A 144,179-nucleotide genomic window follows, 5' to 3' on the forward strand; every position below is an offset into this window, starting at 1 on the left:
AATCCCAAGCTCTGCAGCAGAATCTGCCATAGGCTATGCAGTAAACGTCATAAATACGTACATCTAGTAGACAATTACATCTTCATTATCTTTGCTGTTGAAACAATAGGCTCCTGGTGTAAAGAAGCAAAACACATGGTTTCCGAAATTGGTAGAAGTTTGGTGACTGTTACTGGAGACCCTCACTGCACCAATTATCTACGACAACGAATAGGAATAGCCATCCAACGTGAAAACGCAGCCAGCATTTTGGGAACCTTTTGAGACGCCGAATCTCTGGATGAAATTTTCTTTATTTGAATATCGAATGTGAATGTAGTTTTTTTTTCCTAACATATTCGTATTACAAAAAAAAAAAAATCAGGAGTCGCAATGAAATTTTGTATTTACACACATTTAAACTGAAATTGTAACATTCATCAGTAAACAACATATTATTTATATGTATTGTTATTATTATTATTATTATTATTATTATTATTATTATTATTATTATTATTATTATTATTTTCTGACTTTAAATAATACTCCGATCATATTATTATATTACTGCATTATTCTGTTAGTGCCTATATTTCTCAAGCTATACTGGAAACATATAAATGTGTGTCATATTTTCTGAAAATGAATTCGTTTCTTCAAAAGTGCATGGTAAGTTTTACTTGGCTGTTGAATTATTATAATGTTGGTTTCTTATTTCATGTTATTTTTCTGTACACGATATTAATTGAATGGGTTATTTATGAAAGGGCCTAAGTCTTGAGTACTAAATTGTTAGCAACTTAAGAAAAACTGCTTATAGGCCGAAATTTTTAAACTAAGGCTGAAATAAAAATTGTATCACAAATTCTACAAAGCATTAGAGTGTGAAGCTTAGTCGCCTTCATATCTAAATCGATGTATCTACACCCAAAGAGCAGTTATTACATTACAAACTCATTTTCACAAAATAATGAGTTATGCCTTTCATAAATAACCCTTTCAATTTATCTATTTGTTAAAACGTACATTACTCTATCACATAATAAATGTACCAATTTTTCACATTTGACTTTCGACGTTCAGACAAGTGGAATGTTTGTAAATAAACATAAAATATAAAGAACATTGCAAATTATGATGTATGCCTTTTCACTCTTTAAAATGAGTTCAGGAGAACCATGGGAATACTAAGGAATATTGATGTAGTTTTTATTTATCAATTAATCATTAAGGAACACAATATTTTATTACTTTATTAATTTGACATGATACAATTCTATAAACATTCTTCAACAAGTTCATTTTTATTAACAAAGAAGTTGTTTCTTTTATTCAGTTCATTATATCATATGAATAACATGTGAGTTAATAAAAAGGACATAGATTTCTTTTTTAGGTTTCACTTCATCAATTGGTTTACATAATAACTAAACACTTGTTATTTGTAACATGGTCTACTTTCATTCTATATGCTAATTATGTACCTAAAATTATATAACCACATTTCTCAGCTGCAAAGATTATTATGTCTTTTAAATATTATATTACGTTTCAATAGTAAACTTTAAACTTCGCAAAACCATCACAATTACTTTTCAGTAGTTAGGTTTTCACTTATAAAAACATCACAAGTATTTTTCAGTGGCTAGTATTCGTATTTCAACAACTTCTTTTCAGTAGTAAATATTCACATTTCACTATGCAAATTATCGCAATGGTGAAGCAGGGTGCATGTTTTTTAATTTGATTTTGCAATTTTTACTTTACACAATGAATAGGGAGATTAATGGTAAAAAAGAGAATCTTAATTACAAGTTGCAAACCGAAAATCTGTAAATTTTACTAGTGGGGTATGATTGTGAACTAATATTTTAAAAATATTACGACAATGAAAAAGCAGTATTAATAAAATATATTTTTTACGGTGTGCATATGTAAAAAAAATCGCGTTGGAAGATAACTTTATTTCTATATGTTAGAGATAGAATTATTGTATTAAGATGTTATAGTTTTGTATCTTATTCTCATTAATAATAATACTTTATTTTGTCAAATCTGTCTCACGTATTTGTGTAACATTTTACGAGTAAACAAGCAATATCATATCTATAAAAGTAAGCGTAAATTTTGTTTTATTGATAAAAAATAAACATAACATTAAGTAAATAGTAATAAATGGTGAAATCTTAAGACGCAAACATGACAGATTTTACCTTACAATATTTCCTAATAATGCAGAGGGGTATGGCGATCAATTGTAATTAATTAGTTAATTAATTTTGTTTTATACTAATCAGCAGACGCACTTCACAACATACAAGTCAAAATTGATATTATACACAACACACTGTAGACAACAGCACCTGAATTCACTTAAGTCGATTTGCTTAACGTAAAATATTCAGTAAGAAACTCAGTCAAGAAATTATCACTTTAATGAATGACTCTGAACATAGCAATACAATTTTAAAGTTTGAAATATGAGCATAGAATTTGTTTGTTATAGTAACTTATAAACGTATTTTCCACAATATCAAGTCGAAATCCCTTTCTAAAATTTTTACGGTGTAAATATTGTGAACTTAAAACGGCCAATAAAAATGTAGTCTCCAATAGAAACAATAAAATGCAATATAACTAATAACTTAGGTTATATAATAATATGTTAAATGTATACCTATCTTAAATGTAGACTACAGTAGAGGAAAATTAATAACAATTTTCATGTACAAGTTGTAGCGCTACTAAATTTCTGTCTGGTACGAACTGAGTGTTACTCAGCCATTTAGGTTCTGTGATTATCCACCATCCCTAATATTAATATTCCATTGTGATAAATACTGTAACATCGAAAGCAGAATGTTTCAATTTTTTACCTATAGACTTTGTTTTCCTTGTATAGCGGTACCGTAATGTAGCAGCTGTACAATGACTGTGAATAATGTAACATAGTGGAAAGGAAAATACAACCGTCTTGATCAGGGATGGAAAACTATGATCCAATTGAAGCACACGTCATAACCGGGAACACGTAACTCATCCCTTCCCTGCAACCCTCGCGTCAATGTACGGTAGGGGTAGAGGAGAAGAGACCACAGTGTATATGCCAAACGTCACACTAACGTCATTGAAGGCTCCTGTCTTGTGGATGGGGGAATGAACTCTTTCCCCATGTTTCTACCCCTCTCTTCCCCAGTTCTGCAACACTGGTCTTTATAGTAGACTAGGATAAGTAAATGATCACCTTGTCAAGCAATTGGATTTCGAAAGCCTAGCAAATGAGTTATTCAAATGCTGATTTTAATTGTATTTTTGTAAAATCTTCATACTTATTTTTGTATTCAACTTCTCCTTTAAGAATGCCTTAACAACGCAGATATACCCAAATGGAAATAAGAAATGCAGGCTTACCACAAAATTAAGCAATAAGATGTCAACAAAAAGCTCAAGAAAGTGAATGTACGCAGATATGTTAGTGTTATTATGTAATACCATTCGCACTGACTGGTTCAACGTACGAATCAAGCAACCTGAGAATAATCCCACATAGTGGTAGGAGACACTTGCTCTTAAGGGATGTTTACGGGCTTCTTCTTCTTCTTCTTATTATTATTATTATTATTATTGCTGCTACTACTACTACTACTACTACTACTACTACTACTACTACTACTACTACTACTGAAGTACCTACCAGTGTAAAACTTTTGAAAGTGAAGGAGAATTCGACCTGAAGATTGTGGAAAATTTTCTTATCAGAGAAATAATAAAATTGACAACAGCAGCTAACTTTTAGTAGTAGATTATGGAACGGTTAAACTTCAACGGAGAGCTTGTAAGGTTCGCGTTCGCAGATAAACCAGAATTTCGATGTACAGTGAACATCTGCTAACAAGGCATTCTTGCGCATAGCTCCGCAGTGTTCATCTCCACGCCAATTGTCAGGTTGTCCGGTTGCCCATTTGTTGTAGCCAGCCGAATTCAGGTTCTCACCTAGAAACAAAAAATACGACTAAGAATAACATGTTGGGAAGCTTTGTTAGCGCAACCACAAGGACATCGATTGTAAAGACAGAAACTCAGCTTCTGAGCCAACAGTTCTAAATAGAAAATGGAAGGTGCTAGAGACGGAATTTATCAGAGTTCTTTCTATAGGGTAAATATATGAAACAACGAATAAAATTTAAACTTCATGTAGGATAAAGGTGCCTAATTCCGTGATACCCCTAATCCCATGATAAAATTTCAATTGACTGCCATGGATTTGTGTTCTCTGACTTTTAAGTTTTGAAATACCTAACAGATGACAGGAGATGTCTTCTTTTCAATTCTATTGATTACTCGCCTTTTCAATAGACGCAGTCGAATGCAGAAGCTTTTGTTCAGTGAAAGGTTGTTGACCAGTAAGTTTTTATTTCTCTTGTGATCGCTCCTGAAGAAACATTTTATATTTGAGATAAGAATTAATATAGTGTTATAAGAATGATATATTACTGTACATTAAAGTCAGCTGAATCAATGTGTATGATTATTTAAACATTGTGAGACAATAACAATGCTACACGAGCTTTCCCATTTTCGGATTTATTTTCAAATTTCTCCTTCCTGGCTCACTCGACCAGTGCTGCCAACGCTAAATTGTGAAAATTAATGTATATGAAAGAAAATAGTTCTTAGAAATTATAATAGAAATAAGTTATAGAGAACATCAATTATAATTATAATAAAATAATAGGGCATATATTTAACTTAATTACTGCTGTTCTTAGGAATATAAATAATGAGAAATAATTGTGTTGTAATTCAATTTATTCAAATTTAAGTTTGTATTGAATAACTTTCAGTTTATTTTGTTTATAATATATTAATATGTAATATGTATTCTTGTAGATACACAAATATTTTCTATGAAATTTGTCACTTAGGCCCTTTTTCTATATTGTAATTTCTTGCTTAATCCATATCAAAACAATATACCGTGATGAATAATTTCGAGGGAAAAATTGTTCCGGAGCCGGGTATCGAACCCGGGACCTTTGGTTTGACGTACCAACGCTCTACCACTGAGCTATTCGGGAACTCTAACCGACACCGATCCAATTTTTCCCTCTATATCCACAGACCTCAAAGTGGGCTGACAACTTTACAGGGAGTTATACCTGAAATCTTGATTTGCATAATACACGTCACTGTTCGTTAACAGAAAACCACAATTTAAGTCACACGGAGTTAGTGTGCACTCGAAGTTGGTTGCTTGACGGTTGTCAGCCCACTTTGAGGTCTGTGGATATAGAGGGAAAAATTGGATCGTTGTCGGTTAGAGTTCCCGAGTAGCTCAGTGGTAGAGCGTTGGTACGTCAAACCAAAGGTCCCGGGTTCGATACCCGGCTCCGGAACAATTTTTCCCTCGAAATTATTCAAATCAACTTTACAGGGAGTTATACCTGAAATCTTGATTTGCAATATACCGTGATGTTAAAGTTTTTTTTTTTCCAAATACACGTTTGTTTTCTGAGCAGTTAATGAGGATTATTTTAGTATCACGGAATTAGGATATCACTCAGGGAATTAGGAAAGAACTATCACGGAATTTGGATCCCTGTCACGGATTTAGGAGTCACTGTATAACAATGAAGAATCATATATTATATATCAAACTTGTGAAACTGTTGACACTGAATGTTGTAAAAACTGTAGCTGAAGTTCCAAATAACGTCATTTAGGTGTTATTTGAAAATTTTTATTACAATTTCGGCATAAATATAGACTTTATTAAATATGTCACGGAATTAGGCAACCTTACCCTACTTATCTGTCATTCTTTCCTATTTATGAAATTATATCTCTGGATACAGTCTTGTTCGCATTATAATAGCCTACGTTCGTGGATTTGTTATTCGACAGACATAAAATTATTAGAACCTGATGAAGAATTCTAGACTAATTCATCCAAAGGACCACTGATGGGAAACGCCATTCAAAGCTTCCGATGCCTTATGAGTAACTATATCTCCATGTTGCATAGAGACCTGTGTCGGTACTCTATAGGCTAGATAGGAAGTCTGTGGATCAACTCTTGTTTTTTTTATTGGTTATGGTTAAAAACTGCCTTCCGCTTGATTAGTTTACCATGCACTACACGAAAAAAATTGTACTGTGATATTTTCGCAGAAATTGATTTTGTTTTCATTCTTAATGCCGAAAATAGGTTGTTTGCAGACATTCTGCATACCTACATAGCTTTTTCCTTATTTTCAAATAAGTTTCGCCGTCTATACAAATTAGGCTTACTTTGTACAAGTAGCATACGTTACACATTTGTATAAAATAACTAACTGTATTAGGAACGTTTGGAAAATGAATACTTACAAATATTCGCTTTAAGTTTTTATTTAAGACGATTTCGCTTGAATATTTTTCTACCATGAATTATAGGCCTAATTTGAGTAACACAGTATAACTATTAATTCATTCAAAGTGTTCTGCCCAAGGACAGGTCTTTCGCTGCAAACTCCTATTTTATGCCTTCCTTCCTCATATGATTCATACATATCTTAATGTTGTCTATTATTTGCTATCTTCTTCTCCCCGAACTCTTCTCCCTATTATATGTGTCCAAAAATACTATACTGACAGAAATACTAAACTACGGGAGAAATTTAGAAACACTGAAACAGATTCTATGGTTACAATTAATATTGGAGGAGAAAAATTCGCTCTGGCGCCGGGGATCGAACCCGGATTCTTGGTTCTATGTACCAAGCGCTCTCACCATTGAGCTACGCCGAAGTTCAATCTACGTTACCGGATGTATTCTGTAGGACCTAAAAATAATAATCTTTACGTAGATTCCATGGTGTTCTTCATATAATAATATTGGATTCATTTTTAGAAAATAATCACTGAATAAAATTGGAACAGTAAATGATTAATTTGTATACTTTTGTAATCAGTAAAGTTTAATTTATTTTACCGCAAGAATAAAACTCTATAAATCTGAAAGACTACATAAAATATAACCGTGTAAAATAAACATTATCTGATTACGTTAAGGCAGAGTAGTCTATGTAAATCATTTGACGCTCGGAATTATTCAAAGTAATATAAAACACATACCTAAAACTGGTACTGTTTGTCAAGAAATCAATATTGAGAGAGTAACCCATGACTGTGAAAACATCCTTAGCCAGTTATTAAACATTTTAATTTCACGACTTATAGGTATCCCTTCTGCATATTTGCCGGTCTTATTGACAGAATTATTCTTATAAGTCCAATAGCAAAAAATATGCTGTAACTGGTGTTACTTTACCTCTCAAATTCGAAAATGAGAAAAGAATGCACAAAACCATCAGCAATTGAGTTGCAAAAGGAATTACCTATATTTCCACAACATTAGTACGATAAGACGTCTGATAACAATCTTAAGCGTAAAGTTGTTCAAGAGCATGGATTCCTTATGTTAAAATATTGGAAATGGCACCTGTAATTCAAGCGGCCAGCTGGAGAAGGGCCTATGTCACATTATTAGTGATTTTTTACTTTTTGATACATTAACAATCCCCGTTTGGTGATAAGAAGGACCCAATAGTTCCACTGCAAAGGTAAGAAATGACACCAAATATCTTGTCCAAAACAAGAAATACCTGTTACTGTAAGTGGGATTTCTTTGAAAATATTGGGAAAATAAAAAGCAACGTAAGATAGAAAAAGTCCAGGAATGGAATGAAGTTATCAGAGAAATCTTCACAGTTGTTGATGTAAACAGGCAAACGTTGAAGGACTTCTTCGCGGTTGTTGTTTTTTCTTCAATAAAACAGTAAGAAATGGTAGATAACACAATATAAGAAGTTTAGCTGCACTAACCAATGCTTATACACTGTGAGAGTTTACAAACTCTTTTCGGCCTAGAGTTTGATGAATTTAGGCTCATTAGGTTCTGGCTGATATGTAGATCTATTATCAGGCAGTACATATCACTTCACGATATATGTCAGAGGAAGAGCAATTGTTTGTATGCATCTGAAGTCTGATTAGTGGAATATGTAGCTAGTCGGCGATGTATGCATTGGAAGGGGAAAGGAACTGGTCACCCTACCTCATTATCTCCTGACCTATTTGCCTCATGAGTGATGCCTTATTGGTGTTACTTATGAGGTTCAAACCTGTCGTCGACTGGTTGGCGGAGTTGGTATAGCGCTGGCCTTCTATGCCCGAGGTTGCGGGTTCGATCCCGGGCCAGGTCGATGGCATTTAAGTGTGCTTAAATGCGACACGCTCAAGTCAGTAGATTTACTGGCATGTAAAAGAACTGAGGGACAAAATTGCGGCACACCAGCAACGCTGATATAACCTCGGCAGTTGAGAGCATCGTTAAATAAAACGTAACATTTAACATTCAAACCTGTCTTCGGACAGTTGAGTAAGCAACAACAACAACAACAACCACCTAGCATTCTTCAGGTACGTTTTCCCACTGAATCCGTCTATTACGAGACCTACCTGTTACGATAGTGTGTAGGAAAATGATACTTGAGAGTTTGATATTTAATAATAGAATTATGTATTTTGTATTCGGGCTCTTCTCCAATAGGCCGCTTCAATTACCAGAATTGTTTGTGACAAGTACTTTAAATCATTCTGTTTATTGATATACATTGCATGCGAATTATTTATTTGATTTGAAATACGTTTGGGAAAATATTTAAGAGATGAATTCAAAATTATTTTACTTACATTTATTCATAATACTACACTCATATTTAGATTATACTATTTAAAAATTATAGTTATTATAACACGATTAAAGAATAATAATAATAATAATATATTATTATTATTATTATTATTATTGTTATTATTATTATTATTATTATTGCTACTACTACTAAATTTTCAAATTTCAGTAAACCCTCTGCAAAATGAGTACTTTATGGTTTCAGTTTATACAACATGACCGCAATAATTTAAATGGTAGATTGAAGGATTATAAATAATGAAATACAACGTTAAATAATTATAGCCTTTCAAAACAATTTCAGAAACTTACATAAGTTAACCTATAGACTGTGAAATATTAACAATACTTAGAAATATAGTTGTAATAAATTCAAAGCTAAATTGGCTCAAGTCCATGAGACGTGGTTTTAAGATAATAGGACTTAAAGTTAACTTGCTGTAGTGGATTATCTAATTTCAATAGCAATTACTGCTCGGAAAAGATTCAACTTCAGATAATCAGAAAATGAATTAAAATCAATTTATGGAAATTTGTGACTTTATACACTTTAGCTCTGAACATCTCATATAACATCAGGGAACTATAGACAGAGGTACACCAAATTAAACATTTACTTATCCACACAATTACTCGTACTTAACTTAAATAATAAAGTTCGTAGGATTTAATTTCCTATAATTGTATGAATCTGTGGACATACCTTGAATAGTAATGTACCTGCCCTCTGCGAACAGATCGTGGAATCCAACGTGGAATGCAAAGGAACTGGAATGTGGTGACACGATCTTCCTCGCTAACTCAGCTTCTGCTTCAGAGTTGAGGATGAGAAGATGAGCCCCATCGTCTTCACACTTCTTCCAAGCGTCTTGCCATGGAACCGGGGTTTTGTAGAGTTTATAGTATCCCACGCCCGGATGTAACTGATATCCGTTGGCTAATAGGTTTTGCACCCACGTATTATCTAAGTGAACTAAGTTTTTATCAAACTTTTTCCCATTAAAATCGCCTGCTGCATAGTCTGTGTGGCTTAGAAGTACAAAAAGTGCGGCAAGAATAGCTGGAAAGCAATTCATCTTACAGCCTGTAAGAAAAGACAACCATAATACTAGTACAATCGTAACTAGACACATTCTATGTGCGTAATATGTAGTGTTTGTTTCATACATAATAATTCAATTTTCAGATATATTTTATTCGATATGCATTAGAAGGAACTTACAGTAACAGACATTGAAAGTGAAAATATTAAGTATAAATTTGAGATTTATTACTTAGGTTAACAATGGTAATGTAAAAGGACTTTCTGACATTAGTTTTTCGTTTACGCTTCTAATACTATCTGTAATAAACTTAACTAAGTGACCACATATTGTGACTTATTGCATGACATGAATTTTTTAAAGAAATATCGATTTACATTAAATTGCTTAAAATTGTTAAAATCTGTTGATTATGAATATTAAGCAACAAATTAAAGGATTTACCTAATTAAAAGTTAATTATTTTGAAAATTTTAAAAAGCTTTCCCTAAGTTCTTGTTCATAAAATTTAAGACGGTACGTATTTTATTTTGGTAATATTTTAGCCAATAAAAAACTGTAAAAGTTAACATTTTTATTGTTGTCACTTTTTCTATAATTTTTTTTTATGAGAATTATGTAGGAATCTCCATAAATGATTTATATTATATTATTACATGTGTGGAAACAAACTACATAACATATTTAAGTTTTCTTGAAACTGTAGAACTTCAAAATTGATTATGAAAAACTAAGAATTTGCCTGGAAACGTTAGTTTCATTATAAGTTTTTCTCAAACAATGAGTTTAATTTTATTAGTTTTACCTCACATAATACATTTCCATAAATAGCAACAATTTGTAAATTTAATATTACAAAAGACATTACAATTGTATTACCTATGTTTTACAATGTTCTGAAATATCTTCCTGTACCCATTAGGATCCTATGGACTTTATTAAATTGAATGCGTTATTTGATAAAGGGGTTATGTTACAAACATTACCATAGAGAAATAAGACTTTTACCCACTAAAAACATAGTTCTCTCTGTAACATACGTCATTCATCTTGTTGGTATTCCTATATTCTATGACAATATAAATTGAAGTAAAATGTTAATGTGAAAGAACACTACATACCACTTTCATTCATTAAAAAAATTAAATTTTCACACAAATGTTACATAATCCCTTCATCCACTAATGCATTTATTTGCGTAAATAATTATTTCATAAGAAATATGGTATATAAAATCATCACTTTGGGTTATTATCCGTTGTAGATTAAAAAATATGCAAATTAAAGTAAAACTTACTTTTTTAACAGTTAAATTACTTTGTCATAAATCATTTTAACAACTATGATAACTCAAATTATTGTGTAAGAAGGAAATAACTCACCTTGTGCTTCTCAGTTGTAACGTGAACACAAAAAGATATTAGTTACGAGAAATTAAATTCACTTTCATCTGCCTTTGAAGAATAGTGTTCGATATATTTTCTGTTGAAAATCAAAGCAGATACTTGCTTTTTCCTACTGTAATATTCTTCTTATAAAGAGGAGGGGAATTTATTAAAATAGCCTTAATAACTTTAACCGCAATTGATGATAAATAAAAACTGCACACTGCATTATGTAAGCGGAACCAATTAATATGTATATATTCATGGTTGATCTTTTATCTTGTAGGCCTAAGTGCCAGTAGGTGATAGGATATATTTGATAAACAACTGCTACATGTTATAATGATTTTGTTTTGCAGATTCTGTTACGTTATCTTAAATTCCTCTGAGCTACTTTGCTAATTAGCGAGTCTCCTGCGGTTAATTTTAAACCACTTTAAACCTGTTAATAACTATGAAATGTCGTTGTATGTAGGCTTAAATAAAATTTAAGTATGAAACAATTAATTTTAATATCAGTTCAAGTAACCTATAAATACTTTACACGTCTTTTTACTTTATTTATCCGAAAATATTTATATCATTATTCAGTTTATATCGTCAATTTTTTAAATTATTGAATATTAAATGATTGGTTAAATTAAATTCTTGTATTTTGTAATCTGGAATCTAGATCTGAGTGGTCACGTGATCTGTTAGGCAGATGTCTCTCTTTCTTTGTGAGAAATTATTATTATTTATCATGATTTTACTTTCAGTTTATTTAATTTTCATAAATACAAACATAAAACAGTTGCTGTAATTAATGTATCAGACTTGATAACGAGAAAAATATATAGATTTTTATATTCAAATAACAATTATTTCACTGGGCCTACGTGATTTTCATACCATATTTGCGATTTAGTCATTTCCTTAACAGTAATCAACGAATTTGTTCTTGAGTTATGGTTATATCGGGTACACGAATGATAGACATAACTCCCTCAACATTCCCTTTTAAACAGGATATTCCTTATAGTTATCATCTGGTACAGCGTCTGTGTACATGTTTATCTGCCATACACCATCCACTTTTCCTGTCACAATTTTGTGGAGTGTTTGTTACTATATATATAGAGAGAGAGAGAGAGACATGCAAATCACTGATCTTTCTTCTTTCCTGTTAATGAAGCCACAAAAAGGTTTCTTTCAAATATATAAATATAGGAAATCAATAATCAATAAAAAAAAGCTGTACATTGTAGACTTGTTCAATTTCATGTTGAGTTTTGTAGACAACTATGTAGGTATCCTATATCGGAATAAAGTTTGTTTGCATTACAATTACAATTAAAACCGCGGCAATTTAAAACCAAGAAGCTTTTTAGTCTCCCCCACAAATATCATCCACGCTTGTTTGTCTATCAATGTCATATCTGCATTTCTCTGTCTTGCTGAAGGTCCATTACTATTTGGTATCACTAACGAAGACTTAATTTACCGAAAGACCTTTTTCCATGAGAAAGTCAAAGCAGTGCTTCACGTAGTAAGCCTTTCTTCCTCGTAATATGTCTGAACCCTTTTGATTGTCTACTGCAGATTGTTGCAATTAAATTTGTCTTATAAATTTTTCAGATAACTTTGTTGCTTTGGATTTTCCATGTGTTGGTTTTAATATTTGTCTTTACAATTTGTACTTTACTTTTATATATGATTAATGCTTGCAAAATTCAGCACTGAGTTTTTTTGTACCATGGAGAAGATCAGATAAAATAATTGTTCTGTTTAATCTTAGATTTAGCAATTTAAAATTTATTACATTATTACATCTAAATTAGCTTTTGTTTGAACTTGTAATTGTAAATTTTATTTCTTCCTCGTAATTAAAAAAAAAAACATCGTTGTATAAATTACACATTATAGCTGCTCTAAAGTAAACATAAATCAGTAGAGTGCGAAACGTAAATTCAGGACCCCATCAGTGTTGATCCCGACATTAGCAGAACAGGACTAGAAAATTTAATTGAATAATTTGCACTCCTAAGTATCTGTAATCTCAGATTCTCTGAAGTGATAAATTTTGTGCTTCAAATATGTTATATTGCGTTCTAAAATACACATATATAAATTGTGTTTATTAACATTAAGACCGAAGTCTCTTATTTTATTAGTCATCATTTCAGAAAATTTTATGATATACTCGTATTCTTTATTTGGATCAGTAATGCTACTTTTTAAAAGAAAGAATTAAGAAACTTCCGGCATTTACATTAAATACAGTCACAAACTTGCTTCGGCATTAACTGACTTCCATCGTTTTATTTAACCTATTTTAGAATTGTCGTCACCGAGAAAGATTTTGACGTCATTTAAAGCAGCAATTCTCAATCTTTTTCAGTGACGTACTATACTATTTTTAATTTTGGGCATTAGCTACAGTATATATAAGTAACAGTGGTAGGATTAGTAGGATGAGTGAAAACAGAAGTTGTAGATGTAGTAGAGGCATGAATAATGTTCTCCTGACACTAAAATGCAGTGAGTTTCCTCATATCAGTAGTCTAAGGCGCAATTCACAAGGATAAGACGTAGACAAGACGTGGCTCGGACGTCGGGCGGAGACATGACGCGGACATGACGTAAGCAAAGCATACTGAAGAGTATAAAACCGTTGCTACATTTGCGCGTCGCACAGCTTCCGTAATGTCTTTTTCAGACGATGAGGATGCCCTGGCTCTCGTACAACTGGCTAATGTTAAAAACAGATAAACTTTTGTGTGCACCCTTAGAGGGTGAAAAAAGAAAGAATGTATGGCATATTTTATTTATTTATTTATTTTATGTAGTCTGTGTATGTAGCCCATCTATCTATCTATCTATCTATCTATCTATCTATCTATCTATCTATCTATCTATCTATCTATCTATCTATCTATCTATCTATCTATCTATCTATCTATCTATCTATCTATCTATCTGTCTATCTGTCTGTCTGTCTGTCTGTCTGTCTGTCTGTCTGTCTGTCTGTCTGTCTGTCTGTCTGTCTGTCTGTCTGTCTGTCTGTCTGTCTGTCTGTCCGTCCGTCCGTCCGTCTGTCTATCCAGCCATCCATCCATCTATCTGCCTATCTATCTACCTCTGTCTGTCTGTCTGTCTATTTATTTATTTATTCTGGTAGAGTTAAGGCCATGAAGCCTTCTCTTCCACACTACAGAAGTGAAATATACATTAAAACAATAAAACGTAGAAATATTTAAATATAAATTCGCAATCCTGCACATTAAGGAGCTTACATATTGTCGAATGAAATATTGACTAAACATGATGAAGTACTGTAATAAAATTTATATCTTAATTCCACTTTATAATATGCCTAAATGACAATTTATAAAAACACATGAAATAACCTATTAAACTCGGCCAACACTAACAAATCAATTCCATGTAAAAGTATTAATTTAAATTGATTAACCGTTCGGCAATCTCTGACATGACAAGGTAAGAAGTTCCATAGGCGACAAACTGACACGGTCGAAGAGGATAGATAGAAAGAGGTACGCTGACAAGGAATAGATAATAAATTATGCTGTTGATTCCGCAAAATAAATAATAAAGGCTGATATTGATTCCGCAGAATAGATAATAAAGTCTGATGTTGATTCCGCAAAGTTATAAGACTAGCAGGGACTAGCCACGCAAGGAAGTGTTCGGCGAATTGATATCATTGCCATTAAGAACAACTCGGCATACATTCTCGATCCCACCATCAGATTTGAGACACATGCAGATCAACCGCATGAGGTGGACAGTGAAAAGAAACGGATCTATGAACCAACAATCCCGTTCTATAAAGATAAATATAGCCTGTCCCACATTGATGTTATAGGTCTGATGGTGAGAGGACGAGGTACCATACCCTCCTTCTTTGCCAACAAATGTAAAAACCTGGGCCTAACACACAGCATTGTGAAGGAAATAGCCATTAGTGCCCTCAAAGGATCAGTTCAGATATTGAGAAATCATTTGTATGGGAGTGATAATGGAAATTTCAAGTTATCTTAACCGATGGCTGTTGATTGGTTTAGATATCAATGCCAATCCGTACTATTATTTTTCTCGCGGTATATGGCATTCAAATCAATCTAACCTATCTGATGATATTCCCCCCCCCCCCTTTCTTAACTGTGAATGAGCACAAACGCTTCTTAGGTGTAAATTTTTCTGACATTTTGTATATTCGATTCCCTAACCGTTTCAAATGTATATCATTTTACCTTTTAGGTATGGTTCCAAATTATATGTAATACGCTTTGTCAAATCTGGCAACCTTTTCATAAGGGAAGCTAAATTTATTATTATAAGCGAGTTTTCATATATTTTGGAATAGAAGATGTGATGAAAGAATTGAACATGTATCCTAACCGTTTCCAGAATTTTTATATAATGTCCAACCAATGTTTCTATACCATATTACGCCATCTCTTCACAAAATTTATTATCAACAGTAATCTCACTAGAGGTTTTGATTTAACTAGAGAAAATCAAAACTCGAGTGGGATTTAATTTACTATTACACGATTAGAAGAAAGTAGGCTATATAAAGATTAGAAGTAACAAAGTGTACAATAAAATATTAATTGGCTTACGAAAATACAACTGTCTTCAAATGTATTATTGTACCATCTCAACATTACGCTAGATGGCAGTAGTGTTTTATGATGATGTTTTCTTGTTACCGGTATCAGTTGTGCCAACTATGGAATCATCATTGAACTCTGTGGCCTGTTACTAGTCAAGAAGGTTTTGTTGATTCAGTTTCATTTTTATTAAGACAGTTGCATTCCACTTCAATTATCCGAATCCCAGTAATCAACGTCACTTGATAGATGATTTTCAATAAATCTTAATATTAAACAATCTCTGATACGTGACTATCCATAATATCATATAGCAGAAGCTATAACATAACCTAACTAATATACACAAGTGCTAGAAAAGTTTTATTTAACGACGATGACATAAAAAATAAACATGAATAATTTTAAAAGGAATAATTATTGAATGTAAAATTTTCAAATTTGAATGTGGTTGGTGGTTCAATTGATGTTATATTGGACGTGTGCATAATAGAATTGGAACTCGTTGATTTAGGCCTACATGGTGTATTCAACTTATTCAGGATTTCCGAATGAATAATTTTAAAAGGAATAATTATTGAATGTACAATTTTAAAATTTGAATGTGGTTGGTGGTTCAATTGATGCTATATTGGACGTGTGCGTAATAGAAGTGGAACTCGTTGATTTAGGCCTACATGGTGTATTCAACTTGTTCAGGATTTCCGAATGGTGCTCTTCATTTATTTGTAAATCGGATTTCAGAAGATGCATAGGTATGATCAGTGATTTTTATTAATTCTTGTTCTTAAATGCCAATGCGAGTCATATTTGAAACTGCTGTGCATCGACTGGAGTGGTTTGTAGTTATATATATTTTTGACGTCCAGACCAGCGCAGTTTCAAATGTTGGCAAACAAAGAAACAAATGCTAGGGACGCGATAAAATTAAACAAATGCTAGGGACGCGATAAAATTGTGCGATAAGCAGCCATTATTGGTTGAAATACGTCCTTTAGTACTGTTTTATTGGTCAAAAGTAGTATGACGTAGTAAGAGTGTAATAGTCAAATTAAAAATCGTCGCGAAATTTCTTTTATAGTCAGACGCAACGTGTCGCTATGTAGGGCCACTCGTGACTCGAAAGAGACGACGTGCTGGCTTCGGAGTGGCGTGCCCCCATCCCAACCTCTATGTGTGCACTGATACATTTGTTTAAATGGGAGAGACTCGAAAAGCAGTGTGGCTTCGACCAAGGCAGAGTACGGTTGTATGGTGTACGCGAGCGTTGCTGATAGAGTACAGTGCCGACACCGACACCTTTTTCGGATCCTGATTGTGTCTGCATTTCCCTGCAGACAGATACACAACTCCCCCTCTATGGTAAAAGTTACTGGAAACTTAATGACTCTTTATTGTTTATACCTGACTACAGAGAAAAATTTGTTCAACCAATTTGTTATTAACGATATATATATTACGAATACGACTATGGCAGAAATGAAAATCCACTCGACACTTTATAGTCACAAGTGTTTCGTTTTTATTCACAGAGCGTTATAGGATTTGATTGACATTTTCATGAATAATGCTTATCACAGTGTACATTAATTTCTCAAAGGGGTTGGTGCAGTGCCTTTCCGTCAGAACTTCACTCTTCTTTTTCACAGATAAATGGATAGTGGTGGGTACATTTTATCGGGCTGTAATTTCCTTCTCTGTTTATTACCACACAGTGTTCTAGACCACTATTGTGCAGTTTCTTGTATGGATCAAATTTATTTATTCTTGATTCTCCTATCTCATTACCTAAAACAGAAAGACATTTTTTCACTACATGTGTATGCGTTTTTCATACAATGTATTTAAGAATACGGCATATTTACAATTAAATAGGATGAGGGGATTTTCGACAAAAATCTTAGACACGTCAGATCTTGTGTTTAGAAGTGGATATTTGTATGGAAACAAATTGGGACTATTTTTGCGGCGTTATGGCGTCATACTGGAATAAATGTTCATTTAAAGCGTGTTAAAGGATACCTCGAAATACATTTTAATATAAGACGACGTAGATATTTAAATATTTGAATACAGAAAATGTTAAAAAAAATACCGTAACACCAGGTGAATCCGATCAAAATTTTCAGTTTTCTAAGTCTTAACCATTTAAGGCAGCGGTTCTCAAACTTTCGTATTTCGCGCTCCCTTTTTTGCCTTGGATAATTCTGTAAATAAATCCATGGCGCTACAGCCCATGAAGGGCCAAGACCGACCAGCCGGCTGCTGGCCTCACGTCCACATGCCGAAGCAGAGGTGGACGTTCATCCAACCAGAATGGAGGTATCGTGTGATTAGCTCCCCAAGTGCATCACGATGCATGAGAAAATTTCTTCCCCCATGAGGACTCGGTAACGCGAGTCCTAGGCAGGATGCCTTAGACCACAACGCCACGGCGCGGGACGGATAATACTGTACTCCCCATAATATAAGACAAAAAGATAAATGAGAATAACCCTATAGGCGAGAATTTAAACTCGATTGACAACACGGTTATCGCTGCCGATATAGTTTAGTCGCGCCGTATTATGACGTCATTTCCTGTTACCCGAGTATCCACGGCAGATACCGATGAGTATCGAACTTTCTGGATTGAAAATATGGGACTACAAAAGCAGCGCGTCTGCGGGTGACTTGTTAGTTGTTTCATTGTGAATGTATTATGAGTATGTCACTTGGAGTTCCAACGCTAATGTACGTCTCGAACTTTCTGGATTGAAGAAACCTGGACAGGCTGTGTAATTCAAAGCAGACATATATTAGACATTAGATCTATGCCTTATAAATGTTTTATTGCTTTCGTTTTGATCATATTTTACATTTATATTTTAAATTTGAAATAAAAATACAAAAATAAAATATTGTCTTGTTCATTTACTTCACCCCTTCTCCCGTCAAGCCACAGCGCGGATCGGGGACCGCGCCCGCAAGTTTGAGAACCGCTGATTTAAGGCTACATCCTAGCGAAGTGTCGATTTAATTTTATAATCCAATACTTTTCAGAATTCTATCTACCGAATGTAATATCCTCCATTGTTGTCGGCCTGGTTGGCGAAGTTAGTATAGCGCTGGCCTTCTATGCTCGACGTTGAGGGTTTGATTCCTGGCCAGGTCGATGGCATTTAAGTGTGCTTAATTGCGACAGGCTCATGTCTATAGATTTACTGGCATGTAAAAGAACTGCTGCGGAACAAAATTCCGGCACACCGGCGACGCTGATATAACTTCGGCAGTTGCAAGCGTCGTTAAATAAAGCAACATTTATAACATTTCCTCCATTGATTTCAACTTCATTTTTTAAAACTTTTATTGTTGATTGGTATGACCTGAATAGCAGGGGTGAATCCGATCACATATTATTTTATCTTTTAAAATCAGATACATACAACAGAGGAAGTAATGAATCATGCGATGACGTAAAATGTTATATTGAGCGCAACTGATAGTAGGCAACTTCTATATTTGTCGTACTTCTAGGAATCATATCTCAGAAGGAGTGTAATGCGTTTCCGTACACTCTGTAAATGCGTTTTCTTATTTGGGATACTTTGCACCCGGACATCCTATATTTATAATTTTCATGACTCAACATTTTTTTACTTAGCACAAGAATGAAAGTTAAATTTTGGTGTCTTAAAATTATATCAGACTACATGATTTTAACGCACCTAGTATGGTGACGAAGTGATTGTGTTTGAATAGATCATGGATACCAATAAACACGTAGTATTTCTTAGTATTGGTAGCAAGTTTTCTAACGAGATGTTTCTCTTCTTCCGAATTGATGACGACCAGATGAGCATTGTCTTCGTAGCATTGTTTCCAGGCACTACCCCAATCAGCCGCTATGTCGTAGAACTTGTAATACCCCAAACCAGGTCGATGGATATACCCTGATTTGAATTCTGCTGGCAGTATTTCTGGGGCTCCTGTGCTACCATGGTGTCTCATAACTTCAAAAAACTTGTTGGGTAGTGTCCATACCACAGAGTCAGTGCTATGGTTAAGATAAATGTGGAAATCATCCATCCAAATACTGGCATGATTTATACCTGAAACAGAGCGGCTTTTATAAAATTGCAATTAGAGTTTGGTACAGCGTTAGTCTTGCAACTAGCCTTTCGACATACCATATCTTATATCCGGGTTGTAATTGTGGGGGACACAAGCTATTGTCGTGTTTTGTGTAATGTATTATTGTATTATTGTTTCATTAGTGACATTTCATGCAGGTTAGTGTAAAATTTGTTCACACGAAGCAAAATTTATGAAGTCAGCTTCTTAATACTGGTTTTGAGAATCAAATTCGTATTATTTTTTAACAACATTTTTAATTATATCATGAAATAGGGAAATTGCTTTATTAAAATTTTACCAAATTTTGAGAAAGCCCATAAGTCAAACAATTTAAAATATGATTATTGAGTTATATTCTGTTTAATTTTTTTTTTTTTTTTTTTTTTTTTTTTGCATATTGAAATATTCGTTGTGATTTTACCAGCATTTTCTACTTAAAATATTCCAGTTCTTAACTCATGCATTTATTTCAAACAATCTCATGTATTTCCCCAAACTTTGTATTTACTTACTTAAGAGGTTTCTAAAAAAAAGATTCATTACTGTGCCTAAATATGAAGTTTAAAGTACGGTACCCAACAGTTCCAGATTAAGGTTCATAATACGTATGTAAAGCATACATAATGTACATATAATATTATACATGTATAGATACTCCCTCAGTAACATAAAATTTCTCTTTCTCTCTTAATGCTAGTTCTTTTCATCTGAAGTGAATAACCAGATATTAGGTGTAGGCTTAGTTAAGCGTCAGAATTCCAGTTTACAAAATCGCTTTCTTCCTCGTGCTATGTGATAATTACTGTCGGTGACTCAGGAGAAGACGAGAGCGGACTGAGGGGGAAGGGATATGAACAGATAACGTAAGACAGCACGTCAATCTTTGTAATGTAGTAAGCGGAAACATTAGGTCTCCTTCTGTTCAACTTAGCTTTAATTTCCATACGCATTGTTACTCATGTTTCCTGTACAAGTAATAACCTGGCTACTGGGATGCTTATCTGAGCGATGTTTATAATAATCAACAGCGATAGTCAAGAAGGTCACATTCTTGCCCCTCGTCTTCTCCTGAGTAACGGACAGTAGGCAGCGCATTTTCGTTCCCAAACGTACAGAGGATTGAGTAATTTCGTCTGGTAGCTACATCTGTTACGTCACATAGATACGTAAGCAAAGTTGAATTGCAAGCAGGTACGCATGGGGCCATTAAATAATAATGATGTAATGTATTATAAATATGCCCTCTAACGTCATATGACGTAGAAACTATATTCTCTTAGTTTAAACAAATTTTATAATTTTCGTAAAAGATTTGTAGGCTATTTCATATATGTCTTAGTTCACTGCAACGGGATAGGTTTTGGTGAACGAATTATTTGCTTATTGTGTAAAATATAAATATTGATAATTTGTACTCGTGTATTGATTTTTGTTTTTATTTTGTCCCTCCAACTTCGTGTGACGTAGGAAAAACATTTTCTTAGCTTAAACAAAGTTTTACTGGCAGTTATAGTAAAAGACATGATTTTCATAATCTCTGAATATACTGTATATGTTTTTGTTCACCGTAACAGAGTTGATTTCGTTAAATGAAATAATTGAATATGTTATATATAGAGTATTTATAGTTAATTTGTATCATGTTTATTGTTATGTTCTATAATATATATTGTATACTATTATATACAATATATATTATAGAACATAATATATTCTGAGATTATAAAATTCATATCTTTTACTGTTACTGCCAGTAAAAATTTGTTGAAGCTAAGAAAATGTTAGTCACCGGCGTGGCTTAGTCGGTTAAGGCGCTTGCCTGCCGCTCTGAAGTTGCGCTCGGGCGCGGGTTCGATCCCCGCTTGGACTAATTACCTGGTTGGGTTTTTTCCGAGGTTTTCCCCAACCGTAAGGTGAATACCAGGTAAACTATGGCGAATCCTCGGACACATCTAGCCAAAATACCATCTCGCTATCACCAATCTCATCGACGCTAAATAACCTATTTGTTTATACAACGTCGTTAAATAACCAACTGAAAAAAAAGAAAGTGTTCTTTCTACGTCACAAGATTTTACAGAGACAAAATAATAATAATAATAATCACACAAATAAATATCCAAATTATCAATATTTATATTTTACACAATATAAACAAATAATTCGTTTATAAGAACCTATCCCGTTGCAGTGAACGAAAATATAATATATTCTGAAGTTATGAAATACAAATCTTTTACGGACATCACATTTGTTTAAGCGAAGAGAATGTTGTTTCTACGTTATATGACGTTACAGGGGCATATTTATAATACATTACATCATTATTATTAAATTGCCCCATGCGTAACTTCTTACAGTTCGACCTTCATTACGCATCCACGTGACGTAGCAGATGTAGCTACCAGACGAAATTACTCGATCCTCTGTACGTTTGGGAACGAAAATGCGCTGCCTAGCGATAATATAAAAATAATAATGGAATCAAAACAGAGAGCGAGAGTACTGTTATCAAACCTGCCCTAATACATTTTCATTCATATGGATAACCTGAGAATTGAACTAGGCTTATAGACAAGGCAAACTAATATTCTAGCCGTTCGCGTAAAGGTATTTTCTCTGAAGAATAAATTGAAATATATAGGCCATGTGTGTAGATATCTTTGTATTTTAATCAAAATTTTATTGCTACTTACAGATCTTATTTGAAGGATGTATACTCTGAAACTGTATACTTCACTTCTAGAAATGAGGATACTGTCACTGGAAGTGCGTGTCGCATCTTCAAGTATAGTTTTATATCCTAACGGAAAGAGTTCTTATATGTAGTCGCTTCCTGCTGCTTCACTGTGTGAAATGTTGCAGAACTTCCGTGTGTCTAGTTCCTCAATTTAACAATTTTAACATGTCCCATTTTATGTATTTTCTCTACTGGAAGTAACATTTTCATCTAAGAATCCAGTGAATCGGGGTTTGATTTCCAGGAAGGATGTGGACATTGATATTCCTTTCACATATCGTAAACTGGGGTTCCTTTGAACACAGAGGAAACTTTGAACATTTTTTTCAGAAAATCATAATTAGGTTTATACACTCTGCACTTGTTATAGATGAAGGCAAATTATTACAAAATAATTCTCATACCAAATTTACCTCCATCTGTAACAAGAGCAGCATGTAGAAACCTAAATATGATTTTCTTAAAAAATGTTCGAAGTTTCCTCTCTGATCAAAGTAACCCCAGTTTACGGTAGCATGTGTATGCAATATGCATTCATTGTCTTTTATTTATCCTCTATTGCCTAGAACGGTGATCTTTCGTCATGTCAACGCATGACAAGGGAATCCCCGTGCAGATTTTTACAGATTTTATTAGTAATCTGAATTTGAATAATCAGGGAAAGGTAGGTAGAAAGGTTTATGAAGTTTGAGTCGTCTATATACGGGTGTAATTTTATGAGGAGATCGCCGGTAATTCTTTTTCTATAGAGACTAGATGCATTTTATACAGAGCGGTGGGTTAGTTACGAAAATGTCGCGACATATTATATATAAAAGTAGGCTATATCAAATGAGTTACAAAGAGTTTTCAAAATAATGCTGGATTACAATATAATTGATTAAGGGGATTTCGGACAAAAAGTTCAGATATTTGAAATCTTGTATTTAGAAACGATCATTTTTATGTAAGCAAAAACTCTTTGACAAATCTACGAGTTTCGATGTCCTATATAGATTTTAAATTACACCTTATACGTGCCTACATATTATCAGTTCTATTCGAAGTCAAATTCTCACATCCATAAATTGTCATTGGCACTATCATGACTGTAAAATTCCATTTGTTTTATTTTTAGTGCTTTACTTTCAATGTTATTATGGCTAAAATTGTTCAATGTTATATTTAAATCAGCTTAACTATGTGAGAAATTAAAGCCTAGATAGTAAAAACTAGAGACTTGTTCAATCATTTGATTTTATAACTATTTTACATCTTTTACAATTTTTTCCAAATAAATGCCATGGATTTTGTTTTTAGCAAATTAAATCTTTAAATTAAATGTTTCCATCACTTCTTTGATATTAATGACTGTTTTTTGAAGTCCAACTTCTGTTTCTTCAAAACATTACCTGATCGTCTGTAAATAAGATAGTCTCCATTCTTTTTTAAAATCCTTTTTCCACTGTCAATAGCTTCGTCAATGTATAAAGCTAAATTGAGCTGGCGACAAAGGACATCCTTGTTTTACACTTTGACTCCTTTCTTCTATCTTCTTTCCTAGCCTTATGTCATTGTCAATTTTAATTTGTGTATTTTTTATGCAACCTTTAATTCACTTTGATCAAATCCATAAAGTTCCTTTCAAGATTACTTAAGCTTAAAATAAATACCTTCCCGCTAGCTATATTGTCTCCTTAGAAACCTAGAACTGGAGATGGAAAATATACTAATGTAACCTTACTGTGAAGATAATCTGGTTAGAAACGTTATAAAAAAATGAAAAGTAGCTGACTTATAGAGGGAAGCAATTACTGGCAGTAGAAATAGCGGCAAACCCTGAAATTTTTCTTCCCGCTAATGACTTGGAATTTTAACAAGATTGTGTTCTCACCTCATCTTAAGATACATACAGAAGAAATTACATGCAAACCATAATTGGAGCGTATTATTCCAGACTGGTGGCGACATACTGTTTTGTAAAGCGTGTGGATTTAAAGTTTCCTATGAGAAGGGGTTCTACAGGTTGTTTCCAGGCTGGTGTTACAAACTTTCAGGGATGATGGGGAAGGGCACATGTATCAATTTGAGATAAGGAACCCTGGTGCGGAAATGATTGAGTCGAAAGTTATAAGCAATAAATAGTTGTGTGGAAATGGAATTGTAATTTGGCACTATGTGCCCCCTTCCTTCCCTTAATCTTTGGAAGAGTCGTGGAAATACGGTATGGGCCAGATGTTCCCTACGTGGGTACTTGCCCGATACAATCTGTGAGCTTGTCTACTGTTCCCATTGGCTCATCCGTATTCGAAAATCAGGTCTGCTTATTCCGCTCTCGTGTACTCCTCCTTTTCACTAGGACTGATCGACTGGACACTACATACACAGCTGTCTACACACGTGTATATCAGGACCGACCATGTCCGTTACACATTACGCTATCTGCATTGATTTAGTGTAGTTTCCTGTCCCCATCCCAGACAGCGCACTGAATGGAATACTGTAAGTAGATAACGTAAACAATGCCAGATTAATACAGTATGTGTAAGATGTACAGATAAATACACGTAAATAAGTTGTACAGAGGAACAAAATTATTTCATTTCCACACAAATATTTTTGCTTGTAACTTTCGACTCGATCATTTCCGGACCAGGGTTCCTTATCTAAAATTGATACATGTGCCCTTCCCCATCATCCCTGAAAGTTTGCAACTTTAGCCCGGAAACACTCTGTATGTGTCGTAGCAGCACTACAAAAGATAGAGCAGTTCTTGTTTTTGTTGTTGCTGTTTAGTCAACTGTCCGAAGACAGGTTGGAAGTGACATCAAAAAGACATCACTCATGAGGCAACTAAGCCAGGAGATAATGGAAAGGTAGGTCAGTTTAGTTTGCAATTCTGCATTAGAGAACTAACAATAGTAACTATTCTATAAGAGATTGATTTAGTCCTTGCTAAGCAAAACTTTATAGTTTCCCAAGAAACTGTGAGAGATTATTTTGTACGCATACATCCTTTTTATATATTCAATCAATAAAATCTGAATAACATTTCTGGAGAGCTCTACCAAGCGGTACATATTATGTCGCAGGTTTGATATGTTTTTAGATTTCTCGTCATTTTATGAGTTTGAAGATAAAAAAATAAACGTTCTTACCCTAATAAATATCACCCTACCTAATTACAAAAACAATTTGTCCAAATAACTAAAATAATAAACTAGTTTGAAACAATTACTTCATAATTTGTTTGGACTTTCCCATTTCTATTTCTTCATCTTCTTATTTTTTTTTTTTTTGTTCTGTCGGTAAAGGTTTAGGCCTCCAGGATACGTTCCGAATGTCGTATTTAATTTGACTAAGATTTCTCTGGTCTTCCAAAACTTCTGGTTTCTCTCGCAACACAGTTGAGAATTCTTTTTGGAAGACCGGTTTGATGCATTTTGTCTGTATGATTTTTGGAGTATGATTTATATTTCATTATATTTACAACCACATTAATTGCTTGTGTGTTTTCTTTTACTTTTTATTTAAAATTTATCTCTTTTTGTGACCCCTATGAAGAGTCTGAGAAAGCCCATCTATTATATTTCTAGGCTTTCTCAATAATATTTTCTCAAAAGCCATATTTCATAACCGAAAATTATCATCGATTTTACATATCTATTGAAATACAAGTTCAACAGATCCTGACATACTTTCAACAAAATTGCCTTTGATAATTTTATTCACATTTAGGTTTCTAATCAAACAAGTAGTCACTTTCAGGTAGGTTTATCAATGAAAATATTTTCGGTACATATTTGTGCTACCGATGTCAAACTACAAAAATATACCCAAATAAATGGAACTGCGACACGACTTTATTTTTGACCAGCACAAAATTATGGCTTCACGATACATCACTCAATGCAACTTTGAAATATGGCTGTTAAATTTGTTCTTTAAACAGAAAATTGTCGGCAACTGGAATGCGCGTCTTATAAACTTATTTAGAATATTTTCTCATTCAGATCAAAGTTATACAGACATATGTAGAGCAAAAATTAGAAGTTGAACTCTTCTTAAAATTAATAGGTATGCTGAAATTTTAATGTAATTAGCTATTAAATGTTGACAGGGTGAAAATTAACCCTTCAGTACTCGCGTGGATTACAATAGTAATCCATTGATATTTAATCCTGTATTACGTCACCGCCTGCAGCACTGCGTAGTTGAGCGTCAATGCAATTTCTCTTCACAGTCTAAGTGAGGCATTACTTGTGTTTAGACGTATTTGTAGCAACGCTTTTCAAAGTTATACGGAGTTTTATCAAGGTACACGCAGTTTTTCCGAGTGGATTACCATTGTAATCCACGCGAGTACTGACGTCAGTTTCTTGCTCAGGCAAGTGAAATAGTTTTTATATGGTTATGAGTGATGCAATGCAGTAACTTTATGAAAAAAGTGTGTGATATCGTTCCATCCTCTTTGTAGTTGGCTCCAATGTGTACGGAAAATACAAGCAATATTTGCAAGTGGCTAGATGAAGATCTGGATGTTGGCATTGAAAATGAAAGTGATGATGAAAGGAACAGGGAAGATCTTTTGAATGAAGTTCACGATTCTAATTCAGAACAAGACAATGAGGAGGGGGAGGAGGATGATGATTATGGTGATGGTGATGAAAGACTAATGTCTATAAATGATGGAAACTCCTATACGGGCAGAGACAACACCACAATTTGGCAGGAAGAACCAGTATCTCTACGAGGGAGAAGAAGAGCACAAAATATAGTGATTCATTTACCGGGCCCTAAAAGAGCTGCAAAAAATGCGCGGACACACAGAGAGTGTTTTGACTGCTTTATTGATGAGACAATAATCAATGTAATAGTAAGGTGTACCAATATTTATATTGAAAATGTGAAGCGTAATTACGGACGTGACAGAGATTGCAAATTAACAAATGACGTTGAAATTCGAGCACTCTTGGATATTTTGTATCTTGCTGGTGCTTTGAAATCGGGAAGACTGAACCTAAGAGAACTATGGGATAAAAATGGCAAAGGTATAGAGTCAATTTACCTGACTATGATTTACAATAGATTCCAATTTTTGTTACGATGTCTACGCTTTGATAACATTCATGACAGGCAGAAAAGGAAAGAAATTGATAAACTGGCTGCTGTACGTGAAATGTTCGAGTTATTTGTTCAGAATTCACAAAGGTGCTACATTCCAAGCGAATATGTAACTATAGTCGAGCAGTTGGTTGCATTCAGAGGACGATGTTCCATGAAAGTGTATATACCTACTAAACCAGCAAAATATGGGATCAGAATTTTTGCTATGGTGGATGTCAAACATATTACACTCATAACTTGGAAATTTATGCTGGTATTCAACCAGATGGTCCATTTCACCAAAGTAACAGTGCACATGCAGTGGTGAAGAGGCTGGTTCATCCCATCAAAGGAACAGGAAGAAATGTGACCACCGATAACTGATTCACGAGCATACCTCTGTGTTTAGATCTTCTAGAAAATGAAAAATTACACTTGTAGGAACCTTGAAAAAAGACAAAAGAGAAATCCCTCCTCATTTCACAACTACTCAAGACAGGGAAGTTAACAGTACATTGTTTGGATTCAATGAAAACTGCACAATTATTTCGTATGTACCAAAGAAAAACAAAACAGTGTTAGCATTATCAACCATGCATTGTGATAAGGCAATGGATGAGGAAACAGGAGGAAGCGAGAAGCCTGAAATAATATATTTCTATAATAGAACTAAATGTGCTGTGGATGTCCTTGACCAGTTATGCTCAGCCTATGATGTAAGCAGAAATTCACGCCGCTGGCCTCTGACTATTTTCTTTGACTTACTAAACATAGCAGGTGTCAATGCTCTTGTTGTTTATTCTGCAAACAAACAAAAAATTCTATGGAAAAACTTCCTAAAAACCCTTGCTGTGGACCTAATGAAGCCACTAATTTCCGAGCGTATCACCCAACAGACAATTCCAAGAGAAATAAAGAGAAGAGGAGAGCAACTGTTAGGCATTCCACAAACAGGTCAAGAAGGAACACGGCCAGAAGGTATTGGTAGGTGCTACATGTGTGGTAGAACAAGAAACAAGAGCACAAGACAATCTTGTTCCCAGTGCTTGAAGAGAATTTGTCGTACTCATTCAGATGTAATTTGTTTGAACTGTGTAGAAGAAATGCATAGGCCTACTGAGATAATTGAATCACATGTAGATTAGACTCACGTGTGTAAAGTGTGAAATGCAAACATAAACATGAAAGTGCATCAATATCCTTCTTACAATACACAAAAACATCTGTAAAATATTACAAGTGAAGTAAGAATGATTGTTACATCCCTGAATTTTTTCATTGCTACACCCCTGGGTGAGGTATTCAGTTATCAAATATGACGTAAGAAAGGTCAGCAGTAGTGAACTTGCGTTTCCTGTGGGAGAGATTACATCAAGAGTTCAGGTGACCTTCAAACAGCGAGTGAGCAACAATGCTAGATATCCTACATAATAATTATGATGATAGTGGACTAACTCATAACTATGATGCAACAATAAATTATGACTCAGAGACACGTCCAGTGTTGAAATATTATGCAAACATGTCACTTGAATGCAATTTGTGTACTATATATTTCATTATTAATATTTATATTTAATACGTTCCGTTATGCGTACCATATCCATTCTCATTACTGTAATAACTGAAAACAATATATTTCCTAACATTGAAACCTAATTCCAATGTTTAAACCTTGTCTGTAAACAAAAACAAATGTGGATTACCATTGTAATCCAGGCGAGTACTGGTGTTACGGAATTTAATGCGAGTAACGAAGGGTTAATGGACTATCTAAAATTTCTGTAGACGTACATTATATATCCAATTGACGACGATACCTTGGAAGACCCAGAAGGAGATGGAGAAAACTGGAATGTTATCTGAGCTTTGAAAAAAGTATTTAATAGACCTAAAAACACTTCTGATATTTATTGGTGTTTCTGTTGTTGGTGTTATTGTTGAAAATAATGATGGTGACTACAATGAATGACGAAGTGATCATGTCTTTCGACTCACTTAAACTTAGTTTCTGTCTTTCCTACATAGGGTAACTTAGGGTCTTTTGGACAGTGGGGCTTGTTGGACACTTTGTACTTGAACGTGTTACCTCGCCACTTGAGGGCACCACATTCTGCTAGAAGTCAATGACGGAAGTAGCCACGACTGGAAGCTTCAGAGAGAATAGTGAATCTACAATGAAACCGTGAAATATACAGCGTAGGTGAGTGAAAATACAATACATGTGTTTTATGTTTACCTAAAACATCAGTTGTTATAATTGAAAGACTTTTGTAATTAATAATTTACGGGTGTGAAAGATATCAGATGATGAATTGTAAGCTTCCACGTGAAAGCGTAACTGCTTGTGGCAATGGCATGTAAAGCTGCGGCCTCTGCAGTCGTTCGGAGAGCTGTGACATTAGTTCCTTTGTTCAGCTGCAGGTTGGGGACTGTTGGACAGTGAGTACTGCTGTGTGGCTTGTATCCCATAAGTAAACACGCCATTCCGGATGCTGCTCTTGCTCCGTCTAAGGTTTCGGACAAACACAACAACAAAGTAATAGCAACGCAACAGATAATAATGCAGCCATCACCAGTGCAAGCACTCCCATGAAGAAGAACGATGTTTCAAATTCACCAGCAGTAACTCCTTTCGAATAAGTTTCACCGATACCCCGAATTGGAAGGAGCACTTCAGGGAGAAAATCTAAGTACAGAGCAGTTTTGAACGCTACACCATTGTCAAAAGAGACATTCCAGAGGGCTACCACTAGGAAACGTCAACTCCCACAAGAGGAAACCAGCAGTGAAAATGACAATGACCTTGAAAGTGAGAGTGATAGTGAGGATTATTGCGGAGAGTGTGGAGGATATTACTATGACAAGAATCAAGAAAATTTTTCAGATTATTGGGTATTGTGCCAGAAATGTAAAGGATGGTACCATGAATCATGTGCTGGCGGAAGAGGGAAAAAGCGGCGCACTTGTAACAGTGTGACAACGATATGCCAAAAAGAGTCATTCTGTATCATTCTTGTGCTGATAATCTGTTTAATTATATGTTACTATGCACAGGAATATGTCAAAAATGTTCTCTCCAACAGATCCCACTAAAGGGTCCTTTGGACACTTTTACACTAATAGAGATTTTGATTAAACTCCGGAAAACTGTGTAATTTCTTGTAATAATTTCATTACAAATCTACACACAGATATATGAGAAACCACATCACCAATAGTTTCAGGATGCATTATTACTACCTAACTCTATAATTAATCTTGAGTAGCAAAGTATCCAACTGACCCAGTTCTATCCTACTGTTCTTTAAACCAATTTAAGCTATTTACTGTAGATGTAACATACAGTATTATATATAAAATGTTTAGCTATTTTTGTTATAGGCCTATTATAGTAAGTAATTAGTAGTTATCTAAACAATGGTAGCGGAAATGTTTAATTGGACCATTTCTTTTTGCGGAATGCACTGTAACAAAACATAATTAGCTATTCATGTTCAAACTGTTTGCAGTGGCTACCAAAATTTGATGTCTGTATGATTTTCAGCAGGATGGCCCTCCTCCACACTATAGTAACATTGTTAAGGAATTTTTTGTTGTGAAACTCCAACGGAATTGGATTGAGAGTGGCGGATGGAGCAATGGCCTCCACGCTCTCCGGATATGACACATTGGATTTTTATTTTTTGGGGAATGTTAAACAAACCGTATAGTCTACGGATCACAATAGTCATCTCTTGAAATAGCAAATCAAGGAAGATGTTAAATCTGTCACTCCTAATATTCTTAATCGAATTTAGTCGAACATGAAACATTGTTTATACATTTCAAGAGCTACCAACATAGAACTTTGATAAACATGTGAGAAAAGATATATTTTTTAATTAAATTCAAGTTTACTGGATGTACCATGTCCTGTTTAATAGTTATAACGTTCTGAATCTCTAACACAGAGGTCTCCAAAAAGCGTATGGTCATTGGTGCGCTCGATGCTGCCCGTCGAACACAGTGTGCTGTAAGGCTAGAGAAAGGGGAGGGACTCGTACCTCAACAGATGGGAGCGATCAGTGGGGGATCGCGGCAATGGTCTGCTTATGTTTACAAATAATAACATCAAAAGAATAAGACATATCATACGTTTGTATATTATTTTGACATAGGCCTACTATGAAGTTGGAGCCCCGTCTGTTGCTATTGACACAAGCCATTGTAAATTCAATCTCTTCTGTTCTATGGTGCCTTTCAGTGCCTGGAAAAGATCTTCTCCAGTTGTATTTTGTAATTACATCTACAAGACATTCAGACATAGTAAAATGTTCATTAACTCCTCGGATGAAAATGGCTAGGTGAGCTTTGTCATTTCTATCTGTGCTTTCGTCCAATGCAAGTGAGTAAGCTACAAACTAGTTAAATGTAGTTTATATTTCTATTACATTTACAATATTCAAATTTCTTCTTTGAACTGTAATTGGAAACAATTTAATTTTCTTAAACTTTGACTTTGTTCTGGACACAGTATTTTAGCAACGTCCTGTATGCACGATTTTATAAATGATTCTTCTGTAAAGGGATTCATTGATTTTCCAATATTGCAAGCTAGAACACAGCTAGCAAAAAGCGTTTTTGTTGAAGACTGAGAACACGTGTGTGATTTTTGTTTGTATTTTCTTGTTTTATATTTATCAAAATATTTGTAGACCTACGCATTTTACCTAAAATTAAACGAAAAACTGTATGTTTGTCATGCGGAACTGAGTGTAAACGTATTGCAATATGGTGATTATTATGTGTAACCGACAGTTGTACAGATAGCCCCAAAATAAATTATTTTCACTTGTCCAACATGTCTGTAATTGTATGTTATTCTTTGTGAAGAGTCGAGTATTGTGTCGCATGTTGAATTTTAGTATACCCTTAAGAATTTTCGAACAAATTAAGCAGTTCACATTCTCTCCACCAACAAAAAACATTTCTCTTCCCTTTCAACCTCGAATGTACTGCGTCTATGATTAGAAGACATTGTAAAACGGTGGAACACTCCGACCAACACAATGATAATGGCAGTCCGCCACTGCTCTTCATTTCCGCATAAATATTGAGTACAGTACAGGTGGGGATGGGTGAGGCGGTGCTCGCTTATTACGTACTGGCATCGGTTCCGTTCAGGGGCTTACTCGCGAGTAGGCTTTTGGAGACGTCTGCTCTAGCATGTCCTTTGGGACACAATACACTTCAAAGTACCCAACTATTAAAAAAAACTGACTTCATGGCAAGGTAAGTGATTAATCAGAAGAAACATTAGAAAAATAGTTAACTTTCAGATCACGTAAAACATTGTACGAACAGACAGAGCAAAAGGAATAACTTATTCAACGTTCGCGTCAAGTGCTTGCTGGCGGAGCTCTTTAGGAAAAGAGAGATTCTAATGTAGGTGGGTTGGGGTAATTTGGATTAAAAATAACGCTTTTAAAGTTTAGAAACTCATAGCCTTTAGCCATGACAAAATTTTCTAGTTAGGTTTTTTATATGTTAGCACTGTGACCTTCTAGAATGATTCTATTGCATTTTCAAATATGTTGGCCTCTTCTCATCACAATAATAACCTTAAATTTAACTATACTCAATTTAACCCATGAATGGGAAAATTTTTGTATAATGTGTATTATTGAAATAAAACATGCTTTAAAATCCTGATAAAATCAAATTATCCCAACTATAGGTTAATGTATGTATCCTGGATCATAATACAGAGATTAGATAGGCATTAAAAACCTATAATTAGACCTAACAACATAAAAAATTACTTCAGTCAATACTGAAGTTCTTGATAAGGCTTATTTTGTAAACTTAAAATATCTCCCATTAAAATCACAGTCAGAAAACACTTCGGATATTTATTTGTCTTCCACCAATCCATAATTTTTTAACGTTTCACGATCTGGAACGAAATCTAGGTTAATTATCAACTAATCTGTAATTATACCCGAATTACTCCAAATTTGTAAATAGTAATTAACTAACAAACTTTTAATGATACATTACTACATATATTAAAAATATTTTCTAAACACATGTAATGCACACATGCATGAATTTGGTTACTGTAAACAGAGCTGCTTCCCCAACAATATTGCTTTGAATGTTTTATTTAGTGGGCTATTTTACGACGTTATATCAATATATTTCGAGTCTGAAAGAAATGAAAGTGATAATGCCGATGAAATGAATCCGGGGACCAGCAGCTATAGTTACCAAGTATTTGCTCGTATTACGTTTAGGGAAAACCCAGGAAAAAAAAAAAAACCTAAACTTGCCTCGACCGGGATTCGAAACCGGGCCGCCTGGTTTCCCGGTCAGACACGCTAACCGTTACACAACAGGTGTGGACTGCTTTGAATGTGATGTGTCATGCAAACGTTTGTAAATAAAGAAATAGCTTTTTTCACTAGTATGATCAACACAAATTTCGAACACTCCATGAATTATTGTGAAATAAACAATTATTAAATTGGCATGTGTTTGAAGATTGGATCAAGTTTTATTCAATAAATTGCAACTTATACCCAAATTACCCCACTGTACACAAATTACCCCGACACATCCTATAAAAAATCTTAGTAATACGTAAAAAAACAGAGAAATCCACTTTCGCATTTAACACAAATTAAAACATATAAACCACGTTATTTTCAGTTTGATGCAAATTTCATGTTATGCAGCATTATTTAACGACGTCGTATCAACAGCGTGGTTATCTATCATCTGTGGAATTAATAATAATAATATTGAAATGTTGACTAGGATGATTCGACGGTTCTAAGTTAAATGTTAAATGTTATATTTTATTTAACGACGCTCGCAACTGCCGAAGTTATATCAGCATCGCCGGTGTGTCGGAATTTTGTCCCGCAGGAGATCTTTTACATGCCAGTAAACCTACTGACATGAGCCTGTCGCATTTAAGCACACTTAAATGCCATTGACCTGGCCGGGATCGAACCCGCAACCTCGGGCATAGAAGGCCAACGCTATACCAACTGCGCCAACCAGGCCGACGGTTGTAACATATATAGGCTAAGTAGTTGGGGAGGAAAAGACTCTGGAAAACATAAATAGATAAATTAGCCCAATTGGGAATCGAATCTACGTCTGAGAACGGCCTTGCTGCATGATACACGCTCGCTAATCCCTAAGCTATGCCCATGACAGCTGGTAGTATTAAAACATTAGAGATTATGAATGCAAGATCATTCCCACAAACATTAGCATTGTGTTATTGTGCAGTGTAGCAGAGTACAGCGATATGTATCTCATCCTGGATCAGAATCGCAGTCAACCCAGCATGAATGTATGTAGAAGGATATTCTGCACACAAAAGTATGAATTATTTACACATTCTGGTGTGTGTGTGAATATTTAGACTGTCTGATTGACGGGTACTACAGGGCAGTCAAGTTCCGATTACCGATAGCAGAGTCTAACTAGAGAGCTGTTTGTAATGATAGCAGCAACCTCATCTCCAATCGGTAATAAGAAGTTTGTGAGCCTATACCACAATATCTCTGAAGCGATTGGTCTTGGAGAGATGGTTTCTGAACTAAGATTTTTCTCTAATTATATAAATTATACAACAATCTTCTTAAATTACTTTTTTCTGCAGCAACTATAGTTATTTTATAGTTAGTATACAAATACAAAGTCGTAGGAAATTTCTTGGCTCTATAAGAAAAAGAAGCGGCTTCCTGGCTACTAGCTCTATTGGAACGCTGATGGATAACAAATATTTTAAAACTGCAGTCGCTCTACGTCTTGAATACAAAATCTGCCAACCACATAAATGTGTATGTGGGGAAGTTGTCAACACTTACGTTCATTACGCTCTGAGCTGTGTCAAGTGTAAGGGACGTTTGTTTAGACATTCAACAATTAACGACATAATCAAAAGAGCATTAACATCTTATGGTATCCCTGCTATTTTAGAACCCACTGGGATTAGTCGCACGGATGGAAAGCGCCCTGATGGATTAACTTGGTCTCGTGGAGCAGAGGAAAATCGCTAATGTGGGATACGACATGCGTGGATACCTTAGCTCCATCGCACTTGCCGTCAACTTCTGAAATCCCAAGCTCTGCAGCAGAATCTGCCATAGGCTATGCAGTAAACGTCATAAATATGTACATCTAGTAGATAATTACATCTTCATTATCTTTGCTGTTGAAACAATAGGCTCCTGGTGTAAAGAAGCAAAACACATGGTTACCGAAATTGGTAGAAATGTAGTAACTGTTACTGGAGACCCTCACTGCACCAATTGTCTGCGGAACGAATGGGAATAGCCATCCAATGTGGAAACGCAGCCAGCATTTTGGGAACCTTTTCAGACGCCAATTCTCTGGATGAATTTTCTTTATTTGAATATGGGATGTGAATGGAGTTTTCTTTTCTTAACATATTCGTATTACAAAAAAAAAAAAAAAAAAAAAAAAAAAATCAGGAATCACAATGACAATTTTGTATTTACACACATTTAAACTGAAATTGTAACATTCTTCATTAAACAACATATTATTATTTATATGTATTTTTATTTTCTGACTTTATACAATACTCCATTCATATATATCAAATATTCATATGAATGAGGTCTCGCCCACCTCATAGAATATTACACGACTAGTGTTAACTAGTCAGTTGTATTATTACTGATAAATACGAGAAAAATTTGTACCTGCATCGGGAATCGAACCCAGGACCTCTCAGCTCTGCGCACTGAGCGCTCTTACCATCTGAGCCATGGGGGGACACGATCCACGGCGCCGGTCGAACCCCTCTCGTAGTGCTATTTTACGGCCTTACTACCTGCATTTGAGACGAAACACGTCGTACGTATGCAGGAGCGCATTTTAAATGACTTTGTGGCCATATTCAATATCAGTTTGATGAAAACTGCTAACAGTTTATATATATATATATATATATATATATATTCATATATATTCATATGAATGAGGTCTCGCCCACCTCATTGAATATTACATGATTAGTGTGAACTAGTCAGTTGTATTATTACTGATAAATACGAGAAAAATTCGTGGATCGTGTCCCGACATGGCTCAGTTGGTAAGAGCGCTCAGCGCGCAGAGCTGAGAGGTCGTGGGTTCGATTCCCGGTGCCGGTACGAATTTTTCTCGTATTTTATCAGTAACTCCGATCATATTATTATATTACTGCATTTATTCTGTTAGTGCCTATATTTCGCATGCATACGTTAAAATAAGCTATACTGGAAACATGTGAATGTGTGTCATATTTTCCGAAAATGAATTTGTTTCTTCAATACATTGGAAAGTGCATGATAAGTTTTACTTGGCTGTTGAAATATTATAATGTTGGTTTCCTATTTCATGTAAATTTTCCGTACACGATATTAATTGATCTATTTGTTAAAACGTACATTGCTCTATCAAACTAATAAATGTACCAATTTTTCACATTTGACTTTCGACATTCGGACAAGTGGAATGTTTGTAGATAACCATAAAATATAAAGAACATTCCAAATTATGATGCCTATGCCTTTTCACTCTTTAAAAGGAGTCCAGGAGAACCATGGGAATACTAAGGAATATTGATGTATGTTTTATTTATCAATTAATCATTAAGGAACACAATGTTTTATTACTTTATTTATTTGACATGATACAATTCTATAAAGATTCTTGAACAAGTTCATTTTTCTTAACAAAGAAGTTGTTTGTTTTATTCAGTTCATTACATCATATGAATAATATGTGAGTTAATAAAAATGACATTACATTTCTTTTAGGTTTCACTTCATCAATTGGTTTACATAATAACTAAACACTTGTTATTTGTAACATGGTCTATTTTCATTCTCTATGCTAATTATGTACCTAAAATTATATAACCTCATTTCTCAGCTGCAAAGACTATTACGTCTTTTAAATATTATATTACGTTTCATTAGTAATCTTTAATCTTCGCAAAACCATCACAATTACTTTTCAGTAGTTAGGTTTTTACTTATAAAAACATCACAAGTATTTTTCAGTGGTTAGTATTCTTATTTCAACAACTTCTTTTCAGTAGTAAATATTCACATTTCACTATGCAAATTATCGCAATGGTGAAGCAGGGTGCATGTTTTTTAATTTAATTTTGCAATTTTTACTTTACACAATGAATAGGGAGATTAATGGTAAAAAAAGAATCTTAATTACAAGTTGCAAAGAGAAAATCTGTAAAGTTTATTAGTGGGGTATGATTGTGAACTAATATTTGTAAAATATTACGACAATGAAAAAGCAGTATTAAAAAAATATATTTTTTACGGTGTGCATATGTAAAAAAATCGCGTTGGAAGATAACTTTATTTCTATATGTTAGAGATAGAATGATTGTATTAAGATGTTATGGTTTTGTGTCTTATTCTCATTAATAATAATACTTTATTTTGTCAAATCTGTCTCACGTATTTGTGTAACATTTTACGAGTAAACAAGCAATATCATATCTATGAAAGTAAGTGTAAATTTTGTTTTATTGATAAAAATAAACAAAACATTGAGTAAATAGTAATAAATGCTGAAATCTTAAGACGCAAACATGACAGATTTTACTTTACTATATTTCCTAATAATGCATAGGGGTATGGCGATCAATTGTAATTAATTAGTTAATTAATTCTGTTTTATACTGATCAGCAGACGCACTTCACAACAAACAAGTCAAAATTGATATTATACACAACACACTGTAGACAACACCACCTGAATTCACTTAAATCGATTTGCTTAATGTGAAATATTCAGTAAGAAACTCAGTCAAGAAATTATCACTTTAATGAATGACCTGGACATAGCAATACAATTGGAATATGAGCATAGCCTTTGTTTGTTATAGTAATTTATAAACGTATTTTCCACAATATCAAGTGGAAATTCCTTTCTAAAATCTCTACGGTGTAAATATTGTGAACTTAAAAACGGCCAATAATAATTCAGTCTCCAATGGAAAGAGTAAAATGCAATATAACTAAGAACTCAGGATATATAGTAATATGTTAAATGTATACGTATCTTAAATGAAGACTGCAGTAGAGGAAAATTAATAACAATTTTCATGTACAAGTTGTACCTCTACTAAATTTCTCTCTGGTACGAACTGAGTGTTACTCAACCATTTAGGTTCTGTGATTATCCACCATCCCTAATAGTAATATATTAATATTCCATTGTGATAAATACTGTAACATCGAAAGCAGAATGTTTCAATTTTTTACCTATAGACTTTGTTTTCCTCGTGTAGCGGTACCGTAATGTAGCAGCTGTACAATGACTGTGAATAATGTAACATAGTGGAAAGGAAAATACTACCGTCTTGATCAGGGATGCAAAACTATGCTCCAATTGAAGCACACGTCATAACCCGGAACACGTAACTCATCCCTTCCCTGGAACCCTAGCGTCATTGTACGGTAGGGGTAGAGGAGAAGAGACCACAGTGTATATGCCAAACGTCACACTAACGTCAATGAAGGCTCCGGTCTTGTGGATGGGGGTACGAACTCTATCCCCATGTTTCCACCCCTCTCTTCCACAGTTCTGCACCCCTGACTTGATCTTAGACTAGGAAAAGTAAAGGATCACCTTGTCAAGCAGTTGGGTTTCGAAAGCCTAGTAAATGAGTTACCCAAATGCTGATTTCAATTGCATTTTTGTAAATTGCTTATATCTATTTTTGTATTTAACTCTCCTTTAAGATTCCTTAACAACGAAGGTATACCCAAATGAGAAATAAGAAATGTAGGCTTAGCACAAAAGTAAGCAATAAGTAACAAGTGATGTCAACTAAAATCTCAAGAAAATGAATGTACGCAGACGATAAGTTATTGTTCTTGTGTAATACCATTCACACGGACTGACTCAACGTGTGAATCAATCTGAGATTAATCCCACATACCGGTAGGAGACACTTGTCCTTAAAGGAGCAGTCCGCGATAAAATTAAGTCGGCTTTAATCAAACACATTTTTCAATCTAAGTAGAATGTAATTTGCCGCATGTCAATGCGAGGCATGGTTCTTGAGTTACTGACTCCGCACAAATACTTATGACATCACAGCCACTGAACTGGTGTGTTTGCGTAGTAGACCGAGAACATCCCGAGTGCAGCGCTTTGTATTAAATAATCTTCTCGCGCCGTAATACACATGAACAGAATTTCGGACTTAGTTGTGATTGAGTGAAGATATATTTTGCTTTTCATTTAATCATAAAACAGCACATACCAACATTGTGGTTTTATGTAGGGCTATTTTCTTTTATATGAACGAATTTGAACTACAGTAGACTAAACAGAAAAAATTGTATCGTAATACAGTTTAAAATGCCGTGGTGTTATGATTTTTCGTGTTCAGAGGGAAGAACAAAAGCAGAACATGGAGAAGGGGTATCATTTCATATATTTCCGAGCAAAGAAAAGTCACCGCAAATATTTAAAACATGGGCGAAGAAAATCAACAGAAAAGATTTTACACCACCGAAAACTGCTTTTGTGTGTTCTAATCATTTCCATGAAATTAATTTTGAAGAATCGTGTCTATTAAAAAGACGTCAAATGAAAGACAATAGAACTTCTATGAAAATGAAGAAAACTGCTGGCCCTTATTTTTGAAAGGAGAATCTCCCTAACATAGTTCTAATACTAAGCGCTCCTCTGCTTATAAATGAAAAAAGATCGTCGAAGAAGTAATAGCAAGTTGCAGTGATGCACCTATAGCTGAAAATATTGACGTATGTGTAGTTCTCGATGAGGCTGAAAATTCACAGAAATCTAATATAAACAAAGCTGTGCAGTGTGAGATAGGGTGCGAGACCCTAAGAAATGTGTGTGGTGAATCAGATGTGAGTGAGCCATAAACTGACTTAGACAGATCTTTTCAAATAGAAGAAGAAACTTCATATTCTAATTAATCAGGTATAAGGTACAAATTGTTTGAAAATTTTTCAAAAACTTTACAACTATATTTCATCGGCAAGACAACATTTTATAAAATAATTTCAAAATTCGTAGAACCAACAGTAGGCGTAGTTATTTTCACATTCATGAACAACTTATCAATTCCCTAAAAGATAAAAACGTGGAATCGCGGTGATGACCAATTTGATTCACCTGGTCGCAGTGCAAAATATGTGACTTACAGTGCAATGGACCTCGATTCAGATAATCTTATAGACTTCATAGTTCTGCAAAAGGGCCTAATTGTAGGCAATCTTGAAAAAGCAGCATGCGAAAAAGTTCTAGATCGCCTAAAAGAAAAAATGAACATTACCCTCTCTCTGTCGGAACGCAAAAGAGGAATTAGGAAATTCATGAGGACCAAATATGAATGGTGGACAATCAATTTGACATTTGGCACATTGCAAAAAAGCTTATCTAAAAACCTTCAAGCCTCTGCAAAAAATATATGAGAAAATACAAATGTGGAAAGACAGCATCATAAATCACTCATGGTGGTTATGTGCTACATGTGAAGGTGATTCTGACGACTTAGGAGACATATTCATTTCTGTATTAAATCATGTTTGTAATATACACGAACAGAGACATATAAAAAATGTGCACACATTCACCCATACAATAGCGAGAGAGAATGGATCGAACCTGGACCCAACGATTATAATGCTCTGAAAAATGTTGTATGCAACCCTGCCCTTTAAAAGACTTAAAGCAGACTAATCAGTTTTGTCACACTAGCAAACTTGAATCATATCATAACGAGAGATTGATTTACATTCCTAAGAGAAAACACTTTCCATATGATGGAATAGTAACAAGAACTGTGATTGCGATAGTGGGCCATAATTACAACGTGAAAAGAGATGTAAGAAATTTTAGTAACTGGCTCCAGACTCCAGTACTCTAAAGCCACTAAAAAAAAAAAAAAAAAAAAAAAAAAAAAAAAAAAAAAAAAAAAAAAAAACATACAGCAGGAAGGAAAACGCGTGGAGAGAAGATATACAGAGAAATGTGTTGGAAGTAGCTCGTGGTTATCCACTACTGCATTTCGATGATGCACATGTTTTAGAGTTCTCTCAAACATAGCCCCGGTGCCTAAACCGTGTGACTCAACAACTATGGTGCAATATAATAATATAAACCATGTACTAATTTATTGCTGACGTGAGATAAACACGTATCTGTAGTCCCTTCATAACGAATATTTCACGTCTCACATGCATTCACTCACTCAGTGAAGACGTTGACTTAGGTTATAATTGATCAAAATATTAAATCTTTTCAGTTTGAGCCCTTATCAGACCCAAGTCGTTCTAATCACAGAATAGAACAGAATGGAACAGAATGCATTGTACACGGGATTTAAAGTGGGATAGAGTTTGGTTAAGTTATTATTATTATTATTATTATTATTATTATTATTATTATTATTATTATTACTACTACTATTACAGTATATGCATGTGATAGGTCCTAAGTGAGTTAATAATAACTGACTGTAACATGAATTTGTATTTACTCGGTCTACACTATATGTCAAACGGAACTACAATGCAGTCTTACGAAGCGATCAGTGGTTATGACGTCAGAGCTTGCAGTAAGACCTTTAATATTTCACAAACTAAAAGGCGTAGAGAGATGAGACAAACGCCGTTAATCTAAGGATTACTTAGGTAAACATCCTATAATATAATCAAAATTTCGAATTTTATCGCGGACTGCTCCTTTAAGGTATGTTTACGGACATATTATTATTATTATTATTATTATTATTATTATTATTATTATTATTATTATTATTATTGTTCTTTAGTCAACTGTGGGAAGACAGATCTGAACCTCACGAGTGATACCAAGAAGACACCACTTATGAGGCAACTAGGCCAGTTCCTTTCCTCCTTCATTACATACATCGCCGACAAGCTACATGTTATACTAATCAGACTTCAGATGCGTACAAACAATAAATTGTTCTTACTCTCACACACATCGTCAAGTAAGATGTACTACTAGATGTACATACCAGCCAGAACCTCAATAAGAGGATTATTATTATTATTATTATTATTATTATTATTATTATTATTACTGAAGTACCTACCGGTATAAAACTTTTGAAGGTGAAGGAGAATTCAACCTGAAGATTGTGAAAAGTTTTCTTGTGAGAGAAATAATAAAATTGACAACAGCAGCTAACTTATAGTAGTTTATTTTATAACGGTTAAAATGCAACGGAGAGCTTGTAAGGTTCATGTTCGCAGATAAACCAGAATTTCCATGTACAGTTAACATCTGCTAACAAGGCATTCCTGTGGATAACTACGCAGTTTTCATCTCCATGCCAATTGTCAGGTTGTCCGGTTGCCCATTTGTTGTAGCCAGAAGAGTTCAGGTTCTCATCTAGAAACAAAAAAATAGGATCAAGAATAACATTATTCGGAAGCTTTGTTAGCGGATCACTGGGACTTCGACTGTAAAGACAGAAACTCAGCTTCAGATCCTAAAGTTCTAAATGGAAAATGGACGGTGCTAGAGACGGAATTTATCAGAGTTCTTTCTATACTTATCTGTCATTATTTCTTATTTACGAAATTGTATCTCTGGATACAGTCATGTTCGCATTATAATAGCCTACATTCGCGGATTTGTTATTACAACGTGATGAGGAATTCTAGTCTACTGTAATTCCTTCAAAGGGCCACTGATGGGAAACATTATTCAAAGCTTCCGATCCATAATGGGTAACTATAACTCCATGTTGCATAGAGACCTTAAGGCGCATGTGTTGTGTCCGTACTCTATAGGCTAGATCAGACGTCTCCAAAAGCCTACTCGCGAGTAACCCCCTGAACGGAACCGATGCCAGTACGTAATGAGCGAGCTCCGCCTCACCCATCCCCACCTGTACTGTACTCAATATTTATGCGGAAACGAAGAGCAGTGGCGGACTGCCATTATCATTGTGTCGGTCGGAGCGTTCCACCGTTTTACAATGTGTTCTAATCATGGACGTAGTACATTCAAGGATGAAAGGGAAGAGAAATATATTTGTGTTGGTGGGGGGAATGTGAGCTGCTTAATTTGTTCGAAAATTCTTAAGGCTATACTAAAATTCAACATGCGACACAATTCTCGACTCTTCACAAAGAATAACATACAATTACAGACATGTTGGACAAGTAAAAATAATTTATTTTGGGGCTATCTGTACAACTGTCGGTTACACATAATAATCAGCATATTGCAATACGTTTACACTCAGTTCCGCATGACAAACATACAGTTTTTCGTTTAATTTTAGGTAAAATGCGTAGGTCTACAAATATTTTGATAAATATAAAACAAGAAAATACAAACAAAAATCACACACGTGTCCTCAGTCTTAAACAAAAAGGCTTTTTGCTAGCTGTGTTCTAGCTTGCAATATTGGAAAATCAATGAAGCCCTTTACAGAAGAATCATTTATAAAATCGTGCATACAGGACGTTACTAAAATACTGTGTCCAGAACAAGGTCAAAGTTTAAGGAAAATTAAATTGTTTCCAATTACAGTTCAGAGAAGAAATTTCAATATTGTAAATGTAATAGAATCTGAAATATAAACCACATTTAACTAGTTTGTAGCTTACTCACTTGCAGTGGACGAAAGCACACATAGAAATGACAAAGCTCACCTAGCCATTTTCATCCGAGGAGTTAATTAACATTTTACTGTGTTTGAATGTCTTCTAGATGTAATTACAAGATACAACTGGAGACGATCTTTTCCAGGCACTGAAAGGCACCATAGAACAGAAGAGATTGAATTTACAATGGCTTGTGTCAATAGCAACAGACGGGGCTCTAGCTTCATAGTATGTCAAAATAATATACAAACGTATGATATTTCTTATTCTTTTGATGTTATTATTTGTAAACCTAAGCAGACCGTTGCCGCGATCCCCCACTGATCGCTCCCATCTGTTGAGGTACGAGTCTCTTCCCCTTCTCTAGCCTTACAGCACACTGTGTTCGGCGGGCAGCATCGAGAGCACCAATGACCATATGCTTTTTGGAGACCTCTGGGCTAGATAGAAAATCTGTTGATCAACTCTTATTATTATTTTTTTTTGGTTATGATTCAAAGCTGCCTTCCGCTTGATTAGTCTACCATGCACTACACGAGAAAAATTTTACTGTGATATTTTAGCAGAAATTGATTTTGTTTTCATTCTTAATGCCGAAAATACTGTAAGTTGTTTGCAGACATTCTGCATACCTACATAGCTTTTTTCCTTATTTTCAAATAAGTTTCGCCGTCTATACAAATTAGGCCTACTTTGTACAAGTAGCATACGTTACACATTTGTATAAAAATACCTAACTACATTAGGAACGTTTGGAAAATGAATACTTACAAATTTTTCGCTTTTTATTTGTTATTCAAGACGATTTCGCTTGAATATCTTTCTACCATAAAGTATAGGCCTAATCTGAGTAACACAGTATAACTATTAATTCATTCAAAGTGTTCTGCCCAAGGGCAGGTCTTTCGCTGCAAACTCCTATTCTATGCCTTCCTCTTCGCATATGATTCATACATATCTTAATGTTGTCTATTATTTGCTATCTTCCTCTCCCCGAACTCTTCTTCCTACTATATGTGTCCAAAAATACTATACTGACAGAAATACGATACCTAATGACGTCAGAGACTGCCGGACTTTATCACAATTCAAAATTAAATTGGAAAATTTTGTCTTAGTTAATGTTTTTAGGTAGCTATTGCTAGAAGTATTGATTTGTGTTATTTTTCTTTCTTAGTTAAGTTTCTTGTTTATGTTAGTTAATTAGTTAGGATACAATAATTGAATGGGTTATTTATGAAAGGGCCTAAGTAGCTAATTTTGTGAAAATGGGTTTGTAATGTAATACTGCTCTTTGGGTGTAGATACATAGATTTAGTTATGAAGAGGACTAAGTTTCACACTCTACAATGCTTAGTAGAATTTATGATACAATTTTTATTTCAGTCTTAATTTCAAAATTTCAGCCAGTAAGCAGTTTTTCTTAAATTGCTAACAATTTAGTATTCAAGACTTAGGCCCTTTCATAAATAACCCATTCAATTATGACATTTAATCACATATTTAAAGTTTGTGTGACTGCTACCTGTGTATATTTTTATGTTGCTTTACTTTGTTTATAGTGTTTTTTCTCTCTCTCTCTTTATTTTTTGTGTAGCTTTATTTTATATATAGTGTATTTATTTCTGTTTATTTCTATTATTGTGTTTGTATTCCTGGTGTTGTGGAAGAGAAGGGCTGATGGCCTTAACTACACCAGAATAAATAAATAAATAAATAAATAAATAAATAAATAAATAAATAAATAAATAAATAAATAAATAAATAAATAAATGATTGAATGAATGAATGAATAAATGAATGAATGAATAAATGAATGAATGAATAAATAAATAAATAAATAAATAAATAAATAAATAAATAAATAAATAAATAAATAAATAAATAAATAAATAAATAAATAAATAAATAAATAAATAAATAAATAAATAAATCAATCAATCAATCAATCATTAAATCAATAAATCAGTAAATAAATAAATAAAATAATTAAATAAAATATTTTAATAAATTAAATAAATAAATTAAATAAATAAATACTAAAAAACTACGGAAGAAATTTAGAAACACTGAAACAGATTCTATGGTTACAATTAATATTGGAGGAGAAAAATTCGCTCTGGCACCGGAGATCGAACCCGGATTCTTGGTTCTATGTACCAAGCGCTCTCACCATTGAGCTACGCCGAAGTTCAATCTACGTTACCGGATGTATTCTGTAGGATATAATAATAATAATAATAATAATAATAATAATAATAATAATAATCTTTACGTAGATTCTATGGTGTTCTTCATATAATAATATTGGATTCATTTTTAGAAAAGAATCACTGAATAAAATTGGAACAGTAAATAAGTAAATGATTAATATGTATACTTTTGTAATCAGTAACGTTTAATTTATTTTACCGCAAGAATAAACTCTATAACTCTGAAAGACTACATAAAATATAACCGTGTAAATTAAACATTATATGATTACGTTAAGGCAGAGTAGTCTATGTAAATCATTTGACGCTCGGAATTATTCAAAGTAATATAAAACACATCCCTAAAACTGGTACTGTTTGTCAAGAAATCAATATTGAGAGAGTAACCCATGACTGTGAAAACATCCTTAGCCAGTTATTAAACATTTTAAATTTCACGACTTATAGGTATCCCTTCTGCATATTTGCCGGTCGTATTGACAGAATTATTCTTATAAGTCCAGTAACAAAAAATATGCTGTAACTGGTGTTACTTTACCTCTCAAATTCGAAAATAAGAAAAAAAAATGCACAAAACCATCAGCAATTGAGTTGCAAAAGGAATTACCTATATTTCCGCAACATTAGTACGATAAGACGTCTGATAATCTTAAGCGTAAAGTTGTTCATGAACATGGATTCCTTATGTTAAAATCTTGGAAATGGCAACTGTGATTGAAGCGGCCAGCTGGAGAAGGGCCTATGTCACATTATTAGTGATTTTTCACTTTTTGATACATTACCAATCCCCGTCAGGTGGGGCAGCTTTTGGTGATAAGAAGGACCAAATAGTTCCACTGCAAAGGTAAGACACCAAATATCTTGTCCAATACAAGAGATACCTATTACTGTAAGTGGAATTTCTTCCATGCAATCAACAATGTGAAAATATTGGAAAAAGAAAGTAACGTAAGAGAGAGAATGTCCAGGAATACCAGGAATGGAATGAAGTTATCAGAGAAATCTTCACAGTTGTTGATGTAAACAGGCAAACGATGAAGGACTTCTTCGCGGTTTTTGGTTTTTTCTTCAAGAAAACAATAAGAAATGGTAGACTAAAGTTTCTGATAACACAATATAAGAAGTTAAGCTGTACTAACCAATGCTTATACACTGTGAGAGCTTACAAAACTCTTTTCGGCTAAGAGTTTGACGAAGTTAGGCTCATCAACCTAGCACCATTCAGGTAAGTTTTCCCAGTCAATCTATCTATTACGAGACCTACCTGTTACGATAGTGTGTAAGACACTGATATTTATTATTTGATAGTTTTATATTTAAAACAGAAGCACTCTTCTTTGAGCTCCTGAAAAATTTATTATGTATTCTTTATTCGGGCCCTTCTCCAACTGGCCGCTTCAATTACCGGAGTTGTTCGTGACAAGTATTTTAAATCTTTCTGTTTATTGATATATTAAATGCGAATTATTTATTTGATTTGCAATACGTTTTAGAAAATATTTAAGAGCGGAATTCAAAATTAATTTACTTACATTTATTCATAATACTGCACTCATATTTAGATTATACCTACTAATTAAAAAAATATAGTTATAAGATGATTAAATAATTAATAATAATAATAATAATAATAATAATAATAATAATAATAATAATCATCATTATTGTTGTTGTTGTTATTATTATTATTCCATATTATTCCATATTTCAGTAAACCCTTTGCAAAATGAGTACTTTATGGTTTCAGTTTATACAGCATGGTCGCATTAACTTAAATGATAGATCGATGGACTATAAATAACGAAATACAAGGTTAAATATAGCCTTTCAAAATAATTTCAGAAAACTTACGTAAGGAAGTCTATAATCTATACCTATTTGTTAAAACGGCCAAAGTCACATTTTTTTTTCGAAAATCACTTTTTTAGCTTTTAATGTTCTTTGAACATAGAGACATCGATTTATGTTAGAAGAACCAACAAATGTCCACCGTAGGTGTCAACTAGACACGCAACATTATGCACATGGAAACTTAGATGTTGGCTAAACTTCATCAATTAACTTATTTTAGTTAAAGCTATTAATGATGCTTGTGGTCATTGTTGTAGTACATGTGTTCCAGGCAACACATAGCTTTATAAGAAATGTACATGCTATTATGTTTCATATTTCATTACAGTGAATTCTGATAGTGAAGTAGACGCTGTAGTTAATAATAATATTAAAAAGGCAAATCCAGGCATCTATACAATTAAATTATGCTTCCAAGAGAGCAGCAGCTACAGAACTAGCTATTCATATCACGAAGTATAAAATAAGAATTAATATAATACTATGTTCTGAATTTGTGAGATATAGTTTTCCAAGTCATATTAAAAAAACTGGGTATGATATAAGTGGGTGTACAGCACCCAAGGGGTAAAAAAAAATCTTTCAATATAAATTAAATTACATATGTACATATTGATTCGATGCTCAAACTGATCAGAAAGAGGAAAAGGAATCATATTTTCGTTGGGTTTTACTTTGTTCATAGTTTGATTTTTCTATTATTTTATTTGTATTTCTGGTGGTGTGGAAGAGAAGGCCTAATGGCCTTAACTACACCAGAATAAATAAATAAAGACAAATAGATATATAAATTTAAAAAAAACCTTGAACGCCAGGCACATGATGACATGTTTTCTTTTCGGTGCCTGATTTACAACTGTTTTAAATTGAGTTAACACTGGCAGGCATTTCGCTAAGGAATTCATCAATTCATGTAAGTGATGTTAAGTGAAGATTAATCTTAGCTTAGTAAAGGAAATTCGTTTTGGTTGTCTGTAGTTAGGTTTCCGAGATTTCCGAAATTATAATAAACAGTTTAATTGAAAATAGAAGCAGAAAGGAAAACCCGTGCAACGCCGGGCGCTTTTAGCTAGTAGCTTTATAAGAGATGTACATGCTATTATGTTTAATATTTCATTACAGTGAATTCTGATAGTGAAGTAGATGCTGTAGTTAATACTAATATTAAAAAAGGCAAGGGGCTTGCAAATCCAGCCATCTATACAATTAAATTATGCTTCCAAGAGAGCAGCAGCTACAGACCTAGCTATCCATGTCACGAAGTAACAAATCTGATTCAAAATCTATCAGAGGCCACAGTTTGAGTCTTGTGACAGATTAGTAAATGAGCTTTACAAAAGCATGATCGAATTTACAGCATATGGCAATTGATTTAAATTATTATTTTTAACAGTTCTTCGCTCAAATTTCCCGTTGTAGAAGTGCAACAAAGTCTGTCGAAATTTATAATTTTAAAGTCTGGTGGCAGAAATATTACTAGAAAAATCTGTGGAGAAAGCTAATGGCGAGCGTCACAAAAAGGTGTTCCTTTGCTATCGGTAATTTGTACCACTTTATTTATGACAAGGAACGTCCAGCAGTTATTATTGCCTTACCATTCGTCATTGGATTTATCACTCACATCTTGCATCATAATTAATTTTCTAGTTTTATTGTACATACAAAAGGAAAACTTTGACTTAAAAAGCAAAAACTTATTAACCCAAAGAAAGTAAAATCATACATTGAGAATATTGTTAAAGTATTTTATGATCAGTTTGAACAGTGGACTCAACACTGATGTGGGAAAATTAAACAAATTAATATAATATTATATGTTCATATTGCAAAAAATGAATTTCAAATTGCTCAAATCCATGATAAAAAGTTTTGTATACAGTAAAACATATTAATAATTCTTATTTTCATACAAAATTCGTTTTTGTTATATTTAAACAAAACAATATGTTAAAATATATTATTTGTTAAAAGGGCATATATATCCAGCTAATTTAAGTGCCCCTAGTAAGAACATGATTGATTATATTTCCAAGTACACTTCTCACGCATGTGAGTGAAGTATAACTCCTTAATTAGAATGATTCAGAAAATTAATTAACATAAATGATTAAGTAGGAAACAGTTCTTGGTTTCTCATGTAAGATTTGTCTTTCTGGACTTCCGCCCTTTTAACACACACTTAGAAATACAGTTGCAATAATTTAAATATAACATAAGGGAACTATATGCAGGGGTAAGCCTTTACCAAATTAAACATGTACTTATCCACACAGTTACTCGTACGTAACTTAAATAATAAAGTTCTTAGGATTAAATTTCCTATGATTGTATGAATCTGCGGACTTACCTTGAATAGTAATGTACCTGCCCTCTACGAACAGATCGTGGACTCCAACGTGGAATGCAGAGTGATCGGAATGTGGAGAGATGATCTTCCTCGCTAACTCAGCTTCTGCTTCAGAGTTGAGGATGAGAAGATGAGCCCCATCGTCTTCACACTTCTTCCAAGCGTCTTGCCATGTAACCAGGGTTTTGTAGAGTTTATAGTATCCCACGCCCGGATGTAACTGATATCCGTTGGCTAATAGGTTTTGCACCCATGTATTGTCTAAGTGAACTAAGTTTATATCAGACTTTTTCCCATTACAATCGCCTACTGCATAATCGGTGTGGCTTAGAAGTACAAAAAGTGCGGCAAGAATAGGTGGAAAGCAATTCATCTTACAGCCTGTAAGAAAAGATAACCCTAAAACCAATGCAATCGTAATTAGAAACATTCTATATGCATAATACAGTACGTAGTGTTTGTTTCATACATAATAATTGAATTTTCAGAAATATTTTATTTAACTTAGAGAGTAACATATGAATCTCCATTGAAAGTGAAAATATTAAGTGCAAATTTGAGATTTATTATTTAGGTTAAAAATAGTAATGTAAAAGAACTTCCTGACATATATATTTTTTATGCTTCCAATACTATCTGTAATAAACTTAACTAAGTGATCATATATTGTAACTTAGTATATGATAAGAATTAAAAAAAAATATCGATTTACATTAAAATAGTTTTAAAGTGTTAAAATTTGTTGATTAGTGAATATTAAGTGACAAAGTAAAAGATTTACCTAATTAAAAGTTAATTGTTTTGCAAATTTTAAAAAGATTTTCCTAAGTTCTTGTTCATAAAATTTATTTATTTTCGTAATATTTTAGCCTTTAGAAAAACTGTAAGAGTTAAAATTTTTATTGTTGTCACTTTTTCTAAAAAAATTATATAAACTTTAGGGTAAATTAGAGTCTGTTGGACAGTCGGGCATGTTCGACACTTTGTACTTTAACGTGTAACCTCGCCACTTGTGGGCACCACATTCTGCTAGAAGTCAATGCTGGAAGTAGTCCCAATCGTGGCTACTTCCGTCATTGACTTCTAGCAGAATGTGGTGCCCACAAGTGGCGAGGTTACACGTTAAAGTACAAAGTGTCCAACATGCCCGACTGTCCAACAGATCCTAATTTACCATATGTAGGGATCTCCATAAATGATTGTATATTATACTATTCCGTGTGTGAAAATAAATCACATAAATATTTAAATTTTCTTGAAACTGTAGAACTTCAGAATTGATTACGGTATGTAAAACTAAGCATTTGCCTGAAAACTTTAGTTTTATTATAAGTTTTTCTCACGCAATGATTCTAATTTATTAGTTTTACCTCACACAATACATTATCGTAAATAGCAACGATTTGGAAATTCAATATTACAAAAGAAATTACAATTGTATTACTATGTTTTACAATGTCCTAAACCATCTTCCTGTAACCCTTACGATCCTATGGTCTTTATTAAATTGAAGGCGTTATTTGATAAAATATTACCATACAAAAATACGACTTTTATCCACTAAAAACATAGTTCTCTCTGTAACATACGTCTTTCACCCTGTTAATATTTCTATATTCTGTGACAATATAAATTGAAGTAAAGTGTTAACGTGAAAGAACACTACATACCACCTCTATTCACTAAGAAAACTAAATTTTCACACAAATGTCACATAATCCTTTCATTCACTAATGCGTTTATTTGCATAAATACTGAATTTCATAAGAAATATATTATATAAAATCTACACTTTGGATTATCATTTTTAGATTTAAAGATATGCAAATTAAAGTAAAACTTACTTTTTTAACAGTTAAATTACTTTGTCATAAATAATTTTAACAACTATGATAACTCAAATTATTGTGTAAGAAGGAAATAACTCACCTTGTGCTTCTCAGTTATAACGTGAACACAAAAAGATATTAGTTACGAGAAATTAATTTCACTTTCATCTGCCTTTGAAGAATAGTGTGCGATATGTTTTCTATTGAAAATCAAAGCAGATACTTGCTTTTTCCTACTGTAATATTCTTCTTATAAAGAGGAGAGGAATTTATTAAAATAGCCTTAATAACTTTAACCGCAATTCATGATAAATAAAAACTTCACACTGCATTATGTAAGCAGAAAAATTAATATATTTTTCACGGTTGATCTTTTATCTTGTAAGTGCTTTTAGGTGATAGGAAATATTTGATAAACAACTGCTACATGTTATAATGATTTTGTTGTGCAGATTCTGTTACGTTATCTTAAATTTCTTTGAGGTATTTTTGCTAATTAGTGAGTCTCCTGCGGTTAATTTTAAATCACTTTAAACCTGTTAATAACTATGAAAATATCGTTGTATGTAGGCTTACATAAAATTTAAGTATGAAACAAATTTAATATCAGTTCAAGAAACCTATAGGCCTACATATTTTACACGTATTTTTTACTTTATTTATCCGAAAATATTTATACCATTATTTAGTTTATAGGGTAAGGTTGCTATCAATGGGCCACTTAAAAGAAATCTTATATAATATCCTCGGATGAAGTAATATTTATTTTCTTTTTCAAGCAAACTTAAATATTACCTTCTGTATTTCACTACGCTACAAATAGAAATTATAAGTATTCGATGTTAAGGAAATATTTGGAAAATAAAAATAAGCATCATCGGCCCAATGAAGGAGACTCGTTTCCTTCTTTGGGCCAGGTAGTTTCCATGAATGAGCTGCAGAATAATATTGTTAAATAACAACCAACATCTAAATAAATGCCAATACACAATATCTTCTGCACTAATAGGAGTAGTGTGTTGGCATATGGACCCACAGAACATGTATTCGATCCCAAGCAAGACCACTTGGGCACTTAAAAAATCTTCAGATATTTCATTAACACAAAAAACGAAATATATTATTGTTAGTTTGTAATCAGGGTAAGACCTTCAGCATTTCTATCTCAAATGATTTACGATCTTACAGAAATAGAAATAAAACACTTTAGGCCCTATTTGTTCTATAGAGTGACGAAACAGAACTATGCAAAACATTTCAACATAACCATAGTTTAAGGGCTAATCAAACAAAACAACAATTTATATACACTGAAAACAAAACATATCAAGACAATTGAATACAATTATTTAACTCTTAACTTTAAACTCTATCTTTCTTCTCTCGTTGGCGGACCAAATAAAAAACTGTAAAATTTGAAAAAGAACGTGCAACGAAAACCATGAATTCAGTTTTGTTTATAGAAGCTTTTATAAAATATTGTCATATTTTAGTCACAGTTTTCACAATAGAACACTTTGGCTCCTTTTGTAACACCAGCACAATTTTCATGAATCCACTCGTTACATGACAGACAGTGAATCATATCTTCTTTCATGTCTTTGCTACAGATACGACAATACCGTGACTCATTGTTAGAATTACATCTCGTTGAACCATTTGAAGAAAATGAGAGTTTAGTTTGAGCTGACGTCTCCGGTGCAGAATTTTCAAGACGTCTCCTATTAGTTGTTTGCTTTTTACCTCTTCCAGTCTCTGCTTGTACGGACTACTCGTGATCATTATCATTTTCTGAGCTTAATTTTCACTTCTTTCGAGAGAAATTTTGCTTAGTATAGGAGAGATTTCACCCAAGGAAACTTGCAATTTTCGTGCCAATGTTGCTGCATCAGCTGGAAGAGATTCTAAACTATCTTGCCTTCCAGATGCTATTGCTCCATTTTTCTGGAATCTTGGTATTAGGCCTATTTGGTTCTGGAATTTCTTCATTGACAGGCTTAATTGTCAAGCTTCCATAACGTCATTTGTTTCAAACTGCATCGCTGCCACAAAATGGCAATTTTGGAACACATCCCTGTTGACTGGTGAAACTCCTGTTTTGCAAATCCATTCACTTCAGTCCCTATTTTCGCCGCTAATCCATACGCTTTACCAGACAGTCGTGGAATATGAAAATGTGTAACAATTTCAGGTTTGCTTCCTCAAATACTTAAAACACGACACATCCAGTGACTGCAGCCTATGAGTAGTGTGTCCTGGAAGTGCCAGCATGATGACTCCATTCTCTAGAGCAATATCTAGAGCATCTAGATTTCTGGTGTGAGTTGAATGTTACATCGAGAAGAAGCAAGACTTCTCTTTATTTTGAAGGACGGACAGTGTCAAGGAAATGCCTTAACCACCTCACAAAATACATCTTTGTTAATGTATCCACTTTCATGATTATAAGTAAAAATTGTTTCAAGTGGAGCTACATTTTCTAACCCTTCCCTACAACGCGAACGTTTGTAGATGATCAGTGGTGGAACATATTGACACGCAGCACTTGTATAGCAAACTGCTCTTTTACCTTTGAAGGCAAGCACCTTTCTAGGTTTCCTTTACACAGTTGATAAACCAGTCTCGACAACGTTGAATACTCGAGTTGAATTGAGTTGGTTTACATCAACAATTTTCTGCAAGGTGTCAAAAAAGTGACTTAAGTTTTCTTTATCAAACCCCTTACCTCGAGCAAAAGAGATCGACTCTGGTTGACGCAAGTTAAGTTGGGGATGTCTCCTCTTAAATGCATAATACCTTTTCTTTCTGGCTATTCTCTTTTCTTTAGTGAATCTATGAAGGATTTCGTTCCTTTCTACTATATCAAATGCTAGCAAGCGCAGTTCCCTTGGTGTAATACCAACATAAATTCCTCAGAGAACATGAGCAACAAGTTCATTTTCCACTTCTGCGGGAAGATCAGCTATGCTATCTATAATTTTTTTATATTCAACAGCAAAATAATTCTTGCCCGCTAAATGTCTTTGTAATGTTACCCTGGGCACACTATATGTTCTGGTAGCCTCATTGACACATGTCACCATTTCGTATTGCAGCTAAAGCACGACTCATATCATCTTTCTGCCACTGACCATATTTGATTTCTTTCGGCATCTAGGAAACAAAACATACATATTTATAATATATGAATGTATAACTAATCATTCGTTTACATTATACACGTAATAAATCAGCTAACACGGCTCTTTGTTAACTAATTCGAAACAGTAGTTACCAAAGTGCGCGCGGGTACGGTTTCCATCATTCGGCCACTAGCCCATTCATAGCAACTCAGTGTGGCTCATTGAAGGCAACTAGCACTGCATCGTTTAACATGATCCTGTCTCCGTTCACAGTAACTAAATTTATAATGTATATATGACTAAATAACGAGAATTCATCGCACTTTCAGCCACTGTCTGTAGAAATTTATACAGGATTAATATTTGACAGAAATGCTTCCTTCATTACATTAGTAAATTAGAAGATAAACATGAAAATCTTACCTTCTTTCAAAGCTGCTTTGTGTCTGCGTCGAGCAACTCACAACTAATATGGCGACACTTTGGCAACCCGAAGTACACTAAACAGCCACCAGAGTGTGCCTATTGTCAATACATATGGAGAAATTGAGCCGGCCCATCGAAGGAACCTGCCCATTGATAGCAACCTTACCCTATATCGTCAAAATTTTAAATTATTAATTAAATTGCATTCTTGTATGTTTGTAATCTGGATCTGAATGGTCACGTGGCCTGTTAGGCAGATGTCTCCCTTTCTTTATGAAAAAAATTATTGTTATTTATCATGGTTTTACTTTCAGTTTATTTAATTTTCATAAATACAAACATAAAGCATTTGCGGTAATTAATGTATAAGACTTGGTAGCGATAAAAATAAATAGATTTTTATATTCAAATAACAATTGTTTCACTGGGCCTACGTGGTTTTCATACCATATTTGCGATTTAGTCATTTCCTTAACAGTAATCAACGAATTTGTTCTTGAGTTATGGCTATATCGGGTACACGAATGATAGACATTACTCCCTCAACATTCCCTTTTAAACAGGATATTCCTTATAGATATCATCTGGTACAGCGTCTGTGTACATGTTTATCTGCCATACACCATCCACATTTCCTGTCACAGTTTTGTGGATTGTTTGTTACTATATATATATATATATATATATATATATATAGACATGCAAGTTTCTAATCTTCTTTCTTCTTTCCTGTTAATGGAGCCACAAAATGATTTCTTTCAAATATATAAATATAGTAAATCAATAATCAATAAAAAAAAAAGCTGTAAAGTGTAGACTTGATCAATTCCATGTTGATATTTCGTAGACAACTATTATAGTAAATATATATATATGAGGCACTCAGAAGCAAAGTGATACAAGTGACATTTAGTAAGTTTTGAGATAAGTGGCTTTGAAGTTGAAACGGAAATTAAAAAATCTGTTACAGGACTATGTTGCTGTAAATTTACAATTGTATATGTTGGTACCTATATTTCTAACTTATAAATAGAAATAATCTATTCTAAAACAGTTGAGATAAAATAGGGTCCTAAAGTCACTTGCATTATTTTGCCACGAAAATATTTTTGTGGAAAAGTAATATAAGTGCAAGGGTTTTCAGTATTTTTATATTATTTAAAACGAGAACAAGCAGCACTTGAGCTTTCTTATTATCATATTATAACAAAAAATGTATCTGTATAACCGAAAGAATCAATCAATCAATCAATCAATCAATCAATCAATCAATCAATCAATCAATCAATCAATCAATCAATCTTCTTAATGTGTCCAGTTGTTTGCAGACAACATAAAGTCAACTATAGTCCACTGTCGTATTTTCAGTTATTCTTTTCCATAGTAAATTAGAGCTATTTTATCGGTGTTCATTATAGACGCCTGTTGGTACTTGCCAGAGGTGGGGTGTAGTCAATATATAGTGCAGAGATGTGTCTTCTGCAACTGATTCTGATGATTTTAATTGACTTCTTTAGTGGTTTATGGATGGACAGTATAGAAGAATGTGTTCCAGATCTTCATTATGATTATTACGCCACACACAAGTAGGAGTATCAGAAAGGTGAAATCGGTATAGGTACAATTATGTGACAATGTGATTTGTTCTGACTCTTGTTTAAAATGTTTGAACATATCTGGGCAAGTTTTTGTAAATTTTCAGGTCATTCGGTTTCTTTTTAACGGACTGTAAAATTTTTCCTTTGTCAGAAGAGAGCCAATTGTTGATACATAAGTTTCTAAAATGAAACTTTACTGAAGTAAAGGCATTGAATAGAGATATCACTTGAAGAGGTCTTGGTTGCAAATATGTTGCCTGTTTCGCAACGTTATCGACTTTCTCCTTTCCATGTAGACCACAATGACTAGGTATCCATTGAAATTTTATTTTCTTTTGGAGTTTTTTTAGTTCACTTAGTTGTTTCTGAATTGGAATAATTCTATGTGCATATAGGTGTGGTACATATTTAATTATATTAAATATAGCCCCCTTGGAGTCTGTAAGTATTCAAATAGATCTTTCAGAAATTTGAGTAACACACTAAAGAGCAGCATCAATAGCTAGAAATTCAGTGTCAAGACTGGAGGAGGCTGAACATGGTATGAAGTAATTTTCTTGATATTTTGGAATATAATACCCTGCTCCTGATGTTCCATCATCAGGGTTTAGAGATTCATCTGTATAAATTTGAAGGTAATCCTTATATGAGCTGCAGATTAGTTCCATGGCATTTAACTTAAGAATGTATGAAGGATCATTTTTTAAATGATTTCTTGGAATTTGTAGGCAATGTTTTGGAAATATCCATTTTCATGGAGGAATTTTATTTACAACTAGAGTTTTAGCAATGAGTTTGTCTGTGATATAGACTGGTATTTCTTCTTTGTTTATTTTTCAGAAATTACATAGGATATTATCTGACAGTTTGAAGAACATCTGAGATCTGGATGAGGCTTGCAATTTTAAATGTATTTTTAGATCCTTTTTTAATACATAGTGTCTGATTGGTTGAATATTATATTCAATTTCTAGGGCAACAGTTGATGTGGTTTTTGGTACTCCGAAAAAAGAGGGCTAAGAAAATTTCAAATTTTAGATGAAATTCAGCTTTAGTCGCTGTTCATTACGTCACTAGCCTCATCTAATGAAGTCACATCTCTCTCTGCTGAAACATCTATGTTTCTGTCATGAAATTCATCTGTAGTGCTCCTACCGCGAATATTCCTTCAACTTCCTCTTCCACGCACTTTTCCATGTCCTACAGTCCTTATTATAGGCTCATCCTAATGCTTCAGGTCATCAAATAAAGAGTGGTGTATGAGTGGGATGAATTTTTTTTAGCTATTGCAAGTTGCTCCACTTAGCAAAAGTTATCCTTATTGGATCACTGTATAGTTGGTCCAGCTCAATGTGTTCAGGCCTTCCACAAAGATGTTTCGAATATGTAATCTATTACCTCTCTCCATTATGGCAAATGAATTAGTCATACACAGAAGAAACGCAACAACAATATGTAAACAACGCACTTGTATTAATTTGCCTCTCAGTCAAAACTCTATATGCATTGTAATATAAGTGTAAGGCCAACATGGAGCAGCAATGACTGGAACTGCACTTATATTACTTTTTCTCTGAACAGAAGTGACGTTAAAGATTTAGAATATATACTTATCTCACTTTTAAAAAAAAGTCACTTATATTACTTTGCTTCTGATTGCCTCAGATATATGTTTGTTTGCATTACAATTACAATTAAAACCGTGACAATTTAAAACCAAGAAGCTTTTTAGTGTCCCCCGCAAATATCATTCACGCTTGTTTGTCTATCAGTGTCATATCTGCATTACTCTGACTTGCTGAAGGTCCATTACTACTTGGTCTCGCCAACGAAGTCTTAATTTACCGAAAGATCTTTTTCCATGAGAAAGTCAAAGCAGTGCTTCACATAGTAAGCCTTTCTTCCTCGTAATATGTCTGAACCCTTTTGATCGTCTACTTCAGATTGTTGCAATTAAATTTATCTCATAAATTTTTCAGATAACTTTGTTGCTTTGGATTTTCCAGGTGTTGGTTTCAATATTTGTCTTTACAATTGGTACTTTACTTTTATATGTGATTAATGCTTGCAAAATTCAGCACTGATTTTTTTTTGTACCATGGAGAAGATCAGATAAAATAATTGTTCTGTTTAATCTTAGGTTTAGCAATTTTAAAATTATTTCATTATTACATCTAAATTAACTTTCGTTTGAACTTGTAATTGTAAATGTTATTTCTTCCTCGTAATTTAAAAAAAAAAAAACATCGTTGTATAAATTACACATTATAGCTGCGCTAAAGTAAACATAAATCAGTAGAGTGCGAAACGTAAATTCAGGACCCCGTCAGTGATGATCCCGACATTAGCAGAACAGGACTAGAAAATTTAATTGAATAATTTGCATTCTTAAGTATCTGTAATCTGAGATTCTGTGAAGTGATAAATTTTCTTCTTCTTCTTCCTCGTGTTTTAGGATAAATCCTGTATTTTCCAACTTTGACCTCTTAATCCGATGTTGGTCTCCAACTTTCCTTCCACCGTTTAGGGGGTCGTCCCAAAGGTCTTGAGGTGTCCAACTTTCCTTTCATTTCGATTTTCGGGAGTCGGTCTTCCGTCGTCCTTAATGCATGGTCCCGCCTTCCTTTTCTTCTAGTCTTGATCCATTTTATTACGTCCTGCACTCCACATTTTTCCCTAATCTCATCATTCGTCCGTCTGTCTGTCGTATAACGTAACGCCAGCAATACTTCGTAATGTCCTCATTTCTGTTGTTGTCGTCATTTTGCGTTTTTTTTTTTGTTTCTGCTCGAGTTTCAGTTGCATATGTTAAAACTGGCCTTATACACGTTATATATATTCTGATCTTGCTTTCTATGTTCATATATTTATTTTTCCAAATTACATCTCTTAGATATCCTGATATTATCTTTGCATTAGTATTCTGTTCTCTTACTTCTTCCTCCAAATTTTATTGCTTGTTTTTTTTTGTTCCTAAGTAATTGAAACTCATTACTTGTTCTATGGGTTTATCGTATACTGTAAGTTTACATCTGAGCGGCTCAGATGATAAATTTTGTGCTTCAAATATATTGCGTTCTAAAAATTTTGATATTGTGTTTATTAACATTAAGACCGAAGTCTCTGACTTTATTAGTCACCATTTAAGCAAATTTTATGATATATTCCTTATTTGGATCAATAATGCTACTTTTTAAACGATAGAATTAAGAAATTTCGGGCATTTTCATTAAATATCGTGTACAAACATGCTTCGGCATTAATTGACTTCCATCTTTCTATTTTACCTAGTTTAGTATTGTCGTCACCGAGAAAGATTTTGACGTCATTTAAAGCAGCGGTTCTCAACCTTTTTCAGTGACGTACCTACTACTATTTTTAATTTTGGGCATTACCTAACAGTGGTACGATTAGTAGGATGAGTGGAAAAAGAAGTTGTAGTGTTAGTAGAAGCATGAATAATGTTCTCCTCACACTAAATTGCAGTTAATTTCCTCATATCAGTAGTCTAAGGCGCAATTAACACAGATAAGACGTAGACAAGACGTGACTCGGACGTCGGGCGGAGACATGAGCGGACATGACGTAATCAAAGCATACTGAAGAGTCAAAAACCGTTGCGACACTTGCGCGTCGCACAGCTTTCGTAATATCTTTTCAGACGATGAGGATGCCCTGGCTCTCGTACAACTTGCTAATGTAAAAAACAGATAAACTTTTGTGTGCACTCTTAGTGGTTGAAAAAAGAAAGAATGTAGGCCTATGGCATATCTAATTTATTTATTTTCTGTAGTCTATCTATCTATCTATCTATCTATCTATCTATCTATCTATCTATCTATCTATCTATCTATCTATCTATCTATCTATCTATCTATCTATCTATCTATCTATCTATCTATCTATCTATCTATCTCTCTGTCTGTCTGTCTGTCTGTCTGTCTGTCTGTCTGTCTGTCTGTCTGTCTATCTCTCTATCTCTCTATCTATCTATCTATCTATCTATCTATCTATCTATCTATCTATCTATCTATCTATCTATCTATCTATCTATCTATCTATCTATCTATCTATCTATCTATCTATCTATCTATCTATCTATCTATCTATCTATCTATCTATCTATCTATCTATCTATCTATCTATCTATCTATCTATCTATCTATCTATCTATCTATCTATCTATCTATCTATCTATCTATCTATCTATCTATCTATCTATCTATCTATCTATCTATCTATCTATCTATCTATCTATCTATCTATCTATCTATCTATCTATCTATCTATCTATCTATCTATCTATCTATCTATCTATCTATCTATCTATCTATCTATCTATCTATCTATCTATCTATCTATCTATCTATCTATCTATCTATCTATCTATCTATCTATCTATCTATCTATCTATCTATCTATCTATCTATCTATCTATCTATCTATCTATCTATCTATCTATCTATCTATCTATCTATCTATCTATCTATCTATCTATCTATCTATCTATCTATCTATCTATCTATCTATCTATCTATCTATCTATCTATCTATCTATCTATCTATCTATCTATCTATCTATCTATCTATCTATCTATCTATCTATCTATCTATCTATCTATCTATCTATCTATCTATCTATCTATCTATCTATCTATCTATCTATCTATCTATCTATCTATCTATCTATCTATCTATCTATCTATCTATCTATCTATCTATCTATCTATCTATCTATCTATCTATCTCTGTCTGTCTATTTATTTATTTATTCTGGTAGAGTTAAGGCCATGAAGCCTTCTCTTCCACACTACAGAAGTGAAATATACACTAAAACAATAAAACGTAGAAATATTTAAATATAAATTCGCAATCCTGCACATTAAGTAGCTTACATATTGTGTAACGAAGTATTGACTGAACATGATGAAGTGCTGTAATTAAATTTATATCTTAATTCCACTTTATAATATACCTAAATGACAATTTATATAAACACATAGAATAACCTATTAAATTCGGCCAACACTAACAATCAATTCCACGTAAAAGTATGTAATTGTTAATTTTTAATTTAAATTGATTAACCATTCGGCAATCTCTGACATGACGAGGTAGGAGTTCCATAGGCGTCAAACTGACACTGTCAAATAGGATGGATAGAAAGAGGTACGTTGACAAGGATTACATAATAAATTATGCTGTTGATTGCGCAGAATAAATAATAAAGTCTGATGTTAATTCCGCAGAATAGATAATAAAATCTGATGTTGATTCCGCAAAGTTATAAGATAATCTAAGCGAGTTTTGAGATATTTTGTAATAGAAGATGTGATGAAAGAAATGAACATGTATCCTGACCGTTTCCAGAATTTTTATATAATGTCTCACCAATGTTTCTATACCATATTACGCCATCTCTTCACAAAATTGATTATCAAATTCAAAATCGTCGCGAAATTTCTTTTACAGTCAGACGCAACGTGTCGCTATGTAGGGCCACTCGTGACTCGAAAGAGGCGACGTGCTGGCTTCGGAGTGGCGTGCCCCCATCCCAACCTCTCTGTGTGCACTGATACATTTCTTTAAATGGGAGAGACTCGAAAAGCAGTGTTACTTTTACCACGGCAGAGTACGGTTGTATGGTGTACGCGAGCGTTGCTGACTGAGTACAGTGCCGACACCGACACCTTTTTCGGATCATGATTGTGTCTGCATTTTCCTGCAGACAGATACACAACTCCCCCTCTATGGGAAAAGTTACTGAAACTCTTTATTGTTTATACCTGACTACAGAGACCAATTTGTTCAACATTTCGAAACTTTAAACACGAGTCAGAAATTCAAAATTCAATATAATGGACTTGAACTCTACTGTTACAACATCTGTATGTGCTTCTTTGTGCGAAATGATATACACATACGAAATTCAATGGAAGGGTTATTTTCATTTATGCTTTGTCAATTCAATTGAAATAACTTTACAAGAAAATATTAAACTGGAACTCACCTTCTCTGATTTCTCCTGACAAATTGAGTACTCCGTATCCAGGGAATGTCTGTTACTTATTCTATATTCCTATCCTGCGTCCTCGTTTTTATTTCCTTGATAAGTGACAGCATATCAATCACGCAATTGGTATGACAGATTAAATGGCAATATTTCATGTTTAATAACACAGTGACTTAAACTAATATTAGTTGGATTTCCCAATCACTTAAAAAAAACTTAAGCTAGCATTATAAATCAGATTAAGGGTGTAAAAAAAAAGTCATCATGCCTCCACCTGATGTCCGAGCCACTTCTTCTCTGTGTTAAGTGTGCCTAGGCCGAGTGCACACAGAATCAGACGCGACATTTTGTCTGATGGTACTTGTCTCCCATTGATTTCTTATGATGTGGTGCACACAGAATCAGACGTGACATTTTTTCTGATGGTACTTGTCTCCCATTGATTTCTTATGATGTGTTGCACACAGAATCAGACGCGACATTTTGTCTGATGGTACTTGCCTCCCATTGATTTCTTATGATGTGGTGCACACAGAATCAGACGTGACATTTTGTCTGATGGTACTTGTCTCCCATTGAATTCTTATGATGTGTTGCACACAGAATCAGACGCGACATTTTGTCTGATGGTACTTGTCTCCCATTGATTTCTTATGATGTGTTGCACACAGAATCAGACGCGACATTTTGTCTGATGGTACTTGTCTCCCATTGATTTCTTATGATGTGGTGCACACAGAATCAGACGCGACATTTTGTCTGATGGTACTTGTCTCCCATTGATTTCTTATGATGTGGTGCACACAGAATCAGACGTGACATTTTTTCTGATGGTACTTGTCTCCCATTGATTTCTTATGATGTGTTGCACACAGAATCAGACGCGACATTTTGTCTGATGTTACTTGTCTCCCATTGATTTCTTATGATGTGGTACACACAGAATCAGACGCGACATTTTGTCTGATGTTACTTGTGTCCCATTGATTTCTTATGATGTGGTGCACACAGAATCAGACGCGACATTTTGTCTGATGTTACTTGTCTCCCATTGATTTCTTATGATGTGGTGCACACAGAATCAGACGCGGAGGCGGTCGCGAGCAGACACAGAGGGACAACATCGAATGACTCTGCTTGAAGTTCGTCGCGAGGAGACTGATAGCTGCAGTGTACTGCGCATGCGTTAGTAGTGGCTATGATTGCACGCTTTCACTATCTACAAATACTACAGGGACATCATTTTGTTTTTACTAACATTTTTTAATATTAACCTGGCTATACCTTTGGATTAACGGTTGAGAAGCGAAAACACCGTTTGCTACCCCTTTCCACGACTGGAGTTCGATTATACTGGCGTAAAATACAAACAAATCACTTTACTGGGTATAGGAGGGAAGAAAAGTAGTTAATCCATTTACGTAAATTAGGGAAATAGAACGATTTTTAGTTTGATAATTTTCATTAGGTTCTTCTTTAATCAAAATACAGTACTGTATCAACAATAAATGTTTAACTCACGAACTGAGCTGTGTATGTTATACTGTCTACAGCACATTAGCGTACAATATAGAGAATGAAGTTAAAATGAAAAATAATCATACTATTGTTATTTAAACACATTTTTCAAAATGGTGACCGTTCATTTCGATACAGGCTTCAGTTCTTTTGTTCATATTATCGTACTGTAGATTACTGTACCTAATTCCAATTACCAGTTTCGTCCTACGTACTAGTAACTCATGTTGAAATAATTCTGTACCTACTCTATAAAAGAGTACTTTTCGTACTGTAAATTCAATCTTCACTTCTGCCTGATCCGAAAACATAAAATTATTCGGACATGCTATCTACTGTTCGTCAAAGTGGTTTTGTGGCAGGATCGTAGAAAGAAGGAAATCACGTGACAGTTAATTACTTCACGAGACTCTTTTATTTATTTTAAAGAGTTGTATAATATTACGTAGACGTCTAATTCCTAACAGAAATTAATGTTTTCAGAAAAGAACTAGGACAGCCCAGCCACATACTTTACAGTGGAGCGAACAGAAGCGGGTGGGAGAAACCGGGATGCAAAGTAGGCACACGGACGACTATGATTCAATATTGGAAGCACTTTCGTCACTGGAAAACGCGAACATAGTTCTGGAACGGACTATATTCACTAACTCAGTACTGCTTACTGTATGCGGCCTTGGTTCTTTGTGGAGGACAGTTGGAACTTCATTAATAGAAGGGCTGGGAGTGAGGTACATTAAAAAACTCAGGTACAATAAAAATTGAAGTAAAAATAAAATAATGTCCCTGTATATTGTTGTGTAGTGCACATTATTCATATTGGAGCTAGATGCAGATAAGTTAGTTGTTTTAGTACAGAAAAGATACGTTCTATACAATCTTTGAAACAATATCAAGACAATAGTGTGATTTCTAAAAGTAGGTCAGAAATTGCAAATGAGATGAAAGCACCACGTGAGTAATATAATTAATAATAATAATTTATAGTAGGCCTATTTGTCTGCTCTATAATATCACTCATTATTGATTTAATATTATTTTTCTTTATTGTGAGTCGTGAAGTAGTCATAAACATACAAAATGACGTTTGTGCACTACATTAGTAGTATTTAATTTTAAGGCTCTTTCAATCATATCGATTTTTGGGCGTAGACGACCTTAAGAAATAAACAAATACAATACAATTTCTCATATATACTTTCATTGACGCCATTTCTAGTAGTATTTAATTTTAAGGCTCTTTCAATCATATCGATTTTTGGGCGTAGACGACCTTAAGAAATAACCAAATACAATAGAATTTCTCATATATACATATATACTTTCATTGACGCCATTTCTAGTAGTATTTAATTTTTAGGCTCTTTCAATCATATCGATTTTTGGGCGTAGACGACCTTAAGAAATAACCAAATACAATAGAATTTCTGATATATACATATATACTTTCATTGACGCCATTTCTAGTAGTATTTAATTTTAAGGCTCTTTCAATCACATAGATTTTTGGGCGTAGACGACCTTAAGAAATAACCAAATACAATAGAATTTCTCATATGTACAGTACATATATACTTTCATTAACGCTATTTCTAGTCTAGACCAGTTTTCCAAACCCACACAGCCAGCAAATCAGTTGTCGCGAGCAGACAGTTTTAAGCTGTCGCGAGGCGTTGTAAAGCAAAACGTAGCGTCGCGTCGCGTCTGATTCTGTGTGCACCCGGCCTGAGTTTTCCATGACACAAAGTTTTCGTATGACATCTGCAGTAAGTTTGAAAATTACGTTTTATTTGTAGAATTGGGAGTTGTTAAATTGTAACATTACAGGAGATTGCTAATTGAGATTAGTGTGGAGGGAAGTGGTTGTGTATATGTCTAGCGATACAGTAACCTTGGCGGAAGGAAATACCATATCGCAACAGCAGAAAACCACAGGTTAAAATTCATAATTCATTTTAGTTAATTAAATATTATGTAATTGTTTCCTCCCCGACATCTTATCTCTGCTTGATTGTTTCCTCTTATTTTATTAAGGATTTAACGCGTGCTGCGCATGAATTATTTGGTTTGCAAATTAAGTGAAGTTCGGTGGCTGAAAGTTTTTGTTAGCTTTCTGGATTCGATTTTCTCTTAATATTTATTGCATCTCTGTTTCATGTAATTAGCTGCATCCAAAACACAACATACTTCTGTGACTTGTAAAGGAAAGATTACAAAATCTAGAGAATACTTTTCATGTACAACAGCGGTCATCAGCACTGTGCACCTTCGGGCTGGCGTCTCTTACCCGTGGATAAGAACGGCACTATTATGCATCCGCGACTGCTGGCTGATATGCTTTCTTCCTCTCTTTTCTGTACGACGGTGCATATTGCGATACATTCTTTACCCGTTACACATTTCGGCGAGTGCTGATGACCACTGATGTACAGTATCGTTAACTATTGGGGAACTACTGCATATGAAATTGGACTACACTCTTAGAAACCTGTTTAAAAATAGATTAAGCTACACTGAATTAATATGAAAAACAATGTTCATGACTTAAAAATTCTGCATGAATTTCCTATATATTCAGTAAGGCTGAAATCTCAATGTTATTTTTAGGGAACTTGAAAATGTGAGATCTGTGCTAAGGACACCCATGTGTTTTTTTCGTCATAGAATATATGTAGAAAGAGGTACAAAACTATAAATAATTGTATTTCACAAGTTGTAGGACTGCAAAGTTTATCCAATATTGAAATGGTGAAAACATTTCGAACACATCCAACGGCAGAATTTTCTGTCATTAATTTGATCAGGATTTTGAATTTCCTGTTGGTCAGTATTGTATATCATATTGTATTCTAGATCTAACATAACTGCCCATTGCGATTATCGGTGAATTTCTTTACTAAGTTCTAATAACTTTTTATTTCACAAAAATACGTGACTATTTCGTTTGTTTATAGGCTATAAAATAGGGTCTAGCAGCGAAGAATCGTAAACTAACAAGAAAGGCTCACCAAGTGATAATGAATTTTCACGATTGTTCCCCAGTACGTTCCTGTTGAAATAAGAAACCTCCCTATACACTTCTATATCCGATGAAAAACTAGTTTTCGAGATATGATTTTTTCAAATTCTTCAACCCAGAGCTATAATGTCTAATGCAAACAATGCTATTTGCTTGACTTATCAGGCAATAAATCTCATTTAGCTGCATACCATGCTGTCAAAATCTCCCTAAATGATATGTCATGAAAATGATATACCAGATATATAATATTCATGAAATTGACTACAGAATACTCTATGAAGAAATGATAAGGAAATGTAAGCATACCTGAAATTATTCACTGTACTGATCACAGTAGTGGAAATCGTCGCAAAAAAGATCTAAACAAAGTGGAACTATGCACCACGAATATTCACAAAAATAAGTTTCTCACAGTCGCATTTAGAGCGTTTCTCCACATCACACAGTGGGACGGATTGCGATTCTAGCCGGAACAAAATCTAATATTGATAAATTCCTTTCGAATCGTTGAAAATAGCAAAATAAGGGTAAATTATTATGACATTTGATGAAATATTTGTAGGAGAATTATTATTTTAGTATAGAATGCTATTTATTAAAATATAATCGTACAGTAATAGAAATTGCATACAACTAATGCAAATAAAAAATTAAAGTAAATAGAAATTATTTTACAGACTACTATGAAGAGAAAAGTAATATATGTAGTAAATTTTATGACTCATGTTTAGAAATCTGAAGTGTCCAGAAGTGTCGGATCCGCTAGCGTTACTGTCGTCCTCATTTTGAGGTTGCAGTTGAGCAGTGCTGTTGTTGGCACTCGTAGCTGGTACTTGTAGTAGTTTAATTACCTCAAATTACATTTTTGATTTTCTTGTATTTGGATGTCGATTGATCTGGGATATGATGGTATCAGAAGATACTAACAACATGTGTAGGACATCTAAGTTTCTCTCACTAGGACACTTCCTAGCGTGGTCTAACCTGTACTTTTGTAAATGTTTGTGTCTTGCCTCTTGAGCATCTTCAGATAACATCCCAATAGGAAGTATCGCAGTTTCTGCAATTTTTCCTACATGTATAAGCATTTCATGCACGCTGGATGGCATATATCTATTGTACATATAAATGGGCTGTATCATTGGTGTACTTCTCAAATGCCTCAATATACTGTATATTGAATATCCACATGAAATGGTGCATAAAATTACAGAAAATCTGTGAATGAGGTGTTACTAATGCCCGTAATATTGGCTGTAAATTTGTGGGTCTTCAAAAAAACCAACGTGCTATATTGCAATCATTTGATGTCCCAGGGCCACCAGATTTCTGTTTGTCAATAAGAAGACCTAATTGAGAGCGAAATCTAGAAATAAGTCCCTGTTTTCTAGCTTCAAAAATATCTTTGTTGTTGCCTCTGACCTGCCAAGAACAATGATTTTTAGAAAATAATCATTTTTACGGTGACACTGCATCCAACGTCTGTTAAAATTACTTCGAATATTTTTCAAAATATTATGAATGCACTTCTCACTATTAGAATCACATGTTTCAATACATGATTGGTTCAAAACATATCTATATAGTTCATCCAAGTCCCCACTTTTATTGGCAAATATTGGAAATAGATCACGGCGCGAAATCACCGGTAACGGTTCCGAGTCTGAAAAAAAAATAACCACATGCAGAGCGGTCAGTAAGAGCAAATGAAACTAGGTTAGTCTTAAAGTGCACACTTAAACCTACATTCTGACATAAAAATAAATGTGACTCTGTGTGACTCTCCTATTATAAGTCAACGTTTACTTTGAGAAATAGTTTTAAAAAATCGCATTTCCCGCCGTTAAGTTAACATGCCGTTTCTAAAAATTCAAAGTTATTATGAACATAAAATTTATATAATAATTATGTACCAACCTTGTTCTTCATTTTCCATTTCAGAATCACAGAATGTTTCACTTCCAGATCACAGAAAACAGCGTGGCTGAGCAATAAAATTGGTTACGGAGGGGAATCCTCGTCAACATCATTGTGTGACGTCCGTATGTTTAGTGTCAAAGCTTCTTTCTCATAGATAAGCATTCTGTGATTCATTAGGAACAACTTGAGATAGGAAACGCATAAAAATGAGAACATGTGAAAATTGATTTTGTTCCGGCTAGAATCCCAATCCGTCCCACTGTGCATCAGTGTGAAACATACATACATACATACAATCGGTCCCGGTAGCGTAGTTGGTATATCACTGGCCTTCTATGCTCGAGGTTGCGGGTTCGATCCCGGCCCAGTCCGTGGCATTTAAGTGTGTTTAAATGCGACAGGCTCATGTCAGTAGATTTACTGGCATGTAAAAGAACTCCTGCGGGGCAAAAACTTCCGGCGACGCTGATGTAACCTCTGCAGTTGCGAGCGTCGTTAAATAAACCATAATTTATTTATTTTACATACATACATACATACATACATACATACATACATACACATACATACATACACACATACATACATACACACATACATACATACATTCATACATATATACATACAAGCCACCGACGTATCTCGATCGGCTAAGGGGCTTGTCTGCCGATCTGGATTTGCGTTCGGGAGCGGGTTCGATTTCCGCTTGAACTAATTACCTGGTTGGGTTTTCTCCGAGGTTTTTTCCAACCATAAGGCAAATGTCAGGTAATCTATGGCGAATCCTCAGCCTCATCTCGCCAAATATCATCTCGCTATCACCAATCCCATCGACGCCAAATAACCTTGAAGTTGATACAGCGTCGTTAAATAAACAAGTAAAAAATACATACATACATAGATACATACATACATGCATACATACTGTACATACATACTATACATACATACTGTACATACATACATACATACATACATACATACATACATACATACATACATACATACATACATACCATTGCTTCTTTTGAGCACATGTGTGTGATGAGCATAGGGAGCACATTGTGTGCGTGATGAACTGATGAGCATAGGTGGGAAATTCATACCAAAGCAGTAGATTTCAGTTGAGTACAGCGAGAAGTATAAATGTTACTCGCGCCTTACTGTGCTCCCGCACGCTAAAGATGATACTGTATGTTCACGAACAACGCATAATGACATTCTGCGGAGCTGTGTAGAGTCGTGAATAGATTGAAGAATATTGTTAATTTACATTAATATTTTAGGCTCTGAACAAAGTGAGCGATTCTGTTATTATTTTATTATTTACGTAGTGTTAATATTATAATTGATTCCAAAAAAGTAAACTCGTCTGTTATTAAACAGAAATAATTCTAAATCTCTGTACCTTGTCTCCAGAAACATTAAAATTTGCTATTTGTACAGCAGCATATCGGATCCATTTTTAATAATTTATAGGCTTAGATCTTGCATAATTTAAAAACATTTATTATAACTTATTATTTTATTTTTTTCTATTATTATTATTATTATTATTATTATTATTATTATTATTATTATTATTATTCCCCATAACCTTGGCTTCTGCTCCTAGAGTGAGACTATTCTCAACATCCGTCACCATGTTATCGGTTCTATGCTGGCCGAGGCACTGAAGGATATAGGCTTTACAGTCCATCAAGAGGTGCAGGGACTATCCACACAAGGAAGTGTTTGGCGAATTTATATAATTTGCATTAAGAACAGCTCGGCATACATTCTCAATCCCACCATCAGATTTGAGACACATGCAGATCAACCGCATGAGGTGGACAGTGAAAAGAAACGTATCTATGAACCAACAATCCCGTCCTATAAAGATAAATATTGATGTAATAGGTCTGATGGTGGGAGCACGAGGTACGATACCCTCCTTCTTTGCTAACAAATGTAAAAATCTAGGCCTAACACACAGCATTTTGAAGGAAATAGCCATTAGTGCCCTCAGAAAATCGGTTAAGATATTGAGAAATCACTTGTATGGGAGTGACAGAAAATTTCGAGTTATCTTAACCGATGGCTATTGATTGGTTTAGATATCAATGCTAATAAATCCGTAGCTATTATTTTTCTCGCGGTATATGGCATTCAAGTCCCGCGCCGTGGCGTCGTGGTCTAAGGCATCCTGCCTGGGACTCGCGTTACGGAATGCGTGCTGGTTCGAGTCCTCATGGGAGAAGAAATTGTTTCATGAAATTTCGGCCAGTGTATGGGACCGGTGCCCGCTTAGCATCGTGATGCACTTGGGGAGCTACGATACATAGCGAAATCCGGTTACGTAACGGTTGGGGGCTCATCGTGCTAACCACACGATACCTCCATTCTGGTTAGATGATCGTCCACCTCTGCTTCGGCATGTGGCCGTGAGGCCAGCAGCCCTTCGTGGACTTTAGCACCACGGATTATTATTATTATTATTATTATTATTATTATTATAATTATTATTATTATTATTATTATTATTATTATTATTATTATTATTATTATTATTATATGACATTCAAATAATTCTAACATTTCTGATGATATACTGCTATCCCTTAACTGCAAATGAGCATATACGCTACTTAGGTGTACATTTTTCTGAAGTTTAGTATATTCGATTCCCTAACCGTTTGAAATGTAAATCATTTTACCTTTTAGGTGTGTTTCCAAAATTATATATAATACGATTTGTCAAACCTGGCAATCTTTTCATAAAGAAAGCTTAATTTATATATTATATTTATTTATTATTCGGTTGAGAAGCTTTTATCATCCAGTCTGCTCCGAAAAAATCTGAAAGTTAGAATTTATAGAACAGTTATATAACCGGTTGTTCTGTATGGTTGTGAAACTTGGACTCTCACTTTGACAGAGGAACAGAGGTTAAGGGTGTTCGAGAATAAAGTGCTTAGGAAAATATTTGGGGCTAAGAGGGATGAATTTACAGGAAAATGGAGAAAGTTACACAACGCAGAACTGCACGCTTTGTTTTCTTCACCTAACTTAATGACTAACATTAAATTTAAGCTTTGGTTTTTCTGAACCGATGCATGCGATATACGAGGTGCGAGGCCCGCCTCGCACAAATCCGGACTAACGAGAGATAGTGAGTGGTTTCTATAGTTGCGAGGTGCGCAGGCCTCGCATCTCGCAGTTACAGAAACCACTCACTATAGGCATTCAACAAGGAAAACTCAGTGCGCAGAAACCAGCTGGCGTAACTGTCTCGCGCATATGACGTATGCTCCCGTTCCCAGCATGCTCTCATGCTTACTACAGAGGGGGTAAGAGGGGTATAGCATGCGCGCCGCGAGCCTCGCACCTCGCACGTCGCATGCGTCGTTTCAGAAAAACCAAGGCTTAAGACGTTTGAGTGAATCTAGAAATGCATAAGTTATAGTGTGTTAGTTGGGAGACCTGAGGGGTAAAGACATTCGGAGAGGCCAAGACTTAGATGAGAGGATAATACTGAAATAGACTCGAGGAAGGTGAGATATCGATCGTCTGGTTCAAAAGTGCGACAACTCAAAAAAACAAGTTTTGAGATATCTTCAGTTGAAAGTTTCAAATAAATCACCTGGAAAGGAACAGATTTCTGGTTCATAACTACGACAATTAGAAATGAGTCAGTATTCAGGACGAGTATATCACAATCTTCCAGGTCATTATTAATAGATTTCGAATTTTACTAATAATGAATTAATAAAGTCCATAGTTATAATTATTTCTAAAGGAGTTTATTTCGTTTTTTCTTCTTTTTTGTTGTAAATATGACTTATCTCAATATTTAATCGGAAAGACCTCCGAAAGGGGCTTTCAGTAGTACCGTATTTGCTCGCGTAATTTCCCCCCCCCCCGCGTATTTTGCGCACCCTAATTTTTAAGGGATTATTTTGAACTTTATTTTTGCTCCGTGTATTTTTCGCACACATTTTACGTACATATTTTTTTTCAGTGTAGTAGGGATTGCGTACATATTTTTTCAGTGTAGTAGGGATTTTCCTTCCCTACAGTCCATCGTAGGTCATTCACCAGCAACTGAAGTACCTGCTTCAGAAAGAAACCCCAAAGTCCCGCTACTTTAACAATGCTTGTCCTTGGTAGAGACAAGTTACCGGTATAGAAAATTAGCCCTACCGTAAATAATTGTATTTCAGAACAGAACCTCTTATTTGAAAAATCCGCTTATTTTACGCACCCCAATTTTTCAGTGGCCAAAGTTAATTAAAAAGTGCGCAAATTACGCTAGCAAATACGGTATAAATAACTAAAAAATGGCAATTTTTGAGTTGTCGCACTTTTGAACTGGACGATCGATATGATGGTAGGGACTGGATTCATCTTGCTCAGGATAGGGACCGATGGCGAGCTTATGTGAGGGCGGCAATGAACCTCCAGGTTCCTTAAAATCCATTTGTAAATAATTAAGAAATAATAATAATAATAATAATAATAATAATAATAATAATAATAATAATAATACTTATTTTTGTTATTAAACTTTATTATTATTATTATTATTATTATTATTATTATTATTATTATTATTATTATTATTATTATTAGTATTATTATTATTATTATTATTAATTACTTTCACTTCTTTTATTGTATTACTGAAGCAAGAACAGAAAAGATCTTAGTAGGCCTATCTTATAGAAGAGATTTAAGCTTTTCTCACAATATTTATGAAGCCGATAAAGCAGGGAAGGAAATGTAAGGGGAGGATTTAGCATTCACTCTGCTAACTCCCTCATCCCCATTCAAATGTAGTACGTCCCAGTTGCCTCATTTTGTGGAAAATGTAGGTCGGTCGAGCCTGCATTCATGTCTGGATCGGGGATGCGTTTCACGCTCTTTACTTCCATTCTGCATCATTTTTCATCAGTCTTGAGAAGATTCCTTCAGGGTTTGGAATTTAGTGGAGAACATTGTGACGACTGTGAATAAATCTCTATGTCCAATTCTTATGGATCGGAATGCAAGTTGCTCATTCTTCCTGCTTGCGTTACAGAATACAACTCATGACTCTGGTTTGCAATAAGATGCTAAGTTTCGACCAGAGTTTAGAAAAAACGTGTAGAATATTCTTGATATCACATCAACGCCATTATTATTATTATTATTATTATTATTATTATTATTATTATTATTATTATTATTATTATTATTATTAAAGACAAAGTATATGATTATGTCTCGTGACCAGAATATTGTACGAAATAGAAATATAAAAATTGGAGATTTATCCTTCGAAGGGGTGAAAAAATTCAAATATCTTGGAGCAACAATAACAAATATAAATGACACTCGGGAGGAAATTAAACACAGAATAAATATGGGAAATGCCTGTTATTATTCGGATGAGAAGCTTTTATCATCTAGTCTGCTGTCAAAAGATCTGAAAGTTAGAATTTATAAAACAGTTATATTACCGGTTGTTCTGTATGGTTGTGAAACTTGGACTCTCACTCTGAGAGAGGAACATAGGTTAAGGGTGTTTGAGAACAAGGTGCTTAGGAAAATATTTGGGGCTAAGAGGGATGAAGTTACAGGAGAATGGAGAAAGTTACACAACGCAGAACTGCACGCATTGTATTCTTCACCTGACATAATTAGGAACATTAAATCCAGACGTTTGCGATAGGCAGGGCATGTAGCACGTATGGGCGAATCCAGGAATGCATATAGAGTGTTAGTTGGGAGACCGGATGGAAAAAGACCTTTGGGGAGGCCGAGACGTAGATGGGAGGATAATATTAAAATGGATTTGAGGGAGGTGGGATATGATGATAGAGACTGGATTAATCTTGCACAGGATAGGGACCGATGGTGGGCTTATGTGAGGGCGGCAATGAACCTTCGGGTTCCTTAAAAGCCATTTGTAAGTAAGTAAGTATTATTATTATTATTACCATTATCAAAATCATGATCAAAATAACAAATAATATTTTACAATTTCAACAGATTTATTTACATTACAAATAATTTCGTTTCGACCAAGATGCAGTCTTCCTAACTAATTCATCACGTTCTGTTCAATTTATCGCCTGCTATTGGTACTAGAAAGATAACTTACATAGATATATTCATTCATAGATTTCTGCCTAAGGGTAGGTCATTCACTGCAAATCCAGTACTCTAAAATATTACCTCTTTTTTATTCCTTCCTATTCATCTCCATATTTTATCCATATAATATATTAATATTGTCTATCATATGATATCTTTTCCTGGCCCGAACTTTTTTCCCGTTCACCATTCCTTCCGCTACATCCTTCAGTAGACAGTTTCTTCTCAGCCAGTGACCCAACCAATTCTTTTTTCTCTTTCTGATCAGTTTCAGCACCATTCTTTCTTCACATCTTCTTTCTAGCAGAGCTTCGTTTCTTATTCTGTCTGTTCATTTCACGCGCTCCATTCTTCTCCATATCCACCTTTCAAATGCTTCTATTCGCTTCTCTTCACTTCGTCGTAATGTCCAGGTATCTCCCCCATACAGTGCTACACTCCATAAAATGGATTTTACTAGTCTCTTCCTTAGTTCTTTTTCCAGAAATCCGCAGAATATACTCCTTTTTCTATTAAAAGCTTCCTTTGCCATAGATATTCTCCTTTTGACTTCTTGGCTGCAGCTCATGTTACTGCTTATAGTACATACCAAGTATTTTAAGCTGATAACTTGCTCTACTGCCTCATTTAGAATTCACAAGTTTACCTTCTTTATTTTTCTTGCGACAATCATGTCTTCGTCTTCTTTGCATCTATCTTCATCCCATACTGCTCACAGATATCATTTAGCTCCAGTAGCATATCCCTTAGTATCGTCTCCACTTCTGCTAACAACGCCATATCAGCAAATCTTATAGGGCCATATTCATAGGCATTCTTAGAGCGGGCTTCCGGTGCATGATCAGCGAACTAACGTTTTTCGTATTCATAAGCCAGTGTTAGCGATATGATATGATATGAATCCTGTACAAGTAACGAGTCGATAGCCGGGGCTAGTTTAGCACGCTCGTAGCTCGGGCTATCGAAATGTTTATGAATAGCACCCTTAGACTTTATTCTTGATCCTCCTACTTTTACATCTCCCATGTTCTGGGAACAGTTCTTCAACAAATCCTCCATGTAGATGTTGAACAGGATAGATGATAAAGGGCATCCTTGTCGTACTCCTCTCCCTATTTCACTTCCTTCAAACATTTCTTCTGCTATCCTGACTTTGACACGTTTTAAATGTAGGTTACTGAACAGACTCTTGTCTTAGTAATAATAATAATAATAATAATAATAATAATAATAATAATAATAATAATAATAATAATACATCTTGATTACACAACTTTTAACACTGTATCACTTCGGAATATGTATTACATGAGTTTCTCGTGTTAAATTCTATCGTACCTGGTTTACATGTTTTGACCTATTATTGGTCTTCTTCAGAACTGGTCGTTGCTGGTCTTGGCGCCTCTTGTTTTGTTTCATGTGGGGGTGTGTTTGTGTAGTGTAATGTGGAGTCAAAGCGTGTGTGTGTTCTGAAATTGAGTTGTGTGTTGAGAATTTCAGTAGGGTGTGTTTTTGTGTGTCTGTATATTTCATATTGTTGTAGTGTGTTTAGTTTCTGGCTTTTTGGTTGGATGTGTACAATTTACATGTCTGTGTTGATATCTTAATAATTTCAAGATTGAGAGAATGTGATAAATAAGAACATCCAAATTTAACACAGTCTAAATTCCAACCAAAAAAAAAAAAAAATAAATAGTGCAGTAAAGCCTAGATATAAGTAAACTATTCAAACTGCTATTAGGATTAAACCACAGAATTTATTTTATTTTATTTATTTATTTATTTTTTTACTTTTTAAGCAAAATATCATATACAGTATACATATATGTATCAGTTACTGTAGTTAATTCCATTTTGTGCTAAGTATCTTGTTATGGTTCAGGTAGGAACAATCGTTACACAGCATATCTAATGTTTATCTATAAATCTTTGGACTCTAGCAGTTGAATTCTCTATCCTGTCCCATTTGTTTTAGATAAAAGCATCTAATCAATCATCTGTAACTCGTTATACAATGTTGCTCTCGGACACTGTTTAATCTGTACGTCCTGCAACTCATTACATGAAGTTTGGATTTACTTCCAGCAATTAATTCTATTTATATCGATGAGACGCCGTAGTGGATCCTCTAAATGGGTTCAGAGATTAACTGCAGCACATATATCTGTTAGACGTGCTTTATAATGATATAGTTTAGTTCTTATATATCACACAGGTATCGACTACCCTACTCGTATGAAATAGTGACTCCATACTATTTTCCTTTACTATTGTTGACCAGTAAAAAATATTATTATTTTGAGCTTCAAAAAGATGAACTTAGGCCTGTACAAATATGTACATATATTCTCAAGGTTGCTTTAAAATATTATTAAATCATAATTAGGCCTCCTTTTAAAGGAAATGTTAATGATAGTATTATGTAATTTTATTATACTGTTCAGTTTAGATGTTGCTTATGAACGTTTGTTTGATTAGCATTAAGTACGTTACAATTGGAGGGTTCAGGACCATAGTGGGCCAAGCGCCATTTATTAAAAACGGAGAAAGCAAGGGATAATGTTAAGTGAATACCATAGTTTAATGAAGATTGACATATCATTTAGTTTGAATGGGTCAGTAGCCAAGCGAGTAGAGCAACAAGTTAATATTACTAAATTCAATATTTTGAAATTAAAGGACGAGGAAGCTAAGCAAAATTATGATGTCGAAATTTCGAATAGGTTTGCCACTTTAGAAAGTTCCGACGAAGTTGAGAAGGAATTAGATGTTAATAGCGTGTGGGAAAATATCAGAGATAGTATCAAAATTGCAGCTGAGCAGAGCATAGGTTATTATGAAACTAAGAAAAAGAAACCGTGGTTTGATGAAGATTGTTGCATGGCAGTAGAAAGAAGGAAACAGGCAAAATTGAAATTCTTACAGGATCCAATTGAGGGGAAGAGAGATAATTATTTCAATGAAAGACGGGAAGCAAGTCGTACACTTAGGAATAAAAAGAGAGGTTACTTGAAGGAAAAACCGAATAAGGTAGAAACAAATAGTAAGAATAAAAAGATTCGAGATTTATATAAGGGTATAAAGGAATTTAAGAACGGATATCAGCCAAAGGTAAACGTGATCAAGGCTGAGAATGGTGACTTGCTTGCAGACTCTCCATCAATCCTTAACAGATGGAAAAACTATTTTGCGCAACTACTAAATGTACATAGGCCAAATAGAAATGATCGGGACGAAATTGAAATACAAACTGCTGAGCCATTTATACCCGAACCCACGCTTTCAGAAGTCGAAATTGCGATAGAAAATCTGAAAAAGTACAAGTCTCCAGGTATCGATCAAATTCCAGCAGAATTAATACAAGAGGGTGGAAGTGCATTATATAGCGAAATTTATAAACTTGTACTTGCTATTTGGGAAAAGGAAATTGTACCAGAACAATGGAAGGAGTCCATAATTGTACCTATTTTTAAGAAGGGGGACAAAACCAACTGTGGTAACTTTCGAGGAATATCACTTTTGTTGACGTCGTACAGAATTTTGTCCAATATTCTTTTGAGAAGATTAACTCCGTACGTAGATGAAATTATTGAGGATCATCAGTGTGGTTTTAGGCGTAATAGATCGACTATTGATCAGATTTTTTGTATTCGACAGATAATGGAAAAAATGGGAGTATAAGGGTACAGTACATCAGTTATTCATAGATTTCAAAAAGGCATATGACTCGGTTAAGAGAGGGGAAGTATTATATGATATTCTTATTGAATTTGGTATTCCCAAGACACAAGTTCGATTAATTAAAATGTGTCTCAGTGAAACATACAGCAGAGTCCGTATAGGTCAGTTTCTATCTGATGCTTTTCCAATTCACTGCGGGCTAAAGCAGGGAGATGCACTATCACCTTTACTTTTTAACTTCGCTCTAGAATATGCCATTAGGAAAGTTCAGGATAACAGGCAGGGTTTGGAATTGAACGGGTTACATCAGCTTCTTGTCTATGCAGATGACGTGAATATGTTAGGAGAAAATACACAAACGATTAGGGAAAACACGGAAATTTTACTTGAAGCAAGTAAAGCAATCGGTTTGGAAGTAAATCCCGAAAAGACAAAGTATATGATTATGTCTCGTGACCAGAATATTGTACGAAATGGAAATATAAAAATTGGAGATTTATCCTTCGAAGAGGTGGAAAAATTCAAATATCTTGGAGCAACAGTAACAAATATAAATGATACTCGGGAGGAAATTAAGCGCAGAATAAATATGGGAAATGCGTGTTATTATTCGGTTGAGAAGCTCTTATCATCCAGTCTGCTGTCCAAAAATCTGAAAGTTAAAATTTATAAAACAGTTATATTACCGGTTGTTCTGTATGGTTGTGAAACTTGGACTCTCACTCTGAGAGAGGAACATAGGTTAAGGGTGTTTGAGAATAAGGTGCTTAGGAAAATATTTGGGGCTAAGCGGGATGAAGTTACAGGAGAATGGAGAAAGTTACACAACGCAGAACTGCACGCATTGTATTCTTCACCTGACATGATTAGGAACTTAAAATCCAGACGTTTGAGATGGGCAGGGCATGTAGGACGTATGGGCGAATCCAGAAATGCACATAGAGTGTTAGTTGGGAGGCCGGAGGGAAAAAGACCTTTGGGGAGGCAGAGACGTAGATGGGAGGATAATATTAAAATGGATTTGAGGGAGGTGGGGTATGATGATAGAGACTGGATTAATCTTGCACAGGATAGGGACCGATGGCGGGCTTATGTGAGGGCGGCAATGAACCTTCGGGTTCCTTAAAAGCCATTTGTAAGTAAGTAAGTAAGTGTATACTTTATATTACTTGCTATATGTTTTCATTGAATTATGGTAATAACTTAATTTTAAACCTCGTTTTCTACGGTTTTAATAAATGGCGCTTGGCTCACTATGATTCTGAACCCTTCAATTCATATTGAGAATTGGTTCAGATATGTCAAGTACTAAGATTTCTAACTTAAATATATTTGTTAAATTTTAAGTTATTGTCATATTAGGCCGAGAGGTTATAATATTTAATAGACTAATTCATTTTGATCCGTCCTTAATTACATAAGAAGGATTGAATAGTCAACCAATCACTCACTCTGATGCTATTTATTACATTAATCGGACGAGTACTTTCACCCTTCGGAATCATCAGATCAGCTACTTATTTTACCTGACTCATTTTCTAACATTACAATAGTGCATTGATATTATTAGTTACGATATGGAACTAAAATTGAAAATTACAATAGTACTGAACTCTTACTTTAAATGAAGTTACATTCACACGACTATTTCGTTCATGTGACGTCTTTCAATTTTCGATCAATGAAGTGTAATGAAATTTTGAATTCCAACCAATAACAGTCATACGCGGCATTAATTTTTGCAACTCGATTTATCAGAATTAATGTATCGCATGATTGTTCTTTTGTTTAGTCAGTGTCGCCAACTGTTTCCCCGTAAATTTATGAGCTTCAATCCATTACTGTAACGATAAAGTACTAAATTTAATAAAGTACGAAATTCTACTTCCACATACTGTTTTTCCGTAAATTTATGAGCTTCAATCCATTAATGTAACGATAAAGTACTAAATTTAATAAAGTACGAAATCCTACTTGCACATCTACATCTTCATCTTCTAATTCCACTCCATTCAGATTTGATAACTGCGTTTTGAACAATATTTTTAATTCAATTAATGTATTAAATAGGTTATTTGTAATTACATTATAAAATGTTTAAATTAAATTATGATTTCAGCAGATAATGAAAATATATTTACCGTATATATTTATGTATGTATTTCGCTTTTCTCAATTGGCATTACTGAATAACATCAAATTTCTTTATTGCAGTAATCGATTATTAATCTATTTCAACTTCATAATGTCTGAATAGGTAAGTATACATGTATATACAATTTCGTGCAGTCATATTTAAGTGGGATTTCATTGTGTGCATTTTAACGCCATCTTACTTAGTTTAGGTCTATAAAACGTGGTATACCTGAAGGGTCTATTTTAGGGCTAGTTTTATTTGTTGTTTATATGAATTAGTTTCCTCAAGTATTGTCTAATAACTCTATTAATCCATATCTATAAGCAAGCAGTTTGGTCATTACTGTAGTTTCTCATTGAAACTTTAATTTTTTAACTTGAATGCGAATTTTTGTCTTGTTACTGAGGCAAAAGTTGGTGACTTGAAGTTTGCTTTAGAAAGAATGAATCAGGATTTTTATAACATCTAGAGTATTTTCATTATCAACCTGACGTATTTTGGCAGTGCTAAACATGTATTATGCCTGGGTAATAAAGTATATTTGTATTCATATTATACTTCTATTATTAATCTTTCAAGGCGTTGTAAAACAATCTTAAAATTGTTAATGTATAACCACAATGTAATGTATATACAACTAACGACTACATTATTTTGTGTTATAGTTAATTTTACCTCTTTTGTTACTGAATTACTCAGGTAGCTCTAAAGTTATATTTTACAAATTCTGACGCTTGTTGTGACCAGTCGATTATTTTTCATAACTAAACTGAATGTTTCAAGTACCTAATGAAATTTATATAGAGTGAATTTCCTATCCAATTAGGAACACATATCTGTGAAAGAAACTATCTCCACAAAACATTAATTTCAGGTGTTCTAGTTAAGCGTCATTCATAATATTAACATTATAGTGAAAAATAAGGAATTTGGAGACGACATAAAGTGACGAATTACATTGCTGCGTCCGTCTTTGCCGTTTAAATATTAACTGACACGAGCATAACACTATTCATATTTAATATGGACGAAAGTGATATTTTATTGTCACGATATTTTTCTCGTCGAGTTAGAATGCTACTTCCGTAAACATATAGCAGTGAAAAGAAAGGCACTTCTCACAAACTTCGCTATAATATATCTTTTCGTACTTGTTACTTGGCTATCAATCACCATGACGACACCTGTCAAGAGTACACATCTGCTGTTTCTCCGTCAGTCTGAAATGAATACCATTATCTCCATCTCCTGGTGTTGTTTATCGGAAAAAGTTTCCCTGACATTTCTACTAGTTATACCATAGAAGACACGGTTCCCTTTGAATACCTGAAAAATTTAATTTTACATTTGTCTCCCCTGGTGCACACAACGACTAAGGCTAAATTTGATTTTGTATGTAATTCGCGATCATGCGTTTAATTGCTGTCTATAACATGTATATTAGCCATCTCTTAAAATAATGCCCTGGTTGTCTTTTGCGTTTCTAATTCATTCTAGTATCACACCAAATTACATTAGAATGTGGTCTTAGCGCAAGCCACAATAGAGTCCACCGAGTAACGATTGGTATGTCTGACCATGAAATAAGCGGGCCGGTTCAAATCCTGGTTGGGATGAGTTGCTTGATTAAGGTTTTTATCAAGGTTTTCCCTCAAACCAATTAAAGCAGAATTTCTGGGTAACTTTCGGCGTTGGACCTCGGACTCGTTTCCCATCATTAATTCAAATGTCATAATTGTCATTACCATAGCCCGGTTAAGTTCACGGTGCAGCGTGCTGTATTCGTAAAAGAGCGCGACCGTTTGGCGACAAAATCATTCCCAGGCCAGGAATGGTGAGAACAATAAGCCTCAATCCTTCGGGCTACTGCTCAGTAAAAAAACGTTACAATAAAGGAATTAAATAAAGAAGGATGCACAGAAGGACAAGCAAATGAAATGACGGATTGGTGAACGGAAGGACGGATGAGCGAATGTGTGGGTAATGAGTTGGAAGAATGAATAAATCATCGGACGGTGTATGGAAGGACAATAAACGAAGGAAGAACGAAGAGATATATGAGTAAAAGATTATAAAGTGGATTAAAGTGGATAAGCGAATGTGCAGCTATAGGAAGAGACGTAAGGAACGAACTGACACTGGAAACAGCTGATGGATTGGTGGACGGAAGAATGGATAAGTGAAAAACAGATGGAGAATTGGAAGGAAAAATTGACGGGAAAACGAAGAAATGGATAATTGGAAGACGAAACGGAAGAACGAAGGGATGGACAATTGGGAGGAGAAACGAAAGGAAGGACGAACGGATGAACAGTTTGAAGGGAAGATGGATGGAAGGAGTGAATGGGCAGTTGGAAGGAGAGACGGAAAAAAGGACGAACGAATGGACAATTAGAAGGAGAGACACGAAAAACAAGGGGATGGGCAGTGGGAAGGAGAGACGGTAGGAAGAAGGAAGGAATGAGCAGTTGGAAGGAGAGACGGAAGAAAAGACCAGTTGATTGGCAGTTGAAAGGAGAGGTGGATGGGTGAACGGATGAGCAATTGGAAAGAGACGGAAGAAAAGACTAACGGATGGGTAGTTGAAAGGAGAGATAGAAAGACGATCGGATGAGAGTTGGAAAGAGACGGAAGAAAATGGAAGCGAATGGGCAGTTGAAAGGAGAGGTGGAAGGACGAACGGATGCGCAGTTAAAAAGAGACGGAAGAAAAGATCAGCGAATTGGCAGTTGGAAAGAGTGGTGGAAGGACGAACGGATGAGCAGTTAAAAAGAGACGGAAGAAAAGATCAGCGAATTGGCAGTTGGAATGAGTGGTGGAAGGACGAACGGATGAGCAGTTGAAAAGAGGCGGAAGAAAAGACGAGCGGATGGGCAGTTGTAAGGAGAAGTGGAAGGAAGAACGAACGGACTAACTGTTTGAAGGAGACACAGAAAGAAGGATGAACCGTTAAGCAGTTGGAAGGAGAGATGGAAGAATCACGGAGTTGGCGGATGGAATATAAAGTGACAGCGTTGTGCAAATATTTGCGTTTCATTGATTGTTACGGAAACCAACTCGTATTTGAAATGAGGATCTGATTCTACTTTGTGTGCATAAAATTGGCAGTATGACTTCATCCACCAATGTATGTCATTCTATTGGCACTGAGAACTGATATGTGGTAGAATAATGGACGGGAAAATGGAAATATCCCGAGATATCTCCCTCCTTTGCTGTCTTTGTCTAGATTCATTCGACATGGACTTAAGCTATATTATTTTAAGTCGTGCCTCAGACGATTGAAAGCCATGTTTCAGGCTCTCTCCTAACGGTGCATCTTTACTTTAATATTTCCGGATGTTTTAATAGTTCTTGGTGTAGGTATGAATTTTTAAATGCCAAATTTTTAATATATTTTTTTACTAATGGCAGGCACTTGAGTTTTCGTTATTGGCCCATATGAAGCCATTTCTGTAGGCTGGCAGAGTCGTTGTCATAGGTGCGCCATAGAAGGCTAGTCTACGCTACACCCACGATGAGATGATTATGGAGATTTGCTGGGATGCCAGAGGAGAACCGGCGGTCCCAGAGAAAACTCTTACGTTACCTGAACAACGGGCTTGCCCAACGCAAGTCATAAATCGGGGGTACGCCGGGGCTCGAATATTAAAAGTACTTAAATTAAATTCAGAGTGAGTTTGGATTAATGGTAAACGGTTTGAAAGGCTAATAATATCGATGATTCTGAACAAAAAATTTATATGAACATTATTATGTCTTAATGGTTTCGGAGAAAATTAATCGAAACAACGGGGAACGGGAAAAGTGCAGGTGATAGTAAATTAAAACACTTACCTTATGTTCTGTTTAATTGTGTACTTTTCTTTACAGAACATGTTCAAAAAGTTCACCGTCAACTTCAATGCACTTTGAAGCTCTTGGAGATACTGCTGTGTTGCTGAACTGAGCTGATTCGGACATTCGACATTCCTTTACTTGAGCACAACCATGTAAAATGCGAGCGAAAGTTCCTCCCTTGTTTCCACTTTGCTTTTGTAGACTTCGCCCTTAAGCCAACTCCACACACAGTAATCCAATGGAGTTAGGTCGGGTGACCTCGGTGGCCAAGCAATAACTCCACCGCGACCGATCCAATGACCAGGATATGTTTTATTTATCCTACTACAACCGAATGTTTTGGTTGCGTTTGCATGTGAGTGCTGTTGAAGGACATGAGACTGACGCCTGTGATTTTCAAACAGCTGTATGTCAGATACTGTTAAGAACAGGGCATATGTTCATATAAACTTTATTGTTCAGAATCACCAATATTATCACCCCTCACACCATGTACCTTTCCTCCCGACTCACCCTGTATAATGTAAGAAACAAAATATTCCTAATACTTATTACGTAGTCAGAGGAAACGGAAAGTGTTTATTTATTAAAGAAGGCGAAACTACTCCACAGAAATGGATAGTCATCTACAATAACATGAAACTGAATAGAATCCCTTTTGCCTTGCTTCCCATCCTTTCATGACTATATTTTGCTTTTAGCGACGTCCCATTTTCATCTTTTTCCTATATACAAATAACCTTGCTGAAAGAACTTCACGTCATTCAAACGAAAAATAGATAACTTCTAGCGAGCCCATTGAATTTCACAGCCTTACATTTCAAAGGTTTCCTTGTAAATTAAATGCTTATTCATTTGCTCACGTCATTAATTGATTGGAAGTTGCGTTTGATGACATTAAACCAATTAAGAAACATTAAGAGAACCAATGTAAAACATGCCTTTAGAAGAAACTGCAATTAAAAGGTTCTTTCCAAGCTGATTTAATCCCTAAATCAAACAGTACATTATTAATATAAAGCACGAAATTAAATCAGCTTCTGTTTTCTAGAGTTCAGTATATATTCCAGCACATAATGAATTGGAAATTTTTAAACGCAGGGTGATTCAGCTAATTGTAGCATCTTTACAGCTGTCACATAACACAGTGAAATTTAATTTACTACAATCAATAACTCTTAAATAATTCAGCGTAATTCTTCAAATTAAAATGTATACTGTTTTAGCAAACTGTTTACAGGGTTGTTTGCGATGTCTGATAACGAATTTTAATGACGTCATGTGCATAAGGAATCACACAGACAGCTGAATTGCGGCGAGAGGTGACAGACAATAGTAAGTGATTTCATAATCAGAGTGCACTGTGTATCACAGTAGCAATGCAAAGAAAATCGAGCCTTTTTGGGAGGGGTACATAACAACTCTTTCCGGTGCCAAGTACACTTACGTGAAAATCATAGGAGCCTGCGAAACAACGTGGTTTCGTTATTTCCAAGAAAGGCATCTTGTGTGTACCTAATAAGACTGGCAAAGCTCGGATAGGATTAAATTCCAGAGTGGAAAAGCAAGCAAATTCACCCCCGTCAGAAGTCGCCACACCCCACGGGATGACACAAATTAATTCTATTCGAGCTTTACCAATCTTATTAAGTACACAGAAGATGCCTTTCTTTGAAATAACTAAACCTCGATTTTTTGGGGGGGAATTTCTGCTGTGAGTCGCCGTGCACTCTGTCAGCGTATTCCGAATCTCACCGTACCGGTGGACATCAATGACGTCACGCTGCAGCGAAATAGGGACAAAACTCCTGGAAGGTTCAATGGCTAACATGGCGGCTGTACAAGTTTTTGTCTGTGCTACGTTAGCGAAATTTTACGAAATGTCCGTACTGTCATCTCGTTCAAAGAAAAGAGAGCATAAAAAATTTATTTCTTGAAACAGTACTAATAACTGGTCCGTTGACATGTTCACTCATATGCCATTAACATATTTTTTTACGTTGTGCTCATTACAAACAATACAGCAGAACACACCGCCATGACACAACAGTGCACGCTGTCATTCTTCTGCTAATTCTCGCTCTATAGGTACAAGAACTAAACAGATTCACTGATGGCGGATGATGGATACTGCCATCATCTCTACAAGCTGATGGAACCGGTGCGACACCGGTGCAACATCAGTGACGTCATCGTTGAAATTCGGAACACCGTGATGCTATCAGATTTCTCAGCGCTGAGATTCGGAATACGCTGTATGAGATCACTCACTACTGGTATATCACCTCGCTCCACATGTCAGCTGTCGTATGACTCCTGACGCACATGACGTCATTCAAATTCGTTATCAGAGATCGGAAACAACCCTTAATTAAAAGATGGAGTATGCAATGCAAGTTATAAAATAATAATGCATCACCCAGAACAGGAGTTAAAAAGTCAATTTCAAAGTTAAGTTTTGTTAATACTACTGTATCTTCTTTTTATATTGCTTGTATTATTTTATTTGTATTTCTCTTTGTTTGTTTTGTAATTATATTTCCTTATTCTGTATATTTGAAATAAATAAATAAATAAATAAATAAATAAATAAATAAATAAATTTGAAAAAAAAAAAAAAAGTAAAGTGTTACACTTAGGATAGATTCATCGTATTCCAGTGTACATTCTTACTTTTGAAGAACACGTAAACACAACATGGAAATTTTGCCGCCAAAAATGAATAGAGGAACGTCTTTGTAGCATTCCGCAAAGTCATTTTGACATGAACACGTCTTTAAAATCACTCCCGTTTTGTGATGTCATGTAACGAAACCTGATGTTACGATTTTATTAGTAATTTGTTTCGTTCACTGTTTGTAAATCATTAAACCGAAGGTAGACCTAGTCTTGACTCTTTGTGTAAGTAAGGTTGAATGCTGATTAGGACAATCACACTTATTCGTTATTAATGTGTTATTCTGCATTGTTTCAGGTGGTAAGTCGACATAATGCTGATGTTTCATCAAGGAATTTCTACCGTCTGTTCTTGTGTCAGGTAAACGAATGTTTTATTAGTGTAAAACACTCAAAAGCTCTGGAAACTTTCTTTGAGTAACTTATGAAAAATACTGTCGATTGTATAATTCTGAGTTTTACTTCTCGATAATGTTGTAAGCGTGTTTTCTAAATGGTGGGATGCGTAGTAAATATTTGAATGAGCTAGTGCAGTCGCGGCTAGAGGGAGAGCTTTGTTCATCCCTCTTGTTCAAGGAAGAGGAAGAGGAAGAATACTTGAAAAGGGATGGAATTGTTCTACATGTTATACATTAATTATTATCATCATACGTTTTGACGAAGAAATTTAGACTACAGAAATCTAGGCTACAGTTTTAATACATAGGCCATCGGAAGAAAAAAATTGGATCTTGAATATGTAACAATCATCCAATGTCACACTTCACTAGTCATCTCCACGCTAATTGTTCTTCTGGGTTCTATCTGGCAACAATTAAAGGTATACAACTGAGAAATAGAGGCCACATACTAGTTTCTTTTAGAGCATATACATTTCGGATATTACTTTTTATACATATTAATCTCATTATTCACTTTCACTTAATTTTTTCCTGTTTTTGTATTACATTTATTCCTTAATTTATCCGTCTCAGCATGTTCTTGTTTCCATTAATGCATTCCCTCTTTTCACCTTTCACGTCTGTTTTCTTCTTTTCTTTCTCTATTCCTCTAACCTCCTTTCTCCGTCATTTCCATATTCTTCAACTTCATTTTTTGTATTAATTAAACTTTATCCTGTTCAAGTTCAATAATCATATTTACATCCACCCTTTCTTTAGGATTTGTTTAGAAATATTTACTCAGATAATCTTTATACTGAATAATTTCGAGGGAAAAATTGTTCCGGAGCCGGGTATCGAACCCGGGACCTTTGGTTTAACGTACCAACGCTCTACCACTGAGCTACTCGGGAACTCTAACCGACACCGATCCAATTTTTCCCTCTATATCCACAGACCTCAAAGTGGGCTGACAACCGTCAAGCAACCAACTTCGAGTGCACACTAACTCCGTGTGACTTAAATTGTGGCCTTCTGTTAACGAACAGTGACGTGTAGTATGCAAATCAAGATTTCAGGTATAACTCCCTGTAAAGTTGATTTGAATAATTTCAACTCAGTGGTAGAGCTTTGGTACGTTAAACCAAAGGTCCCGGGTTCGATACCCGGCTCCGGAATAATTTTTCCCTCGAAATTATTCACATCAACTTTACAGGGAGTTATACCTGAAATCTTGATTTGCAATCTTTATACTGTCATGATTTGTATTCATGTTAAACGAGAGTTTCAGGCGAAACGTGTTTTGATAACATTATTAGAAGCCAAATAACGAATTTCGTATCTGAAATCAATTTTCTTCCTCAAAGGTTTTCATTGAACGTTCTTTCTTCTTCTTTTCTTCTTCTTCTTCTTGTTCTTCTCCTTCTTCTTCAGCTCTACAGCCCAAATCGGGCTTGGCTTGTTTCAAACGTTGCTGCCACTCTTTCCTATTTGTCTCATCCCTTTCCATGTTTGAACGTTCTTTAGCTAGAAAGAATTTTTATATTACGCATAGGAGAACATCAAGGCTATATTACCCTTTTAAAATTATGCTCTTGTTACGACAAAGAACACATGATAAAAAATACAGCAAATACCAAAAGAGACTTTATATTTCGGGTGCACAATGTGAACTTTTACAGCAAGAAAAATCCTCCCTTTTATTAGAGAGGAAAGACTTTTTTCGGCGATAGCTGACTGCTCTGTTTCCTTTGTGGAGGAATTTTTTGAACAGCAATGCGTGAATTGAAAATGCTATATTTTAATGTTGGCATCGCATTGTGTTTTTATCACACAAAATTTTGAAAAAAAAAAATGGAAAATTATAGTGACAAAAGACTCCAAATTCTTTCATTATCATGTGAATTGTCAACTTATTTTTAAGGTAGTCATAGTTTAGTACAGTGGCTATGGGTTTAATACTCTGTGACACAAAAGATCGCATCTATCGTTCACATGAAGGCTGTGGGATCTGAGACGAAATAATTTCTTGAGTGAAGCTGAAATCTTTAAAATTTTTTCAACTCAAACCTCGATATTATTTAGTACTTTGCTGTAGGTAGTCTGAAAGTGAGCTCTGCGAAAAATATTTTCAGTATTAAATGACAGCTTTTCTTTCTCTGATACTAATGCCAAATTTTGGCGCGGGAAAATCCTGTCTTTTTCTGAAATGAAAAAAAAAAAAATTATTTTCGCTAGTAGCTAACTACTCAATTTTTTTTGGTGGAAGAATTTTTTTGTACGAAAATAAGTGTATTTAATAAGTTTTATTTTTATTTATTGGCAGGGCTAAATGACAAAAAACAGAAAAGTCATAGTGGCTTAAGATTTCAGAATGTTAATTTATTATCGTCTTTTCGCCATCATTTTTCTACTTACAATTCATTTAGTCATGCTCATAAATAGTCTAGAGTCTATACTTCTAGAGCAAAGGTGGGCATAACGGAGGGGAAGTAAATGTGATCCAGTTCACCCCTTCCACAATATTTCGAACGTGTTTACATCGCGTGAGCTTGACTTCTCTTCCGCTTATGGCTGTACAAAACTAATGCGGCATGTCATTATATTAAACATTTCAAATCAAGTCAGATATGTAATATAAGCATTCATATGGTCACTGTTGCTTAGCACTAATAAATAATCACCTATAAGCTCTAGGTCGCCTATACTATTTGGTCAGGAGGAGTCTGTCTATATTGCTACATAAACGTAAAGCAGTTACGAGATGATAGGCGTATAAGTACGCATAATATTTTTCATTAGGTTCATTAAAAAAATGTTCGTAGACATAACCTCTTCAGTCCTGTTGTAGAGTATGCTATACATAATTTTCTTTTAATTTTTTTTTTTTTTTGCAATGTATTGGATACTTCTGAAAATTTTGCAAAATTAAATTTGATAGAAATGAAGAGTACCACTTTTGTAACATTCCTATACCAGAATTATAAATTAGAATTAAAATTTGGGGCCACCAAGAGTCAAAATTGCCCCATATTTGATTTTCTGTGAAAACTTTATTTGGAATTTTTGGAACCCCAGAATGATTATGTGACCAACTTTTCTTGCAATTTTTTAAAATATAAATTCGGGACTGAAGAGGATAAGCGGATTCAAATTTTGCCTGTATCCTAGCTGCTAAATTACGTAAGTTAGAAGACGTGTAATTATGTAATAATTCATACAATTCCTTGCTGGTTTTACCTGGCATTTGTAAAAGATATTTTTCCCTATGACTCGCCTTTGTGTTTCAAATACTAGAAATTATTGATCGAACTGTATTTTCAACTAGTAGGTAGTGCTTGTGGGTTGGCTTTTCCATAAAAAAATATTCATGTAAATTAATGAAAACTTTCTAACAATTTCAACCTGCACAACAAATTACATTACAATAACAAATTGTTTTATCGTATTTAACATATATTTTATTAATATAAACCATGTTTAACAATCCTGTTTAAACTTTTACCTACAATTTTAAGTTCGTTAAAATGCTCCTTATGTTCTAGATTGAAGTACCGTATGATATTATGTTATATATAAATCTCAACTCAATAGCTGAGGCATTGAATTTTACCTTTATTCATAATAACAAAATAGTCTTGTCCCCATGTTTCTGGGAAATGACGACGAAACCTACAGTTTATTCGTCATATTTCACCACTTTATACACCCCTGATTAGAACGCAGTGGTGTCGAGTTCAGCCTCTGCCTGCCGTACGTACACGCAGACAAGTAGAATATATATGGAGGCAGAAATGAAAGGATGGTGTATAAAGTGCCCGCGTGGGAACATTGTGCCCAACCCTGGCCTAGAGCAGCATTTTTCAACACCGAACACAGTAAAGCTGGTAATCTTCTTATTATACATATAATGATTGTTTGAATTAGCAATATAAAACCTATTGCTAACGGATGATTTATTTATGTAAAGAGTATTCTTGTGATTAATATTATAATTATAATATTTTAATGTCAGAAAGTAGTTTATTTAAAATATTACTTTTAGGAATTAATGAAAAGATGCAGTCTTTTTTTTTGAAGTTTTAAAAGACGTTCCTTATTTTTGGTTTACAAGACCAATATTTTTGTTAAATTATTAAAACTAATGACAATTTTTTTTCTTTTATATTTTTTGTGGTGTTTGAGTTTTTTCTTCTAATCGTAAATATTTACTTATTACACTATTAAGTCTAGAATTTATTGTTTTGCATTATTTTTAATATTATATATTTACAGTATTTGAATGATTTTAATTATGAATTATTTTTTGAATAATTTCTTTTAAACATTTTCTGTTTGTGAGAGTGATTTGGGTTTATCTATTTTGGTTTCTATAATTCGTAGATATGGCAATGATTGCAAATAAGGTGTAATTTAAAATCCCGCAGCACACTCATATAATCTAAAGCTTTAGTTCCCAACCAGGGGAGAAATTTGATAGTTTTAGGAGGGGACGTGGAGTATAAAATACAAATAACTGAGATAAATATATATGAAAATTTATATGCATTATTTTTTAGTCAACATAACGGAAAATTATAGTATGATGAATGGTGAAGATGCGCATGGGAGAAAAAAAAAGGTTGAGAAAAGAAAGAAAATACACATTATTCACAAATAAAGCCATAACTCTTTTTTGAATTTTTATTTAAAGTTTATGATAGAAATTAAAATTTAATGATAGAAAATTATTACAATGCAATATTTATTATGGTATTAGACATGTTTTCTTAATTTGTAATTTTAGAAAAAGTGAAAACATATAATATTATTACATGTTTTGTCAAGATATTAAATACATGATATTTTTTTTTCATAAAGACAAGTAAAATACGGTATTTTTTAAAGTTGGTATAATATTCTAACTCTATTGAACTGGAAACCCTGGCTGCGCATCAAGTCATTCTCTTCTCTGCCGCTCGCACCCCTATACTTTGTTTACTGAATGTTGACTTGTGGAGCGTTCGCTGAAAGTTGATTCTTGTGAACTCACTCTTTTTACTATAACTTTCACAATTTTTGCTACGACAAATTATAGGCCCCTACTATTTTCATTTTATCGCGACACACTAGCATACTGTCAATGAGAATAATGCCATTTGATGCGAGCGATCGCTTTTCTCGTTCTGACGAGGGCTGTAGAATCGAGGTAGAAACACTTTTGGATGACGTTGAAGCTGATAAAATGTGTCAACTCTCAGCTGGATATAAAATCTTCTAAGAAATGCTAATTTAGTACCTTTTAACTCTGAAGTTTGTCTTCCATATTACCTAATTCACACGGGGATAATTTACAGGAGTCAAGTGCTTGAAGCCTCTAAACTAGACATCATATTAGTGATCACACGGAGACACTAAACTTGAAACGATGTTCCACACGTAAACAAACGCGCTCTGAATGTTGTATGCTTGGAGTACAATGTTTTTAAGTATTCTTTTTTACCTTTTTTCGTACCACTTCTGCATTAATGTTATGGACACTTTGTTCTTTAAGTTTCGTAACAAGTTTCTGAAATAATTCCCTCTTGTTTAATTTTAATTTTAACTATTATTGAAATATTGAAATATTATTATTATTATTATTGTTACTATTGCTACTACTACTACCATTATTATTATTATTATTATTATTATTATTATTATTGTCAGTTATCAATAACATCATTGCTATCTCTGTTTTCTTTCTTTTCGTTGTATTAGCTCGATGAGAGCACTATAATGTACTTTTGACTCTGTTGACCCTCTATAGGGCTTTAACTTAAGTTGTATCATTTTCATCAGTGTTTGTATTTATTTTTTGTATTTATATGTGCTATCTGGTAGGATGGAAGAGAAGGCCTTATGGCCTTAATCCTGTCAGATTAAATAAATTATTATTATTAAAATTATTATTAAATATTTATCGCGCTGTATATATTCCACGGAAGTTCCTACATCTCATGCAATTCTAAAAATGTTACACCAAGTTGTATATCTGTATTTTTTTTTATTTATTATGACGTATGGAAAAGTACACAGGCTAGATGCCCATCAAAGCACCTTCTTCACATAAATATACGTGAACAATTTAACTTATAATTTATTATTGATAATGATTCACATGAACAGCAATTATATACGCAACTCATTAGCAATAGAAATAAAAGAAATGAAAATATGAAATAGATGTAACTTATATTATTCAGTATTGATAAAAAACAAGAAAGTGATATTATATACCAAATTTATTGTATATATTTGGAGGGTTATAAACTGGAATTAGTTTCAGTATTTCAGCGGAATCGGTATTATTTTTGTTCATAATTTACTGAGAAATATCATGGAGTAAGTCGTTCTTCTGTCATTGAACGTATGGAAACCAAAAATTTATCTCAATAATCTAAGTAGTTGGGATCTGAAATGGACAAGGTATTTTGAATATCTTATAATATAGGAATTAGAGGTTTGCATCGGACGTTTTCGCTCGAGCGCCAAGTAGTTCATAGCATAATCCGATAGGTAGCGCACATGCATGATGGGTAAAATTGTCGCGAGCGATAAATCCTCGAACGGTATAAGCCGAGGTGTTAGGCATTCGTTCTTGTTACAGTGATGAATTGTATCGTAACATCATAGATGTTTATCATTTCAAAACTTTGTAGTGTTTAACTAACCTCTCCATAGTACAACCATAAAACTTGCTTTAAAATGTAATATAAATGTTGCAGGTAAATGTCCCCCCCCCCACAGGAGTGATTTTATTTTTGCCATATGTGATGTAATTGGATGTAAATGTAATTATTATAAACGGAGAACACAATCACGATAAGGCAAGAAATGTATCAAGTTTTCTAGTAATAATAATAATCTCTAATAATTGAAGCGTCGGCTGGAACAACGTTATAAGTTACAAAATTTTCATTCGGCGTGTTTCCATGTAATAATGTTGTATATCATGTTAACTTGCTATATTCTTTCGCTTGCAACTGTACATCAATGCAGAACGTGAAATTTGTCCAGTCAATAGTTTGCTATCCTATAAGAACAACGTTGTAAGTGTACACATTTTTGCAGCTCCTGTAAATGTAACTTATAACGTTGTTCCAGCCGACGCTTCAATTAGTGTATCAATCTTTGTGTCTGTAACAGTTGTGCAGCATGATTATTCGTTTTATTATATTTTCTGTGACGTTACTAATATTGTTATTAATTTACTGCTATATAATAATATTTTGTAAAACGTATCTACATTGTCGCAGTATATAGGAGGAACACTATGTATGGACTTATCATATTATTATGTGGTAAATCAAATATTGAATAATTATTAATTAGGAATAATAACTGTATATCGAAGTTTTTCATACTGTTTTATTTATAACTTCATGTTACTGTTTTGGTACGTTCCATTAGACGTTTGTCATAAACGCAGAAAATAAAGCCTTATTTTTACCGTGTGAGCAAAACATGTGTATCTTATCTGTCGACATGTCTGTGAGATGACCTTGTACTGTGCTTCTATTTATTACGAGCGTATCACGACCGATCTTATCTCACTCGAACGTGCGACATTCGACCAAGTTCAAGCGAGCGATTTAACTCCAATGCAGCACTCTGATAGGAACCAAAGGAATTTATTCCGTCTCAACTCGATAGAATGAACGTTGTTTTTGCAACGAGGATTCCAAATTATTGTAGTACATTCCACTTGCTTCTAACCAGGTGTAGGCCTAACCTAAAAAAAAAGGTGGTTGCTTGAATAATTTCGAATTGCAAATCCAAGTGATTTGTAAGCAGAATTAGTAATTGTTACGATGTGGGGTTTGAAAGTTAAATTAATTTAAAATTCGATACCTAATTTAATTAGCTATTAGTTAAAAAAAATCACACACTATCCACAATATCTGCTTGCAGGTATCTGCTACAGGTTAGCATTCATACGAGGAAAGTGGCGGAGTCAAGTTGGTCACGTGATGGGAAAGTGAACACAAAAGTTAACGAGCCGTCAACTCAAATTCTGCTTGACCGCCAAGTCACAACTTGATTGTCCCTACCATATCACACGGGAAAGTCGGAGGAAAGTCGAGTTACTTCAAGCACTTGACTCCTGTAAACTATCCCCGTGTGAATTGGCCTTATATTAAGAACTGATTTTTAATGTTGTCTATAGTAACAATAATAATTAGAATTAGTCAGTTCAGCCAATGATAAAAAGTACGTCTTTCAATTCAATGAAGATAAATTAAACAATTCGGGACAGTTAGTAAGGAAAAATTCGATCCGGCTTCTTTACTTCTTTCATGATATGTCTCTCTTGCTGCCCTATATCTCGTCTTCTGCTTCTGAAGATCTTCGGTCCTTGCATCCATCTCTTATAATCCCGTCGAACTATCCTTAGGGTGTTCTAGTGGTTATCTCTGCGTCTTGAACTCTTATTTCCTCACTCCGTATTCGCTCTTTAAAGCTAATGCTCAGGAATTTTCTTTCCAACCATTATCGCGTTTCTATCTTTTCTTGTTTGGCTCCATGTCTTAGAACCGTACAGAAGAGCTGATAGCATCTACAGGCTTCGGAAGAATGACTTTCACAAACTTTGAGGGTTGATACAGTAGACCAGGCCTGGAACCCGGGAGCGAATCCAATCTCTAAACGGAGACGCTTAATATTCATCCGTTCATGGCATCAACGCTGCGCGATGTTCGGCGGGGAAGAAAGGGGTTGAAGAGAAGTCATATGGTTCCCCGTGAGAGTGTAGAATTCGCTCTTGGTGCCCAGCCCTGCAGTAGACGAATTAAACAATTTTAGATAAGAAATCAAAGGTTGAATATGTTTAATTACTTCTCGAGAGGCCTAAATTCTTTTAAGAATTCGGTTAAAATAATTTAATTATAATAACGATTTTATAACTAAATACTTAAGTGATATTAAGTGTGCAATCAAGACGTATAAGCGAGGCTAAATTCTTTGATGATATAATACGTGACAGATAGGCAATGTGTGTGTTTCGAGTTTCTCCAATACCGGAGAGACTTTATCATGCTGGGTTTGTTTGAACGTTTAGCTTAGTCTCAGGACATGACTGTCACTAAAGAGCAGCGATAATATTTTATTGTTCTTGTTATATTGGAAGGGTTCAGAGCCGTAGTGGGCCAAGCGCCATTTATTAAAAACTGAGAAAGCAAGGGTTAAAGTTAAGTGAATACCATACTGTAATGAAGATTGACATATCATTTAGTTTTAATGTGTAAATTTTATATTACTTGCTATATGTTTCCACTGAATTATGGTAATAACTTCATTTTAACCCTTGTTTTCTACAATTACAGTAAATGCGCTTGGCCCACTATGGTTCTGAACCCTTCATTTCAAGTACAATACGTGTTTTCTTGTTATCCAAGAACATGGTTTTAAGTACATGATCATTTGCGGAGACTAAGAGGAAGGTTGCAAATAGAAAAGATTGGATAATTCTGGGTTTGCAATGAAGTACCTGTCCATGAGCAGAATACTATGAATGAATGATTTTGAGGTCATCGCCAGCAACAAAATCGAATCTTTGATCGAATTCGCCAATCTCGTCGTAACAGTTGCACTCCTTGTTTTTGAATGTTGTAGGTGTAAATATTAAGCCATTGTTGTTCTTATACAATGTTTCCAAGCCAGTGGAACAGCAAACAGAATTCCTGGCTAACTTTCGGCTTTGGACCTCGTACTCATTTCGCCAACATTAATTCACACACCATCATCATCATGATCATCATCATCATCATCATCGTCATCGTCGTCATCATAATCATCATCATCATCCATACCATAGTACGGGTTGAGTTCACGGTGCGGTGTACTGTACTTGTACAAGAGCGCGGCCGTTCGGCTATTCAGTTATTCACAGAATGGGAATGGTAAGCACAATAAGCCACACGATGCAGTGCAAGCCTTCGAGTCCCTCCTCCGTAAAAAGTGAAAAAACCTGTACTTTAAAAGTTACGAAATGAATATGTAGGCTATTTTTATTTTTCAGCTAGAATTACTTATCAAATAACATTGATTTTAAACAACAAGCTACTACACTTCTACATACATAACTTTTGTTACTACATTAATGTAAGGTATTTTGTCATTAATGTTTTCACTCTTGTACGGCGTCTTCAGATGACAATTAACAATATCCAGTAATATTACATATCGAGGGCATTATGCTAGTATATAGTTGATACGCCCGTATACCACAAACCTGTTTCCAATAATTTGTTGAATGAAATCCGAGCTCTAGTGATAACAAATTTTGTGCAAATAATGACTAATAATTAAAAAAAATTGTTCACTTTTTATTAACCATTAATGTGTAACAATATAATATGTTTCGTCAAGATAATAAATTAACAAAACAGAAAATGCTCCTTTTTATATTAAAAGCTTCCTCTGTCATTGTTATTCTCCTTTTGACGTCTGGGAGCAACTCATATTACTAATTTTGATATATCCCAAGTGAGTATGTCCAATTGTTATAATAGGAATGTAGAATTAAAAATAAAAACAAGAGCTTTATAAGTGGTGTGAATATATAGGTATAAATGGCCAAATAGATGCTCCAAAACACAGATAAATGATTTATAAATCTCCATTAGTGATAGATTTATTGATATTAGTTCACAAAAGTACAAACTTAATCATTTAAACAAAATTATATACAAAAGTAGTTATACATAATAAATATACAATTTCCTAAACTAATTAATTTATCGCAAATCTCAGTAATTAATTAATTGTTCAAACTTGCACTTACGTCTAGATTTAGTGCATGTTTAAACCAATCGTGATAACTATTGAAACTTTAAAACTTATTTATCTGCACCTTTTCACAATTTTCTACCATGAACATTTTAAAATTAATTTTTCTTCCTTTTTTTTTTACTTTAAACATCTAAATTTATTCCATAACATTCATATTTATGTTTAATTATAGGTTCACTTATGCCTATTAACTAATTCTTCCATGTCATCATACTGCATCCAGGTTAGCCGTTGTTGACATATATCCAGCACACTGCAATAGCTGAATCGATTAAATCTCCATTAGAAGATCTAAAACTAAGGCTTTAAAGGATAATTATACCTGTTATATCAAAGATTATTATAAACAAGAAGATAATAGAACAATTAAGTAATGCAAATTCCTAAACTTATTCTGAAATCAATGGTACGGTCTCCAAAATAAGATAAGTAAATTCCAAATTATTTGTGGCACTATAAGGATAACACGAATGAAAGAAAGAAAGACACACAGATGATGTTTTATAAAGTAATGTCGGTTCCAATAATGACTTACGGTTGTGAAACCTAGGCCCAGAACAGGGAAAACAAAAGGAAAATTGAAACAGCGGAAATTAAATTTCTGAGAGCAACTGGGTATAGGTTGCGAGACGAGATGAGAAATGACGATATCAAAAATTAACTACAAATAGTTAATACGAATGGCAGAAATACCTCTTACGATTCGACAATCGAAAGCTGGCCTAACAAATCATAAACTACACTTCTGAAGGTCAAAAGATCTAAAGGATATGAGAGTCCAAGACGAAGATAGGTAAATTAATTATAAAGGTTTCCTATATGGATGGAACAGGCCACAGCGGCCTATCATGAAGATTATGGTGATGATGGTCATTATGATGATTAGATGATGACGGTTATGCTTTATAATCCATTTAATAAAGAAATATTACAATACTATTGCCTGCCACCTCTCGATGAACAACCCCCCTACCTGGAAAAATATTAATAAATGTGTGAATATTTACCACATAAGTAGGCTACATACATAATCCGTCCATCCTTATAAAAACTGGTAGGGTGTATTATAGCGATGTACCGAAGTACATACGATATTTCCAAGCAGGAATTCTGCATTATCATATGATGAAGGATCAGTGGAGCGAAGAAAAATTGTCTCCGGCACTGGGATTCGTACCCAGGTTTTCAGCTCTATGCGCTGACGCTCTATCCACTAAACAACACCGAATTTCAAGTCCGATGCCGGATTGAATCCTCTCAGTTTAAGCTCCATCTCTTAGTTTCCCTTTAGTGGTCAATCCTCATGCACTGTGTTACAGATGTGTGACAGTGGCACACTGGTGATTTAAGACGGCGCTCATTCCATCGGATTCCGGCCACTTAGTCACACGTAATGAGTGCACCTCTGCACATAGTGTGTTGGACATTGTGCCACTGTCACACTGACACAGTGCATGAGGGTTGGCCACTATAGGGATACTAAGAGGTGGAGCTTAAAGTGAGAGGATTCAATCTGGTATTGGAATTTAAATCCGGCGTGGCTTAGTGGATAGAATGTCAGACGTAGAGCTGAAAACCCGGGTTCGAATCTCGGTGTCGGAGACAATTTTTCTCCGCTCCACTGATCCTTCATCATATGGTAGGGAGTAGCCCATACGTTTATCAAGAAAATAGTGTAAGATAGATTTTCTTTGTGATAGACACTGGAGGCCTGGAAAGTGACTTACTTTATGGCAATATTTTCTTTACAGATTATGTATTTATAAAATGAAAAGAAAATAATTTCGTTGCGGGCTTACTACTTCCACATTGGACAAACTTCTGTTTTGTTACACTTTATTTCAAAGTTTTATTATTATACTCAACATTTTTCCATTTGAAGTTTATACAAATTTATTACACATGTTGGCTTCGCAATTCAGTGATTCATCTGCTCATTGTTTTTCACACTTTTGTTATTGCGGTATCAGTTTACAGTTTTATTTTTTTTTATAATACTGCGTCAGTTGTTTTTAATACATGTAGTTTCTTTTATATCTACGGTTCTACATGAAAGGACAAAATATTTCAGCCGAGTGTCTTCAGGCTTAATGTAAAACTGTGTTAAAATAGAAAAATACGACTATCAGACTATTCTGGAAAAAAGTATATAATATATTTCATTTACTACAAGAGCAGATCAATGATAACCGTACTTTGTTACAGCTCTGTACTGGATGTTCTCCGTCCAATAATCTGTGTTATGAAGTGAAACACAACTGACAGTACGAATGCCCCAGGTAACATAAAAATATGAATACCTGTGAATGGGATTTAAAAAGACCGAGGAAGTTGGCATTATGATCGAAGCATGAATTAATAAAAGTAATGAAGTGAGAAAACGAACTAATTAAACAACGAAAAATTGAAAATCATTAACGTGTGAGAAATTTTAAGTAATGAAGGAGCAAGCAAGAAAGAAAAGGATTGATGAAAGTATTAACGACGGAATGAATGAAAGGAGAATGAACGAATGAAGGAAAAATTACACGAGGAAATGTGTGTACGAATAAAATTAAAAGAGCATATTAAAGAACAAGAATATAAAAGATAATATGAATTAAGGAATTAGTGTATAAATACGTGAACGGGTCTATGGATGAATGGATGAACGTGTAGCTTAAGAGTGTATGAATTGATGAGTAAGGAAATTATGAAGGTAAACTAAGGGGTAAATAAAGGAACGGATAAATTAAGGAGTGGAAGAAGGAATATATTAAGTAACATCTTAACAATGGAGCGGGTAGACTAACAAGTTGGTGAAGGATTGGATGAGATTACATGTGAGCTGAAGAGTGGATGGAAGAATGCATGAACTAATAAGTCAATGAAAATACGAGTAAACTAACGACTAATCTGAAGGAATGGATAAACCACAGGTAGATGAAGAAATAGATTAACTAACGTGTTAATAATTTAAAGGGTAAACGAGCAAGAGGATGAAGGAATGGATGGACTAACGGGTGAACAATGAAACAGGTAAACTAAGGAGTCGACGAAGAAGTGGATAAACCAACGGGTGAACAAAGAAACGGGTACACTCACGACTGGATGATGGAATAGCTCTAATATCACTTTCACTGAAAAGTTCAATATTCGTTTTTCTTTGCCTTTTTCGAACCATTTTTTCACTTTGTAACGACGAAGATCCTAAATGTGAATAATATTATCAAATATACATCCCTAAAATATTCAAATTGTCGTTCAACATTGTTAACTACCCGTGTATAATTTTTTATAAATTATATCTCAAAATGGGGTACAGTGTAACACTGTTCGCTTTTTAAATATTTGTTAAATATTTCGTTAATAAAGTTATTTATTTCACTAAAAGTTTTATTCCTCTTGTTTCTAGGAAATTAAGTCGTCCAGCCGTTCCGTACTTTTTCGACCGTTTCTTAATACCATAATCTATCGCTCTATACGATCTCGTTTTTCATTTCTTCGTTCTCATTACTTGCTTGGACCAAGCTTGTTTTGTGCTATTGTCTGAATAAATGACTGAAGAAGGACATAAATGGATAAAAAACATATATATATATATATATATATATATATATATTCATTAATAAATGAACATTAGAAAATTTGAGCCTGTGTTTTGATTTTTGCAACAATATTCTAAGCCGCTCTATATTTGACATATTTACTCTTCATATCTTATTTGAATTAAATGGTATACGCTAGAATACAAATAGAGATGTTAGTCTACAATAATACTTGTTTGAGAAGATAAAATCTTCCCTCAATTCGATGGTGTTTGGGTAAAGGGAGATAAGTAATAAAAATGATATTTGAGATGAAAATTAAGCTTCGGACTCATATTGCAAATACTTTTATACACAAATAAGACACATCAAATGCTAGTATTTTTTTTGCACACTCACTTATAAAATTTAACTTGAATATTTACCTGGAGAACAAAATTCCATTTGCACAAAAAATAACTTAAACCCCTTTACCCCAACACCATCGAATTAATGCAGTGTGATTTACCTTACAGAGTTCTCCATGTACTTAATTAACCGATATTTAAATTCTACAGTTGATTATATAATTAAAAAAAACATGAATAAATCTATATTCATCACAATTTCCTTTATTGGCTTCACATACACGTTTCTTGAAAATTTACCCTCATCAAAAATGGTGTGTACCTCTTCTCCACAATTTTCAGGACCGAATATGATCCAATAAGGAAATGGGTCAGAGCAAGTCATACTCCTGAATGGCTAGTACATCAATTACGTATAATAGTACATGAGGCAAGGGACATCGTAACTTGAAGTGAAACTGGGTTATCGAAGCACCTTGCGTGACCCAAGCTATAACTCTCTGTCAAGTTAACAATAGCGATACATGTAGTTCTACGAGGGCTTAATAACTTGTGTCGCGGAATAGGTGACCGGTTTCTATTATCCTATAAAGACATCGATATCGAAGAATGGCATTTTCAGTACTAATTGTTCAAAATTCAAAAATGTTTCTCCAACGTACCAAAAATACATTGATATTTTCTCAGTATATTAAAAAATGCAACTGAGACGTGTAAAAGAAGACAGCACAATTCGAGTCGGTAAACTTTTATATAGGCCTACACTCCTTGATGTAGGCTATAGAATATGTTTCGCTTTTTATTACCATGATAATTCTCTTTTTCTGAATTGTTTTGGATAAAAATGAACTCATCATTAGCATGAAAATTGAGATTAGTTTCAAAACCGAATATTTTTACGGTTAAGTAAGTCTCTTTTTAAAACTGTAATACTAAATTTACTCAATAATATCACAAAATATTAAACAATTAAAAATCATTCAGAAAAAATATTAATAGACAGAGGGGCGGACGAACAAACGGACAGACGAACGGACAGGCAAACAGATAGACAGATAATTTAAGAGACATGATGGGGACCGATAAGCTAATACATTGAATAGGGATGAACAGGGTCCGTCTATGCTTATCTACTTAACAAAATGTTAAATAATAAAATACTTGTCACATTTTATTAACTTGAACGTTTTCGGCTTGAATAAGCCATCTTCAGAAGATTATGCCTGAGAATACATATGAAAGTAGACTGGTACATGAGTGTTGTGTAGTACAATGTAAACAATGAGTTAATTATGAGCCTCTACCATAAACAGTTGTGGACTCAAATTAATTAAATGTGGAAAAATAAAAAGCTATATAAGCTGTGATCAATAAAATATTATAATGTTAAAATATAAAATGTTGTCTTGAATTGCAATTTGCTGAACCATCTGTGACAAAAGTCCAATGATGTCTTGAATGGAGATAATTCAACTGAATGAAAATGTATCAAAATGTGAACAAATATAATACATACATAACAAAGAAGTTACAAACGATAACAATGAGATGTACTTATGTAAATCTTAATACTGTTGAATCTTTAACAAACATAATGTTAGAACTTAATATAAAATATAAATCCGGTTACAAACTTCGCATAGCGGATTATGGACGAAAGCGCATGGAACAGTTGTGATTAATCTAAGTGATGTTTGTAAAATAATTTAGTTAGAGCGGGGTTTAATGAGTTGTAAAATGATTGTGAATTTGTCTGGGTAACGTTATCTTAGGTTATGAAAATAAGAAGTAATCAATAACCAAACTTACTATCGTGTGTGTGGTGATGGTAGTTCCGTAGTCAATGGTGGTAGAGAGATAGACAGATACGTAGGTAGACAGACACAGGCAGGCAAATATATAGATAAAGGTAATATAATGTCACTAAATAACAAAAAATGCTTCAAACGTCTGAAAATATACAAACATTTACTGGGGCATTTCGACTGCCCCGCTTGATGAAAGGATGGTGCTGAAAAGCTTGGGACCGGAAGGGTTTACTTAGGTTCAGAGAAATACTCGTAGACTTCAACAAAAGAGAATTAGTGTCATGAACATGACACATCATATTTCTCGCTATTCAATTTTAGTGTCTGTGAAAAATACATATTTCATCATGTACGAGTGAGTGCTATTATTATTTATCGCTTAATTTTTTGAGCTAACATTGAAAGGAAATACATATTACAATCTTAACGAGGACCTTGAATCTATATCTGCATGGGCCAGAAAGTATGGTTTGACTCTCAATGCAAAAAAATCATAAGCAATCCTAGTTGGTCATCAACGTCTATTATGCAACATTCCAGTCAAATTAAACGAAACAATAATCCCTTTTGCTTCCTGTGTTAAAAATCTTGGAGTTTACTTTGATACGCATTTAAACTGGAATAATGAAGTAACTCATATTATCAAAAAAGTGCTTTCCATACTACATTCCTTAAACAGCATTCGAAAATTTCTCCCGCCATCACTCAAAAAAATACTAGTGGAAACACTCGATTATTGTGATTTTCTACTGACTGACCTCAATGTCAACCATTCGCAAAAATTACGTGTTCATAATTCTTGTGTTCGCTTCGTCTGCGATGTCCGTCGCGCTGACCACATTACCGCATCCTTCCAAACTCTAAACTGGCAACCGCTTAACGATCGTAGAAATTTTTATTCCCTTGTTCTCCTTTTGCAAGTCCTTCACATCTCTACACCTATCTACCTTGCCTCCTATTTCAGTTACCTGTCATATCATAATCTCTTCACACGCACGCAACATAGCCGTATACTAGCCATACCGACACATAAGACATCATCGTATTCATCATCATACACAATCTCGCTATCGCGCTTGTGGAATACCTTACCTAGTGACATCAGACACTGTCGGAATTTAGTGGCGTTCAAAAACAAACTTATTAGGCATTTTCTTACTGGGTAGAATAGGTTTAATTTTTACTTAATTAATGAAAAATTTTTTCTCTTCTTAACTTTTACAATAAACTGTCTAGCCTTTATTAATCAGTTAATCTTTTAGTACTTTGAATTTTATTGTGTTTGTAAATTTAATATTAATTGTAATTATAGTTGTAATTGTATTCTTAATATTGTAGTTTTAATACCCTGGTAGAGGGGAAGAGAAGGCCTGATGGCCTTAACTTTACCAGGTTAAATAAATAAATAAATAAATAAATAAATAAAATTTGAATTTATTTACAGCACATTACAATGAGAACATAACAGTTATTTATACTTATTGAACACAAGATACATTTTAGGTTACATTAATTGCATTAGATTTAATTAGAATAGAATGAATTAGATTGGATTATATTACGCTAATCTAGACTAAACAGAGAACATGGGAAAACTACGATTAAAATATATTGATGAAATAGAAGATATGTAGAACTTGTAGAGATGTACAAGATTTGCTTAACTTCAATTATAATAGAACAAAAAAGAAGTGCTCAGTTTTTAAAATTCACAGAGCCAGAACTATATGTGACCTAGGAAGTATATCCTCAGAAATTTTATTTCGCAAAAGCATCAATATTTAGAACTCTAGATCTGTCTCCTTTCTTCCATATGTTGTCATTACTATAAATCCGATGTAGACTTTTAGCGAAGCCAACATAAATTCAGTCAGTCACGTAAGATCTCCAATTTCATGTTTCCTATATTATAGAAATTCCTTCCGAGTTCTAAGACGTGTTTATTGATCAAATTGAGCTTACCATCGAGACCGTATCAAGAAAGACTGAAGGTTTATTTGTCTATGTCAACCCGACAAGTCAATTCATTGTGGCTGAGAGTAGCATTTAACCTTTGCCACCGCACAAAATTTGATGAGGTTTACTATCTTTGCCGGGAAATCTTTCTCTCCGGTACGAACAATCAGACAAGCTACCAAGATTGGAGTAGGTACAGTCCACAGCAGAGGTCTCCAAAACGCGTATAATCATTCGTGATCCCGATGCTGCCCGCCGAACACAGTATGCTGTAGAGAAGGGGGAGAGACTCGTACTTCAACAGATGGGAGCGGTCAGTGAGGGATTGGGGCAACGCTCTCCCTTATGTTTACAAATAATAACATCGAAAAGATAAATATCATACGTTTATATATTATTTTGACATACTAGAAGCTTCTACTTTTGACTGGGGAATGTTCAATAATGGAATAATTCATTTCGCATTACATCTAGAAGACATTTTGTATGCATTATTTTACAAATCCTCATTCTGTAAAGGGCTTCATTGATTTTCCAATATTCCAAGTTAGAACATAGCTAGCAAGAAGTTTTTTTTGTTTAAGACTGAGGATACGTGTGTGATTTGTGTTTGTATTTTCTTGTTTCAAATTTATAAAAATATCTGTACGCATTTTACCTATAATGAAACGAAAATTGTAAGTATATCTTGTTTAACTGAGTGTAAACGTATCGTAATATACTTATTATTATGATAACCAACAATTATACAGACGTTCCAAAATAAATTATTTTCACATGTTGAATTTTAACACAGTCTTAAGATTTTTCGAACAAATTAAACATTTCATATTCTTCCTACTAACACTAAAATATATTTCTCTTCCCTTTCATCCTTCAATGTACTACGTCCATGATTAGAAGACATTGTGAAACGGTCGAACACTCCGACTAACACAATGATAATGGCAGTCCACCACTGCTCTTCGTTTGCGCATAAACATTGAGTACAGTACAGGTGGGGATGGGTGAGGCGGAGCACGCGCATTACGCACTGGCTTCGGTTGCGTTCAGGGCTTACTCGCGAGTACGCTTTTGGAGACGTCTGGTCCACAGTTATGATTATAAGCAAGTCATAGAAACCTTTACTTCACCATGTCAAAGACAAGAGACGAAAACACAGCAGATAATATTGTGCAATTGTAACTTATTTCCATTATATAGGCTACTCTTTCCAAATTTCAGCTTCCTTCGTTTATTATTTTATTTGGGTCGACATATTAATTGCGGTTACACATCCAAGTCTATCCACACACTGTGTTGCCCCATTGTTCAGAGATCAGCATCCGGGTTTTGACCAAATATATTACCGTGTCTTTGTACTGGTCTACGGCAACACATTCGAGTCTTGACCAATGGATGAATGAATGAATGAATGAATGAATGAATGGACAAAGGAATGAACAAAGAGATTAACAAATGAATGAAAGAATCAATGAATGAACGGAGAAATGAAAAGATAAACATTTAAGAGGTACGAGAAAACTCATCCTTAAAAGATAAATTGGAGCTGAAAGAAAGTTTCTATTTGCTAGGACAGTCTAGTATATACAGTCACGAAGCTCAATATGTAGGAAATATATATTCATAGATAGTTGCTAACCACTAGGATCGCTACTATCGCCTCATTACAGACAATGCGAAATAGTACCGGCACAGTCTATTGTTCCTAGTACCCTCAGAAACTCAAGCTTCTTAACTTTAAATACTAGACTGTGGTGCTAGCTTGGATACATTTCCTCTCAACTCCAATTTTTCTTGCAAGAAACGCGTTAACTTTGAAATTTTTACTACACAATCTGTTGCTGCACTGTTCATACCGAGAACCCCACTTAGATAGCCAAAGAAGACTTCTCTTGCAATAACCCCGCTCCATCTCATCATCAAATACATTCTATTTTTTGCATTGCGTTTTATTTCTTACATTCTTCTTAACATGCTTTTCCACGACATCACATCTAAAATCTGAACCAATTAACGTGTATATCGTATCTTTATTATATTCTCACTATCGTTCTTACTTAATTATGTGAAATTATATCCTACAGTTTTTATCTCTTTATTTTCATCTTGTATGTGATGCATTTTTCTTATGTAGTGTTAACTTTAACATGTAACAACATTTCATTGTATTTTAATGTAATACCTTGATCAAGAGCCTGGTTGAGTGGAAGAAAAGGTCTAATGTATTCAGGTCTATCAGGTAGGCCTAAGCAAATACTTATTATTATTATTATTATTATTATTATTATTATTATTATTATTATTATTATTATTATTAGTTTGTAAATATTGTTAATAATATACCATTGTCTTCAAATGAAAGATTTTATAAATTTATTCTACAAGTTAAGCAAGACTCCTGCCTTTGAAATTTATTTACCTAACCAATTTTTTATTGATAATTTCAAACTTTCTTCTTTTTTCTTCCTTTCTTACTTACTTCCTTCCTTTATCTCTTTCTTTCTTTTCTCTTTCTTTGTTTCTTTATTTCTTCTCTTTTCTCTTTCTCTCTTTCTATTTCTTTTTCTTTATTTCTTTCTTTCTTCCTTCCTTTTTCTCTATATTTCTTCCTTCCTTTTCTCTTTCTTTGTTTCCTTCCCTTCTCTTTGGTTGTTTGTTTGTTTCTTCTCTTTTCTTTCTTTCTATTTCTTTTTCTTTATTTCTTTCTTCCTTCCTTTTCTCTTTCTTTGTTTCTTTGTTTCTTCTCTTTTCTCTTTCTTTCTATTTCTGTTTTCTATTTCTTTCTTTCTTCCATTTCTCTATATTTCTTCCTTCCTTTTCTCTTTCTTCATTTGTTTTTACTTCTCGTTTCTCTTTCTTTCTTCTCTCCTTCTTCATTTCTTCTTATTTCTTTTTCTCTATGTTTCTTCCTTCCTTTTCTCTTTCTTTGTTCCTTTCTTTCTTCTCTTTTCTCTTTCTATTTCTTTTTCTTTATTTCTTTCTTCCTTCCTTTTTCTCTATATTTCTTCCTTCCTTTTCTCTTTCTCTGTTTCTTTTTATTTCTTTTTCTTTATTTCTTCCTTCCTTTTTCTCTATATTTCTTCCTTTTCTCTTTTTTTGTTTGTTTCTTTCTTTTCTTTTCCCTTTCTTTCTTTCTTTCTTTCTGTTTCTTTTTCTTTATTTCTTTCTTCCTTCCTTTTCTCTTTCCTTACTTCTTTCTTTCTTCTCTTTTCTCTTTCTTTCTATTTCTTTTTCTTTATTCCTTTCTTATTTCCTTTTTCTCTACCTTTATTTCTTTCTTTCCTTTTCTCTTTCTTTATTTATTTCTTTCTTCTCCTTTCTCTTTCCTTCTTTCTATTTCTTTCTTTCTTCTTTCCTTTTTCCCTACCTTTATTTCTTTCCTTCTTCCTTTTTCTCTTTGTTTATTTCTTTCTTCTCTTTCCTCTTTCTTTCTTTCTTTCTTTTCTCTTTATTTCTTTATTTCTTTTTCTCTTTCTTTTCCTCTTTCTTTCTTCCTTTCTTTTCCTCTTTCTTTCTTCCTTTCTTTTCCTCTTTCTTTCTTACTTTCTTTTCCTCTTTCTTTCTTCCTTTCTTTTCCTCTTTCTTTCTTCCTTTCTTTTCCTCTTTCTTTCTTTCTTCCTTTCTTCCTTTCTTCTTCTCTTTATTTATTTTCTCTTCCTTTCTTTCTTTCTTTTTCTCTGTCTACCTTTCTTTCTTTTTTTCTTCCATCCGTCTGTCTATCTCCTTGTATGTCTGTCTGTTGCTCATTGGCTTCTAGATACCTGTTAATGATAGAAGACAAAGCTCGTATTCGTTCGACATAGAGCCTATTTCATTCTGTCTGAAAAGCAATGGGTACGGAATAAAATGGTTCTGGTTGACGTCTGTATGATGGCGCAACATTTTTACTTCTTGTCTTCCTGAACTGCTCTGGAGTCCACTCAAGTACTCTACCTCTACAAAAATTGAATACAGACTCTTCTAAACATGTAAAATTTTCGTGTCAGAATGCGTTCAGAGATCAGAAAATAGGCTTACATACCATTATTTGGTATATACGTCTATTTAGCACACATCCTCCCTCTTTGTAATATCATTAAAAAAAGTTATTTTCATATTTCCTAACGTAGGCCTGTATAAGATAATAGAAGTAAATGTATTCCATTTATTGGTTATTGGAAATATAAATAAATTAATATAATAAGTATATTTATAAGTAAATTATACAGTGAGATCGAGAAGTCTCTCCGCAGGGAATTCAAGTGTATTTGGTAGAGAATTCAAGTGGCAGCACTGACCGCTAAGCATATGATGGACTGGGGATGTGTGGTTGTCAAACCGGAATGAATAGGATAGTGCCAACTTTCTACAGGGTTGTATTCTAGGGTTACTAGAACTAATAGAACTGCGGAGGGGCTTTTCGATCGCATTATATAAAACTTTTGTGTCCTGCGCCGTGGCGTCGTGGTATAAGGCATTCTGCCTAGGACTCGCGTTATGGAATGCGCGCTGTTTCGAGTCCAGACATTTCCTCGGGACATTTCGACCAGTGTATTAGAACGATGCTCTCTCATTATCGTGACGCACTTGGGGAGCTACGATAGGTAGCGAAATCCGGTTACGAAAGCCGGCTATATTGTTTGTTTATGTAGCCTAGACTTATCCCTGATATACACAGCATTCTTGCCCTGATAATATGTGTTATGGAAATATGCCAATAGGTTTTTCATAAGTGTGTTTGTAGCAGTGGTACATGTAAGACATTCTTCGGGACAACTAATAGTTATTTTTACTGCACAAACAAAACGAAATCATAACATGCTTCATTAGATACAGTTAAGTTCTTTCCGGATTCCCCGTGCCTTACAAAAGCAAAATTTATACATCATAAATTTAATGGAGTGCGACAAACTGGTAGCTTATTTTAATAAGACAAATCAAAGAAGAAAGTTTGTTTCCACTGAAGGGAGGTTTGATTTTGTTACATGTTGTTGATACTGGTGCTGTATAAGTGCTAAAAGAAATATAGGACTACGATTTCGTAAGAAACGATAACAAAAGTAATTTATAGATACGTTATTCTTAAGCCAAACTTTAACATAATTCAACCGCACACACTTCCGGTTATTTCACATGCGTGTGTTGTGATTCGTCACCGGATAGTTCTTCGGTAATCTAGTGGTCACCGTCCTATCCACGGGATCAGAAATTCGCGGGATCAAACCTGGTCGAGAACGATGTACTTTAAGGAATGATAAAGTGGAAAGGAATTGGAGTCATAGGTCCTATATGGTAGATATTTAATAATACTTTATCTTTTGTGAGAGCAATTATTTTCTGTGAATTTATTGTATAACCGATTGTTAGGATGTTTTAAGATTGATATGTTGTAATTTTATATTAAAATATTTTCCCTAATATAAATACTATTATGGAGAATTTTTTTTTTAAATTTTCATTCAACTTATTTTAAACATTATGGCATGTAGAACGTATGGTGAATCCAAAAATGCATATAGAGTGTTAGTTGGAAGACCTGAGGGGAAAAAGGTATTGGGGAGGCCAATATGTAGATAGTTAAATTGATTTGAGGCAAATGGTAGGAACTGGATTAATCTTGCTCAGGATAGGCTTATGTGAGGGCGGCAATGAACCTCCGGGTTCTCTAAAAGCCATTTGTAAGTTAGTATTTCAAAGATTAGTGTTATTTGTCTAATTTTACTGTTAATTTCCGTCGAACTATTAGTACTGTTGTCTTTCACTCTATTTTAATAACAATTTGGAGACATGATCTGCGTCTGTTTCATTTTAAAATAGCGTAGCTTTGAACCCTCAGGTCATAACTTTCTCCGTAATGGCTAGCATATATTCCTCATTTAACTGATGACAGTATTATACTATTATTTTTTTAAAAACATAGTATACGTTAATTATAATATTAGTTTATAATATTAGCGTCTAAACACGCATTCAGCAATAATAATAAAATTTTATTTACGCGTAACATACAGTACATGCATTGCGTTCGCTTTATATTCCTTTCTGTTGTGGATTTCGTCTTTTTTAAACTTTAAATAACGTTTTTCTGAACTTAAGTTAGAAATAAAATGTAAGTTACACTGGCGCGTGTCATCATTGTAACTCAGTATTCGTAAAATATTGCGAGAATGTATTGTAATGTTTAACAAAATTCAAAACATACATAGGTCTAGTACATTCATTCATCATTCATTCATTCATTCATTGTTCTGTCCAAGAGCTGGTACTCCACTGCAAATCCTGCTTTCTTCATTCTCTCTTGTTTTCTGTCTTCCTCATTGTTTCCTCATATGATCCATATATCTTAATGTCGTCTATCATCTGATATCTCTTCTCCCGTTCACCATTCCTTTCAGGCATCCTTCAGTAGATAGTTTCTTCTCAGCCAGTGACCCAGCCAATTCCTTTCCCTCTTCCTGATCAGTGTGAGCATCATTCTTTCTTCACCCAGTCTTTCCTACACAGCTTCATTTCTTATTCTGTCTGTCCATCTTACACGTTCCATTCTTCTCCATATTTGCATTTAAAATGCTTCTATTCGTCGTAATGTCCATGTTTCTGTCACATACAATGCCACACTCCATGCCAAGAACTTCAGCAGTCTCTTCCTTAGTTCTTTTTCCAGGGATCCGCAGAAGATGCTCCTTTTTCAATTAAAAGCTTCCTTTGCCATTGCTATCCTCCTTTTGACTGACTGGCAGCAGCTCATTTTACTGCTTATAGTACATCCCAAGTATTTGAAGCTATCCACTTGCTCTACTGCCTCATTTAGAATTCGCAAGTTTACCCTCTTTATTTTTCTACCTGTGACCATTGTATTCGTCTTATTTGCATTTATCTTCATCCCATAGTGCTCACATATATAAATACATATTCCCCTCCAAAAATATATACACTCTTTGTAAGACTGTAACGGGATATTGTTGAGATATGCCAACGGCGAACATTTTGAACCATGTGCTTAACTGAAGGCAGTACTACATTTGTGTGATCAGTATTTAAATGTAAAACAAACACATAATAAATAGTATGCGTTTCTTTAAAGAGTGTAGACTAAACATTTTTTGGCGGATTCTGTAGGCCTATATTAAATAACATCATTCAACGGTGCTTTTGTAATCGAGGTTCTTTCTTTCTTTCTTTCTTTCTTTCTTTCTTTCTTTCTTTCTCTCTCTCTGTTCGTATATTGACGTTTGAAATGCCTTTCTGAGTGATGTTTTCTACTATTTTAATACTGACAATTTTTTTATCACTTTTAATTTTTTAGGCACTTAATCAAATATCTAACAAACCCATAACACTCGATGTTTTATCCATCATCATCATCATCATCATCATCATCATCATCACCGTCTTTAGAAATACCGGTAGTAGATTTTCGCAATCATGGTAACTGCGATAATGCTGTCAAAATAAGTAATTTTATGTTTAAAAAGAATGTTAAGTACATTACTAGGCCTATGGTTTTAATCCGCGCTAAAATGAAAAATTGAATATGAAATGAGAAATAGGCCTATATGCATGTCTGCGAATTAAGAGTGAAATTACATTTTTTAAATCTTTTTTTTTTTTTTTTGTGTTTTAGTAAAAAAAAGAACTGAGTCTAAAGACCCTGCCACATAATGGTTCTTACATTTTTTCTAATAGTTTGGCCACCCCTTCATGTTAGCTGTGATAGTATGCACAGCACAAGAATGTGGCCTATCTGATACCCTCTTTGTTGTTATCTATACCGTTATTTCGAGTTTTCAACTAATGTCTGGTACTGGTGGTAGATTACTGGCTGCCTATGAGATATCTTTAGATCCAGTGTTCACTAGCGTACAGTCTTAGACAAAAGAAAATGATCGGCTGCCATACGCTAAGTCCCTTTCGGAAGACTTCGGTTTATTCCGTGTAAGCTTGGGTTTACACGTGAAGGAATTTCTTATGCACGACTCCGCTCTGTTTTTCCTTTGTTTTGTTTGTTTGTTGCTTTTTCTGTCTGTTTATAGATCAAATGTTATGAATAATCTATAACGAAGGAGCAGAATAGGTGCAAAATAAACATCCTTGTCCACACCTGTGGAATAAAGGTCAGCGCGTCTGGCCGCGAAACCAGGTGGCTCGGGTTCGAATCCCGGTCGGGGCAAGTTACCTGGTTGAGGTTTTTTCCGGGGTTTTCCCTCAATCCAATACGAGCAAATGCTGGGTAACTTTCGATGCTGGACCCCGGACTCATTTCACCGGCATTATCACCTTCATTTCATTCAGACGCTAAATAACCTAGATGTTGATACACCGTCGTAAAAAAACCAATAAAATAAAAATAAACATCCTGTCCCTAGTCGTGTGAACCAGGCGCTACCCGAAGTGGATTTAGACAAATTCACGCTACAGGAGAGCGGTCATTTTTTGTGTCTAAGGCTGTACATCATGCATGTGGTAGCGTCTGATTGAGAATGAGTAACAAACAACATGGATCGGCATAAAATTACACCATATCTTTTGGCATGTATGTTAATGTTCATAATTTTATTTTAGTTTTATATGTTCTTTATTTAGTTATTATTTTAAGGAATTTTAACTTGAAAATCTAGAAACTACACCTGTTAACACATATCGTCGTTGTTCCGGCAATAACTCCTATGTGACGTATTTATAGATTTTCAGATTTTTGCTCTATTAAATAACTTAAATAGTGATACAGCAAATAATAAAATCTCCTATATGTAAATTACATTTATTTGTTTCGAAAATGTAAGAATTCACAGTCTCCTATGTACGGCTGCCATATGATGAATAAATGTGTTTTTTCTTCCTATTGAACAATTTTATATTTTGCACATAGGAGTTATTGCAGGAACAACGACGATATATGGCATTGAATTTCTACTACCAAACGTTCCATTGAAAATACTATATCCGAAAACACTACAAAATGCTAAATTAACATTAAAAGTGCTGTAAAATGCTAAATTTGATTTTCAAAGTGTTTAATTTTTCATTTCAAGTTGTTAAATCTACCATTTCTAATCATCATCACCACTTTCATCATAATAATTATCGACAAGTTAGACTCTTTTGATTCGTTGTGGTTCAGAATGTTCACAATTTTTTTCTGTATGAGTAATGTGAAAATTATTATTTTTCATTGTTTGGTACACTCTTTTAACACTTGTTTAATCACTGATTAACAATAATTTCTTTACTGTGTTAATATTATAAAAAATATCTGCCTGACTATTTTCGAAATGGTGTCCTCAATATCCGAAGCCTAGTCCTATTGTCCTATTATTTCCTAACATTAAATTAATTTCACAATTTATGCCCGAAAACCAATAACTAGTCCATAGTAACTTTCATACATGTTGTGTTCACTACAAACAAATAATTGGCCGAGTAAACAAGCTTCCACCAACAAACCGAAGTTTGTTGAACTGTGCGGTTATGATCTTGGTAAACTAAGTTTATAACTACGGTTATTAGCACAGTTGCGGGATGAAACCGCCGCACTTTAAGAGGCTGGATGGCTCCCTAATGTAAAGTCTGGTATTTCAAATGAACGCGACTTGGCTTTGATTCCATATTGCAGATTCCAGTGCGACTATTATCTGTTGTACAGTTAGTACATATCTAAGTATGAAACAACTCTTCTAATTACATTTCACTGTCCACACCTGTGGAGTAACGGTCAGCGCGTCTGGCCGCGAAACCAGGTGGCCCGGGTTCGAATCCCGGTCGGGGCAAGTTACCTGGTTGAGGTTTTTTCCAGGGTTTTCCCTCAACCCAATACGAGCAAATGTTGGGTAACTTTCGGACTCATTTCACCGGCATTATCACCTTCATTTCATTCAGACGCTAAATAACCTAGATGTTGATACAGCGTCGTAAAATAACCCAATAAAAAATACATTTCACTTTCACTAAGACTTATTGTACGATACGTTATGAAATGAAAACCATTCGATACGATCTATAAATGAATAGGCCTAGTACTTGAAAAGTATGATGGATATAGAAATATTAATGTGTAAGGATAATGAATGCAGTAAGTTTCCTCAGAAGAAGTTTTCATAGCATTCACACGTTAAGTTCCATTGTGTGGGGAGACGTCAACGCAATAATAACATGGCTACTTCCAACCTGTTTCAACAATGAGACCTTAATTTCATCATCTGTGTGGTATGGAATCGGACATGGTCCGTCTCTTCTCAGAATCGACCGACTCGTCCCGATGTAATTTTCGGTGCGTTAATGCAATAGTCCAACTCGTCCCCACCTAATTCTCGGCGCGTTAATCCAACTCGTCTCGGGTGTGTAAGAAGAGATGGAACCAGGTAAAGACTAAACATTCTCTCCCACTTTGTGCAGATTTGGGACTGCGCAACCATTTTGCAAGTTGATATGATTAAAAATTTTGCCTTTCATGAGTAAAATGATGACAATTTTATTAAAAAATGCTATCAAATAATGAAATTGCTTAAAATTAAATAAAATTCCCAAATATTCTTCAAATTTTGCTAATCTTTGACCATCCGGCGCGATTAGCAGCATATGGGAGACGAAATTTCCTTCGATCTCAGCTGGATCTAAATACTCAAGCCAAAACTTATTTTTGCATAGGGTAAACTAGGGTCTGTTGGACAGTCGGGCATGTTGGAGACTTTTTACTTTAACGTGTTACCTCGCCACTTGTGGGCACCACATTCTGCTAGAAGTCAAGTGTCGTGGCTACTTCCGCCATTGAATAGCCTTTTCAAAATCTATTACTACTGTGGTAGGCTCCAAAGACAAATTATGTTTACTACGAAAGTTTGTGAATGCCAGGAAGCACTTCTCGTAGGTGTTTTCCACTTTATTTCTTAGTAGAAAATACACTACCGGTACACTAAAAGAAAGTAGTATCCATGACCATGATTGATACATGCAATACAGAAACGCAGAATTGCTGTAACACTAACAACCACAATCGCCATCTTTCGCAGGGTTGCCAGTAGTCGGTGCATGAGAATTGGTTTACCCCGTGAACATTTCACTCAGTCATGTATACCAGTAGTCGATGAATGAGAACTGGAATTGGAAACATATTTAAGCCGAGGACGAGACGGGTTCCTGGATTAACGAAACATATTTCAGCCGGGAACGAGACGGGTTGTTTATTTACAGACCGGGAACGAGAGGCGCTTCGCCGATGGAGTCTGTCTCCTTTAGGGCTTTCTTTACGGATCCGAACAAATTGAAGTCACATTGCGAAACTAGGGGTGTAAACTGTGTTCCCCAGAGCCTTCTACTGTTAAGATTTAATTCAACTCCCGCTAATTATGTTTGGACGGATTTGGAATAACACAAGCCATGTAAGGCGCTTGACATCTACACACTTTCTGTGTAGAGAAGTAATCTGTTCTCTATTGCTTTGCACGAGGTGACAGTATCGCCAAATACCACGTGATGGTACTTAAAGGAGGACAATCTGCGTGAAGCAGGGCGAAACGTTTTCATTTGATCATGCTTGGAATGTATATCACCGACATTGATGAAAGAAACGGTTAAAATTTAGCTTTCAGATTGCGCGCATATTGCGAGTTCAGTGTTCGAATTCTAGGTACAGCGTAGATAATCGTTTCCAATGTAATGTTTGGTGCTGTCTAACAATGGAGTCATCAAAATCATCAGGCCCAAACCGTTTATCAATCATGCCTATTAGAGGCGTAGAGGACAGTTCTGACACAAAATTTTAGCTGTAAATATGAACTTACAGTTCTGACACACAAATTACTACGAAACCAGCGTAAAACTTGCCATTTCTGTCAAGCTGACTGAACATACGTACAGTTACCCTGAAAAAGAATGAGACGAATCTTGGTCGTCGGAAGTTAAAGTTCTACAGCTCGGTTCACTCGATATCGACGTAACGATACATAACATGACGAATAGTACAAGAATTGTTACAAGGACCACAACAAGGACAAGGACCAGAATAAGGATCACGAAGAAGACTGCCATTTAAGGCCAGGATTTCACAACATAGCTCGAGTCACAAAATATCATTGCTTCACTGTACCGAATGGCAAATGCCTGCTAAGGGATCTACATTCTGGACTGCTGCTGTCACTGTCTTGTCTCGTTAGCTCATATAGTAGCGTGTCGGTTCCAATATATAACCGAAACGTCTCGTGTTCGATCCCGGGTAATACTTTTTTTTATTGAGGTGTAATTAATTTGTTCAGAGTTCCTCGACTGCCTAATTTGTCGAAAAATATGGAATAATTTATGCCAAATTTCTGGGTCTTACAAGTGGGTTGAACCTCGTCAAAAAAAAATCTTACTTGGAAGTTAAAAGTATTCTTCCTCAAACAAAAATCATAAGAAACAAAAAGAGACCTGTTAACTTAAAATCTTGTCCCCATGCCATCAGCTTCTATTACAGCTTTAAGTCGATCCGGCATGGATGTCACGAGATTATGGAATAAGTTCTGATCCCCGGCGAGAGCTTTCCAGGTGTCAACAACTTGATCCCACAATTCGTCTCGATTTCGAGGGCGTCGGTGGGCATAGGTGGCTATCCTTCTATTTTGCAATTCCGCCCATAAATTTTCGATGACATTCAAATCAGGTGACTTCGGAGGCCAATTAATGATTTCGATCTCGGATCTCCTTTGAAACCATCTTTGAATGCTTGCAGCATAGTGCACGAGATGGTTATCCTGCTGGAACAGCAATGTTCCTTCGGGAAAACGTTCTCGGGCGGAGGGAAGGAATATATTTCCCACAATGTCCTCATAAGTTCCCGCATTAAACCGGCCATCGATGCGTTCTATAACGCCAGGTCCATCGTAAGACATCCACCCCTAACACGATATGCTAAAGCGCCCCAATCTTTCACGTCGATGCACATAGCGCTGGTCATGTCGGAGACCATCCTCACGATAGACACGGACAGGACCTTCGTAATCACTCGAGATGGTTGTTTCGTCGGAGAAAATTACATTTCTCCAATCGAAATCCACTCGATTGGTAGCGAAGGCAAGATGGTCGACAGCTTGTGCTTCCCCCAATATTTCCATTTGCGCAGCCCTCCGGCTCCTAATACCGCGGTTCCTCAACCTGCTGATCACAGTCTGTGAAGAGCCGGGAAAGTTAGATGCTGCTCTTATTTCGTTAGCAGTCAGAAATGGGTCCTTTCGAACTGTCTCGAATAAGAGAGCATCCTCTTCCAATGAAGAAATCCGCGAACGCCCAGGAATAGGGCAATTTTCGACCTCCCCTAAATTTTGGTAACGATGAACCCACCTCGCGGCTGTACTTCCAGGAACACCAACCAAACGGCCAGCAGTTCTAGCCCCATATTCAGCCTCAACTAGAGCTATAACTCGCTGTCTCATGTCACGTCGGTTCGCCATTACGATGAGAAATGAGGGATGACGATAATACTTTAGTGTAGACAATGACTATTTAACGTGATGTATTATTGAAATAACAGGCATCTTGCATAGTAAGAGATAATAAATCAACCCTAAATTAAATAACTAAATAACAGGATATAACAGGAAGTCCAATTGTTGCGAAACTAATCAAATTAAATCTAATTACATTAAGTAAACAAACCCCAAGTTATGACACCACATTGCTACAGCTAAATTGTAGGTTATTAACATAAGCATTGAAAAAGTCCGTGGTTGTGCGTTGGACGACAAAACCATCATCGAAAGTTCGAATCTTGCGGAGGAATGTAACTTCTTGCTTTTTATAATGTAAAGCAGACTTCTAACTACAATCATTCATATTTCTTAGATTGTTTATTAATATTTATAGCCAACATTGAATTTGTAAAGAAAATACTTTAGAAATCTCATATGGAATTTGTGACCTGTAGTGACATAAACATAGATTATCTCTCGGAACTTTTCCGTAAAAGTAAATTAAATTCACTCCTTGAAACTGGAAACCTTAGTCGTAGACTCATTTTCCCACAGCATACAAGCTGAAGTAGCACAGCCATTGATAAATGTTTTGTACACAGAATTAGACTGAATTCCTATTCGACAGAACCAATAATCAATGGTTTGTCTGAACATGATAAACAAATCCTAAGTGTTTCCAATGTTACTGAACAATTTCAAAATATTAATTTAAAAACTAAGAAAGGATCGTAAATGCTGTATCTAGTGATTATTCACATTTATGTCTACAAAATGAATCTTGGAAAAACATATATGATACTGGTACTACTGATATTAAGAGTAAATGTATTGAATTTTTCACTTAATTTCATAATCACTTCAGTGGATGTTCACCATTCAATGTTGTGAAAAAATTCCAAAGTAAAAACATGTAGATAACGCAGGGACTTCAAAATCTCATGTATTAAAAAGAAGAATCTATATGTAATATGTTGCAATGTAATGATCCTCATGTTCTTAAATACTGCAAGAAGTACAGTGTAATTTATAAAAAATTATGAAAGAGGAAAATAGAATATATTTGAATAGAAAAGTACAAAATTCAGATAATACAATTAAACCTATTCGGAATATTATTAAATTTAAAATTGTAAATATCCTAAGAAAGAAAATATTTTTTTTATTAAAACCAATGATTATAAAGTAGAGGATCCCAAATCTATTGCAAATTCTTTTAACGTATTGTATTATATGGTACAGAAATATTATTGACAACTTAAACATTCAAGATTTTGCAAAAAATACTGCAATTGTTTACTTAACAGATACATTTAATAATTAGTATTAATATATGTAATTAGTCAATAACTGCAACAGTGCTTTTTCATTCAATCATAACATGAATAAAATTGAATGCACATTAAATTAAACACTATTGCAAACACGCAGATAAAATAGTTAAAATTAACTGAAGGGGTGAGAATGAAATAATCCAAAGCCATACTTTTAACAAAAATTGTTTTGTGCGAGTGCATTTCTTACATATATGGGAAAGCTATTAATAAAATTTTGTAATAATTACTCAACAAATGACTTAGCCTAAGGACTCTAAACCTTTGTAAAAGTTTGTCTATAATTACATATATTTTTTTAATTTCATTTTAATTGTTAGTTTTTAATATATATGCATTTACATTGTATATGTGTGTATAAATGTATTCATTAGATTAACGTTTATAATATTATAACTTGTAATTTTGTATTGTTTGCGGTCATTAACACTTAATCTCAGGACTTTGTAAATCTCTATTTCAACGTTACTTAGCTATTTCAACGTTATTTAGACAAAACAATCGTTGTGTAGACTAAGAATCGAACTCGCACACTTCTACACAACACGCAGAAGTCTTACCGTCTGAGCTATCGAAACGACATGAAAGCGTTCCTTTCTGTGCGGAGTGTCGATCTAGTCATGAAGGTCCATTGTCGATTGAACTACACGATTTATGTATATATTTATCTTTTATTTACGTAATGTTATCATATTTTTTGCAGTTTTTGAAGTGAATTTCGGAACGATGCTAGTAACAAACCAAATAGCCTGAATTTAAGTAACTCAATATTCGTTATCTTGTGTATCGGTGCTCTGGTCTCCGATCATGCGCAGTGTCTTACATCTGAGACTTAGGAATATTCAATCGTCTCATCCTTTTCCAGGGAAACTGTACATTACATGACTACTTAACCTACAAATTTATTTTGTTTGGCAACATGAAATGATTAGTACAAACTTCGAAAATCTAATACCAGTTTAAAATATATACTGCATATTTATTTACTAATAGAGTGTTTATATTAATATTATTAATTATTATTAATGACGTTCAAATTTCAAATAACACTCGCTAGTAACTTTCATTTCATGGAAATTGACAAATTCTTCAAAGGTTAACAATGCTGTCAATATAACTGTTAAAAATTAACTGCCAGTTGCAATATCTGTCAGTACCGGAATTCGAAATAAAGTTGGCTAAAGAAAATTCAACCTGATAATTAGAAAATCACCAGAATCAACTAGCATAACGGATATAGAGCAATGGTCGTCAGCACTCGCTGAAATGGGTAGAGTGCATGGAGAGTTAGGAACTCTGCTCCGTCGTGCACAAGGGATAAACAGCATACCCGCCAGCAGCTAGGGCAGTGTCTTGTCCGCGGGTAAGAGACGCTAGTCCGAGCGTGTAGTGTTTTGATGACCGCTGATATAGAGTAAGAAGAGATTTATGTTTAAGGAGGTTTTTGGTTTGTTCATTAATTTTTATTTTGTTAGTTATTTTTGTTATAGTTGGGGTTGCTTTTTTGACCTTATTAGAACTATATACAACAGTGAAGAATAAAGAAAAATGGACACAACTCACAACAGAAACATCCAAGAATTTACAGTACTTTGAATTTTCTGGCAACCCGGGATCACATAACTCTCACATACCTTGTTTCCACAAGAGATTCTTTTCATTCACTTGATTTCATGGACTAATTCTAATTCTAACTCCAATGTAAATCATTTTAATGTTTACATGTAAAGGATATTAAGTTCTTCTCGCAATATATTACTTCTGGAACTGAGTTTCAGCTTCTAAATATAATCCTACCCGCTTTTCAAACCAATTCATTGGTTATTATCTTACAATTATTATTTCTGTCAATACATAATTTAGGCCTATTCTAATACTCTATTACCTATGTATAGGAAAAATCGATAGGCTACAAATGCCATCCTATCATTTAGCCGCAACTATCTTTTGCAAATTTCCTTTTAACAGTAAAAGTTTATAGATCTGTGACTCACAGTAGTTGCTCAACATTAATGTATATTTAGGTTTATAAATAGGTCTACGATTTGTTACCTTTTAGAATACAACTTGAAATCCTGTGTAATATTTCACGTGAAGTGTTACGAATTTGATACTAGATATTCTCTTTAACTTCTTATCCTGGAACGAAGATTATTCCCTTTAAGTTTTGCCTATAAATTAAAATTCACTCGAATTCAAATCTAGGAACCTCGCAGGTCACAAACCACTTCTTATAATGTCATCACCAAAGATTTCACAAATTGCTGTCTTCGAACAGTTCGCGATGTGTGCGCGGAATAAATTATATTGGATTACTTTCAAGCTCCGTCAGCTCAGTAAAAGGGAATCAATATGAGGGTAACATAGGCTACCCCCCCCCTAATTTTACTGTCTGTTCAAAAAATATGCGTCCAACAGTTCTGAGAAATGTTGATCGTAAACGGCACTGCGATTTCTGAAACGTATAAAAATAAATCTAACATTTGGGCGAGATAAGAAACATTCTGTAACTCCCCCTGACATTTTCACGGAAGGGCTTTATAGACAGTAATGTAGCTCAGACGGTAGCAGAATGGAACGGTACCGTCGAACGTGGATTGTAATATCAATTGTGCAGAGTCCCTTTTTGGATTTCTCCCGAGGTTTTTTTATTATTATTTTTTCTATTATTCATTTCCCCCGCCCCCAACTGTAAGATAAATTTCAGATAATCCTAAAGAGATTTCTCGGGCTCATCTCACTAAATACCATTTTCTTACCACTAAAGTCTATTTGGTGTATATTGGCACATGATTTTTTTTTTTTATTTTTAGAAAGAGAAGGAATATTCACCCCCTCCTTGCTTGAATCGTTGCGACGTCTGTGGCTACAGTCCTAGCGCGCAGGCCTTCCGTCCAAGTGGTCAGGATTCGATCCCCGGTCAGCTCTGGATGGAATTTGTGGTGCACAGAAAAAGAATTTGCAGAGGGTTTTCTCATGGTACTCCCGTTTCCCTCTTTTATTCCACCAACATTTTTCATTTCCCTCTCATATCATCTATCATCTGCAACAATAAAAATAGAATCGGATGATGTTTGTGGGTTTTCATTGCTGATCTATATTCTAAGGGCTTTGGGCTCAGGACTCTGAATTCGGGATCGTCAGTAGATGATGGGACCTTGCCTACAGGGTCCAGGAAGGATGGCCCGCCTATCAGCGTCGGATTCACGAATACCACCCGGGTCATCCATCAAACTTAGGACCGATTTCACCAACATGTTACTAATCCATAAATAATTGCTATTTAACTTAAATACAGAAATTAAATCATATTTAATTCGTTTGCATTTCACCAAACTAATTTCCATTTAAATTAAAGTTCGTTAATTTAATTCCCAATTTTCAATCATGGCCTTCGGAATCATAGTAAAATTGCGATTTTGGATTTTGAATGCCATGTCCCTTGTTAATGTAAGTAGTGATCTTTATAGTGTTACATTACGACTGTAAAATGGCATCATAAACAGAGGTGATCACAGAACATATTAAAATCATCGAGAACATAAAGACGGATGGGCAGAATTTGTGAAAAAAGACGAAAGGTTGGAAATAAGTAGAAATAACTTTCAATGCAAGAAACCTCATCCCAGTGTCTTCAGCAATATTGAAGACAGAACGGGATATTATGAAAGTAGATACAAGGAAATATGCAACAAGCAAAATAGACTTCATGGATTTATGCTATTCCAATGCCTTCAAATGTAATATTGGGCTTATATGATAAATTTATTATTCGTATTACTTTAGTTTCCGTATTTTATGTAACCGAAGATTGATTAAACGTTTCTTCAATAAATGTAGGCTATAATTTAAATAATATTATGAAGTACGGTACTTAACTATCAGTTGGAAATTCTATATCACCTTCTGTACTATTCAAAATGTACAATGCTGATATTTTGCTTAGCCTCAACCGCATGTGCAAATCTTTTTCGTCCATTGTATTAAAATAATCTTCTCTTTCGGAAATTATCCTAGTCCGTCTTGGTAAGAAATTGTGATTGTCAATTAATATCAAGTCAATCATTCTCCTCGCCATGATGAAAATTATTATCGTTAATACAGGATTAATTATTTAAGTGACCAAATATTGACCAATTAAATTAAACGTAGTTTAATGAGAGCTTAAAGCCCAATTTGTGTTGGTGAAATACACTGTCTCATTAAGTATCAAATAAAAAGACTTTAAGTAACAATTAAAATTAAATGTGGTTGGTGAAATCGGCCCTTAGACAATTATTGTATATAGAGCTTGCAATGAGTGAAAATGCAATGATCCATCCCAGATCCAGCCATGTGAAATCAATCAATATCGGGGAGCTTAGCTGGAATACGTGAAGCTTTGTCGTAACCTTTAACAAAATGATGTGTTGAGATAAATAGTTTTTCATTGTCCACACACCTCAATCTAGGTTATAGATAAATGACGTTCCTAATGCTAGGCTTACACGGCGACAGTTTAGAGCGAGAGAAGATCTAAAGTATCTGGAGAGCTCTCTAAATGAGTGTTTACACGGTGACAGAATATAGCTTCTCTAAACCCATTAGCGAGCTCTCATGAGATTTATATAACTCTAAACTCTAATGTTACTCTCCGGACCGTTTACATGGTGCAGACAGTTTGGAGTGAGAGAAAGTGTTACGAGCATATAGAAAAGAACAGGCTGGTCAGTGCGTTTACAACTATGGCAGAAACACAACGTTTTTCGGCCGCTGTAGTGTGCAGTTCTTCTGAATTGAAGAAGGCAGAGGAGAAATAGATCTACGTGGGAAAAACCTGGTTATCTCGCCGGAACACGCATGGAGCTTACACATCGGACCTATAATTGGCAAAAAAGACACAACTATGAGGATTATCATTAGTATAAAGGAAAGGCTGTTGGTCACATTACGCTTCCTAGCAACAGGTTTATACTCTAAGCACATTATTTTATTGTTCTTAACAGAATAAATTATGAATAATATTAATAATAATAATAATAATAAGTAATAATAATAATAAATAAACATATGAAAATGGTAGACTACATTGCTCATGTAAAATGTATTAAGTTTCTTTCATTATGTTCGAAAAGGTATGGTGTATGAATTGAATAACAGGAAGGTAGTGCCTGAGTTTATAATATGTAATATCTTTTCATATCAAAAATGACAACCATTTATTTTAATATAATTGGTACATAAAAGTTTTTAACTTACGTCTATTGACCATAAAATATTGTACGAAGCATTTAATACGGAACGATGAGTCCTTCAAATGCCCCAAATTTCAATGTCAATAAGTGTTCTGCTACGAATATCTAGAACCGAACAGCGCTCTGAGCGGCGGAATTGCGTCTCTACATTTACACGGCGAGAGTTTAGAGAATAGAGGGCTAGAGATTATAGCTGATTATAGCTCGTGCGGAACCTGGTGAACATTGGAGGGAGAGAACAGTATTGTGGTATGAGATCGACTACCGAACGATGTTATGTGACGAGATGCAAGCGAGACTGAACAAGCGTTACCCCCTCCACTCTTAACCGCCCGTAGAACTGGTTTCTCCATCAAGGTCAAGCTTCACCAGGTTCCGTTCGAGCCAAAGAGTTTGCAATATATAACTAGAGACACCAACGGCGCTAGTTTCGCGTACAAAATTGAACCGCTGTTCGGCCGCCATTAAAGGGAGTTGATGCTTCGCCGGGAGTGGAAGCAGTTCATGATTATTGAGGAGTACGAATAGATATAAGTACACTAGAAGGGAAATAATAAGAAAATGGTGAAATACTTCGCCGCGAATAATTGTTCGAACATAGCTACTATTGTAAGATGCTCAGGAAAGCATGCATATATTAATATTTGGAAGAATGTTCCAAATGCACTTCCTCCTTTGAATGTGTTTACAGAATGTCGGAATATTTCTTGGATAAAGTTTTTCCAGAAACACATTAATCAGGTATGTATGTAAGGGTTAGGTGCCATCATATTACAGTGGATTATAATAGCAGAGTGCATAACAAAATCCTCAGACTATATCTGTCTAAAACTGTTTTGTTTCACAATGAATTAATCATGTAATTTCCGTATTTTCCAGTATGTACTTCTAGTTTTTGGTTGTATTATGTAAATGCAAAGAAATTAGTGAAAATATAGCTGATGGCCTAGCTAGGCCTATTATTACCACTACTACTAGGTCTACTATGACCACTACTACTAGGCCTACTATTACCACTACTACTAGGTCTTATTACCACTACTACTAACTAGGTCTCACTACTACTAGGCCTACTAATACCACCAAAACTAGGCCTACTATTACCACTACTACTAGGCCTATTATTACCACTACTAGGCCTACTATTACCACAAAAACTAGGCCTACTATTACCACTATTACTGTTACCACTACCACTAGGCCTACTAATACTACCAAAACTAGGCCTCCTATTACCATTAGTACTAGTCCTATTACCATTACTATTAGGCCTATTACCACTACTACTAGGCCTACTATTACCACTATTACTAGCCCTTTTATTACACTACTACTAGGCCTACTATTACCACTACTACTAGGCCTACTAATACTACCAAAACTAGGCCTCGTATTACCATTACTACTAGGCCTATTACCACTACTACTAGGCCTATTATTAGCCCTACTACTAGGTCTATTATTACCACTACTACTAGGCCTACTATTACCACTACTACTAGGCCTACTATTACCACTAGTACTAGGCCTACTAATACTACCAAAATTAGGCCTCGTATTACCATTACTACTAGGCCTATTACCACTACCGCTAGGCCTATTATTAACCCTACTACTAGGTCTATTATTACCACTACTACTAGGCCTATTATTACCCCTACTACTAGGTCTATTATTACCACTACTACTAGGTCTATTACCACTAATACTAGGCCTATTATTACCCCTACTACTAGGCCTATTATTACCCCTACTACTAGGTCTATTATTACCACTACTACTAGGCCTACTATTACCACTACTACTAGGCCTACTATTACCACTACTACTAGGCCTACTATTACCACTACTACTAGGCCTACTATTACCACTACTACTAGGCCTACTAATACTACCAAAACTAGGCCTCGTATTACCATTACTACTAGGCCTATTACCACTACTACTAAGCCTATTATTACCCTACTACTAGGTCTATTATTACCCCTAATACTAGGCCTACTATTACCACTACTACTACGCCTACTATTACCACTACTCCTAGGCCTACTATTACCGCTACTAATTGTATTAAAAAGTCTGTACTGACCTCTAACTTGGTGGTCATCAACTACACAATGAATAAATTGTTTTATGATAAAATTTATTCTCATTATATTTTAAATCAGTTTCCAGAATTTTTATGATTCATATTTCACCACTAAATATTTTCTAAGCCCCATATACCTTCCTCTTCCTTTGCATGAAAGGACTGAAATATAGATCATTTTAAATATTATAGTAAATATCCATTATTATGTCCTTAAAACTATACTAGTAATACTGAAAATTAATGTTGACATTGCCATTATTCAATATTTCACATACTTATTCCGAGTGTATATGGGTGATTCAATTTATTTTTTTTAGAATATCGTCAAAGATGAATCACTATAATACTTTAATAAATATAGCGCTCCTCTGCCATTCATGTTTATTTCATCACGACTTATCCTTTGTAAAAGATTTAAAAAAGTGTCTATCATTCATGTTTATTTCATCACGACTTATCCTTTGTAAAAGATTTAAAAAAAGTGTCTATCACCAGGCTACAACAATGTATTGTGTTCTGTTTTCGAATTTCGCGCCGCAAACACTCCCTTTAATGACGGATGCTAGCCGGTTCAATTTGTGACATTTTTCTTGCCTGCCACTCACGGGTATGTGTCTCTAGTAAGTATTACAAACTCTTTGGTTCGAGCTATATCACCGTGTAAACGGTTTTGAGAGTAGGTATCTCGTTGACTCTAATTAGATATTAGAGAGACTAAATAGAGCGGCCTTGAAAACTGCTCTCGCCGTGTAAACACCCTGGACAAAGACTCGCATATGCTCTCAACTCTCATTATAGCTACTCTAAATTATTCAACTCAGTTGAACTTTTTCATAAACTCTCGCGACAGAAGCAGTATAAATGACGGCCAAAAACAATGGAGTGTCGAAGACACGAAGATTGATTGAAGCATATGAATTGGAAAGTTGTTTGTGGAATGTGTTTAAAAAGAATTACAAGAATAAGAACCTTGAGAAATAAGGCATTGTCAAAATTAGCTGAGACTGTTGAGGCGTCTGAATTTGGCTTTTAGTTTTGTTAATTTATTGTAATTTGGCCGTAAATTTAGCAAGGTCCATTGTTTAGTTGTTAATTATTTTGTGGGTTTTATTCTTGCTTATCTATTTGCTGGAGGAGGTACAGCGAAAGCTCCATAACCTCCAGTAAGTGCGAACTGTAATAATAATAATAATAATAATAATAATAATAATAATAATAATAATAATAATAATAATAATATTATTATTATTATTATTATTATTATCATTATCACTATTTTATTATTATCATTATTATGTTTTATTATCACTATTGTTTTATTATAATAATAATAATAATATTATTATTATTATTATTATCATTATCACTATTTTATTATTATCATTATTATGTTTTATTATCACTATTGTTTTATTATTATTATTATTATTATTATTATTATTATTATTATTATTACTACTGTGCAATTATCACAATTCACTTGATGTGGAATATTTTCTATATTCCTTTAATACTATTGATAATGCATCATATTAATAATAATAACGCTCACCTAGTACATTACAAACAAATCACATAACTGGTACAGTGTGGTCTGTACCGGTATCTGTTAACAAGAATATAGTTATAATTTAACAAAACGAAATAAGCACAACTGTTACACTGTATTAGTAGAACCATTATAAACACAATATAATGAAAGAAGATGAACAATGTTATGTAAAAAATTATTGTTTTTTTTTTCTTTGAACACTCGGCCTCTTTTGAGGAGCTTAAACGCAATCAGTCATTTTCATCGCAAATTCTGCACACTTTTTTTTTAACATTGGAGGTAAATTGGACTTTGGCCCTTGTAGCAAGAATATTTTTCTTCTTCTTTTTCTTCTTCTTAAGAACCACTTCTTCAACTGCATCCGTTGCCTTTCTTTCATCAGGAAGCCTGAAAATTGTCTTCATACAGGGTTCCTACAAAAGACCTTTCTGGTTTCGAACACATGTAATTTACGTGCTATGAATCTGAGGTGCATGAAAATAGTACCAATGGAAAGAGAAACACCAAACGTTTAGTTTCTTGACATAAAGATGTTCAATGTGTCCACCTCTTAGTAACACGGCACACATCAAACCCATAGTCAAGTTCCACGTAGGTACGCGAATTTTCCGATCTTCAGATTCTGAGGTTATGTCTGTTCACCTTACCAGAAAGTTGAAAAGTGACGTCGTCAGAAAACACCACGGAACGAATAAATTCATCATCGTTTTCAATTAAAGTCTACATACTTGTGCAAAAATTTCTTCGTAGCACTTTGTCCTCTGGTATTAGGGCTTGCAGCAACTGTAGTAGGTATGGATGGAGTCGCAACCGCTTGCGAAGAATCGTGCCTTTAAATCTGTGTACCATTTACGGATTTTAGGCCCACTGGGTGGATCTGCACCAAACTTTGTTCGGTAATGCTTTTGCACATTTATAACCGACTGGTTCACATGAAAATTAAGCTCTTCTGTCGTCTATAGTAGCCATTTAGCCTCAACAATGAACAGATTTGTTTATATGCACTATTATAAGACGTGTTATCAAGCAGGGAAACAATGTTAACACAACTAAACTTTTTGAGTTTCTCTTACCATTGGTACTATTTTCATGCATCTCTGATTCATAGAATGTAAATTACATGTCTGCCGATTTGAACTATAATTTGCACATTTTTTTTATCAAGACTATCAACTCCGTCCTTCGTGCAATTATAGTATTCTATACGAATAAATAAATAATGACTCATCCAACAATATTAGTAACGCAAGTGCTATGCGCGGTCATATTACAGAACTGCTGACACACTGCTCAGAATTAGATGGGTGATGATGTCATAAAAACGCACTGACGAGCCCATTCTTCTCTAAATGCTCTCTCTCAACACTTTCTCTCACTCTAAACTTTCTGCACCATGTAAACGGTCCGGAGAGTAACTTAGAGTTTAGAATTATATAAATCTCATGAGAGCTCGCTAATGGGTTTAGAGAAGCTATATTCTGTCACTGTGTAAACACTCCGTTAGAGAGCTCTCATGATTCTTCAGAACTTCGCTCTGAACTGTCACCGTGCAAACGTAGCATGATTATTACTTTAGGCGTGTATTTCAAGAGTTATGCGCCAGCTTGTATAATCTCGTACGCAACAGTCGCGAGAGTTAATGAAAAAGTTCAACTTAGCTGACTAATTTAGAGTAGCTATAATGAGAGCTGACAGTATATGCGAGTTCTCTGTTCAGGGTGTTTACACGGCGAGAGCAGTTTTCAAGGCCGCTCTATTTAGACTCTCTATTTAGATATTAGAGTCAACGAGATACCTGCTCTCACAACCGTTTACACGGTGATACTCAGCTATAATCTCTAGCTCTCTTCTCTAAACTGTCGCCGTGTAAACGTAGCATAACGCTGGCCATGTCATCAGTCGTAGCTTTTAAATATAGAAATACATTTACCCCACGCGACGAGGATTTGAACGTATCAGTTCTCTTTCGTATTGTATTAAAATTTAAACATATCCAAATTTGTGAACATTATTGTTTTAAAAAATGAAATTAAAAAGGATGGCTTTCAATTAAAATAGTTATTATTTATGTCTACATCACCTACAGTAGATCTCGCAGGTCACAACATTTACAAACAAAATCTTAATAAATGTAGTCGATCTATACTCCGTGTCAGACCAGCGATTACTGCAGGCTTTATGGGAATAACAAACCCTCACACAATAGCCACAGCCAAACAATCAGTAATAGTAATTGTCCAGGGGTTTGGGGGAAGGGAAGTACTGCAGAGCGTACTGGCTCCTTGTGTATACTATCCATTATAAAAATATGTTTTCTTTTACATTACGCACACAATTTAACTAATTGAATTAAAGAATAAAATTAGTGTAACACCACAAATCAGGAAGAGGAGTGACTTCTAAATCTTCATCCTCGCTGTCACTTTCTTCAGATGATTCGCGAAGATTGATGATTACAACGTTGTGGATTAAATCCAGGTGCCCATCCGTTTCCCACATGCGCTGTTCCACATCTTGTACATGCCGCACGTAGGCTAATTAGTCCATCGCTGTTGCGTTACTTCTTTGATTCCTGATTCCAGCAGCTCTCGCACTTTGTTTGACTTGACTCCACACCTCTTCAATTGGAGGTACGGTAGGATTCGCAATACTTCATGTCCATGTGCTCTAGCCATTTCATCTATTACGCACTTGGGTTCATATCGAGGCCGCACAGACTCCACCATCTCAGTAGCTCTGTCTTCACCAACAGGAATTGCTTTAGAGACGAGCCACGACCTAATTTCTGCTTTATTGTTCCTTTTTACGGGAATTTTTTCATCCTTTCTCGAATGTACACACATATTATCTAACACAATAACACTATTCGCAAGAAGATTTGAAAGCAATTTGTCCGCAAAATATTTCTCATACATAGCACTAGTCATTTCATCATGGTAGCCGCCATCTTTCTTTCCGTGATATACTAATGGAGCTCCAGGACTAAAACCATTCACATTACCAGCATGGACTAATATTACACGTCCACCTTTGCCTGAGGGCATCTTATTACCAGTCGTCAGACCTTTTCTGGCTTGTGAAGCAGAGGCAACTGTAGTGTCCACCCAAGACTTTGAAGTCGTACACCCTGCATTTATCCAGGTCTCATCTGTGTAAATAATGTTCGTATTGTTTGTTGCGAATTCTAATAGCTCTCAAGTACCTATGCCTTCAGACAATTATGTCGTATTTATCAATTAGCATGGAGTTCTTCTTCATTCTAGTAAACTCGAATCCCATATCCTTTAGTATTCTTCGAAACATTGAAATTGATACGTTAGGGATGTCTGTGTCTTTATCAAAGGCTGCTTTCACATTTTTATATTGGCAGTGTGTTTTTCCTGTAAAATGAATGCATAAGACACCTTATTGCAGTCTGAGTCATATTTCTGCATTCTCGTCTTTTGAATGCCTGGGCTTTTTTCACGGGTGTTGAAAGTTTCCCCTTCAATTTAAACTCCTTTCTTATTGTTAGCACTAGTTTGTAAGAAAATGTTTGTGATTAATGCCGCATGTTTAGGAGCTTCAGTTACATTGAATAAAAAGACAGTACGACAGTACAAATTACACGTTTAACACCATAGTTCTTTCATCGAAACTTAATATTCTTTTCCGGGTGCGCAAATTTTTTAAGCATTCTGGCGACTTCTCCATTGTTTCAGTACGACAAGAAAGAGCAAACTAATTGAAGGCACTACACTGACTTATTCTTACACAGCTATTTGAAGATGAAGTAAACTAAACTAAACTAAACTAAACTAAAAACTATTTGTATACAAAAAAACACGCAATATTTACACAAACTACAACATCGGATAGATTGACAATCGACACTTTCAAACAGGATAGTAATACGTTTGCACGAGCCCAGCGACAAGCGGTAACTGTCAATCAAGACGGGGTGATGGTTTAAAGCTTTTAATTCTATACCTGCTGAGTTCCAATATACAAAGGTCCTTTAAATATTTCTTCCAAGAGCTATTGTTAAATGAGCGAAATAGTTTCCTATTCCAAATGCACAGTAACTTGCTGGTCTGACACGGAGTGTAAATGTAGGCATAACTCAAACTGAAAGTCTTTCTTTTGTTCTATTTGGTTTGCGGACTCGTGTTTGAGATTTTTTTATGTCGTCTTCAATCAAGTCATGCATTTCTTTAAACTATATTTTTGTATTGGAAAATAATATATTGAAACCATTATCTGCTTCTAATTCCTTCATAAGAGTTTTAAATTCGCCAGCTATCTCCCTTCTTCTGTTTGTTACGTGAACCTGTATCTTTGTTGTCATCTATTCTTCTTTATTAATAAAAGACGAACATAAAATCATACCAAGTTTGTACCTACGGAAAGAGAAGAAAATCTTCACTTTTCTTGGGGGAATCGAACTTTATCGGTATCATACACAAAAGTTCGTATCAGTAATTATCTAAAATTTATTTCCATCTCTATCAGCAATGTCAATAAATTCAACAATCCAAGCAATAATCTCACGAGACTATTTCAAGCTTTTTCTCAGAGTAGCGGATATTATTTACTTATTTCGCCTTTATTAATTGTGTTATAATGCTGTTGTACAATCCTATGGACTTCGACCTCAGCAATAATTAAATTACTTTACTGTGTTTGATGAAATTATGATGAATGAATAATAGAAGTAGTATGATACAGATTATTCTTCCTTTCAAAATTAATTTCGGAATTCATATGCTACGACATGGTTGAATAGATCTTAATAAAATTATTAACGATTCTTGTAACTTTGCGAGGAAGCTTCCAGTTCGTAATAACGTGTGCGAATCTTGCATATGAATCAGAGGTAGAGGAAAGATTCGCTACCTTGCCTTCTGCTGGTAACCATTCATACCTGTAAGTTACGATCGAAGTTCTTCCTACGTAGCTTGGCGTTACCTTTTCTTCAAGCAGACCTATTGGTCTACCATTTGCAAGCCGATCGGAAAGATGAAACGTTGCAGTTTGTAGAACTTCTACATTATTATATTAGTTTTATTGTGGCTTTGAAAGATTAGACGCATGGGAACTTGATTCTAAATCAATTTCTTAATGGTATTACCACAGTCTAGTATATACAGTCACGAAGCTTGAATTGTGAGGGTACTAGGAACACTAGGAACAATAGACTGTGCAGGTACTATTTCGCATTGTCTGTGATGAGGCGATAGTAGCGATCCTAGTGGTTAGCAACTATCTATGGATGCATAGTTACTACGTATTGAGCTTCGTGACTGTATAAACTAGACTGTGGTATTACTATAACTTTTCGAAGTTGGATAACATATACTCCTCAGTTCTTTCATTGAAACTAGTAGTTTCTTATCGTCATTACCAGGGGAATTTTAGAGTGATCGGCGTAGCTTAGACGGAAGACGTGTTTGCTACTGATAGCGTGCTGCACTTGGGAGTGGATTTGATTCCTGCTTGAGCTGATCATCTGTTATGGTTTTGACTTATAACTAAATATTTTTCCTCACTGGGTATGAGGAATTACTTGGGAATAGAGAGTCACATAAAAATACAAACCTTCCCTTGCTCCCTTATGTTCCTCTTCTTCTCCTTGATCTCCTTGTGTTCACTTGTTCTCATTGTGTTTACCTTATTCTCCTTGTCCCCGCTTTGTTCTCTTTGTCTTCTCTTTGTTCCCCTTGTGTTTCTCTTGTTCTTCTTGTATTCTCATTGTACATCGTGTCTTTTCCTTGTTCTCCTAGTCTTCCCCTTGTTCTCCTAGTCTTCTCCTTGTTCTCCTAGTCACCTCTTATTCTCCTTCTCTTCTTTATATTCTCCTTGTCTTCCTGTTGTTCTCTTTGTTTTTTCTTTGCTGTCATTGTATTTCTATTTTTCTTCTTATTTTCCCTTTGTCCTCCTAATGCTTCTCTTGTTTTCGTGTTCCTTTGTGCTCCTTGTGTCCCCTTGTTATCCTTGTGTTTCCCGTTTTCTCTGTATTTTCCCTTGATCTCCGTGCCTTCACTTTGTTCTTATATTCCTTCTGTTCTCCTCGGCTTTACTTTCCCCTCATTGTCTTTCCTTTTCTCTCCTTGTCTTTCACTTTTTCTCCTTGCCCTCTCCTTGTTCTCCCTTTATCCTTGTAATCATCTTATCCTCCTTAAGTTCTTCTTGTTCCATATCTCGTACCCACATTTAGTTCTAAATAAATATATTCACAGAAAAATCTATGCACCTGTCTCCAAGTATACTGCGTGTTCAGTTCAAAGTGTGTCATGGCTCGCCGTATACCGTCATGTGGCTAGCCGATGAGCCTAGAGAATTCAATCTTCCTACACTTCCGTAGAGGCGTATTACCTATGTGCCAGAGAAGTGAAGAGTACGTACCGATACGTACGGTAACGCCGGTAGTGGCAGGAATGTGAACTGTTTGTAAACACGTACTGAGGTGAGTTTTTTTCTTACTGTCGGGATATGGCGAGAGGGTTAAGACGATTACTTACGTATTTGTTGACATTATGATAACAAATACCCTGCGTATGACATGCCCGCGCAAAACACACTTCGCAAGAGGTTATGGTAGCACACAGACCGTACAGACCGCCATCTGTTGCTACGACGTTCAAGTTATACCGTACAGGTTCTCAAGTTCAGATTGAACGCCTTGAGTAATAGGCAACTTCTCTGACATAAAATCTGAAACTTGCTTCAAATCGCTGACTCACAACAGTGACGTCATGGCACACTTTGAAATGAACAGCCAGTAGAGCTCTTCATTTCATTAAGAACGGTTGACTGAGAGTCATTGATATTCGGTCGGTCGGTCGCTCTGGCTGTCGCGTGTCTTTACTCCAGAGAAGCATCACGATCGACCATCGCATCGGTCGGAAGGGTATCATAGACTGAGAACTGTCTTCGATCGATGTGTTTACAGTATGCGCTATGGATATGTTAAACTGCCTGATGCCCTATCACCTGATCAGTGAACCTAGAAGTTGTACAGTCTATCAGATTGAATAAAAAAATAATAAAAAAGTTTAAATCACAATAAAATAATAAATCGATAAAATAAAATACAATTTTAACAAACAACGATATCTACAAGGATATACATAAATATAAAGCATAAACTTCACTAAAAATATAAAATATGTTCGTGTTTATCCTCTAGTCCAACGGAATAGTTAACTTACAATATCTTGTAACAGTGTTGTATTTGCAATGTCACAGGACAAAAAGAAATACATTAAAGAAATCGAGGAGGAAATTCTAGATAAGAATGAACAGAAATGATTACTTTTCAAACCAAATGGCGATTTTTGCATCGATTCTTTTAATTTTTGAAGAACTTCAGCACGAACTTTGTTTTCTCCATCCTTGACATTTCGTGATATGGACGTTGAATAGTAAAATAATAGAATTTGCATCCACCTTACCATAAGTAGCTCAAACGTCAATCATTGTCTGCGATTACGCATCTATAATATACATTATTGTTATAATGTGAAGCAAAGTGAACATGTAGATTTGGTTCATTTTTATTAAATACTGTGCCTGAAATAAGAAGATTATATTTGTTTTTGAAGACCTTTGTGACGTATCACAAAATCTATGTTCTTTTTATGCAGTCACATATTTAATAAACTACATTATAGGAAGAAAAGTAAAGAAAGTATACTTGCAAATTCTAAATGAGGCAGTAGAGCAAGCGAACAGCTTCAAATACTTGAGGTATACTATAAGCAGTAACATGAGCTGCTGCCAAGAAGTCAAGAGAAGACTAGCAATGACAAAGGAAGCTTTTAATAGAAAAAAAGAGCTCTTCTGCGGACCTCTTTAGAAAGAATTCAGAAGAGACTAGTGAAGTACTTTGTATGGAGTGTGGCATTGTATAGAGCAGAAAATGGACATACGACGAAGTGATGAGAAGCAAATAGAAGCATTTGAAAAGTGGATATAGAGAAGAATGGAACGTCTGAAGTGGACAGAGAAAATAAGAAATGAAGGCGTGTTGGAAAGAGTGGGTGAAGAAAGAATGCTGCTCAAACTGATCAGGAAGAGAAAAAGGAATTGGTTGGATCACTGGCTGAAAAGAAACTGCCTACTGAAGGATGCACTGGAAGGAATGGTGAACAGGAGAGGAGTTCTGGGTGGATATTAAATCATAGACGACATTAAGATATATGGATCCTATGAGGACACGAAAAGGACGGCAGAAAATAGGAAAGATTGGAGAAAGCTGGGTTTGTATGGAAAGACTTGCCCTTGGGCAGAACACTATGAATGAATGAAACACTTTCATTACATGATTCATTAATAATAAATCTAACCAAAATTTTTCTGGTAATTTTTGCTTTTCCAAAAATAATTGGTGTTAACATGTATAATTAACCATCCTGAGACAAAAAATAACTTTTTTGAAATTTTTGTTTTTATGTCTGTCAGTCTGTCTGTATGGATGTTTATTATCTTTTCATGCGATAATGGCTGAACCGATTTCTATGAAAATTGGAATAGAAATTAAGTTTGTTCTAACTTAGATCTTAGACTACATAGCATTCAAAATACTGAAGAGAGAGGAAGGGAGTACATATTACTATATGTCAAAATGTTATCCATGGCCGGGAAAATGCGCTATGTTAAAAGTACAAATTGCGTGCCCGAAATGCTAGCTTATTTATTGCCATATTTCTCATCAAATTTTAACTCTTTTCCACTGCTTTCGTTGTTCTTTCCACAGCTCTTTTCAGGGGAATACCTAGACCACTCTTTTTTTCTTCTTTACGAACTTGACTGGATCGCACAATTGGTTCCAAATTAACGTACTTTTGACTGGGGGATCGTTACATATAAAATAGGCCTATTTTGATTATCTTATCTAAACTCCCTCCACAGTGTTTTATTTAAACGATTTTTTTAAATTCTTAAAAGAAAATAATTGTTAAAAATTAAATATCAGCACATAAAATTATTTGTAACATTTTGTTGTCTCCTTACCTTGGCAAGATCGTCAGAGAAGAGGGCCCAGAGAAAGAATGCGATGTAAGTTCATGCTCAGAGTTATTCATACATGTCTAGGATAGGTACTGCATCTTTCCAGGTTGTGTACATGCTCTCTTTCTTCCCCTCTACTCGTCATTCCACCCTTAACGCCCTCGGATACCAGCGGTATTTCTATTTGTCCCGAGTAATAACTTCGAGAACACTTGTACTTACAATGTAACTACTTCTCGAAGTTTTGTTGTAAACAGGTACGGTTAAAAATGTGTGAAATTTGTCAACAAAATCTTTATCTAAAAATTGAAAACATTTTCAACTATTTATAAATATGTTGAATTTGTCAGTAAAATACAGATATAAACAATTATATTAAAATCTTCGTTTAATGTTGGGAAGGAACATCCAACACACGTACTTTAATATTCAGAACGACGAATTGTTTCGGTACTATAATTTCTTATTTGTTGTTCAACATGCTACTCTTCCTCTTTTTTGTATTGTAACTTTTATTACAAATCAATAATGTCATTTTATCGTTTCAACAATAATTACTTTCTATAATTGAGCGTAAACACTTCCGTCAACAATGGGATTTCCACTCCACACAGTAACACAGTATTCGTTGTTGCAGTCCACAGACGACAATGACAATTTACTGAATTATTGAGAACAACAATGAACTGTTTATCTTAACTAATGTTCACAAAGCACTATTTACAAAACAGAACTGTCAGTTCTCAGTTCACAGTTCGTTTGCCTTGGCTAGTTCTTCTAGCTCAGTCATTCAAGTTCACAGTATCTCGAACCCAAGACCTTCAGAGACAGTCCACTGAATTTCGAATTCAAGTCCCCCAACTGCGGTCCTCTGCACTCGAACTCAGGGCTTCGGATGATCACACAGCTGCGGACACACTCAAGTCGAACTTCGGTCTCGAAGCTGGCGTCACTGCTACACAAGACTGGCTGGCTTGCTGTCCAGCGACTACTACAACACTGCTCAAGTTCACTCGCGTGTCGTATTTTATAACCAAACATAGTTACGAGAAAGTACGATGCTAGAAATTTCCACGGATGTCCAGAAGATGACGCCTATCCAGACTTCTCTGGATTTCTCCCCTCATTCACCAGCTGCTTACTTCCCCCTCTCTCCCGCGGCCCAGCATGCCGCCGTATCTCCTCACCTCTCCGCGCCGCGCGCCGCCCCCAGTGCTCCGTGGAGCCCGTGTCGACACCCGCGCGACTCTTGCGGAATGCGTGTTCTTGTCTCAATGTGGCTGTCACAGTATTGTTGGTCTTTCGTTGCTTCGTATCTTTATGTAAGTGCTACGTTGAATTTCGTTTAGAACCTTAATTATGTGAAAAATGTTCGGATGAGGAGGCAGCGAAATCTACTCGAACCTGATGTAAGAGGTTGAAGACAACGGGAATCAACACGACGTCCTTCATGCAGTTTTAGGAACTAACCCGGATGCAGTCTTGAAGAAATGTCGAAATGTTGGGTCACAGGAAGATGATTGAACGCACACTAATTAACTCCTATTTAACTGTCTCCCACGTTAGAAATGCAATGCTGCAATGTTTCAAGACCGTTGAAATTTCAGGAAAGCAGGCTTAATAAAGTTAGTAACCATAGGCCCACAAAATTCAAGAGACTAAGTTGCTGTAAATAGAGGCTATTCCCTCTAACTGAAGTTCAGATTAATAAAAAATGCAATACAAACAGTGATATTGCAATATGTTTACCGTTCACCGCTGTGGAGTAACTTTTAAAAAGTCTGACCGTGAAACGAGCGGGTCCGGGTTCAAATCCTGGTTGGGACAAGTTATCTGGTTGAGGTTTTTTTCAGGGGTTTTCTCTTAACCTATTAAGACCAAATCCTGGGTAACCTTCGTCGCTGGACTAAGGACTGATTTCGCCAGCATTATCACCTTCACATCATTCAGACGCTATAAAGCGTCGTAAAATAACCCACTAAAAGAGAAAAGAAATATGCTTACCGCATGAACAAGGAAGGATTTATATTACTTGTGAAGATCTAGTATAATTTTGTACTCCCTGTAGGCTGACAGTGAAGACGAAACAGGCCAAAGAATTCAATCTTTCAAAAAAACATAATCCATTATTACTATTTAGCTTATGTACATCGTAGTTAAAGCTGTATTAACTAATGCTAAAGATATTATGTCCGTATCTGATGTTCGAGTCTCACTGTTCTACAAACGTCTTCTCCCAATCTCTAAAAATCTTGAAATCCAAATTGCACAGTAAATCCTGTTTAAATTGAACAATGTAACGATGTGACTTCTTGTTATTTCAGAGAAAATTGAACACTGAAGTAACTGCAAATAAGGTTGGGTTTGCGAGTTTCGGAGCGAGACTCTGTTATAGGAACGCAGCTAATTTTATACCAGACGAAAGTGACGAGGAAAGTCTCCTTCTTTAGTAAGAGCATCGAAAGAAAACATTCTGGAAGTTCTCGGCAGACTAGAACTCCCCCCTGTCGTTTACACACAAAACATTACTGAGAGAAGGACTAAAATTCTAAATTAGGTCGGTGCTGAGTGGAAGTGTCGGTAGTTCAATGGCACTGCTACTAATTTTACTCTCATATAACCTCCTTCCTCGCAAACCCTCCTTCACTCTTCATCGCTCTCCCTCTTTCTCTTCCCTAAAGAGTATCCGTCTAATTTAGCAGAGCGCTAGTCTTGCATTTTCTACTGTGTACAGGCAGCCCCGACTTTCTGAACCGTCAACATCGGCAGTAAATTTGTTAGCTATACCACGTACATGGTGATACCACAGTCTAGTATATACAGTCACGAAGCTCAATACGTAATAAATATGCATCCATAGTTAGTTGCTAAAAACTATGATCGCTAATATCGCCTCATTACAGACCATGCGAAATATTACCGGCATAATCTATTGTTTCTAGCACCCTCACAACTCAAGCTTCGTGACTGTATATACTAGACTGTGGTGATACTATGTTCTTATCTACCACACTGCTGTACAGACGTCATAAAAGCAAATCTACCTGGACAAGTCATTTTATCACTTTAAAGAAAGCGACCTCGGATTCATATCCTCAAATTCTACATTCCCATTAAATGCCGTATTATCTTGAATTATTGTTCATCACATGCTTCAGTAGTGATTAGGTAACCATAAACATCCGAGGGCTGCATTTCTGCTGTCAGGCAGAGATAAAAAACAATCATGTTTTGTAATAATTGTTATAATGAAGTCTGCCCGTGAGTGTGAAACTCGGATATATGTACTTTATTTGACAGTCCTGAAAGTAATGTCACTGCAGAAATATGATAAAAAGCGTTTTTGTATTTAGTATCAAATTTTTTATTGCATAATGAGTAAAGATAGAAAATTACCCACAGAGACTACAATATGCATAGAGAGTTCGTTGTACGCACGAGAAACATATCCCTATTAAATTGCTGCCATACACAACACATTTCAGTTGTAACCTGGCCATGCCTCAGGCTTCACGTCATTCATGACCTAATGATACTCTAAGCACAACTAACCTAATATCCTCATGTTGTGGTAAAAATTCCTACCTTTAATAATGAGCAATGAAAGATATTTCTGACAATTATAATATTTCACAAGACTTAAAAAAATATACCACTAGTTTTACAAATAAGTAGAGGACGGAAGTTTGGCAAAATGGCTTTTTTTTTAATTGGTTGCAGATATTAAGCTTTAGTTACAGGAAAAACTGCTTCCATGTCTTTCTCTGTATTTTATGAGTTTTTATTTTCCCCTTTTTTTTTTGCCTATTTTAACAAATTTACTTTATTCTAAGACGTAATGACCAGTTTTGCCTTTTCTATATTATAAAATCGTATTTACAAAATACTTCAATAAGGCATAATTAAAATGTCCCATGTAACAAAATTATTTTTCGTTGAAAAAGGTGACAGAGTTTTTTGATAAAAATAGACGTATTACTCTGCGAACTTAGGCCTAGATAACTAGGCCTATTAACATTTTAGTTCACATTATTGCATTTA

General features: G+C 34.7%; 2 protein-coding genes, 1 long non-coding RNA gene and 2 other non-coding genes across 5 annotated transcripts; 1 reads left to right on the forward strand and 4 right to left on the reverse strand.

The window, feature by feature from the left end:
• Window positions 1-1,208: 1,208 nt before the first annotated feature.
• Window positions 1,209-11,313, reverse strand: LOC138694621 (hemolymph lipopolysaccharide-binding protein-like). Its single transcript, XM_069818538.1, has 3 exons — window positions 11,145-11,313; window positions 9,423-9,803; window positions 1,209-3,975 (listed from the first exon to the last, which is right to left on the reverse strand). The coding sequence occupies exons 2-3, from the start codon at window positions 9,793-9,795 to the stop codon at window positions 3,797-3,799; spliced, it is 552 nt and encodes a 183-aa protein (XP_069674639.1). The 5' UTR covers window positions 9,796-9,803; window positions 11,145-11,313; the 3' UTR covers window positions 1,209-3,796.
• TRNAD-GUC (transfer RNA aspartic acid (anticodon GUC)) lies at window positions 4,989-5,060 on the reverse strand. The gene has a single exon. It is a non-coding gene; the product is annotated as a tRNA-Asp (tRNA).
• TRNAD-GUC (transfer RNA aspartic acid (anticodon GUC)) lies at window positions 5,307-5,378 on the forward strand. The gene has a single exon. It is a non-coding gene; the product is annotated as a tRNA-Asp (tRNA).
• Window positions 11,314-17,151: 5,838 nt separating the features above from the next.
• On the reverse strand, window positions 17,152-22,694 carry LOC138695302 (uncharacterized). The gene is made up of 3 exons (XR_011331123.1): window positions 22,579-22,694; window positions 19,474-19,857; window positions 17,152-17,554 (listed from the first exon to the last, which is right to left on the reverse strand). It is a non-coding gene; the product is annotated as an uncharacterized lncRNA (long non-coding RNA).
• A 19,015-nt stretch (window positions 22,695-41,709) lies between these two features.
• LOC138695187 (hemolymph lipopolysaccharide-binding protein-like) lies at window positions 41,710-71,878 on the reverse strand. Its single transcript, XM_069819646.1, has 4 exons — window positions 71,831-71,878; window positions 69,600-69,735; window positions 50,786-51,184; window positions 41,710-43,148 (listed from the first exon to the last, which is right to left on the reverse strand). The coding sequence occupies exons 1-4, from the start codon at window positions 71,876-71,878 to the stop codon at window positions 42,970-42,972; spliced, it is 762 nt and encodes a 253-aa protein (XP_069675747.1). The 3' UTR covers window positions 41,710-42,969.
• Window positions 71,879-144,179: the final 72,301 nt, after the last annotated feature.

Source organism: Periplaneta americana, chromosome 2 (genome assembly GCF_040183065.1).
Source record: "Periplaneta americana isolate PAMFEO1 chromosome 2, P.americana_PAMFEO1_priV1, whole genome shotgun sequence".
NCBI lineage: Eukaryota > Metazoa > Arthropoda > Insecta > Blattodea > Blattidae > Periplaneta > Periplaneta americana.

Coding starts and splice junctions, on each gene's coding strand:
- LOC138694621 (XM_069818538.1), bottom strand. CDS start 9,795: ATGAATTGCTTTCCAGCTATTCTTGCCGCACTTTTTGTACTTCTAAGC. Junction 3,976..9,422: donor CAGGTACATTACTATTCAAG/GTATGTCCACAG, acceptor TTTTGTTTCTAG/GTGAGAACCTGAATTCGGCT.
- LOC138695187 (XM_069819646.1), bottom strand. CDS start 71,878: ATGGTGACGGATGTTGAGAATAGTCTCACTCTAGGAGCAGAAGCCAAG. Junction 51,185..69,599: donor AAATGATTGCAATATAGCAC/GTTGGTTTTTTT, acceptor CATTGGTTTTAG/GGTTATCTTTTCTTACAGGC. Junction 43,149..50,785: donor CAGGTACATTACTATTCAAG/GTAAGTCCGCAG, acceptor TTTTGTTTCTAG/ATGAGAACCTGAACTCTTCT.